General features: G+C 42.4%; 2 protein-coding genes across 3 annotated transcripts; both read right to left on the reverse strand.

The window, feature by feature from the left end:
* Positions 1 to 21,000: 21,000 nt before the first annotated feature.
* Positions 21,001 to 86,657, reverse strand: PTGER3 (prostaglandin E receptor 3). 2 transcript variants are annotated; one of them, XM_074265581.1, is made up of 4 exons: positions 85,654 to 86,657; positions 59,955 to 60,143; positions 29,257 to 32,996; positions 21,613 to 21,726 (listed from the first exon to the last, which is right to left on the reverse strand). In XM_074265581.1, exons 1-3 carry the CDS (start codon positions 86,560 to 86,562, stop codon positions 32,922 to 32,924), a joined length of 1,173 nt encoding a protein of 390 aa, XP_074121682.1. In that variant the 5' UTR covers positions 86,563 to 86,657; the 3' UTR covers positions 21,613 to 21,726; positions 29,257 to 32,921. The 2 variants fall into 2 exon arrangements, with proteins under 2 accessions (XP_074121680.1, XP_074121682.1); XM_074265579.1 differs by lacking the exon at positions 29,257 to 32,996 and having other exon boundaries at positions 21,001 to 21,726.
* A 10,561-nt stretch (positions 86,658 to 97,218) lies between these two features.
* On the reverse strand, positions 97,219 to 115,576 carry ZRANB2 (zinc finger RANBP2-type containing 2). The gene is made up of 10 exons (XM_074265582.1): positions 115,137 to 115,576; positions 111,079 to 111,131; positions 110,883 to 110,991; positions 109,439 to 109,521; positions 107,284 to 107,360; positions 106,595 to 106,729; positions 104,672 to 104,841; positions 102,316 to 102,402; positions 100,365 to 100,523; positions 97,219 to 99,258 (listed from the first exon to the last, which is right to left on the reverse strand). Exons 1-10 carry the CDS (start codon positions 115,190 to 115,192, stop codon positions 99,195 to 99,197), a joined length of 993 nt encoding a protein of 330 aa, XP_074121683.1. The 5' UTR covers positions 115,193 to 115,576; the 3' UTR covers positions 97,219 to 99,194.
* Between the last annotated feature and the right edge of the window lie 28,603 nt (positions 115,577 to 144,179).

The raw sequence follows: 144,179 nt of genomic DNA on the forward strand, positions 1-144,179 counted from the left end.
AGAAAGTAAGAACTCAAGAAGACAGAGCATTGGATCTTGAGAGCAGAAATGAATTGAAATCCTGTCTCTGACCTTTATTATGTGGCCTTTGGCAAAATTATTTAATCTATTTCAGCCTCAATAATCTCACCTGTAAAATGGAAATTATAATTTTACACATATATGCCTCTCTCTCTCTGTGTGTGTGTGTGTGTGTGTGTGTGATGTTATATTGTTTCTCTCTCTCTCTGTCTCTCTCTCTATCTCTCTCTCCCTCTCTCTCTCTCCTCTCTCTCCTTCCCTCTCTCTCTCCCTCCCTCTCTCCCTTCCTCTCTCTCTCCCTTCCCCTCTTTTTCTCTCTTTGTGTGTGTGTGAGATGTTATATTGTCTCTCTCTCTCTCTCTCTCTCTCTCTCTCTCTCTCTCTCTCTCTCTCTCTCTCTCTGTGTGTGTGTGTGTGTGTGATGTTATATTGTTTCTCTCTCTCTCTCTCTGTCTCTCTCTCTGTCTCTTTCTCCCTCTCTCTCTCTCCTCTCTCCCTTCCCCTCTTTTTCTCTCTTTGTGTGTGTGTGAGATGTTATATTCTCTCTCTCTCTCTCTCTGTCTCTCTCTCTCTCTCTCTCTCTCTCTCTCTCTCTCTCTCTCTCTCTCTCTCTCTCTGTCTCTCTGTCTCTCTCTCTCTGTCTCTCTCTCTCTCTCTCTCTGTCTCTCTCTCTCTCTCTCTCTCTCTCTCTCTCTCTCTCTTTCTCTCTCTCTCTCTCTCATGTTATATTGCGTATAAATCTTAAATTCATCTACCTAAATTTGTCTCTCTGTTTACACTGCTGGAAGAGGCAGAACCAGGGAGCCAGGCTCTCTGCCTCCTAATCCAAAACATGTCATGCTGTCCCATTCTGTCCTCTACACTTTCAAGTTGGGCAAGAATAGCATCATCTGCATCCGTTCCATGGCTCACACTTGCCCAGTCCGGCTGCTGGCACTACCCAGCTCCTGGAATCCCAAAGCCTGAATCATCCTCCCCAGGGATGCACACCCCAATGGCAAAATTGGGAGTTTCACAGCCTCCCAGACAGTAATGAGCAAAACAAACTTTCCCCTAACAGGAAAGGAAGGGTGTCTTCCTCACATGATCAACCCCAAACATCTTGACTGTTCCAAAAGACGCTATTGCCCAACCTTTTCAGACAGATACCGAGACATCTCGTTCTATAAATCTGGGAGAGAATTTGGAAGCCCCACGCCCCAGTTTGCTCAGCAAGGGGATCCCAGTCCACTTTGACCAACTTATTTCTTCCCCAGCAAACAGATGTAGAGCAGTGGAACGTTCAATGGGCCATTCAATATGCCTTGGGAAGTAAGTGGCAGTGGCCCTGGAAAGACTCCCAGGCTTTCCTGCCTTTCAATGGATCCTTTGTGCCTTGGGATGAGAAGACTTATCCCCTGAAAAGAAACTCTGTTAGCACAAGCACCTGGCCCAACTCACTCCTTTGAGCACATTTTCTCATTCTTCACCATTTTGGACACAGCCACCTTCGACCCAGTGCTAATTTTAACCTCGCCCAGTGTTGGAGAACTTGTCTCCTTTTCAGTCTGGATGACCCTGATTGGTCAGTGGAGGGGCGTCTTCATGGTTCGATGGGAGGGGGTGGGAGCCAAAGGGCTTCTCAGGCCAAAAGTATGTCCTTCATCAGCCTGCCTTCATGCCGAAAATTTCCACCTTTTCCTTCGTTAGAAGCCAATATTTTACCTGAGTTAATGGCTGATGGCTGTTTTCTTTGGAAGGGGTATAAGAGCTAATTAAAGCATTAGCTACGATTCGTACCCTCATCATGTGGCAGAGGGAGTGAGCTCAAGGAGAAGGTCGAGCCACATGTGAGGAGCCCCTAGCATCATTTCAGGGGCAGTGGAAGTTATGTGCCTAGAGGCCGCGAGGTGACAGAGTGCACAGAGCACTCAACCTGGAGGCCGAAGAAACTGAGTGCCAATCCAGCTTCAGACAGTTGCTAGTTACACAACTTGGGCAAGTCATTTAAACCTTTTCTGCCTTAGTTTCCTCACTTATTAAATGGGAATAATAATAGCACCTGTCTCACAGGCTTATTATTATGAGATTTTTGTGAAGAGCTTGCCACAGCTCTTGGTAAACAGTTGGTGCTCAATAAATACTTGTTTCCTTCCTTAGGAAAACTCTCAACTCTCAGCTGCTTCCCTCCCCTTCTCCCTGATGCCTGAAATTCTTTGAAGAGGGAAAAAATCACAATTTGGGGGAGGAAATCTGCAAGTTTGAAGGCCAGGCAAGTCCCAGTGTGATAAACATTTTCCCTAACACAGGTACCACTGTCTCCATTGGGATTTAGCTGACTCTACCTCTTTACCATTGGCTGGAGGAGGGGGGGCAGCTAGGGGGCACAGTGGATAGAGCACCAGCCTTGAATTCAGGAGGACCCGAGTTCAAATCTGGTTTCAGACACTTAACACTTCCTAGCTGTGTGACCCTGGGCAAGTCACTTAACCCCAGCCTCAGGAGAAAAAAAAATACCATTGGCTAGGAGGAAATTAAATCTGTTCTTATATTGGAATAGCCAGTCCCTGGGAGGGGAATCTCTTTCTACCACTACAGATTGGCACCCACCCTTTAACACAGAGTCTGAGCGAGCTGCTTAGAGCCCCGAGCAGTTAAATAGTCTGAGCAGGTCACACAGCTCCTGTGTCAGAGGGGATCTGGGAGCATTGAGCTACAGGTGGAGGGGATTCTAGTGCTGATTCAGAGATGGAGAAACTGAAATCCAGAAAAGTCTTGACCAATGAGTACATGCCAGAGGAAACAATGATTTCTCTTCCTTCTGGCTCGAAGGCTGGCTTTATAGCCACCTCCTAATGCTGTCTCTACTGGAATCTCCCAGGCGAATCTGGAGTTTGAATGCTACTGTGCCCTGGAGAGGAAATGACCAGACATGAAGGGCTGGCTGCCTTGGGCTTCTCTCTCAGGAGCCAGAGGGAGAGAGGTGTCCAACTGGAACCTTTCCCCCTCCATCCTTCCAGCTGTCAAGTTTCCATTTCCCCTATGCTGAAGGAGCTCAAAGCGTAGCCCTCCAGATGTTCATTCTATCTAATCTGCCCACTATGGGGCTCCCTTTTCAGGGCCCAAGAGCTCCCAGACTTCACTCCAAATACGTCTGAGGGGACACTTTGCTTTCTACTGAATTGAGAGGAAAGTATGAGGGAAAGAAAGGTCTCTATGCATAGAGTCCTGAAGCCCGCCATTGTCTACTGAATGACCAGGGCAAGGGACCACTTTCTAAACCTCAGTTTTCTTGGCTATATAATGACATGATTGAGGGCTAAAGTATTTCTTTCTTGGGGTGGTTGGGAAGATCAAACCAAATATATATCAAATGCAGGGCACATGTTAGATGCAACAATATTATTATCATTAACTTGTTAATAAGATGGCACTGATCATATTAATACTTTTGATGCAATTATTTTCTAAAAGGAATAGTTTCCACTTTACAGAGGGGATATTGAGGTTCAGAGCCATTAAACTTGCCTCAGGTCACAGGTATATGTCAAGACCAAGGTAAAAACCATTATGGAGAAGCTAGGTGGTGCAGGGGATAGAGCATCAGCCCTGAAGTCAGGAGGACCTGAGTTCAAATTTGACCTCAGATACTAAACACTAACCTTGGCAAGTCACTTAACTCCAATTGCCTCAGTAAAAAAATAAAATGTAAAAACCCCAGTTATGGTCAGCATAATAATACAAGGCAGGTGCTTAATAAGGGAGGGAGGGGGGAAAAAAGAAAGTTATATGATAATTTTATTATCTATTTTAAAAGGAATTGTTGCCCTTTGTTTTCCAAGATGACCAAAATGACATCACTATGATAGAATCAAATTACAGTGTGTCCGACTCTGGCTGATCAGACAACCCGGATACTCTGTCACAGGACAGGCGCAAATAGTCCATATGAAAATTTGGGGTAGCTTCTCTAAATTTGCTTATTTTGGGGGCAGCTAGGTAGCGCAGTGGATAGAGCACCAGCCTTGAATTCAGGAGGACCCCAGTTCAAATCTGTTCTCAGACACTGAACACTTCCTAGCTGTGTGACCCTGGGCAAGTCACTTAACCCCAGCCTCAGGAGGGCAAACATTTTGCTTATTTCATGTTTTCTTTGGGTGAATTCAATTCTACTTGGCTCCCAAAGCACAGCACCTTCTCTGATGAGGGCAGGCCGTTCTGTGCCAGTGCCTCCTATGCCATACAATTTATTCTAAAGTTCTTAAGAGAGACCTTGAAAGTATCCTTGTGTTGTTTTTCTGATCACTTTGTCAGCACTTGCCCTGTGTGAGTTATCTATAAAATAAATTATATTGGCAAGCGTCCATTTGGCATTTGAACACTGTGGCCAGCCCAAATGAGTTGTGCCCTCTGCAGTAGAGTTGGAATGTTTGGGAGTTTAGTTCAAGAAAGGAATGAAAAAGTAATAGATTTGTGGTTTCCTGTGCAATCATTCTTTCCCCTATTCTACTATGTTATAGTCACACTTGTTTTATTTCTTAAGTTCAGAATAAAATAAATACAAATAAGTAATTGTTAGCTGACTGATTCTAAGAAGCTGCTAGACTTGGAGTCAGGAAGAGCGGAATTCAAATCCTGTTTCACATAAGCCATGTGATTCTGGAGCAAGTCAATTAACCTCAGTTTTCTTATCTGGGGCATAAAAAAAGAACCTACTGCCTAGAGTTGTTGTAAAGAAAATGTGAAATAACATATGAGAATTGCTTTGTTAATATTAAAGCAATCTGGAAATGTTAACTACCCACTATGCTCCACTGTCTCATGGGCTTTGGCTTCTTTGTCTTGGAAAATGAGGGGTTTGGGGCCTGAGGGATTTCTGGAGCTTTTTACAGTGGTGATTCTGTGAGACTGACTGCACAACCAAGAACAGATGTGAGGATGTGCATGTGTATGCATGCACACAGGGATGTCCATGTGTGCAGGCAGATTGTCTACATGCATGTGGGCATAAGGGGGTGTATGCATGTATGTGTGTGAATGTGCATCTGTGTGTGTGAGTGTGTGTGTGTGTGTGTGTGTGTGTGTGTGTGTGTGTAGTGAAGGATGAGAAGAGAGATGGATAAGGCACATACCAGAAAGAAAATCCAAGGTCATTTAAATTAGGCAAGAACCTTCCCATGTGAGAGAAGCTCTCCCCTGTGTTTCCTGGCTTACATGATTAACAAGGGATTATGGTCCCCTTTGGCAGTAAGTTGGTGAAGCAATAAACCACTTCTCAGAGCAGGGATTTAAATTCATAAATCAAAATAAATGGGATCACAAAGAAAACTCATGTAGACAATTTTTTTAAGCTGTGGTCTGCAGGGTGGGAAGCTTTGTACTAAAGCGTGAATTGACTCATTAATCCCCTTTTCTTAGTTTAGGTAAAAACAGACACAGAGGCCATTGTTGGTTCCATCTTCATCATCTCTCCACTTTGGTAGGACCAGGTAGCTTCTGTTCGGTACTAGTCTCGCCACTGTCAGCCCAGGGTCCCCAAATGCCATAGCAGGGCATCTGAATGGGACTGTAGAGGAGAACTGAACAAGTTCTCTCTAACCTCAGTCTGCTGAGTGACAGTCACAGAATCTCAGAGCCGGAAGGATCCTCGTAATCCATCCTGCCAGGAACTCACTAAAGGCAAAGGGACCTCATAATCCATTCTGCTCACTAAACAGATGAAGAAACTAAGATCCAGAATCAGGACTGACTGACCCAATCCCATAAAGCAAGTAGCACTAGGTCTCTGACTCCAAACCTGGCCAGGCCCTTTGCCACTGAGCCATCCTGTCTTTCCCACTCAAGATGGCAAATGGCATTTCTCTCACCTTTGACTTGTTGGTGCCAGAAGCATCTTCCCCACTTCAGGGACATCTGGAAATGCTTGCTTCTCTCCTTTTCTATTGATCCAGTGCTTCTACCAAGCATGCTTTTTCAGATTTGTGAGTCTTCTTCTCTGAGAGAGGAAGAACATAGCTCCTGCATGATCCATGAAAAGAGGACGTTATGGAGTCAGCTAAATCACTGGGGAAAAAAATAAGGCTGCAGAAGGCAATCAGAATTTCCACTAGTTTTTCACATTCTCCTTCCTCTTCTTAATTTCATATTCACTTGTGTATCTCTCCTACCTCCTTAGCCCTCATCCTCACAATGCCCCATAAAAGACAAACTCTAAGACAACAAAGAATGTCTTATTTTTTTTAAAAATATATAACTTCAACCCTTAGTAAGTGCCCTGCACAGAGCAGTCATTTCATATATGATCGATGTTGGACTGAATTATTTGAAAATCAGGATTGTGGGTTTAGAGCTGGAAGGAACATTGAGGCCATCTAGTTTAATGTTACTCCATCCTTAATTTAATGAAATCTGGCTCTTTCAGACAAAGTCCTTTCATAACCACATTCCATTCCTGAGTCCCATCTTATTGGTGTTAAGTGATATTTAGGAGGCTGAATTTAGCTCCTTGCATTAAATCTCTAGTTGGCCTTTTTTATAAGCCATCATTTGTCCATTTGTGTAGGTGTTGGGTGGCTTCCTGTTCAAATATGGGTTGATTTCAAGATCCTTCCCAGTTTTAGGATTCTGTGATTCTGTTGATTGCATGTCCTTGGGGAATATCATCAGGGGAGCCACACCATTTGTGCCCTTTAAGTGTTCTGTTTGTTTCTGTCTCAGTTTGTAGCTACCCAGGAGTCACTCACTGATGTGAATGAAAAGTGATGGCCAAGGCATAACTACTTTCCCATGAGGGCACCTGGTAAGTCTTCATGATATAAGGAACACCTAAGCTAATTCACAAATTAAGTGAAAGACTCCACAAAATGGAAATAGGATATGGGAATCAAATATGGGGTGGAAGGATGCCATGAATGAATGAAATAATGAATGGATAAAGAAGCATTCATTGTCAAATACTACCTTCCAGGAATGAGGGCAGATAATCTATACAACAAGATGATGCCTAAATAGAGATATTTTGGTTTGGAAAGTTAAAAGAATAGAAGGCTGGGATAGGTGGGGAAAGAACTGATACTCCCTTTCCAGTACCAATAATAGTCAATTTGAATAAGGATTTAGAATGGAGGGAAATGGGTTGACCAGAAGGGGGTGGGGAGAAAAAATGTACATGAGCAAAACAAGCAAAAACCAAGAATTTGACTGAAACATAGAATAGGAAAAGAGAAGTAAGATGAGATCAGGGGGAAATTTTGGTTGGAATCAGATGCTGGCCTGATTTGTAATAAATTTCCAACAGAAGATATTTTGGAAGAACTTCAGCAAAGATCTGTCCTAATCAAGTGGAGGTAAGGTGATGATGGTGGTATTGCAGCCCATCACAAGTGTAGCACGTTACAGGTGCAGTGTAGGGAAGCCCAGGGAGGAGATGCCTCCCCACTGGGGAAGCTAATGGGAAGCTCTTAGCCAAAATACAGCATCGTTGGCTACTCTGTCCTGGTTCAGAAGTCAGTGGATCAGCAGACTTGCTGTGAGACTTCCAACACAATTCCAGAAGGCAAATAGTGAGCCCCTGATCCCTAGCATAGCAAGTCGGAATTGACCAGGCTCATCAAGCATGTGAAAGAAGCTATTAGACCGGCCCCAGAGTAGTGTGAAGCCTCTGTTTACTATAAAGGAAGTGTGTAACAATTTCCCCTTTGTCCTAAGAGCAGAAATCAACTTTTTAAAATGAGCAAAAAAGCAAAAAGAACACTTAGCATAGATAACTATTGTGGAGACAGGGAAGAACAGACACCCTGAGGACACTAAAGGCAAAATATCCAGAAGAACCCACAAAGGATGATATAAATTGGTCTCCAATTCAAAAAGCTCTATTGGAAGAATTCAAAAAGGATCTTTAAAAAGAGTTAAGAGAAAAATGGGGGAAAGAAATGAGAGCTTTGGAAAAGAAAACACAGAAATTGTCTGAAGAGAACCATTCCTTAAAAATAGTTTTGGTAAACTGGAAAAAAAAGAAGAACTACTTGAAAAACAGAATTTGTGACATGGAAAAAAAAAAAAAACAATGAACAAAACAACTCATTTAAGTTCAAATGACCAAAGGCAAAAAAAACCCAACTAAATAACTAATTAACTAACTAAATAATGAATATAATAAACAAATAAATGCAAAAAAAGCATTTGATAAAAAAATACAAATTAAGCATCGGACTTGTCAAATGCTTTTTGACAAAATCCAGCACCCTTTTCTATTAAAAAACAAAAGAGAGCATAGGAAATGGAGTTTTCCTTAAAATGATCAGTAGCATATATCTAAAACCATCAGAGAGCATCATATGTAAAGGGGATAAACTAGAAACATTCCCAATAAGATCAAAGGTGAAACAAGGGTGCCCATTATCAATTCAATATTGTACCAGAAATGTTAGCTTTAGCAATAAGAGAAGAAAAGGAAATTAAAGGAAAGAGAGTAGGGAACAAGGAAACAAAATTATCACTCTTTTCAGATGATAGGATATTAACATATCTGAGAAAATCCTAGAACCAATGAACAATTTAGAAAAGTTGTAGGATACAAAATAAATCCACATAAATCATCAGCATTTCTATATCTTACTAACAAAGTTCAGATATAATGAGAAATTACATTTAAAATAACTAGATAATATAAAATATTTGAAAGTTTATCTGCCAAGATAAAGTCAGGAACTATATGAACACAACTATGTTTTTCTTTTTTTTTTCTTAAACCTTTTTTATTTTCAAAACATATGCATAGATAAGTTGCAAAACCTTGTGCTCCAAAATTTTTCCCTCCTTTCCCCCATCCTTCTCCTAGATGGCAAGTAATCCAATATATGTTAAACATGTGTGATTCTTCTATATATATATTTTCACAATTATGCTACACACAAAAAAAAATGAGCTCAAAAAGGGAAAAAAATGAGAAGAAAACAAAATGCAAGCAAACAACAATAAAAAGGTGAAAATACTATGTTGCAATCCACACTCAGTTCCCACAGTCCTCTCTTTGGGTGCAGATGGCTCTCTCCATCACCTGTCCATTGGAACTGTCCTGAATCACCTCACTAAAGAAAAGAGTCATGTCTATCAGAGTATCATCACATAATCTTGCTGTTGCTGTGTACAATGATCTCCTGGTTCTACTCATTTCACTTAACATCAGTTCATATAAGTCTCTCCAGGCCTCTCTGAAATCATCATTTCTTATAGAACAAAACTATTCCATAACATTCATGTCCCATAACTTATTCAGCCATTCTCCAGCTGATGGGCATCCACTCAGTTCCTTGCCACTACAGAAAGGGCTGCCACAAACATTTTGCACACACAGATCTTTTCCCCCTTTTTATGATCTCTTTGAGATACAGACCTAGTAGAAACACTGCTGCATCAAAAGTTACATAGAGTTTGATAGCCCTTTGGCCATAGTTCCAAATTGCTCTCCAGAATGGTTGGATTAGTTCACAACTTCATGGATTAGTGTCCCAATTTTCCCACATCTCCTTCAATATTTGTCATTATTTTTTTCATTCATCTTAACCAATCTGAGAGAAGTGTAGTGGTATCTCAAAGTTTTCTTAATTTGCATTTCCCTGTGACTTAGAGCATTTTTTCATTTGACTAGAAATGGTTTTAATTTCTTCATCTGAAAACTGTCTGTTCATATCCTTTGGCCATTTATCAATTAGAGGATGGCTTGAATTCTTATAAATCTGAGTCTATTCTCTTATATTTTAGAAATGAAGCCTTTATCAGAACTCTTGGATTGAACACAAAACACTTTCCACAGAAATCAAGCTAGAGCTAAACAATTGGAAGAATATCAAGTGTTCATGAGTAGGCCAAGCTAGTATAATAAAAACGACAATTCTGTCTAAATTAATCTACTTATTCAGTGCCATATCCATCAAACTGCCAAGAAATTACTTTATAGAGCTACAAAATTCATTTGGAAGAACAAAAGGTCAGGAATTTCAAGGGAATTAATCTTTTAAAAATGCAAATGAAGATGGTCTAGCTATACCAGACCTAAAACTATATTATAAAGCATCAGTAATCAAAACCATCTGGTACTGGCTTAGAAAAAGAATAGTTGATCAGTGGAATAGATTAGGTTCACAAGACACAATAGTCAATGTTAACATAATCTAATGTTTGATAAACCCAAAGACTCCAGCTTTGAGATAAGAACTCACTATTTGACAAAAAATTGCTGGGAAAATTGGAAAATAGTATGGCAGAAACTAGGTATTGATCAACACCCAATAGCCTCTATCAAGATATGGTTGAAATGGGTTCATGTTTTAGACATAGTGATGATAGAAACAAATTAGAAGAACAAAGGATAGTCTACCTCTCAGACTTGTGGTGAAGGAAAGAATTCATGGTTATAGAAGAACTAGAGTACATTATGAAATGCAAACTGCATAATTTTGATTATATTAAATCAAAAGGTCTTTGTACAAACAAAACTAATGCAGACAGGATTAGAATGGAAGCAGAAAATTGGGAAAAAAAAACTTTTTACATTCAAGGGTTCTGATAAAGGCCTCATTTCTAAAATATATAGAGAATTGACTCAAGTTTTAGAAGAATACAAGCCATTCCACAAGTGATAAATAATCAAAAAAAATATGAACAATGTTCAGATGAAGACCATTTCTTATCAAAGGAAAAAATGCTCTAAATCAGTATTGATTAGAGAGATGCAAATTAAACAACTCTGGAATACGAATTCACACTTCTCAGATTGGCTAAGATAAGAGGAAAAGATGATGAATGTTGGAGGGAAGGTGGGAAAATATTGCTGGTAGAGTTGTGAACTGATCCACCCATTTTGGAAAGCAGTTTGGAACTATGCCCAAAGGACTATCAAACTTCCATAGCTTTTGATCCAGCAGTGTCTCTACTGAGCCTGTATCCCAAAGAGATCATAAAGGAGGGAAGGGGACCCCCATGTACAAAAAATGTTTGTAACAGTCCTTTTTGTAGTGGCAAGGGACTGGAAACTGAGTGGATTCCCATCAGTCGGAGAAAGGCTGAATAAGTGATGGTACATGAATATTATGGAATATTAGTGATCTATAAGAAAGGATCAGCAGGATGATTTCAGAGAGGCCTGGAGAGACTTACAAGAACTGATGCTGAGTGAAGTGAGCAGAAATAAGTGAACATTGTACATGGAAACAGAAAGGTTATGCTATGATCAATTCTCATGGATGTGGCTCTTCTCAACTGTGAGGTGATTCAGGCCAATTCCATTGGACTGGTGATGGAGAAGGCCATCTGCATCCAGAAAGAGAATTATTGGGCCTGAATGTGAATCACAAAATAGTATTTTGACTTTTGTAATTATTTTTTACTTCTTTTTTATTTTCTTTTTTTCTCCCTTTTGATCTGATTTTTTCTTCTGCAGCATGATAAATGTGGTAATACACGTACAGAAGAATTAGACATATTTAACCTATATTGGATTACTTGCTATCTAGGGGAGGGGGTAGAGGAATGTTAAAAAAAAAAACCTATTTCTGCATATATTTTGGGGGAAAAAAAGCTATTATTTAAAGGCAAAAAGAAAAGCCCAAATGGGAAGCAGTCTTGACTGTGCAACGGAATTATCTATAGGAAGAAACCCTAGTAATATTATTTAAATTTATTTTGCTTTAAATGTATTTAAACAATTAAGAAAAGAAACAAGAGCTAAGTCCCTTTAAAAGAACTCACTTTTTTAAATGACAGAAGCAGCTTCTGGGTGTGATCGGCCCTAGTTAAAGTATAATTTTACTCTTTAAACCAGACTGTAAAATCTCAGAAATTAAAGAGGAATTTATAAATAAAAAAGAATGTGAAGTTCTACACCATGCAGAGCTTATGTAAGCAAGGGATTCCAACATTAAATAAACCTTCATTAAAAGGGGGGACAGGGAAGCAAGGCACAAACCAGTGCAGGAACCTGGCTGGTCAGGGGTGAGGGAAAAAAAGACCATCTTCCTTCTTGGAAAAGTGTTGAATGATGGGAAGGGGATACTCTCAGGAGACTCTAAAATAGAAGAGGCTACATTTTTATTTAACCTGATACTGAGACCTGAAAAGAGAAGGCAGACAGAAAAGGAAAAGTGTTTGTCTTTGTCTCTGCTCTATCTCTGTTCCTGTCTATCTCTCTGATTGTCTATCTCTCTCTTTCTCTGTGTGTGTCTCTGTCTGACTATATCTCTGTGTTTATCTGTCTCTGTCTCTGTTCCATTTCCATTTGTCTTTCTATTTCTCTCTGTCTCTTTCTTTCTCTCTGTCTCCCTCTCTCTCTGTCTTTCCATCTCTCCCTCTATCTATCTGTCCCTCTATCTCTTCTTCATTCTTTTCTCCCTCTTACCTCCTCTTTCTATCTCCTTTAACTCTTATTCCAGCATATGGAGAAAAGACAATAGAGAGACAGTAGATCTCAGTAGACAGAAAGATAACCTAAATGCTTACCCAGGGAGCACAGCGAAAGGCGTGCTAAAGCTAGAATCAGACGAGTTTAAATTTGGTTTCAGACACCAACTGTATGACCTGGATAAGTCATTTAATCTCTGTCTCAGTTTCTCATTGGGAAATTGAGGATAACAATAGCATCTACTTCACAGTGTTGTGAGAGCAAGTGAAATATTTGTAAAGTACTTCCCAGACCTAGGTTATTAGCATCTCTAGGTTACAGTAACAGAGTTTGATCCTCATGGGGAAAATAATCCATAATAAGCAGCTGAAAAGTAAGGGGAGAGGGGCAGAGAAAGTGAGCAGATATTTCTGGGCATCGGGGTCAATCTGAGTCTGAGAGTGTGGTAGGTGTGGGAGTTTCCTCAAAAGGAAGATAAGGGAGAAACTTTACAAAATGAAGGTAGAAATCCACCAAAAGATCTCTGAATCTCCAGTGCCCAATATGCACAGAGACAGAGACTGTGATTCATTGTTATAGGGAAATCCCAGCTGAGGGATTTCCTTCTATGACTACACAACTTAAGAAAGTGGAGAACTACTTAGAACATCCTGAGTTTAAATGGCTTGACCAGGGTCACATAATGAGTACGAGCCAAAAGGAGGATTGTAGTAAGTGCTTAGATAAGGTGTTAAATAAATGCTTGTGGAATTTAATTTCATTTAAATCGCAACATTGTCCAGTTATCATCCCAGAACTTTGGCTGGGGAGAAAAATACAGTCCACTGATGCATTGTCTGGCCATGTCACTCCCTCTCCCCTATAAACCTCAGTGGCTCCCATCACCTCCAGAACTGAATACAAAATGCTGTTTGGCCCTCAAAGCCCTAACTTCTCCATCTTCCCTGCCTTAAGGACATTTGCATAAAAAAAAATAATGATCACAAATAGACACCCTGATGAGGTTTTTCATTTAGGGGAAGAACAACATGGGAAAACTCTGGATGATGCATTTTCTCACTTTCTTTTGCTCATTATCTTTCAGATTTCAAATTAATGTTCAAACTCCTAACTTCTCCATCTTCCCTTTCCAATATTTTTTTTTTTCTGCTTTAGTGTCAGTAAATAGGTATTTATTAAGTGTCAACTGTATACCAAGCACTGTAATAAACATTGGAAATTCAAAAAGAGGAAAAAGACAATCCTTACCTAGCTCACAAGCTAGTGGCAAGGTGATAAGCAAATACATTCAAACAAAATGTATAGGGAGAGATAGGAAATAATTAATAGAGGGAAGGTATTAGAATTAAAAGGAGTTGGGCAAGGCTTTTTCTAGAAGATGGGATTTAAAAAGGCAGGGAAGCCAGGAGGTGGAAATGAGGGGGGAGAATTGCAGGCATAGGAGAAAGCCAGTGAAAATGCCCAGAGCTGATAAATGGAGCATCATGTTTGTAGTCCAGGCAGACCACTGGATCTAAAAGTGTATGGGGTTAAAGGAAACTAAAAGATTGGAAAGGGAAGATGGAGAAGTTAGGGCTTTGAAGGCCAAACAGCATTTTGTATTCAGGTCTGGAGGTGATGGGAGCCACTGAGGTTTATAGGGGAGAGGGAGTGACATGGCCAGACAATGCATCAGTGGACTGTATTTTTCTCCCCAGCCAAAGTTCTGGGATGATAACTGGACAATGTTGCGATTTAAATGAAATTAAATTCCACAAGCATTTATTTAACACCTTATCTAAGCACTTACTACAATCCTCCTTTTGGCTCGTACTCATTATATGACCCTGGTCAAGCCATTTAAACTCAGGATGTTCTAAGTAGTTCTCCACTTTCTTAAGTTGTGTAGTCATAGAAGGAAATCCCTCAGCTGGGATTTCCCTATAACAATGAATCACAGTCTCTGTCTCTGTGCATATCGGGCACTGGAGATTCAGACATCTTTTGGTGGATTTCTACCTTCATTTTGTATACATGAGGATTAAACTCTGTTACTGTAACCTAGAGATGCTAATAACCTAGAACAGCTGTCCTCACACTTTGGGGTCTCAGGACCCCTCTACACTTAAAATTACTAGGGATTCCAAATAGCTTTTGTTTGGGAGTTACATAAATGATATTTTAGTATTCTGATAAAAAGTTTTGACCTTGAGAACTCTCTGAATGGGCCTCGGGGACTCTCAAAGAAACCATTTTTGAGAGCCACTGATTTGGAAGTTAATTGGCTTGCCCCAGATCATACAATCAGAGACAAGTCTAGAAACCAGATCCTGCTGGCTTGGTGGACAGCCCTTCATCTAGTGCTTCCTCTCTAGGCATTGAATAAATGCTTCTCGAATGGATGAATGAAGCTTCCATTCTACTACAGGAGAATCCCACAGTACACACCGAGCATATACAAAAATTGTTGTTGTTTCAGTGTATTTTTTAATTAGGGAGAAGGTTCCATCTACGAGCTCAGGGTGAGGAGAGGCTTCATGGTAACTACTGAGCCGTGCTTTGAGAAAGCTGAGGAGGTTGAAGGTCTAATGGAAGAGACACATCTTTATTCTGTGTTTACTCTAAGGATTTTTAAACATCAACATTAGATTGGAAGCCTTCCTACTCATCCCATCTACCCACCCACCACCCACCCACACAAAGTTTTCTCAGGGCAGCCTCCTGAGCCCGGAGAAGGAGAAGGAACAGACCTCCCAGGTTCTCTCTAGGGCAGCCTGTCCTATGGCACACTGGCCAATTTTCCAGCCCCTCCCCTGGTTGCACAAGAAGCAGAGAAACACATTTGACAATTAAAACAATCTTGTGTGGAGAGCACCCAGGTGGTGAGGGCTTTGGAATCCTATCACATGGGCTACTGAGCTGATCTCGCTGAAAATCCCCCCTCTGTGTGGAAAGAAGCTGATATTCCCGGTCTTAAGCCAATCGGCCCACTGGCCAAGGCTGGGGTAGACCCAGCTCTTTCTCACCATGGATCAATGAGAAATCTATATTCTTGAGGAACATCCATTAAGTGTCCCCTCTATGTGCCAGACACCATTCGAAGTCCTACAGACACAAAGAAAATATAAAATAGCCTCTGCCACTAGGAGCGTAAATTCTTTCAGAAGAGATAACATGAATACAGTCACACACGTACATGGCACAAACATTTTACACACATATGTACCACATTTACATACATGTACATACAAACATATACATATATAATGCACATACTCATATGCATTGTGTATATACTCATACATCAAGGAGATTTAGGAGCGCCAGCAGCTGGAGGAAAATAAATCAGAAACAGTCTCTTATAGGAGGTAGCAATTGAGCTGAGAACTAGGACCCCTAAGATTAAGATGGTAAAAGGTAAGGGATTATAGACTTTAAGGAAAGCCTGGCAAAGATCCCAAGTCAGGAGATGAGATATCATTTGTTGGAAGTAGCAGAAATGTCAGTTGGGCTGGATTGCAACTGATTCATGTTTAATGATGCTGGAAAGGTGGGATGGAGCCCTTTTGTATAAGACTTTAGATGACAAGAGTTTCATATTTGATTCTAGAAGTAATAGGGAGCCATAGAATGTTTCATTTCAGTGTTTACTTACATCCCTTGTTTGAGTTATTTCTCAAGTCTTTTTCATTTATTTTCATAATTCTTCTTAGGTTTGTTTTCTTGCTCTTCCCACTATTCAGACCTCCCCATAAACTCTGCAAGGATTATCCATGCTTCCAAACTGTAAGGATAGGGTTAAAACTACCCTATTTTAGTTCTGACACCTTAAGTTGCTAAAGAAATTTTTGATGAACTCAAACAATTAGAACTGAATGTGAATAACCATTTTGGGAGAGACCGGGTCTTGTTCTAAGCAATTATATAAGCAGAATAAGAGATCTCTAAACCAGAGAAGATTCTAAGGATCTAAATTTATGAGGTTAGAGCAAACATGGCGTCCCCAGCATGGGAAATAGAAGGAGAAGTGAGCTTGGGCTGAGAAGGGAGATATCAAGGAGCCATCCGTTCTCCAGGGATCATGAAGCAAAAGGAACTAGGCTGAGTCTAGTCCCAAGAAAAGGTGGTCTCTGGCCAGTTTTCTCTTGCCTATGCTTCTCTATCTAGAAACACTAATATAATCTGCCTCAATCCCCAAGTGCTTCCATGGGTTTAGTTCTGGGCAATGAACTTTGGGAAGGGCAGTGTTAAGCAAGAGAGTAGCCTGAACACGGTAACCAGGATGGAGAAAGGCCCAGATCCCGTGGCATGCCGAAGGATCTTAGGCACATGAGAAGCATTTAATGCCAATTGACAATGTCAGTGTCAACTGATTAGTTGTTGGCTGATGGATTGAAAGGGCCAGAGGAGACATGGCTACTGTGATGAAGGATTGTCATGTAGAAGAGGAGTGAGATGGGGAGAAATACATAGAAAGAGGCCAATTGTGCCTTGATGTCAGGAAGAACTTCCTAGAAAGAAGAGCTATTCCAAAGCAGAAGGATCTGTCTTGGAAAGGTGGCTCTCCCCCATTGGAGGAAAGAGAATGGATGGCCACTTGTAGGCAATGCTATAGCCAGACCTCCTTCCCAGGGAAAGGTTCTTACTAGAAGGTCACTGAGGTCTCTGTGAACTCCTTGACTCTGTGACCAAATGAAGAAGCTTAGTCTTCATTTACTCCTCACTCTAAAAGAACTAATACATATTTAAGGGGTAAGTTATTCTTAACTGCAGAATCATGTGATTTAGAGAGAAAAGGAATCTTAGTAGGCTCATTTCTTCCAGTTGCAGTATTTTCAAAATGAGGGTCTGAGCCCTAAAACTGTAAAATGATGGGCCTGAGGTCATAAAATTTATAAATGACAAAGCAATAATTGGGAACCAGGCTTCCTGACTGCAGGCCCCCTGTCAGTGGGTTCTACAGTCTATAATATCCTGGCTCTTAGCACTCAAAGGGGAGCCAAAGTCTCCTGAGCAGTCATCTGATCAACATCCAACTCTCCTAACACACCGAAATGATTTAGAAAGCTGGTTATTCAAGCATTAAATACAAACTAAAGAGCAATTTATTCATTATTTGACTTTGCTGGCCCTCGTCAGAATAAATCACCCCGTCCTATGCAGAGTTTAGTTTTTTGAAGCAAATAAATACAGCTCAGAGAAGCCCTTAAAAAGAATGATATAAATAAATAAATCAGGCAGCCATCCTCGACCCCAGTGGGCCATGGAGCCATTCTTTTTAGATTTGGGCAATTCCAAAGAGAGATTTAAAAGTGGCCTAAGATTGGCTTTGCCATCGATACAGGCACCTGGAAAGCCTAAGTGAGGTCAGTCATTAACACTGTAGAAGGTCATTAGGATCCGGAAGTCCTGGCATAATGAGTCTGACTTGAGTTCCTAAACCCTCAAAGTCACATGTCTCATTAGGTGCACAGGAGAAGTGTGAGATAATGGAATGAAAACTCTTTTTGGAGGTGTAAGAGATGAGTTCAAATCCTGGCTCTCTCTCTTACTATAGTGACTGATCTTGATATTACTTATATTTTCTGGACTTCAGTTTGCTCACCTACAAAATGAGACTGATCTGTAAATCAGCTTCCAGCTCTGATGGCTACTGTCATTGCTACTACTGCAGCACCTCCTCTGAGATGGCCGTCCCCCAAGTCTCTGGCATTGGTTTTCTAGGGGATGGCTGTTTCAAGTTCCAGATGACAATGATCTAAAAGTAGAACTAATGAACCCCTATAGTTTTAAAGTGCTCATCTTTAAGTTAACTCAAAGCTAAAGTGTTTACTAAGATGAGAAGCATCTCCTAAAATGCTGTTCTCCTAAAAATTTTTTCCCAGCATTCACTGGTGGGAAGAGTGGGCACCCACAGAAAAGAATGGGTGGATGAATCTCTCTCTCTCTCTGGCTGTCTGTCTCTCCCCCTTTCTGTCTTTCTGGCTGTCTGTTTGTCTCTCCCCGTTTCTGTCTTTCTGGCTGTCTCTGTGTGTGTGTGTGTGTGTGTGTGTGTGTGTGTGTGTGTGTGTGTGTGTGTGTGTGTGTGTATGTAAAATCAAGCACTTATTAAGCGCTTGCTATCTTCCAAGGTGTTGCATTTTCATGGGGTAAGCAGGGAGAGAGCCCTGCCTGCATTTGGTGTCAGAAGCCCTCAGCTGGACTCCCAGCCTGTCTGACCTTGAACAGGTCTTCTCTCCATTTTTCCATCTCGGAACATCTTTCCAGCCTGAGAGCTCTGCTCCCAAACTAAGCCCCATTCTTTGTTCTAACATTTTGAACCTTATTCTCGCACTGTCTTTCCTTCCTCAGAGTCTCAGAGGAAATCCAAGCTTTGAGTTAGGAGTGAGGGGAATGCAAGGAAATGGCCCCGGGGTGATCTCAAAAACTAAACAGTTGGCTAACCTTCAACTGCTTCCTCTAAAATCTGGCATAGGGAACAAAACTGAGAAATAAAAATGTTCTAATCAACTGAATTATGGCAGACCATGTTTCCTTACGGACTGTGGTTTCAATGCTAGCAGCAGTAAATTCCCATTAATCCAGACTCTAAATAACCTGGCCACTCAGAGCGCCAGAATCTGTTTTCATATAGCAAAAATAATTATCATCGATGTTCATTGTCATGGTCCCAAAGCTTTGGAAAAGCCTGAAGTGCTTTTTGAATCATCCCGGAAAGATAACCTAGTCAACTGAGGCATTAAATTAGCCAGAACATCCCATCCCCTCACCATTCGAGATAAACAGGAGATTACTGCATAAAATATGCTTAGGAACATTGGCGTGAGCACTGGGTCTCACTGAAGGAGAACAAGAACTCAGATTTCTAGATTGTTTTAAGGATTATAAGAGAGGCAGCCATTAAATACCGGACTTGAATGGAGAAGAGCTGGGTTCAAATCCTCTCTGGGCTTCTGTCTCCTCATCTGTAAAATGGCAGGTGCTCATCTAGCCTCTATTTAATGACCTCAAAGACAGGGGAGCCCCAGCTTCCTGGGTCAGTCTATCCATCCAGCCTCATAGGCCAGACTGTTCTGTGAATGCCCGGAAGACTTCCCTGATACCAAGCTCACCATGGCCTCTTTCCAGACAACAACAAAAAATTCGGTTCTGCACATATATATTGTACCTAGGATATAATATAAGATATTTAATATGTATGGGAATGCCTGCCATCTAGGGGAGGGGGTGGAGGGAAGGAGGGGAAAAATTTGGAGCAGAAGGGAGTACAAGGGATAATGTTATAAAAAATTACCCAGACATATGTATTGCCAAAAAAAGTTATAATTATAAAATTAATTTAAAAAAAACTAAAAAGAATAAACTAAAAATAGGGTTACATATATACTAAAAAAAATAAATGGGCATGCAAAATAAATATATTAATTTGCATAATTTGCATCATTACAAAAAAATGGAAGATTAGAAGAAGTTATCTTTCACAATTTTGGCTGAAAGAACTCTAATCAAAAAATGAATAGAAAAGATAAAAAAAATAGATAATTCTACTCAAATAAAATAAGTGGTTTTCCTGAATAAGAGAAACTAGAGAATAAGAAAACTCTACCTCTACTATCATTATTAAAGATCTGATCTCTAAGATACTAGAGAATTGACAAATATGTGATAACAAGAACCATTTCCCCATTCAATGGGTGTGACTGAATAGGTTTCAAAAGAAGAATTAAATTGAGACACACAAACACACAAATATCAATTTTAAAAAACTGTTTACTGCAGAGAAAGAACAAAATACAGAGGAGGATACAAATAGAACAGTTTTGTTAGATCTTGTTAAATACATATATGTATATATGTATGTATATATGTACACAGATATTGTGCAAGTGTATATGTGTAAATACATGTACATGTGTTTATATACATATATACACATTATATATGTGTACATATATGCTCATTATATATATACACACATGTGCATATATATACACATGTGCGTATATATACACATGTGCGTATATACACACATGTGCGTGTGTGCATACATATGCGTATATGCATACATATGCGTATATGCATACATATGTGTGTAAATGCATACATATGTGTGTAAATGCATACATATGTGTGTAAATGCATGCGTATGTGTGTAAATGCATGCGTATGTGTGTAAATGCATGCGTATGTGTGTAAATGCATGCGTATGTGTGTATATACATATATATGTGTGTATACACATATATATGTGTGTATACACATATATATGTGTGTATACATATACATATATGTGTATATGTATATATATATATACACACATATATATGCATATATATGTATATATATGTATGTATAGGTATAAGCCGAGTCTCCCTCTTCTCTTCGACGCAGGGACTATTCATAAGCTCAGTCCATTACTAAACAGCATGACAGCATTTCCAGCCTGGACCCATTTACTCCTCTATAAACCACAAGTCCTCCCTCAGGCCCTCATTCATGCTGACTTCAGAGGCTTCATGCATTGTACCTCAGACCTCCACTGCACTGGAAGTGGGCTCTGTGGAGACTTCTCGAAAAACAAACTGTACAGATTAGAAATTCAATTACTTATAAAATCTTCCTTCTTTTTCTTCTTTACACATTGAAATGTTTTTGTGTATTGTGGATCGTTAAGTATACAAAAGAAAAGACAATTAAAAAAAGATGTTCAAGCATGCATTGAAATCTTAGCTGTCTTATTTAGAACCTACTCTTTAGCAACTTTCCCAATTTCTATTCATATTGGTGGATCTGGTGCCCAAAGGGCAGGTGACTACCATTTTCAGGACCCCCAGGATTTATCGTACCCTGAATATATGAGTTTCTATACTCACAAGCCTCCATTAATGTGCTTTCCTTTGACAATCAGTCAGTCAAATAAAATTAATTTTTTGAAAATGTAATTACTGAGAAGATGTACCCACTGGTTGCAAAAACATTCCTCTTGTCTCCTTGTACACACAATGTCCCTGGGCGGGGTGGGCTCAAAGTACAAAGGTACTGAGGTAGAGAATACATGTGACAAAGGGGCACCTCACAGCTCCTGGTTACTGGAAGTCCTTTTCTTTCTTCTAGGGTCTTCATGGAGTTTCCCTTCAGTGTAGCTCTCTGCTGCCCTTGGAGGACAGGTACCTTTGTAGAATCCAGAGCCTGCAGGTCTTTCTAGCACAAAGGAAACCTTTTGAAGCTGTTTTCTCCTTCAGATAGCCATCCTTCTGTATGTGGCTGGGCCCACGTTCATCTACATGTGTCCTCAACGTGCCTGTCTTTACTTCCCAATGGATGCCTTGTCTCAAACTGGTCTCTTCTCCCTGGTGAATTATGAATGGAAAGGGGGGAAGGAAAAAAGTGAGAGAAACTCATTTGCCCTTCTGGAAGGGATTCTCTCTAAGCCTGGAGTTCTTCCCCACTTGGCTAGTCCACTGGTTTACCATTTCACTATCCCCATCCTGTAATTACTCTAAAATATTTCAACTTCCAAGGGGCATGGTTAGCTTGGTCAGCCTCTTATGCTATTCTCTTCTTGGGCCATCATTTTTTTTTTCTGAGGCTGGGGTTAAGTGACTTGCCCAGGGTCACACAGCTAGGAAGTGTTAAGTGTCTGAGACCAGATTTGAACTCGGGTCCTCCTGAATTCAAGGCTGGTGCTCTATCCACTGCACCACCTCGCTGCCCCCATCAAATAGTTTGTACCTTAAAGATGTAACAGAATATAGACAACCACCCACCCCCCCTAAATTTTTAAAACCAAATCATGTCTGTTGATTGATTGCTTGATTGAGATGCTAATCAAACTACAGGGTGTACTTATTTCCTCCAAAGAAGGTAGAGGGAATAATTAGATCATTAGAGAGAATTTATGGTGTCCAAATTAAGAGGTGGAACACAGTAGGGTATTTCTTTTGTTTGAACAAGCCAAAGGAGATGTTGGTGGGAATAACTAGTTTCAGGAAAGCATCTTCTCCAAAGATGTGGGCACTGATGTCCAGCCCTAACCTCTTCATTCAATAATTCTTCAAACCCAAACAGAAACCATATGTTTTGTTTACCATTTTCCTAGAATTTCAACTTTTGTTTCACAATTGCCATAAGATGGGAGTTGGAAAATTGCTTGAGGGAAAAGATTAGAATTTCCATCCACGTAAAAGGTACTTTCATAAAAAAATCATGCTTCTAATAAATTGCCTAAAACATAAAATAAGATTGTTTTTCTTCCACAAGTAGAAATGCAAATTAATATAACTCTGAGGGTTTGCTGCAGATTGCATGTGCATGTGACATCCTTCCCCCTCCCCAAACAGGAAACTACAATGATGTAAGGGTTTTAGGAAGTCAGACAAACTAAAATATTGCTGGTGGCATTAGGAATTGTTCCCAACTGTTGGTATTTTAAGTGAGGAAAATGATTAAACTTTCAACCTTTCACCCCCTCACTCCAGGAAACTCCCACAATTCATGCCATCTCCCCATTCCACACCTCTTCCTTGGCTGTCCCCAGTGTTTGAAATGTTCTCTGTCCTCATTTCCATCTCCTGGTCTCTCTGACGACTTTCCACAAAAAGACCTTGCCAATCCTCCTGAATGCTAACGCTTTCCTGCTGGGCTTGTTTCCACTTTCTCCCATCTATAGCTCACTTATGTGGAGTTGTTTGCCTGTTGCCTCTTCTGTTAGGCTGTGGGAACCTTAAAGGAATAGTTTTGACGTTCTCTTGGAGAAGAGTGTCCCCAGCTCCTGACCAAGTGCTTGACACACACTAAGCACCGAACTAAATGTTTATTTGCTTACTAAATCAAAGACAGAAATATATGCTATTTATGCCAAAAATGCCTATTTTTTAAGGTAAATCATTCTTTGTATTAAAAAAAAAAAAGAAGCAACCCTTTAAGTGATGGAAAGATTAAAAAAAATCCACAAAAATTCTGGTCTGTGAATGTAGCAGAATACTGTCCAATAAGTAAGAAATGGCAATATGGGAATTCAAGCAAGCACAAGCAGATTTGCTTGCAGCAAGATAAAGTGAAAAGAGAACCAAAAGGACGAGACCTGATGGCTACAACAATAAAATATGAAGACTCTAAAAGGCAGCTGGATTGTATCAATGAACAATCAGTGAGGGTCATCAAGGATACATAGGCCGTTGACCTTGCTTCTCAGAGAGGTGGAGGGCTACTGGGGCAGAATGGCTTATACAGTATCGGTGGTAGGCATTGTTTCCCTTTGTTACAAGAGGGGATTCAATCTGGAGGGCATGGGGTTGGGGAGGGAAAATGAGATGATGTTCTTTTCTAGAAGATGCAGCGATATAAAGAGAAAATGCACTAACCCAATACATTTTTTAAAATGAGCTGTAGCAACTCAGTATCAATCAAAAAGTGGTACCATAAAGGATATGTATGAATTAAGGGATGAGTCGGTTGTGGAGGGAGAGCAAGGGATAGGATGAATAATGTTCTAGCATGATTGAGATATGGGAAAACCTAGAATAGGGGCTGGATCCTTTGAACAAAAGTTTGGCAAGATTCCATCAGCCTTGGGACTCTAGAGGCTTTCTGATTGGAGAATGGGGCCAAGAACTCCTAACCTCCATTTACCAGCTCCTCCTTCCTCACCTGACTGTACTTCTCTATCATGCCCCACAAAACCCTCGTTAGGACCTGCTCCACAGATAATATAGTTTAGAATGTGATGGCAAAGATGTGCGATTCACTGAATCATGTTTGCACTCCCAGGTTCTCTTTTGTGCCTTGAAATAATATTGTCTTTTGGGACAAAAACTCATTATTTGAGAAAAAAACTATTATGAAAACTGGAAAATAGTATGGCAGAAAGTAGGTATATATTTACATCTTACTTATACCAAGCAAAAGTTAAAAAGGGTATCTGATTTACACAAAGTATGGATCAAAAGCAAATTAAAAGAGCATGGAATAGTTCATCTGTAAAAATTATGGATAAGGGAAAAATTTAGAGCCAAAGAAAATATAGATGGCATTACAAAATTTAAAATAGATACTGTGGATTTTATAAAATTTTTTAAAAATTGTACAAACAAAATCAATGCAAACAAAATTATAAGGAAAACTGGAAGGGGAAAGATTTTGCAACAAAGGTCTCTGATAAAAGTCTCACTTCTACAACATATAGAGAACTGAGTCAAATTTACAAGGAGTCAAGCCATTCCCCAATTGATAAATTGTCAAAATTATGTACAGGCAGTTTTCAGACAAAAAATAATCAAAGCTATGTATAATCATATAAAACTGCTCTAAATTACTATTGATTAGAGAAATGCAAATCAAAACATCTGGGATACCACCTTACATTGATCATATTAGCTAATATGACAAAAAAGTGAGATGATATATATTAGAAGGGATGTGGGGAAAATGGGATACAAATTCAGTGTTGGTGTAATTCTGAACTGATTCAATCACTCTGGAGAGCAATTTGGAACTATGCCCCAAACTATGCTATAATGTCCATATTTTTTGATCCAACAATACCACTGCTGGGTCTGTATCCCAAAGACATCGCCTAAAATGGACCTATTTGTATAAAAATATTTATAGCACTTCTTTTTTCATGGCTAAGAACTAGAAATTGAAAAAAATGCCCATCGGAGAATGGCTAAACAAACTGGTATTAGATTGCAATGGAATAATTGTTCTATAAGCAATTGTTCTATAAGAAATGATTTCAGAAAAACATGGAAAGACTAATATGAACTGATGCAAAATAAGTGAAGAGAACCAGGAGAATATTGTACACAATAACAGCAATAATAGTTGATGAAGAATTGTCAATGACTTAGTTATCCTCATTAGTACAATAATCGAAAACAATCCCAAAGGACTAATGATGAAGTGTATTATCTGTCTCCAGAGAAAGAACTGATATTGTTTGACTGCACACCAAAGTATATTATGGGTCAGAACTCTGTACTTGAAACAAGGATTCTTACAAGGTGCTAACTAAGTGGAATTGATAAACAATGGTTATCTAGTTTAGCATGGTGATTAATAGTTCTCTAGTACAGTATGATTGATTTAATTTTTTTTTCCTGAGGCTGGGTTTAAGTGACTTGCCCAGGGTCACACAGCTAGAAGTGTTAAGTGTCTGAGACCACATTTGAACTCGGGTCCTCCTGAATTCAAGGCTGGTGCTCTATCCACTGCGCCACCTAGCTGCCCCTATTGAGTTAATCTTACAACAAATAATGGTTCCCTAGTGATATAATGATTGGCTTATACTCAGTATGATGAATTTAACTGTAATAGAGCATTTAAGCTGGGACAAACTCAGCCAGATTCATTCCATTTCCCACCTTTGTGGTGGCTGCAGGCTGGAGCACAAGCCCTCATACTTAGAGATTCACTCCATCTCACACCACTGTGATGGCTGGCCTTTCCTCCACTGAGACCAAGCTAGCCTGGGCCCCACACAAAGAGACAATAAAGAATTTGGACTTTAACACCTGGCTATTCTAGTGGTAATTACTGAACTGAAATGAAGGCTGGTCCCAAGACCTCCAGAAAACCAACCTGAATACTACAAAAGTATACTATTCTTCACTTTATTTTTTTCTTTTATTCAAATCTTGTATAAAATGTCTATAACCTATATCTGATTGTTTAATTGTCTCAGGAAGGGAAAGAAGGAGGAAGAAAAGGGAGTCTAGAATTTGGAACCCCAAACTTTAAATAAAAATGCTTTAAAAAAATAATCTTGTGAGTTAGGAAAACTAATCCTGGAGCATTTCCCTAATTTTATTCTGCCTCATTCCTTTCATCTTCAAAATCATTTTTCTTTTTCTTTGATTGCCTTTATTTCATTTAAAAACAGCAAATAGGCTTGGTAATAATTTTAAAACACTTGGGAAACATTATTCATGCTGTGTTTATTCTCCTCAAAAACACAAAAGAACAAATAAAAGTAATCAGACAAGATCATAAACTGAATTTGACCAGGTTTGTATTCATGGTAGATAGACTCTGTCTGTTTTATGAGCTAATATAGCTTATGAAGCCAGCAGAGAATTTGTTATCAGACATTCTCATTTCAGTGCCTGGAAAATAACCCCTGGCACTATTTTCTGTAACTTAGTCAAGAGAAATATATGACCAAGAAAGCACATCAAAGAAATGACTGATGGAGAAAGGAAACAAGCTGGTCACAAGTAAGAACAAGAGTTCCAGATGTTCCTTTACTATTCCAACAAAGTCAAGAACATTGGAGAAAGCCCTCCAGTGTGGACTGTGCACCCTTTTAGTATAATTATGGGGAGACATGCAGAAGAGTTTCCACAGACAGGAACAGGTTGAAAGATGCATCCTTGGAAGGAATATCTGTCTGTGAAACTCCACTGATTTAAGTACTGCAGTTTTGGGGGAGGGGAATAACAAAGGCTTTCTTGCCATTTTGCAGCTAATAATAATTCATTTATAAGAAACTTTGAAAGTCTAGCTAGGAAATTAAACTCAGAGTCAATGTATTCAATGTCACACAAAGCAGAAAAAAAATCAAATTTTGGATTCAAGCATTAAGATCTTCTACTAACTTTGAACAAAATTTTCTGTATTAGAATAGTTCACATACCATAGCAGTTTCCTAATGATTTTGACTCACTGTCTTCAATTCTCCAATGAGGCAATAGGAAGCTATTCATCTAATCTGTCCGTCTAGATTTGAGGAGCAAATATAACTTGGAAAGATTCAGAGAAATTCACAATCTGGCTTGAGTGACCTCAGGAGAATCACATGGGAAGGATATATTGTTGAGACACAGGAGTTACTTGCCAGTGGCTGCTGGAGATCCAGCCCAGAATGGATCTCCTCTTGTGAGAGGATGATACAAGGAGACTGAGAGGCAGTTACTGTTCTCTACGTTCTCTGACCTCTCTCCTCTTCCTTCTGCCTCCAATTTATCTCATTCCCAGTCCACAAGCAACACCTGTGTGAGCAAAGGCTGCCCTGCCGCTCCTTCAGGTGCTATGGTCCACAGCTGTGGAGGCTCTCAGAGAATTGACCTATCGCTTAACAATATAGGAAAAATGTATTGGAATTCACTCCTTGTCCTGTCCACCTTGGAATCACAGATTCCTCCCCTAGAGAAAAAAGAACTTCATTCAAGACTGGGTGATGTTAGTGATGATTCAAGTAGCCTTGAAATTCAAAGATTCTCCCTATTGAGGGTCATTGGCTTTCCTCTGGGTTAGACCAAAACATTTCTCTTACATGTATTCCAGTAGGTTACAAGATCCCAGAATTTCAGGGTTAAAAGCGACTTTACAGGCCATTTAATTCAGTTGTCTAGACAAAAATCTCTACAATAACTGGAATAGTGGAAAGCATTCTGACCTTGGAGAAAGAGAAGATAGGAATAAATCCTATCTTTGACACTTTCCACTTGTCTGACCTTGGGATAGGCATTGAGCCTGGACCCAGCTATATAATCAAGAATAAGTTAAGCTAAATATTGCTTATTATCTCCATGAAGATTAGATTGTAAGATCTCAGAGGGCAGGGACTCCTTTTGTACTTTTTATTATCCCCAGTGCTTAGAACTGTGCTTATAGTGGGTGCTTAATAAATGTTGATCAGTTGATTCTTGACCCTAACTGTCACCTTCCTGAGCCCATGTATAAAAGCAAACATTAAGGTAGAGGTTGCTAAGGTTTTTTTGTAAATCTGTGTTTCTCCAGTAACATATTCCCTGTAAAACTGCTAATGAATGATTCCTTGTATATATATATATATATTTTTAGAGTTGGGTGGTTCATATGGACCTTTGAATTTATTGGATACAATTAGTGCAGAAACTCCCTCCACTGGTTCTAGTCAGAAAGAGCTCATGCTCTTTTGTCTAAAGTCTTTGGAGGTTTCCTGGTACATTGGGAGGTTAATAACTTGTTATATAATTACTCTACTTAGATTTAGAGTCCTGTGCCCTGGACTTCCTGACTTTAAGGCTGGCCCTCTATCCATGATTTCATGCTATTTCTTGCCAAGTTATTTTTCAAATTCAGGTTCTTTCTTGATTCCTGAAAAGAATAGCTAGGGAAGCACATAAATGGCTGACTTGGTAGTCTAGGAGAGAATAATAATAATTCACATGTCCAAAGCACTTTAAATTAATTATCTCCTTTAATTTTCCCAACAGCCCCATGATATAGAGATTGCAAGCCTTTTGTAGTGAGAACTATATGATTAAATAACTGGATCATTATCATTCAGCAAGAAAATGTCTATGGCAGCATTTTCAACCCATTTCATAAAATCACAGAGTTGATGGGCATGTTAGAGTCTAACTGCCTTGTGTTACAGATAAAGAAACTGAGTCCCAGAGGGATTAAATATTTGGCCAAAGTCATGGCTAATAACTGTTTCAGTCAAGACTTGAATCTGGAGCAGCTAGGTGGTGAAGTGAATTCTCCTGAATTCAGGAGAACCCGAGTTCAAATTTGGTCCAGACACTTAACACTTCCTAGCTGTGTGACCCTGGGCAAGTCACTTAACCCCAGCCTCAGGAAAAAAAAAAAAAAAGAAAAAAAAAAGATTTGAATCCACACCTTCCCTTGCTTAGAGTATGACTGGATCTCAGATTCTGTGGTGTTAAGTTCTGTGCTCCAAGTTCAGTCCATCTACCACAGTGCACTCTCTCAAAAGAAACAAATATTTATGTTTATTATTATTGAAGCATTTTCAAAGTATTCTCTTCAAAACAATCTTGTGAGGTAGCTCTCTAATGAGTATTATCATTCTCATTTTACAGATGAGGAAACAGATTCAGGGAGGTTGATCACGGTCACACAACTAGTACGTATGAGAGCTAGGAATTTACCTAGTTATTGGTGGTGCTGCAGGGAGGGTCATTGAGAAGGCAGAGTGGATAGAATCAGCAAGACCTGGGTCAAATCTTTCCATTGCCATGAAACATCTTGATTTAGGCAAGTCATTTAGCTTCTCGGTGCTCCAGGAACTAACTCCAGCTCAAGGGATAATCAGAATTAACATCGGAGTTTCCTCACTGGGAGTTCTCCCAAAATGAAGGGATAGGCCTAGTATCACCTTCCCACTTCCTCTCTGCCTCTTCTTCTTCCCCAAAGGCTGAGGATTTACTTTGGCTCTTTTCAAAATGGCCAGTGGCATTTCATGAGCCTTTTTTGACTCTGACCTTAGGTCAAACGTGACTTCTTTCTATTTTCCTGGGAGGCGGCATTCCCTCATTCCCGGGTGCCCTCTGAGACACATGGCCTTCATTTAGATGATTGAAGGGATCACGAGGCTGCATTGATCGAATACCAGTGGTCAGGACACAGCCAGAGAAAAGAGAATTTACCCTTCAAGAGTTTGCCCTGGCAATGACTCACTGACCTGGGTAAGTCAGATAAAACTTGGTTGTTTCCAAAAAACAAAATATCAACCTGTACAAAGAGCTACCACTGGGGTGGAGAATGAAGCCTTTGATCCAGGATTGCAAATTGAGAGTTCACCCATAGAAACAACAGCCTGATATGCATCAGTAAAAATACTTAGTTAAACTCCAAACCTACCAAACTTCCATGCCCATTGATTGCAAAATGGATAAGCCAGCTGTGGTACACGAATGCCATGAAATATTATGGAATGAGTTGAAGGAAACAATGAATACAACAGAGAAGCCTGGGAGGATTTATACAATCTGACATAGAATCCACTAAACAGAGCCAAAGAAGCAACATATACATGATGGCAACATAGTAAATGGGAATAACCACAAAATAATTAAGAGAAAGTGTTGCAAAATTACAAACAAACAACTTGATCCCAAAGAAGGGAAATGACAGGGAACAAAAACTCTTCTTTGGAGAGGAGAAATCCATGAGAAAGGAATATTACATAATTTGGGGGCAAAAAAAATGCATTCGTGATGCTATAGGGAGCATCAGGGAATAACAAAGTCAGTGAAAGCATCTCATAAAAAAGTCTGATCTTTTCAACATGTTGCTAGGATTTTTTTTCTCTTTTCTTTTTTTTTTCTTCAAAAATATTCTTTTTTATATCAGATTGATTGTTGTCTTGAGGAAAGGGAAGGGATGGGAAGAGGAAATAGACTTTGGAACTCAAAACCTTTTTAAAAAAAACAAATGTAAAAATTCTTTTTACATATAATTGGGAAGAAAAATAAAATATTATTTTAAAATAAACAGGGAAAATATATTTTTAAAAGTATTCTTTGTTATATAGCTTGCCTCCCAGGAGGGGAAAATTGCACAGAATTGCAAAAGAAACTAACTATATTGAAATGCAGTGAAGCAAATATTTTTTAAGCAAACAAATTTACAGAACTGTAGGTAAGAAGGCCTGCAGTACATACATGTAGTTCCATAATATTTTGATGTTAGGCCAAGGCAGGGCATTTCCTACAGGGCAGTGTTCCCTAGGAGATAATTTTATTTCATATCTTATGAGTGAAAAGCAAATTGGGGAAACTAGCTGGAACTGACTCCCAGTTGTTCTTTAGGCTTCTGTGATCATATTTGGAGCTCGAGATTTCCTACTCCTTTCCAATGAAGAGATAACTATTTAGTTTGGGCTTTGGGGGTGCTGTATGTTCTGAGCAAAATGTCCTGCACTGTTCTAATGAGGGCTGATCAGATTTCGAGAAAACAAAAGGGGGAAAAGCTGGTACAAGAGGTACTCTGCCAAAGGCAGAGCTGGCCAGGCAAATCAGCACCGGGCATTTACATCTCCCTCATCTTCCTAGCAACAGAGAAGGGCGACTTAGAGATGGCATCTGGAGATCTGCCAGATCCTTCTCCCTCGGAGTTGGCACTTTGCTGCAAAGTGGAACCCTGCCTGGGATGAATTGCCAGAGCCAATGTCAAATTCAACCATTTGTGACTATGAAGAGAAGAGGAAATGGGTCTGAGGCAGGATGGTGCAGTGGAGACCTTGCTCAGTTTTTGTAGTGAGAGGACCAGGAAGCAAACCTTTGTTTCTCACTATCTTTTCGACCTTGTCAGTCAATTAGGTTCACGAGACATCAGAGTCTTCAACTATAAATCCAAGAGGATTGGACCAGATCTTTCAGGCCCAGCTCTGAAGCTGATCCTATGTTGGAGTGAATTTCAGGGATAATAAAGGCCAGGACAAGAGGATGAACACCAAATGTCGGTCAGGAGGCTGAAACTCAGAGATGGCAGTAAATGAAAAGGACAAAATAGACGTGACATGGGACAGCAATAATGGGGAAAAGAATAAGATCCAGAAGGGAGAGAGATCAGATGGAGGGGGGACTATGGAGAGAAGTCAGGAATATCAATTTCATTGCTTATTTCTTCTCATATCTTTTCAGAGTGCCTCTCAAGTCTCTGAAGCTGGAGCCAATAAAAGCTTTGAACTGGGAAGTGAATCCCAAGATCAATGAGGAGAAGCACCAAAGCACCATCTTTAATTTTGTCATTCCCTAATATGTCCTGCTGCTGCTATCTCCTCTCTGGATCCAAAATGATGGGAGATTGATAAATTAATGGGGGGATAGATGAACAGATCAATAGATGGATAGATGAATGGATGGATGGATGGATGATGGATAGACATACAGACAGACATGTGGATGGATAGGTAGATTAACAGCTTCTTATTCAGATACTTAGATTGATCATAGATGCTTAAATCAATAAATACTTAGGTCAATAGATAGATACTTCAATCAATAGACATTTAGATAAATTTGATGATAGATACTTAGTTATATTGGTATTTCAGGTATATAGGCTTCTTTCCTCCATAGAATCCACAATTCTTGAGGTCAGGGCTAGCTCACTTTGTGTCTATATGTCCTAGCAGAGTGTCCAACATGGAGCAGGAACTTAATAAACACATGTGGATGATTTGCATTAGGCTGATGAACCTGAGCCCAAGCACAGGCTCTTCTAGTGACATCTTATGTGCCCTGGGATCTTCCTGAATGTCACATAACAGTCCAGCTTCTATGTTCCTTGTGTCATGGAGGTAGAGGGAAAGTTGTGGGGGAAAGGAGGCTTGAACTAAAGAGAAGTGCCCCGTGGGCAGGAACTGATGCTTATTCAATAAGCTGTAGGGTAATAATAATGAAGAAGGCTTTTACTTTAGCATTCTTCCTCACAGACAAGCATATCAAGACTTTTTGAGCCTCTTTCTTGGATTTCCATCAGGAAAGAGAGGGGATATGTTTTCCTTCCCCTTCAATGGAAGCCACGGCAATCAGGAGGACATGGCCTTGCATGAGAATGTGCCTAAAGTCTCAGGTTGCTTCTGATGCTGTGCATGCTTCTCCCCTGAGATGGTTGTTTCTAACCTTGGTGGCCATCTTGGGAGTTGCAGAGATTGTGAGGTCTTACTTCTGGGTGATTATTGTTCAATAATCAGTACTTCTGGCAAATTCAGTACTTCTACCTCTTCTGGGAGCAGATGCCCGCCACTAGGAGAATGAACCCATGTCATTTCCTAATTTGTCAGGAAACATGATCTTCAATGAGTTACTTAGAACTGAGCCAAGGTGAAGGTGAAATGTCCGTTCTGCAGTTCCACTGTGGTCCGTATTTTTAAGTTATCAACCTTCCAAGAGAATATAAAAGGAGTTATGGGTTACTATTTCGTGCTTTCAGTATTTGTTAATGTACATTTATGAGTATTTTTTGTTTCAGACATTGATCTGGTGGCGAAATAAAAGCTTTCTTATATGTGACCCACCTAGTACATTGAACATCTTTCTAGAAGTGATCATATTCATCTCTTTGGGGAAGACCTTAGATGTAAATCAAGACTGAGCTTTAAGAGGTCACATACACACATACATACAGATATGCATTTCCACCTGCAGTGTACAAATACACACATGCACATACAAGCATATACATATGTGTTGTCCATACATAGTGCCCACTCACAGATGCACACACACTCATGTATGCACACATGGGTACAAACAGTTCTAGGAACCATAATCTACCAGAAAATGTGAGAAAATGTACACACAGAGAATGTGCCTGACTCTTTTTTGGGAATCCAAACTTGGAGGTCCATAAGAGCTCACAGCTGGAACCTTCTGGAGGGATCGAGTTCTCCCTCTTTTCCTTTATTCCCAGATGGCCTAACTGGTAAGCCATCAAGGCTGGGACCAGCAAGGATCCTGAAAGGACACATAGAAGGGACTAGTTAATAGACACTGATAGAGAACTGAGGCAATATAGCAGTGGTCCTCAAACTTTTTAAATAGGGGCCAGTTCACTGTCCCTCAGACTGTTGGAGGGCCGGACTATAGTAAAAACAAAAGCTCACACTCTGTCTCCATCCCTCAGCCCATTTGCCATAACCCGGCGGGCCACATAAACGTCCTCAGCAGGCTGCATCTGGCCCATGGGCCGTAGTTTGAGAACCCCTGCAATATAGAAAGAGTAGAGATGGGTAAATATTGCCCAGATTTTCCAAAGTGAGAAGAAGGCTAATTTCTCATGCTCTGTGTCAATGAACATCTAGAGTTAGCTCAACATTAAAATTAGCTCAAGAATTAGAATCAATTGATTGACTCCCTGTTGGGGAATGACCCCCTGTTGGAGAAATGGTGGAGGATATTCATCCTATCTCTGTTTATTCCCTGCTATCTGAGGAATCTTGGGGTAATCATTTCAACTCAGTGAGTCTCAATTTCCTTATCTGTAAAGTGAGAGGGTTGAATTAGTTTTAAAGGTCCTTTCTAAGTAGAAATGGATTAACCTGCTTCTGGGATGATTTAAATGTGACCTTTAATGTCCCTGATGATCCTGAGATTCTGTTTCCTACTTGTAGAGGGCCACAGACAGGGAGAACTCTGTGAGGTATAAGACCCTTTAGCCCAGAGGGAACCTGCTGAAAATGTCTAGTTTGGCTCCGAGATTCTGTTTCCTACTTGTAGAGGGCCACAGACAGGGAGAACTCTGAGTGAGGTATAAGACCCTTTAGCCCAGAGGGAACCTGCTGACAATGTCTAGTTTGGCTCCGAGATTCTGTTTCCTACTTGTAGAGGGCCACAGACAGGGAGAACTCTGTGAGGTATAAGACCCTTTAGCCTAGAGGGAACCTGCTGACAATGTCTAGTTTGGCTCATATCTCCCCTTGGGGGTGTCTCAGCTTTCCTGAGAAGTCATGGGGCATGACAACCTGTGTTCTACTTGAAGCAGAGATACTTGCAATAAAGAAGTATCTACATAATAATAGTCAGGTGCTTATAGTTAGCCCATGCTCAATGTGCTGTAGTGATGTAAGGTATTTAAATATCTTTACTAAGGTATTCAAGACTGAGAGAGCTTGAAATAAATATATTCCATATGTGACCATCTGGGTTCCTGCCTCATCACTTCTTTTCTAAGACCAAGGACTTGGGCTGGTACTGAGATCCTCCAGAGAGCTAGTACAGATGGTACATCTACTCTTCATCCTATAAAGGGGGAATATTGTATATATTCATCCCTTGTGTAAGTTGAAAGTTGAAAACATACTTCCTGGTTTCCAGATCATTATTTGGTCTCACAAATGGGGAAAAGGGTGCAAGAAAGAAAGAAAATAATGAACTCCTAATCATGATAAACCACACTGGCCCTGGGCTTTGGGCTGAATGTGGAGACACAGTCAGGAATTACTTATGATTGTTCATCGCCAGATGGCAAGGCTCATCCCTCTACCTCAAAATTTGCTATAAACCTGTCATAGAGGCATCAGTATATCAAGTAATGTTTACTGGCCCCATTTGGGACACATGGACTTTCTAATTCTAAGTGAGCACATTGTTAGCTGAATCTAATGAGCACCTTTGGGGAAAACAAACAAACAAACTAGAATATAGGCAGCACAGTTATTTTCACAAAACTTAGTCTTGTGAAAATGTGTCTAGGCAGAATGAATGGATCCAGAGTTCAGTTGGACAGCCCTCCCAGGGACTTAGCCAGGAGAGTCCTAGGTGTTTAATCCAAGTCTACAAACATTCTGGAAATGCCTACTATGTGCCAAGCACTGTTAGAAACACTGAGGAAAATATAAAGATGGAACAGATGATAATTCCTGCCTTCAAAGAATTTACATTCCTCTATTGTAGTAGGGTAGAGAGTCCATTCTAGGCTCAGAACCAAAAAAGATCCAAGTTCAAATCCAAGTTCTGACAGTAACTAGCTGTGTAATCCTGAGCAAGTCACTTAAGCACTGTTTGCCTCAGTTTCCTCAATGATAAAATGGATACAATAATACCAACTACCTGACAAAGTTGTAATAAGGAACAAGTGAGATAATATTCCATGTGTAAAGGATTTTTCCAACCTCAAAGCAGCTCACTATAAATGTTAGCTACTATTTTATGAATAAGAACAACTATGGAAGTTATGCCAGATTAACTAAAGACAAACATTTTCATGTTCTTATGAAAAGCCATGAAAGGAGAGTATTTAAATGGAATATTTAAAATCCTCTTATATTGGGGGGAGGACGAGGAAGGGTGTTTTATAAACAATAGGCCTATTTGATTTATGTTAATGAATAATAACCTTGGACAAGAAGTTGCAGAGAATTCCTGGCTGGACCATACAATACTGAGATTCAGAATGTCACTGGGCCTTGTGGCTCAGTTCTTGCCTTCAGAGAGCTGGTAATCACTTTGGGGAGAAAAAAAAATGGCCTTAGATAATGAGGACCCGGTCCTTGTTTCTCCCAGCTCTCTCTAAAGGCACTGAGAGTATTGAAGCAAGATCTAGAAGAAAGCCAGTTGGATTTGAATCTAAACTCAAAATTTAAGAACAAAATTCCAAAAGTTGCTTTAATTGGGAAACTTTAGGAAAATGACAAATCTCTTTTCCAATATTCACAAAATTGTCCAAGATTGTAGACATCCTAGGACAACTCAAAGGTGGGATTCATTACTCTGATACTCAGAAATCTTGGGAACTATTTATCTAGAACCCACAGACCCCTACAGGTCTATGAATGGATATCAGAGAGTCTGAGAACTGCAATAGGAAAAGTACATATAACTTGATTTTTTTTTCACTGTCTTAAAATTTACCATTTCTTTCAATAGTGAATTTAAAAAAAAATCTGATCTTCTGAAAAGTCTATAGACTTCACCAGACTCCCCAAAGAAATATATAATACAAAAAGTTTAAAAATCTCTGATCTAGAACATGAGTTTCACTTTCAATGAAATAAGAGATGGAGCTCAGGTTGTAAACATCCACAGAGGACTTCGAGTCTAACCTAAATATTTTACATATAAGGAAACTGAATCTGGTAGAAGTGCCTTGACCAAAGTCACACAGGTAGGAAACATGTAAAGAGAGATTTGAACCCTATTTCTCTGATGCTCTTTGTATGGTGTTATCCTACCTCACAATTTAATGATTCTACCTTTTCTCTTCTTCCATCTTATCCCCCATTCTTAGCATTTAAAATACCACTGTAGCCTTTCAATCATGAAGGATATAATTCAGCAATTGGAAACTGTTCTGTAATTTCAGTCAATGCTAATAAAAATTCATAATAATAATTATATTTCATTTGAAAAAAGTCTTAAAGGTTTAAAAGTGAAATAAATTTTAAAAATTTTTAAAAAAATCTAACTTTCCCAAAAATATTCCCATCCCCAAAAGATTTTATTAGTCATGTTTCAAAGCTAAAATGGATCAAAGAAGACATTTAGTCCAATATATCCATTTTAGAGATGCAGAAATTGATGCATGGAATGATCATATGACTTGATTGAGGTTATCTAGATAGCAAGTGAAAAAGCCAAGATTCAAAACTTAGCTCTTTAATTTAAATTTTAAAAAGAAGTGGGATTCTTCTGAAAAGGAAATATGATAAGGATATGAATTAAGTTGGAGTATACATCAGTAGGGAAAATTATGTGGATATGAGAGAGGAAACATGGCATGCTGGGTAGAATGCTCTGCTTAGAGTCAAGGAGGACTGAGTTTAATCCTTAGATAAAAGCTATGTGACACTGGACCTAAGACTCAATTTCCTCATATGTAAATTGAGAGGAGTAGATTAGATGGCCTTTTAAGTCTCCTCTAATTCTAAATCTGTTATCTTGGAACCCTAACAATGGAGAAATTGGAATAATAAGGTATTAATGATTGCAAGTTATCATTGCCAATGTGTTCACTGCTTCCCTTTAATTAAATGTTGACAGTTTATTAAAAATAAATAAATAAATAAATCCCACCCAGGCCTTAATGAACTTTATGAGTGGGAGGAAAGGTAGCAAATAGAAAGTCTAAGATACTCTACTGGTGGAGCTGAATTGGTCTGGCTATTTGGTTAACCAATTCTAAATCACGTGAAAAAGGGTTGTTGAATTGTTGAAGGCTCTGACGCAAAAAGTCCCAAGCCAAGGCATGTACTCCATGGAGCTCAAAGGCAAGTAGATGATTCCTATCTGTGCCAACATATTTATAGCAGCACTTCTTGTAATAGTCAAAGATAAGAAAGAAAGCTGTTGTCTATGAAAAAGACTACAAACTTTGGGGCACACGGATGCATTTGGTAAGCTATTAAAGCATAAAAAGCAACAAATATGAGATTTCAGAGAAAGAGAAACTTGGGAAGACTAAATGAGTGGTGAGAATGGCCATGATGATGTGTGTAGCTCCCATCCTTCCCATATCCCACTCAAAAGCAGTTGAATTTTTATGTACTGCAATAATCCATCTCGGTGCCCCAGAAAAATAGAAAGATGGTGGTCTACAGCTGCTAAATATGGCATACCTTTTCAGCTGGAGTTGTTCTGTTGGTAGGTTCCAAGTAAGTGGTTTTGCTTATTATTAGGAAGGGTTTAAAGAAAACGAAAAATGTAGCTACATTTTCCTATTATTTAAATTTTTAAAAATAAATAACAGGGAAACTTGAAAAAAGGAATGAATAAATAAGAAAAATCTTCATTAAACACTCACTGTGTGGTTAAAAAAAAAACACTAAGAAACTCACACTATAATCAATGGAGATAGAACATAAGAGAAGTCAAGTCAATAGCAAAAATGGGATGCAATTCCCCCTTTCCTCATTACTGAAAAGGAAAGTCCTGATGTTGAGTGGTATCAGGTGAAGAGTCAGGAAGGTGTCAGACCACAGATCCAAGGCAATCAAATGATGATTCTTTCATTAAAAACAAAAACAAAAACAAAACAAACAAAAAAAAACCACTAATTGTGTGTGTGTGTATGTATGTATGTAAAAATATGACATTCAGGTAAGTTCCTGCCCACAGGATTCATGGGATATTTCTTTCAATATTTCCTATATGATATTCCATTTTAAGGCTCTAAAGGTCTGGTCTCATAGTTCTCAACATGGGAGTCATGTGTTAGATTTGGATTCAAAGAATCTGGGATTTGAATCCAGCTCTGCCACTTGCATCCTAAATGATGTTGGCCAAGTCATTTCCCTATTCTGTAGAATCAAGGGGTTGAACCAAATTTATTTCTCGAATTCCTTGCATTTCAAAATCTATCTGATTCTTACATCCTCAAAAACAGAAGAATGCTGCAGAGAGAATCGCCACGGTCTGCTTTTCTCAACAGCCAAATTAGCACACAGTGAGCATCCCAGGTGGTATTCTGATAAAATTTTCCAGACTATGATCAATCTGTCATTGAACATTCACAGGATGGTCTGCAGCTGTGTGCTTTGGGCCCTCTCTGAAAGTATCAACAGTATGGTCCATGCTGCTGTTTGCATGCTAAATAGTGGAGAGTGGAGAGGTTTAGTACTGACAGATGCAGGACATAAAAGAAAAAATCTCCAGAGTGATCCAAAATCATGTTCTCTGGGCAGGAGCATGATGGTAGGTAATAATAGTGATACTCCCATCCAATGATCATGACAAAGAAGAGGGAAGAAGAAAGAAGGAGAAGAAGAAGAGGAGGAGGAGGAGGAAGAGGAGGAAGAGGAAAAAGAAGAAGAGAAGGAAAAAGAGGAGGAGGAGGGGACGGGGAGAGAATAGAGGAGGGAAAGGGGGAGAGGGAAGAGGGAGAAGAGGGGAGGGGGGGGAAGAGGTGGGGGGAAGGGGAAAGTAAGGGGGGAGGGGAAGGAAAGGAGGAGGGGGAGAAGAAAAAATGGCCTAGAAAGCATTTAAAGTAGTAGCAATAACCAGAGATAACAAGGAAGCTCAGAAGAAGACCCAGAGAGGGCAGTGTTGATCCTACTCTGTTAAGTTTATTAAAGCATACTTAAAAAATAAGTCATATATAATAACAATTCATGGTGTCATATATGTAATCTTTTTTTGTTCTTTGTAGGAGAAAATGTTCTTTTTTGTTGATTTTTGTCACCTTATAAAACATTTCATCAAGATGTCTCCCATGCAAATAGCACAATTATGCAAGATTTCTTGAAACCTATAACAATGGCAACAAACTGGTTTGATGATTTTCTGATCATTTTCAAGCAAGGGATAAAGCAATGACACACTGGCTCCCCAAACATCACCATTTTCATGGTGAAGACCCAAGACCGAGTCCCAATGGAAGAGAGAGAACAATAACAACGAAAACAATAATGGCTAACATGATAGAGACATCTGTCTATACGACAGACATTGTGCCAAGTAGTTTACCAATATTATCTCATTTGATCCGCACAATAACCCTGGGATGTAGGTGCTCTTATTATCTCCATTATACAAATGAGGAAGCAAAGGCAAATAGAGGCTAGGTGACTTGCCAGATCCATGGTATGTTTTTGAGGCTGGATTTAATTTCAGTTTTTCCTGACCAGAATCCCCCAAAGACCAAGAGAAGCTTTAACAATTTTTGTCGGTCTGATTCCTTCTCAGAATAATATGTGTCTTAATAAAAACTAGAGAGAATAAGTTTCAGTCAGAAATCAGCAGAAAATGTATACTTTTCTTATCTTAATCTATGACCCCCTGACATCTATGTATTGAACACAGATTAAAAATCTGCTACAGATGGAGCAGTTAGGTGGTGCTGTGGATAGAGCACTAGCCTTGAATTCAGGAGGACCGGAGTTCAAATCTGGTCTCAGACACTTAACACTTCCTAGCTGTGTGACCCTGGGCAAGTCACTTAAACCCAGCCTCAGAAAAAAAAAAAAAAAAAAAAAGAATATGCTACAGATGTCAAGATCCTCCTGATAGTTTCTTCCATGGATGATATTGTATTTGACTGTACTAAGTATCAGGATGTTGTAGAAATTCCCTAATCACTCAAAAATTAGTGGATTAAAAATGCCTCGTGCCCAGTCTGTGAAGTGAGCCAGGATAAACAGGCTGTAGACTCCACCCATCTTAATATAAATCTTAACCAGACACTGCAAATAAACAACGAGCTGGTTCTGAGATGAAAAGGAAGACAGTGGTTTGGGGGTATTTGAGAAATTTCTTTTGGTGACCCCAATCTTCTCCCTAAAACAAAGGTCCATCTTTTCATAACAAATGTTCTCCCTGTGATGGATGAGTGCTGGTCCTGGAACATAACGGCCTCTGAAGAGCTGAATCTGAGAACCCTAAAAGGCAATGGAAGAAGACATGGCAGACTCCAACAAACACACAATGAAAGGAAGAAAGAATCAGTGGGTGAGCCACCTGTTCTCGTGGTGTCAGGAGTAGAAGAAGGAGGCTGCTGGTATATTGGGTAGGCTCTGTTTAGTAAATATAGGGAGGATATGGCTGGAATTCCCAGGGACTAGGCATTTATGAATGGATTATGGATTATGTAGCATAAAGGGAATCTTCCCATCAAGGAAACTACAGTAACAACTAGTCTGAACTGCATTTTAAGGTTTGCAAAGTGGTTTATGTATATTATCTCTTGAGCCTCCCTATGATTCCATGCTATAATTATCCCCATTTAAGAATGATACTATCATTATTTCCATTTTGCATATGAGGAAAATGAGGCTATAGAAAACTGGGACTTCCTCATACATTAGAAGCAGGTTGCAAATTCATGTCTTCTCAAGTATAAATATTTTATTCTCTATGCCAAAAGTCATACTATATCAAAACAGTCAAATTGTAAGTATTCATTAAGCACCTACTATGTACCATGACACTGTTTTGTCAACAGAGAAAAGTAAAAACCAGTCCATTGTCTCAAGGATCTCACAGTTTAATGAGGAAACACATCCAAAATACATAGAGTGAATAGAAGGGAAGATGCGAGGGTTAGGGAAGATCTGCAGAAGTAGGATTTCAGTCACATCATTAAGGAAGTCATGGCAATCAGGAGACTGTGGTAAGGAAGAGGAACATTCAATGCACTGGAAAAGACCCAGATATGGGAGGTGATGCCATGTACAAATAACAGCAAGAAATACAGTCCCATTTCCAAGGCATTATGTGGAAAGATGGCAGGGTCTCTTAGCAAAATTGACTCACAAAGTAATTAAAAAAAAAAAAAAGTACTGGAGGAGAAAATAAGGCTACAGTGCCTTGCAGTGAGATCTGGCTGAGGCATATCATCCCATGAGGATTTGTAGTTAAAACTGGAAAGAAAAACAACAGGCTCCCTGGAATGATCCATCTTCTCCCAAGGAGCTGTAACTAGGATGGAGCACCTGGGATGTTTGTCATGGCACATCACAACGTCGGGAATGCAAAAATTTCACCATATTCCCCACTATATTTTGTATCATCAGCAAAGAATAATATCGATCTGTGCTCCATTATGGGAACTCCTCCTCTCCTGCACTACTGAATTTATCTCAGTTTCATATGAAACCAGTTTATACCAGTTTCATATGAATTTAAAAGTTAGTTTGAGGGCACGTCTTACATTGTTTACTCGGGGAGATAAAATTGTCATTTGTGCTTCTGTTTAGCCACATGCTTTGGGGATGAAGTAGAGCCATCAGCAGTGTGGTGCGCGGTGGTTGGAACCTTAAATTTAGGGTTAGGGAGATGCCAGCTAGTTAACACCACTTAATTCTGACACTAATTGTGTAACCTTAAAGAAACTTCTCTCAGCCTCAGTTTCCTCTGAAATATTGGTGAGTCAGGATAATAATAGCACCTATCTCATAGGTTTATTGTGAGAATCAAAAGAGATAATGTATATAAAATGATTTGGCAACTTTAAGGGGGTAAATAACTGAATAATTGATAGAATTATAATTAATGTAAAGGCAATGTGGTATAACAACAACAACTAACATTTATATAGTATTATAAAGTTTGAAAATGGATTTACAAATATTAACTCATCACCATAACACTGGAAGGTAGGTGCTATTATTATAATACCCATTTTATATACAGATGAGGAAACTGAGGCTGAAAACTTGATTGCCCAATGTCACACTGATACTCATACAGGATTTGAACTCAGATCTTTTTTTTTCCAGATTCAGAACTCTCTCTGATGTATCACCTAGTGTAATGACATTAGATCCAAGAAACTTTGGATTTGAGGCCCATTTCTGATACAAGTTGGTTGGTTAATACCAGGAAAGTCACTTAATCTCTGTATGTTATAGGTTACTCTCTTTACAGAGAAAGTGACGATCTATACTTGTAGAGAGATTTTCCTTATCTTGGCATTTCCTGTGTCATTGAAATCAGAGTCCTTAGGATTATTTTCAACGATGGAACCATCATCTTTGGCTCCACCAGGCCAGTTTCCAATAATGTCTGTGCAGAGTGATACTTGGTGAGAAGTCTGGTGTTGGACAAGAATACAACCAGAAAATCAATCGTGTTCCTCCTAAAGGGTGAACCAATTCTGATGACACTCAGGAATCAGATTCAGCAATGGTCCCAGATAGCATCTCTGGCAAAATAAAAGATACAGGCAAAAAGATGGCAGGAAAGGTAGGTGCCCTTCTCCATGTGTGCTACATCTTATCTAGGAAAATGTGAGCTTCTTAAAGAATGGGGGAAGGGGCAGTTGGCACATGTAAGAACATGGTGGTTGAGTTTGATTGAATTGAATTCCTGATGTGTCCTTTTCCTTTATCAATATTCAAAAGTGATCCAAGATCTCTTGGATTCATTTGTTCCCTCCAACTCATCCATTCCTTTCTTACCTAGGTAACTCTTGTCTATGTCATCCCATAGATTTTCCACAGACAGATTCTATTTGCTTTCTCCTACCATGTTAAGGATACCAATGGGGCACTTTGATGTCCGTCTCTCATACCTCTCACTCCTTTGATCCTTCACCTTGGCTGCGTCTATAAATTGGGTTCCATTTTTCACTTTTTGTCTAGTGGTATTGGCCTAGGGTAGACATAGCTGTTCCATTCATCTCATCATTTGTGCATCTGTCTATTTGTGATAGACTACATTACACACACACACACACACACACACACACACGTATATATGTGGGTGTGTATCTATATCTATATCTATATCTATATACACATACACACACATTTATGTATGTATACACACATGTATGTGTTTTTAGTTACTACAATAGGCCAGTGTATAGCAATTTTATTCTATTTTTTTTATCAAATCTGATTTGTAAGCTTTGCAAAGAATTTAAATTTCCAATCAATGAAAGCAGGAGACAAGTGTAATTTTTCATCATGACCTGACTCAACATTAAAATGTTCATTTCTATTCCACTAGGTGCTCAAGACTCTAGGGTCTGGTCCCAGTAAAGAGTTATTCTTTTTCTCTTTCATCTCTTTGGTGAGTGAAGATTGCCTTTAGGGCCAACAGAGAGGCATGTTATTTGAGTATAAGAAAACTCTATTGAATGAAAAAAAATCATTAAATCACCTACTAGTAAATAACAAAAGCATTGATTTTTAATAATGATTTTGAATCTTGTTTCAGGAAGGTTTCACATAGGAGAATTAAAACAGATTCTTACAGATGGGTTACTAGCACTAAAGGGCCCGCTAACCAGCTGATCCCTTTGGTAGAAATATAAGCTGAGGGACTGGAGTATTTAATGGGAAGATGATACTTTCTGGGAAACTCTATTCTTCTCATCTTTGAATAGATCTTAGATACTTACAAAAGCAGGTCAGAGCTAGCAGAATCTCCATTCATTGTTATAGTAACATAATAGGACGTTTTATTGTTTTAAACCATTGGCTGTTGTTCTGATGGCTACCATCTTGTGATATGCTTGATCTTGACCAAAAGACTACAGCATTTCCATTACCTTTGCTTATGTTGACATATGTTGCTTTGGAAGTTTCTGTAGCCCTCAATTTTAGGTTTGAATGGTCTGGACAGACTCTGGGCTCTGCAGGAAAAGTCCAGAGGTAGAGTTCTGAGCTAAAGAAACCATAACTCTCTAATCACTGCTGGAAAGGCAAATCAACATGAAGCCTTTTATAAATATTCCAATCAACTTTTATGAGGACTAAAGGAAAGTATGAAAGACATAAGGAAAAACCTAGCTTTTTTGAGCCCTCAAGACTGGATCTAGTCCAAAATAATAATTACAGAGGTAATAATAATGATGATAATAGCACAACTGTACTATAGACCTTCTTGTACTGTCATCGTGATGTGGAGGTGATCCTGGATTCTCAAAGGTTATGCTAGCCATGTGCAAACTCTAACAGATCCTAGGAAGTTTAGATAAGGCTTCCAGTACATTCTGAGGATGAACTAAGTCTAGCCAAGTCTGAGATACTCCCCAGTAGCCTAGTTGGTGAATTGCTTAGCCACATTAACTTTCAAAGACCATCTACTTAATCATGAAAGGGTTGAGAGCTGTATCCATAGTCACCCTTCCATCACTGAAACCAGAATCTATTTATGTTAAATGGTTACAATTCATATTTACAGTGTTTTTCAATTTATAAATCATTTTCTTCAAAACTGCTCAGAAATGAACATGGTAACATGTCATTATACCCATTTAAAGATGAGGAAACTAAAGATCAAAGAGATCAGAAAATGTATACTGGCTCATACAACTAGAAAATGGCAGGATTGGAATCCAAGACCAATATTTCACAAGCACTGGGCTCACTTCCAGCAAGCTTTCTACCAAAATCAGATTAAACCTCTAAAGGCAGGCTAAAAACCAATCACAGACCTGACCATTTTAATTCCATGTCCTTCCTGGGCTGGCGCTTTTTGCTCCATAAATGTCTGGTGTCCAAAGGCTGAGAGGCAACTGGCAAAAGGTGTAGAACACAGACACAGAATCAACGTGGGGTCAAATCCCAGCTGGGACATTTATTAGCTATATGACCCTTAGCAAGTCACTTAATTTCTCTTGATCTCAGTTTCCTCATCTGCAAAAGGATGGGGTTGGACCAAATACTCTCTAAGATCATTTTCTGTTCTAAATATATCTAGTTATGTAGCTCTATGAATTATGTGTCTATATATGACAAAAAAGTGTTAAACATTTGCTAAAGGATTTCTAATGAGGGGGAACTTACTACCTCCACTTTAAAATTCTCAAGAAGTTTTCCCATATCTCAGCAATTTTAAAATAACACCCTAAATCAAATTTTGGAGCAGCAGAGTCAACAAAATGTCAGAAGGATACATTTTTGAGTCTTAGACAACTTAGAAGTACCAAAAAAGTTATAATATAAAGCAACAGGGTGGGCATAGGCCTAGAATACAGAGGGAACAACAGCAATGGGCGTTGGAGGCAGCTTTGACAAAGACCAGAGTGCAGACCAGAGAGCAGTGACCAGACCTGTTCTAGTATGGTACCTTGGAAATCACAGAAAACTTGCCCACTTTAAAACTAGCTTTGAAAACAAGCGTGAAAAAGCAGGAAATCTTCTTAGACTCCCAGGGTGAGCAGAGCCCAACTTTAACATAAATGTCAAAGTGAACAGATAGGCTGGGGAAATGAACAAACAATGCAAAAAGAACGTAACCATATAGAGAAGACCAATATGAAAACAGTGACAATCAAAGCCTCAAAAAAGAAAACTAATTGGACCCAAGGCCAGCAAGAATTCCTGGAACAGCTAAAGAGATTAGAGAAGAAGAGAAAAAAAATGGGGGAAAATAATATTGATGAAAAAAAAAAAAAAGAAAAGAAAATGAACAGAATTAAATTAATCTTTTAATTAATGGACAATTAAAAGATATTGAAACAGAATTGTTCGAATCATAAAAAGGCACAAAAATTCACTGAAGAAAAAACTCCTTTAAAAGCGAAATTGCTTTCAAATGGAAAAAGAAAATAATTTGTATGTGAGAACTGGGAAAGAGGAAACTATTTACTCCATATTTCAAGAAAGAATAAAACAAAGTCAAAAAATAAAAATAATATATGAAGAAAATGTGAAATATCATATCTTAAAAACAACTGACTCAGAAAATAGATTGAGGAGAGATAACTTCAGAATTATTGGACTACCTAAAAGTCATGAACAAAGAAAAGAGCCTATACATTTAATTTTGAAAAATGATCAAGAAAAATTGTTCCAATATCTAGATCTTGAGAATAAAATGGAAAGCAAAATCACTCACCAATTGCCAGAGATTGGTGATGCCAATCACCAATTGGGTGAGATCCCAAAATGAAAACTCCCAAGACTATTATAGCCAATTCCCAGAGCTTCCAGGTCAAGCAGAAAATACTGCAACCAGCAAGAAAGAGAAAATCAATATTGTAGAGCCACGGTTAGGATCACACTGAATTTAGAAGCTTCCATATTAAAGGAGAAGAAAGCTTAGAACAGGGTATTTCAGAAGGCATAGGGGCTAGGATTACAATAAAGGCTTATCTACCCATCAAACCTGGGTATAATCTTTCAGGGCAAAAAATGAATATTTAATGAAATAGAAACCTTTCAAGCATTCCTGATGAAAAGACAAGAATTGAATATTTTTTTTTTGTTTTCTAACAAAAGACTCAAGAGAAGCACAAAAAGGTAAACAGAAAAGAAAAAAAGGGGATTCAATAAGGTTAAACTGTTTCCATCTCTACCTACATCATTCTTATTAGAAATAGCAAATGCTAGAAGGAATAGGGGAAAAGAAGTTGAATTATTGGTGGAAGAGTGAACTGGTCCAACCACTTTGGAGAACCTCATGTCATAATTTGGAATTATGCCCAAAGGTCTATTAAATTGTTCAAACCCTTTAAGCCAGCAATACCACTACTATGACTACAACCCAAAGAAAACGAAGGAAAAGAACCTAGATGTACAAAAACATTTGTTTCAGTTTTTGGTTGTAACAAACCATTGGGAACTGAGGGGATGCTTATCATTTGGGGAATGGCTGAACAAGTTTTGCCATATGAGTGTGAGGACATGTGTTATAAGAAATGATAAGAGCATGGTTGCATAAAAATATGATAAGATCTATATGAACTGATATAAAAGGAAGTGGGAAGAACCAGGATACATCTCATATTTATGTATATGTATACACATATGTAAAACCATATGTTGGTATATACACATGAAATATAAAGAAATTTGAGGAGGAAGCAGCAGCATGAGGGGGAATAAACAAGACCTTCTGGAGGGGACAGAATTTGAAATGAGTTTTGAAGTAAAGCAAGAATTCTAAGAGACAGAGATCAGGAAAGGGAGCATTCCAGTGATGTAATATTCTGTGGGAGGAATGACAAGCTGATCCAGTTGGCTAGCCTGCCAAATGAGTGAAGGGGAATCATGGATGAATAATATGACTGGAAAGGGAAGTGGGAGGCAGGTTGTAACGTGTTTTCAATGAGTTTAGCCCTGCATTTAACTTGAGTTTACATTGATCCTAGAAGTAAGAAATAGTCATGAAATATGGAATTTCCATATCTGTTTCATATCCCTTGTTCTCCTTAGTTTCTAAGTCTTAGCAAACCTTTCCTAACACGTCTTAGAATTCATATTTGATCCTAGTGAACTGACATACATTAATAGAAACATGGTCAGCTTTATGCTTTTAAAATGCATTAAATATCCAAGCCAAGTGACCTCTTCAAGCCTTAATTTCTCCTTATGTAAAATGAATGCTTTGAACTAGAAATTTTGGACTAGAAAATTTTAATTTGGGGCCCTTTTTGGGGTATTTTTATAATGGCATCCCAATAAAATTGATTTCTTTGGTAATCCTATTTATTTTATTTTATGCATTTAAAAATATTATTCTAAGCAAGGTCAAACAAGCTGATTGAACAGACTGCCAAAGGGGTCTAGGACACAAGGAAAACTCCCTCAACACCCCCTCCCCACTTTCAGCTCTCCCATGATAGGATCCTTTATTTAGGATCTCACTAGAAGAAACCCCTTAAAACAATATGAAATGCAAAAAAAAAAAAGAAACCCCTTAAAACCATGACATGATGCTGAGAAGAGTGAATAAGGACCAGGGGCTTTTTTGAACAGTGAACTTTATTTTTATTGACAAATACAACACACATATTTATAAATGCACAGACTGGCTATGTCTCTAACATCATCTAAACAATAAAGAACTTTATCTTTTACTTGATTTTCACAATATAGAAAGCCAAGTTAATTTAACTAAAATCAAACTTGGAAATACAATTGGAAAAAAACCTTAATATTCTGATCAAAGGAAACTGCAACCGGAGAGTACAACTACATATCTTTCTACCAAATTACATCAGTGAAAATAAGCCTCTATTTTCTACAAAGATCTTTTAATTCTTTTTATTATTAAAGTGCTGGCATTTCAGTCACATCTTAGATTAAAGACCCTGTAAATGATGCTTACATTTACTTGTAAGCCAATTAAGACAGACATTCCCTTTGTTTATTTAAGAAACGTACAACTTTACGCACAAAAGTCTCTACTCCAAAAGGAAATGAAAATGAAGATCTTTTTTTTTTCTTTCCAAATTATATACTTTTTTTTAGTGATCAAACACACAACATAGACTGCATTTTGGAATGATACTGAAATAACAGTTGTGGAACTTGAGGCAGATCACATTTCGCCTTCTGCCCTACAAAAGGAAATCTTGATCTCTCCTCATTTAAACTCATAGTTTTGTGGAGAAATGCAGCGCTCCCTTTGGTGGCTTCTGTTTATGTATGCTCTGAAATCTCGAAGAGAGTGAATATATAGTCTTGGATGGTGTACACTTCATCTCCGCCTAGCTCTAAACCTTCTGAGAGTTGGCAGGGGCTTCCCAGGTTTGCATTCAAATGCAAGGAATTCAAATGCATGGAGGGAGGAGGTCCTGTTTCTTTTATTTTTTATCTGTCCCTAGCATTAAGCAGTGTCTTGCATGCATCAGGTATTTAATGTGTCTGCTGAATTAAAGTGAATTTGCCCCAACATCATGACATCTTGATGATCCAAGGAACACTAAAAGTGGTAATGCAACTGATCCATGGGAAAGAGAAAGGACCCTGAAGTCAGAGGTTCCAAGTGAAGATGCTATTGCTTATCCTCATACTTCTGTGACTGTGAGTGAGCCACATGTCCTTTTTTATTAAATATATTAAATGTATAATAATCAGGATACTTGCTAATATATATATATATATATAAACTTGGACTTATTTGTTTTGGGCAAGATAATTGGAGTTAAATGACTTGCCCAGGATTATATAGCTAGTAAGTGTTAAGTGTCTGAAGTCAGAAAGAAGTCAAGTCCTCCTGACTCCGGAGCAGGTGCACCATCTAATTATCCCTAAGCAGGATACTGTTAAAGGAGAATAAGGACCAGAAGAGACCCCAAAGAAGAGCCTCCTGACTCCCCACTCTACCAAGTAGCCCTGCCTCTGCTCCCTCCAGAAATTTATTTAGTGGTGTCATGTTAAGAAACAACTGTTTTATTTCCTTTTTTTACAGCCTTTCTGAGATATCGTTCTATAATCCATTCCTATATCGTGCACTGCTGTCTAAAATGCAAGGAGGGGGGAGCCATCTTGGCTCCTTTAAGGCTCAAGCTCTATATAAGGAATTACACTCAATTTCAGCCACTGATGAGCTTAGGTTAAGTGTACATCCCCAGTCCCCAGCACATAGTGGCTGCTTCTTGTTGCCCATTTGGTATCACTTTAGTTAAATGGCAAAGTATGTCAACAGCAAAGAGCTCATAGAGTTCAGACCTGCAGATGTTCAGACTAGTATCACCATGGATTCTGGACAGGATGTTAACAACAGCAATCCATAAGGGGCCCATCTGTCCTTCCTCTCTTCTCTTTTTTCTGTTTTCCTCTCTCCTTTCTGCACAGTTGAGATCATATCGGCATTAAGAATCCCCCGAATGGAACCTTCTCTACAGATGTAGAACAGGGGCCTCTCTGTGACTGGGGGTCTCAGAGAACTGCCCAGGACTAGGTCAGTGCCTGCCCTCCTGACTCCAAGGCCAGCCAGCCCTTCAGAGGATGCCCCATGCTGCCAGCTGTGACACTGGAAGTGATCCTCGTGTATGGGGGTCCCTCCCCTTGTTCCTTTCTCTCTTGCTAGTCACATACAATTGCCTATTACATATTATTTAGTCTCTTCTCTCAGGGAATCTCTCTCTTTCCCAAGGACTTAAAAAAATTGAAGAACTAGACTGTGATTCATCCTTGTGTGGGAAGAAGCTCCCAGTGAGGGACTCACTCCAGACAGATCAGCACGTGCCCTGCAACTCATCCTCTCAGATGGGAACCTGGGCAGTCTGTGACCTGCCTCAGTCCTCCGCCAGGGCATAAGGCCAGAGTCCAGAGGGGACCTCCCCGCTCAGCCCTCCATATGCCTCTTGTACTAGGGACAAAGAAAAAGTCCTTCTGTTTCTTCCTGAGTAACAAAGAACAAGCAGGCACGATGCAGTGAACCTGGATGATCTTATTCCTAATGGAGGACAAGATACTCCATGAGGTGCCTGTGGAGGTTGCCAGGATATTAAACCTTGAAGACAACACAAAGAAAGACATTTTTCCTTCTGATATGGGCAAGAAATACTCATGGATTTTGCAAAGAAAGAGAGTTGTGAGCAAGCCAGATCTCTGCAAGTATTCTTCCTGGAATGGACCCAAGGGGGGTCTAATATTGCTCGACCGATATAGAGTTGCTTGTAGAAGCATTCGTGTTCCCTGCCATAGCTGTCAGGACATTTGGAAAGCAAATTCAAATGCTTCCACTTGCAGATGATACAGTGGGAAGGAAAATTACCCTTGTGTCTAAAGACCTTTGTGATCAATTAATTAAGTAGTGAAAACCTTTCTATTTTGCATTGTAAATAGATGAAGGAACTAAATAAGGGATAGATTCTTTTATTCTCTCATATATATGTTCTCTGCTTACATTTGTATGACACTGAAGCCGTCATTAGGGGAAATGTGTCATTTTGCGACGTTTTTAACAGCAGTGACACATCAAGAGAAATTGTCCATATAACTGACAGATTTTTAAACAAAAATGATATTATAGGAAAGACTCATATTGGACTCTGGGGACTCATCAGTCTCACATCCAGGAGTTTCCATTGCAATGAAACAAGAACATTCCGAGCTGATCTGAGATCTATTTTTTAAAACCAGGCAGAAAATGAAGGACGCGTCGGCTAACAGACTTTCACGCCAACCTGTCTCATCCCTTCCTACTGCACATGAGTAAACGGGCCCAGTGAGGGGAAGGAATTTTCCATGTTAGTGGGAAAGCTCTTGATTCCACTGACCAAATGGCATTTTCTGGAAATAGCTGATAACTTCCAAAATGCCATTTCTGAAGAATTAGAAGGATAACTCCAGAGGCCCAAAACAGATTTTCATTTGTGATTGCTACTTATTTGCTTCAAATCCCAGCTTTGTTTTGCTGCTTGTTGAAGAAGCACCATCCTGACTAGTCTCTGGCCCTTCATCGGCAAGCCTCGCTGGGTTTCCCAACTTGTCACTGTGGGCCATCACGAAAACAAAATGAACCCATCATTCGGACAGAAGCTGATATTTGGGGTGTGTTGAAACATTCATGGACTTAATGTGGCTTAAGAAAAACAAACAAGAACAAGCAAGTTCCTCACCCTAAGTTTCCAATAATGCCTATGGAAAAAGACCTTTTCCTTTGGACCTTAGATGCTCTATATACCCACTCTGTACCTGGGCCTGAGTTTCCATTAGTAGCTCTTAAGATAGGTAGAAATGCACAAAGGGAACAGTAGGCAGGGATTACCCCGCTTGGATTGGTAGATGGCCCTTTCCATTTAGACACAACAATAAGGAATGGAAACTCCAACTGGCATCTCAACCAAGTTGACAAGCATGTATTACATCCCAACCAGCTTTGGGCACTGTGCTACTGGTACAAGGCCAAGGCAATTTCTGCCCTCAAGGTGCCTACATTTGACTGAAACTCCATGCACAGAAAATTAAACATGTAATGCAAGGAGTCCTCAAAGTGGTTTTAAGATATAATAAAACAGAACAACAACTGTTGGGTCAGCCAGTCAATACAAAGTAATTCTAGGTGAGGCCTGGAAGGAGGGCATCAGTAACAGGGTCTTCAGGGTTGTCTGTCAGCAGTGACTGAGCTGAGCTTTGAGGGACGTTGGAGACATTAAGAAGGGAAGGTAAGAAGGAAGAAGTTCCAGGTGTGGATGTGAGAGGAAGAGCTTGTGCAAAAGCATTGACGCAATTTAAGATAATAATCGATAAAATCTAGCCATTGGAGAATGTAGTAAGGTTTGTAAAGATCTTTACAAGTATCTCATTTTATCTTCACAACAACTCTGGGAATGTTTGGGTAATATTATTATTCCCATTTTATAGATGAGGAAATTGAGGTGGACTAAGTTAAGTGACTTCTCCAGGGTGATACAACTAATAAATACAACTAGTAGGAGATAGACAACTAGTCAGAGGCTGGATTTGAATTCATGTTTTCTTGACTCTAATATTTGAGAGTGAGGCATCCCTTCCTCCAATGCAAAGACAGATCTTGACCTGTTCATGCTGCTTGAGGTCAGAGATTTAATTGCCTTGCCCCACAGCTTGTGCCAACGACAGCACTTGAACCAATCCCTCTAGACTCCAGGGCATTGCCCTTGTGGCTGTTTTTGGCAGGCATGGGAGGGGTGTAAATGCAGATGAACAGGGATTACCAGAAAGCAGGGCTAGGCTGGGTATAGCCCATAATAGAATCACAAAGCAAGAGATCAACAGATGATGAGTCTAATCCCCTCCTTTCATAGATGTGGAAACTCAGTTTCAGGAAGAAGAGAGAGCTTGCCTCCCAGATCACACAGCTAAGAAAGAGAAGAGGCAGGATCTGAACTCAGTCCTGTGATTAGTGGTCACCCCACCCCATCACTATCCATGGGAAAGTAACTTCTCCATTGGACCATGAGCTCCTTGAGAGAATCTCTTCGCACAATGTCTGGCATAGAGTAGGTGCCTTAAAAAGTTGATTAATTGACTGTCTCTTAGGTAGAACCTAAGCTCTTTGAGGCAGATCTTGTCTGAATGTGCACTGTGCCTCCCACATAGTAGACATTTGATGGATGCTGATAGTGATTTGACTTGTCTAAAGACCCTATCTTTTGGTACATAAGAAAAGACTTAAGAAAAGAACTTGTAGGGAGTGGTTGGGGGCACAGAGGTCAAGTGACTTGCCCTAACTCATGCAGCCAGGAAGTGGGAGAGGTGAGGTTTGAATCCTGTTCTGTCTACCTCCAAGATTTATACTCTGGTACTCTATGTGGCCTCCACCGTGTCAGCTAAAGCAACATTACTAGGGACAATTTTGAAACCTTGGTTTTTTATGAATGTGTTCCACCTGACCCAGCTAATATTTTTGTGGGAGCCATGCCTTCAGAAATCCACCCATCCAAGACGCTGATTGGAGTCTGGCATCCAAACTGAGCACTATATTGAGTCACACTTGCTTTACGGAAAATGCTTGACTGTTAGCAATAATTTGTGTGTGTGTGTATACACACACACACACACACACACACACACACACACACGACACACACACAACTTACAAAATGGAGACTTCATTCACTCAACAAGCACTTACTAAGTTCTACTATATTCCTGATTCTAAACTAGATTCTAGAGATAGAAAAACTCAAAGTACCACGATTCTATTGGGGGGAACCAATGTGCACCCAAAAGAGATGCAAACTACTAGTAATTTGGAACTTAGGTGAGCCTTGAGGAATTTTGGAGGTAGTGTATATTCTAAGCATGGGGACAACTGATGATAAAGGAGGGAGACTGGAGATGAACTGTTATAGTTAAGAAATAGTCAATTGGCTAAAATGTGGGGAAGTGGGAAAGTACTTTGGAAGAAGGGATTTCTATGAGTTTGATACTCAAGGCAACAAGGAGCCATTGGAAATTATTTTTTAAATGAGGAGGGACACACATGGTCTGATCTGAGCTTTAAGAACATCAATTTGGCCACAATGGGGGGCTTATCAGTAAGGAATGTGGGTTTATGTCATGAGTAAACTCAATTCAGCTCAATAAACATTCACCAAGTGCCTACTATGTGTGGTCACAGAACTGGCTTTTATGTAGTCTGTACTATATAACAATCATCTCTATTCTTCCCATAAAAAAATCCCAAAACACAGATCCTATGTCTCTCACTTATCCAACATCACTGGATTTTATGCAGTCACTTTTTCTCCCCAGGGCCATGAATGGAAGATGTTCTAATGAAATGTAAGGTCTTGGAGGACAAAGACAGTTCCAGTTTTGTGCCTGTCCTGAGCGCCTGGCACAGGACCCCTAAATTCACACATGGCACATAAGAAGTGCTGGTGGAATTGGCTCCTCCATTAAAAGAACAGAACATCCTGAACAGTGAGTTTGCATGAAGAGACATGGAGTGACGGACTTTCATGTTTTTTGGACAGCTCCAAGGCTCATGCTTTCACTTTTCTTGGCCTGCTGCATGCAGGTCCCAGTCTTGGAGACTGCAAGGATGCAGAGGCAAACCACATCCCATTTACACATTTGTTTCCCTTTTAAGCCTCTCTTTAAAGCCTTCTTTTACCATTGTCATTGTGACTCTTATGAACTGATACTTAGTGTGGTAATTAAACAAAACCAGATAACGGTAGCCCAGTGACAAGAGAAATGTAAATAGCAGCTACAAGGAGAATCAACTGCATCAATAATGGCCACAAAACTTGGCATTTAGCTCTGTGGGATTGCAATGACTAAGGATGGCCCTGAAGAGAAAATGCACCTTATTCTCTTTACAAAGGTAAGGAGCCATGAGTGCAGAATAAATACCGGAAATAAATATCACATACAATGTAGGACCTGCTTTATTTTTCTGCTTAATTTTTGTTCAAGAGATAGCGCACTGGGAAAGGAGTAAGAGAGATCTTTGGAAATGAAGCAAAAGATTTATAAAAGGAATAAAAATACCCTGGCCATGCCCTAAAACAAAAATATTGGAAAAGTTATGCTGAAGGGGTGATCCAGGCTGACTCAGTCTACCCTGTAGCTAAATCCCAACAAGTATTTACCCAGATGAAAATGTGTTTGGGAATCTGGAACAAGACAGAGTTTATTTCATAAAAGTTCCTCAGTTGCACCTTCCAGAAGAATCATCCATTGGTCATTGACAGTGTTCATAAAAAATACAATAAAGAATTTTAGTGTTCCACAAAAAGCATCAATTACTTTTTTCAAAGAATGGAACAAACAACATTTATTCACTTCATCAGCATCATGCATCAGCATGGACAGCAATGTATTCAGCACATCATAGAATGCATCAGGGATGCCCCACCCAGTTGAAGCAGCTTTTTATTTTAGAAAGACTCCCAGGATTTCTCAGAGAAACATATATTTGAACATGAGAAGGATCAAGGATTCTGAATGGATTAAATGACCTGCCCAGTATCCAATGAGCAGCGAAGATTAGAAGCTCGATTTAAGTTTACATTTTTCTGCTTCTAAGTCCATGGCACTATCTACTGTATAAAATCACACACATAATATACACAGAGATTTTGGGGTCCACATCTGTGATTTTGTAAATGTGAAAACTCAGTACAGAAATTTGCTTTTTTCAAGGAAAAAGTAGACAATCTCTGAGACCCTTCATCTCTAATATTTATAAGTCTTTAATATGAATCCACAATTTGTTGTGACTCCGTTGTCTGGGACAGAAAGTGAGAGGTTGAAGGACTGGACCAATATCACACAGTTCCTGTCTGTCAAAGACAAGACTGGGACACAAATGTATACATGCACACATGTTTAAACATATTTGCACACAAATACACACACATATTAGAACCTCATCTGATCCAACAACCCTGTCATAGAATCAGCTTGTGAGGAATAAGAGCCTTTGATGCGCCCATGATGCCCCTCTCCTGAATAAGGCTCTCAGAATGAGATCCCATCGTCTGTGGGCCCTAGAAGGAAGGTGCCAACTGAGAGAAAATGCTGAACAACAAAGCTAGCCCTTGGGCCTCAGTCTGGCTCATTCCACTGGGAAGGGAACGGGGTGACACTGTCTCTAGGCCACCCCCTATTCTGGGCCAAAAGGAGACATGGTTTTGTGGTTTCCTGTGTTTGGAATAGCTTATTGAGATCTTTTCCAGTAGCAAACTTCAGCCTTACAGGAAGGAATATCCTCCAGTCTACTAGGGTACTCAGCAGATCTATGTTTTCCTTCAGATTCTCTAATTTGTTTAATTGGGTTGTTCTTGATCCAGCTAATGCTTAGATAATGATTATGTTAACCTAATGCACAGTTAAAGTTCCTTAAATTAATTCTCCACTCAAAAACAGATAGAAGATGTAATAACTACAAAGAAATAATTTTTTAACCCAGAAAGAGCCAGAGTGATAAAAAACCAGTTAGAGAGAGAAAGAGTAAGAGAGAAAAAACAGAAAGAGAAAGACAAAAACAATAACATATAGAGAGAACAAAATAAAGAGAAAGAAAGAAAAAGAATAAAACAGAGAAAGAGAAAGACAGAGGGAGAATTTTTTAAAAAGAAAATTTAAAATGGCCTTGCATACTTAATTTTTTAAAAAGAGAGTTCAAAGTGTATTTCTGACTCTAACCCTAACCCTAAATTCTATGTGTGACCTTCTTGCAGACTGGGGCTGGTTTGCTGCTGTTGTTGTTGTCTTTCTGTCCCCCCACCCCACTGAGCACAGATCCCTTAATAAATGTCTATTGAGTTGGGTGAGACTTCCAAAGTGCCTTGAAGGGGATTTCAAATGATAGCTTTCCACAGGACACAGAAAGCCTGCCCAAGTCAGCTTCATGAAGGCAGGAACTGCTTTTGGTTTTGTATCCCCAGTGCTTAGCAAGTGCCTGGCGTAGCATGGGGTTGAATTTCTAGCAATCACCAAACGGTTGACTGATAGGCCACTAGAAATCATCCCTAGAAACATGTTAATGATCAGCTGTTAAACAACAACAACAAACACATGCACCCTGACATTCTGTGTGTAGCTTAAACCTGGACCCACAAAAGAGATGACCTTAATCCCAAATCTTTGGCAAAGCTGGTGATTTCATCATCAGAGCATTATTTAAAGACTAGACAAGAAGAATGGATGTAGTGTGGAGGATCTGACAGTTTACAAAACCCTTTACGTGCATCATTTCGTCAGAGCCTTACAACAGCCCTGTGAGGTAGGTGCTATTGGTGTCATCCCCATTTTACAGAGGAGGAAGTCAAGGCTCAGAGGATTAAGCTAGTTAGTGTCTTAAGCAGGTTTTTCTCCCACCTGTTGCCAATTTTTATCACCTTGAGACCCACAAAAGGCAAGGGTCCATTTCTGACAGATAGATTCAAAAATATAGGGTCATTAACTGGAAAAAAAATCCTTTACTTTTGGATTCAATGCTTGGATAGCATTGTTTGAAAGAAAGAAAGAAAGAAAGAAAGAAAGAAAGAAAGAAAGAAAAGAAAGAAAGAAAGAAAGAAAGAAAGAAAGAAAGAAAGAAAGAAAGAAAGAAAGAAAGAAAAGAAAGAAAGAAAGAAAGAAAGAAAGAAAGGAAAGAAAGAAAGAAAGAAGAAAGAAGAAAGAAAGAAAGAAAGAAGGAAAGAAAGAAAGAAAGAAGGAAAGAAAGGAAAAGAAAGAAGGAAAGAAAGAAAGAAAGAAAGAAAGGAAAGAGAAAGAAAGAAAGGAAAGAAAGAAAGAAAGAAAGAAAGAAAGAAAGAAAGAAAGAAAAGAAAGAGAAGAAAGAAAGAAGAAAGAAGAAAGAAAGAAAGAAAGAAAGAAAGATAAGAAAGAAAGAAAGAAAGAAAGAAAGAAAGGAAGAAGAAAGAAGAAAGGAAAGGAAGGAAGGAAGGAAAGGGAAGGAAGGAGGAAGGGAGGAGGGAGGGGAGGGAGGGAGGGAAGGAAGGAAGGAAGGAAGAAGGAAGGAAGGAAGGAAGGAAGGAAGGAAGGAAAGAAGAAAAATCCTTATACAACAAAATCAGTCTCAATCATTTTGAGCAGTCATATCCATTTTACAGAATGACCAATCCCACCATTTCCAAAAGTCATATCAGTGATTCTTTTTTGGATTCTGGATAGATGCAGTTACCATGACAACCACTAAACAGTGTGAGATTAAGATTTCATGCAGAGACGTTGAACATGATAGCAAAGGACATCAATATTAATGCACTTTGTGAATGTTTGATGTTGTCTTCAAGCTCAACTATTTAAGTGTGAAAGGACAAAAAAAAAATCAAGTCCCTCATGTTCTTGATCTCTGAAAGAAACAGGCAAATGGACAGACTCATTGGGACAAGGAAAAGAGGGAGAGGAAGAGCAATATCCTCAAAATTTATTTTAAAAATTACTTTAAAAGAAAAGCACTTTCTTTCACCCCTGCCCAGCTCTTGCAGAGCAAAGGACCACTTTCTCCACCCTTTATAGTGCTCCTCATAGAGTAGGCACTACATAAATGCTTTTTTCATTCATTCACTAAGCATCTATTATATAAATGCTTATTTCATTTATTCACCTATTACCTTTGAACTTGTCAAAGAGCAGGCACTTAATAAATGCTTGTTTTATTTAGTCATTCATTTATCCAACAAGCATTTATTAAGCACCTGGTATATACCAGGAACTAGATTAAGCTCTGGGGACATAAAAACCAAAGTGAAATAAATCCTGCATCCCAGGAGTTCATATTCTACCATGGAAAAACATTTACAGAACTAAGTACATACAAGATAGATACAGGGTAAGTCAAAAGTAATATGGGAGAAGAACAACATTCAAAATGGTGGCTCGTGTAGGAAATAGCATTAAGCCAAGCCTTGCACTGAACTGAATCAGAGGCACCTACACCATAGGAGCAATGGACAGCCCACACCCAGCTCAAGATTGAGTGAGATGCACACTGTAGGCTACAAACCGAAGAGACACAAGGCAATACTAGATGACTGCAGACAGATTTCCATTTGTTTGTATTTCAAGATTTTTTTTGGCACTCATGGGGATTATTAGGTCTTTTGAGGCCATTTAGCCCGATGTCAAAAAATTCATTCCACTTGGATACATAAACACAGGCAAGCTGCGGATGCCAGAATTCACAGCAAGGTTTAAGACTACTCGTTGTCAAAAGCAGTTAGCATGCGAGCTGCTCCAGGTTCTCTCTCATGCTCCTGTCTGCACGATCTCGTTGGCTAACGAGACTGGCTGCCCTTTCTGTCCATCGTGAGAGCAGTTGGACACAGCGTTTGCTACCTGACAGAACTTGCGCAGGAGGATTTTTCTCAACAGCAGATAAACCCACGGATCCAAGATCTGGTTCAGGGAAGCCAGGCGGACGGCGGTCAGGAAGAAGTCGCATTCCTTGGGTCTCTCAATTTGGGGGTTCGGCATCTTGCAGTGCTCCACCGAGGTCTGGTTGAAGATCATTTTCAACATCATGATCTAAAAAAGGGACACAAGGAAGAGTTTAATGGCTGCTCACTCCTTCAATACACATATCATAAACATTCATGGAAATGGGCCCAAACGGGCCAAGGAAAGCAGTTATTTCTAAGTTATCCTGCACATATTTTGCTTTGTCTATTCTTGTATGTTGCCTCTCCCATTAGATTGGAAACTTTTGAGTGTAAAGACCATTTTTTGCCTCTTTGTATCTTCAGCTCTTAGCACAGTGCCTGGAACATAATAGGTGCATTATGTTTATTGGTAAATCTATTGAAGTAACACTTTCTACACAAAGCCATATTTAATCATTCCACTTGCAAGGATTTTCCCTGTAAATTACCATGTATCTATTTTGAATCTACTTTTATAAGGATGGACTCAAAATCATCCCAGGCATTTAGCTGGATAATTTGATACCTGACTTATATACTTTATTCATCTCCCATGAATGTAATTTCCAGGCAAGTATTCTCCCTCCCTCCCTCCCTCTTTGTTTCTTTGTTTGTTTGTTTCTTTGTTTCTTCATTTGTTTGTTTGTTTCTTTATTTTTCTTTCTTCCTTTCTTTCTCTTCTTTCTTTCTTTCTTTCTTTCTTTCTTTCTTTCTTTCTTTCTTTCTTTCTTTCTTTCTTTCTTTCTTTCTTTCTTTCTTTCTTTTTCTTTCTTTTTTTTCTTTCTTTCTCTCTTTCTTTTTCTTCCTTCCTTCCTTTCTTCTTTTGCTTTCTTTTTCTTCTTTCCTTCTTTTCTTCCTTCCTTCCTTCCTTCCTTCCTTCCTTCCTTCCTTCCTTGCTTCTCTTTCCTTCCTTCCTTCTCTTTCCTTCCTCCCTCCCTTTCTTTTTAACATTTACACATTGTTTTGCAAATAACAGGAGCTTAAAATGTTTCTTAGATTGAAATTGACATTTAATCTCTAATAAAAGGACTTTATGTACATGAAAAGTAAAAGGACAAAGAAGACCTCCTAGTAGGACATATTCTAATTCACACCATTTGAAGTTGTAATTATGTAAAATATGGTCATTAGTTCCAATCCAGTGAAAATATGCAGGATGCAGACTTCATTATAGTTCCTTGAGGGCAAAGACAATTCTGATTGTTTGTCTGTGAATCATGGATCTAGAAATGGAAAGAACCTCAGAAGTCCTTTAGCCCAATCCCCCATTTTATAGATGAAAAACTAAGCCCCAGCAAGGTTAAGTGACACATTGCCAAATTGACAAAAGTGGATGGGAAATATTTCCCCAAATATTTGCTATTTGGCATTAACTAAATAGAAACCCCAGTTCTCAGGCTTCTTAGAGCATGGAATTTAAGAAAACTGAAAGGAGCCCAATTCACAATTAATTCAAGTCATCTGTCATCTTGTTTTCAAGAAAAGCACTGAGCCATCAGAGCAATAGGACATTAATAGCTAGAGGGCTGCTCGGGGGAAGCAGAAGATGGAGACCTTGCAGCTCCCATGGATTACTAGGACAGCGAGGCCCTATGTTGGAGCCAGCCTAGAGGAGGCAAGCCTAGGGGAGGAAGGCCAGAGGAAGAGGGCTGCCCAACTTCAAAGCTGAGGCTATGGTTCAGAGACGGTGCGGGCAGGCCAGCTTTTAATGGCAGGAGCCCCATTTCCCCCACAGCTGTGGATTGCCTTTGAAGTCTCTTGGCTCTGGAAGTGGGGATTTCTGGGCTTAGTAGAGAGGTGGGAGTTGGGTGGTGGGAGCCGGTGCGCTAATAGAGAGCTCATTTCTGCCTCCCAGTCCTGAAGATTTGAGTTCAAGTCCCCCATATTACAGATTGTCTATAGGTCCTGGGGAACCTCTCACTGTACCCAGGCAATAAAACACTTTCCTCACTAAAAGTTTTCTGAACCATCAAAGTCACAGAAATAATCAAAAAAGGGGACAGAGACAAAGGAGCCCTTCAGCTAGATTGCAGGGTGCTCAGACTTTTCTGCTCACGTTTTTCTGTGGAGAGCTGGGGCAGACTCTAGAACTGGTGAGGCTTGAGCAGGTCTGTGTGAAGTGACTTCCACACAGTTCATGGCATCCCCTTGGAGAACCCCAGAAACTGAAGGGACAGACAGAACTGTCTAAGGATGTTATGCTGGATGGGGCATGAGCCCTGTAGCCTTTTCCAGACTTAACTTACTCCATTAAAGCAGGAAGCCATTAAATAACAAGATTTAGTTCAAATTTATAAACAAAATCTTGTCCTCAATGAGTTTATGATCAAGTATAGAGACTAGCTGAGGAACCAATTAAAATCCAAGGGAGGGAGAAAGAAGGAAAGAAAGAAAGAGTGTAAGAGAGGAAAAGGTATCATCAGGCAAAGAGACTAGGGCAAGACATGGGGGTCAATGTGAGCCAAAGACATGCTCAGGGGACAAGTTAATGCACTTGGGCTAAGATTCTGTGATGGAGAATTGCATGGTAAAGAGATGGAAAGAAGTCTTAAAAGCCTGTCTAATGAACTCAGCATTTCTTCACTAAGCAATGGAGCTACTGAAATATTTCAGGAAGGAGCGCCATACCTCTAGCCTTAGGACCCATATCTCTAGACACGTTAGTTAATTCCAAGTGATTTGGCCATTCTGGGAAGGAATTTAATACCCAAAGAGCTGTTGTGAATACTACTACTAAAGCGATGTGCCAGAGAGATCAAAGATGGAAGGAAAGGACTCACAGGTATGAGATTTATTTATGACAATTCTTTTGTGGTGTCAGAGAATTGGAAATCAACAGGGTGTCTATCTGTCTATCAACAGGGCAGTGGCTGAACAAATTATGGGATGTGAATGTGATGGAAGACTGCCGTGCTGTAAGACACGATGAAGGGGCTAATTTTAGAAAAACCTGGGAAGACCCAAGCCAAAGAAGAGTGAACTGAGCAGAAACTGGTTTATAAAGCAACTGTGAGAGTCTTGGGAACTCTGATCAGCACAAAACTTACCCACAGTTCCAATGAACTCCCCTAATCCTAACCCCACTTTCTGACAGACAGATGATGAAGCCAGTAATGTTTAAGGCAATTTTGGGGCATGGTTGATTTGTTTTGCTTAACTCTGCTGATTTATAATAGAGGTTTTGTTTAGCTTGCTTTCTCATTGGGATATGAAAGGGCGAAAAAAAGCAGATGATTACAATAAAATTAAATAAATAAATAGAAATAGCAATGGTGTTATTTTATAAAGACGAATATATTAGAATGTTACATTCTATGTACATCATATGTACATCATAATATGTAATACATTACAATGTAGCTAAATGGTCCAGTGGATAGAGTACTGGGACTAGAGTCAAGAAGACATTAAGTTCAAGTCTGATCGTAGAAATCTCCTAATTGTGTGACTCTGCACAAGTCACTTACCCCTCATTTCGTCAGTTTTCTCATTTATAAAATGAGCTGGAGGAGGACATGGTCAGTCACTCCAGTGTCCTTGCCAAGAGGGGTCATGAAGAGGAGACCAAGATGGAAGTGTCCAAACCTTAGGATGTGGCGTGCATAATAGAAGTAGAGGAGCCGGACCTGGAGGGAAGGTCAGGAAGCTAATGCGATAGAGAAGCTGAAGGCTAACCAGGACCCGGGCCAAGATGACCACAGTGGGAAGAGTAAAGAAATAAGAAATAAGATGCAGGGAGTATTGGCAGGCCTTGGTGACTGATCTGAAATGTGTGACAAAGCAGAGGGAAGACCAGTGAAAAGGTGTTTGTTGATTTAGCTGAGAATGGCAGCAAGATGCAGGTATGATGGGCGTAGGATAGGAGAATGCTTCGTCTGAATTGCCATCTTCTGGAAGGGGGTAGGGGGTTCTGCTTGGCCCAGTGGGCAAAACAAGGAACATGGGTCAAAGATGTAAAGGAGGAAAATCAGTCTCCAAAGAAGCCCAGAAGGTTGGGTTCCAAAATGGTGGCCATGAATCTAAACAGCATCCACTATAGTCAGTTATTATATAATTGGGCTTTGCTTGAAGACCTCTGGGAAGGGGAGATTGACAGCTCCCATAGACACCAGCCCCCCCTTCCCCCTCAGCAGCCCTTCTCAGGAGTGGGCTGAGCTTCTGAGATCCCACCCATTGCTCCTCCTCTAGCTAAATAAGAGAAAATGTCTAATCCCTTTTCTACTTGAGAGCATTTCAAATATTGGAGTGCTCTCTTAGCTCTGGGCCTTCTCTTCCACACACAAAATACTTGAAGTTCTTTCAAGCAGAGCTCACATGCCATGGACTCAAGACCCCGCAGACCCTGCTGGCGCCCTCTGGACACTCTCCAATTTATCAATTTGCTTTTTGTTTATTTTAAGCTTATTTTTTTTCAGTTATGAACTCAACAAACTAACATTTCCATATACAGAGAAGAGAAAAGGAGGATTCCACATGCAAGGATGGCTCTCTCTGCACACAGACTGAGTTTTCTAAAGGATGGAACACGGTTCACACAGCCGTATCACCCTGACCAGGTGGTCTGCGTCTCCTGGATTTCCTTGTGCTCTTCATCGTACTTTTCAGTGTTTCATTGGTGCATTTTCCATTCTTTTTTTTTTTTTTTAAAGCATCCCTGTCATTACCACACCTATTTCCCCACAGGTCTCCTCCCCAAATTAAAATCTCTCCCTTTCGCCAAGTCAAACAAGCATGTGCCCAGAATACCAACGGCCTTTTTTGGAGTTTTATGTTGCCAGCAGCTTTGTCTAATTTGACAGAAGAGATTGACCAGGGCTGAATATGGTGGAACCACAGCCTCCAGAGCCCTTCGCTCAGTTACAATGCACAGGCTATTCCAGCTACAGGGCATAATATCTCATGGTGAATTTGCAGTTCACCAAAAGTACCAGGATCTTTTTCAGATAAACTTCTATCTAATATGCTTGACCCATTTTGTATTTGTCAAGTCAATTTCTTTTTTTTTGTTAATTTCTTTTTCTTTTAAAATTTTTTTTCCAATAAAATTCTTAAACTTAAGCAGAAGACCTTACATTGGAATGATCAATCTAGAATTCAAGCTTGGTGGAGTTTCTGGAACCAAAGAGTAAGAGGAAAATCTAGGCTGTAAGAGAGATGGTGAAAGAATTCCTTTCCACTGGCCAGGTGAGCACTGGTCATCCCCAGGTCTGGTTGCCTGGGGCACTGACACAATTGGTGATTTGTCCAGGAGAACCTGGACATGAATGCTATTCTCTACCATACGGTTTCTAAGAATATATAATTAATTCATTACTTAAAGAATCAGATGAAGTGACTAAGTGGTGGAAGAGATGAGCATCTGACTTGACAGAGAGATCTGAATTGGAATCCTTCCTCCAATACCAGCTTTGTGACTCCGAGCTAGTCATCTGACCTTCTTGCCCTCAGTTTTGTCATCTATAAAATGGGGATAATAAAAGCAAAGGCTGTTGTGAAGATAGTATTTATATATGTATATATATATATATATATAATACTTTTCAAACTTTAAAGTGAAAGATAATTATTAGCTATCGTCTTCAAGGAAATTATTAAAATGGGAATGTATATGCTTCTCTTTTTTAAATAGTCAATAAATGGTTGGTTTAGGTGCAGTGGTACTCAATTTTTTAAACAGGGGGCCAGTTCCCTGTCCCTCAGACTGTGGGAGGCCGGACTATAGTGAAAACAAAAGCTCACACTCTCTCCGCCCCTCAGCCCATTTGCCATAACCCGGCAGGCCGCATCAACGTCCTCAGCAGCCACATCTGGCCTGCAGGCTGTAGTTTGAAAACCCCTGGTTTAGGGATTTTTTTGGGGGGGTTGTTTGTTTTTACCATTATCATTTTCTGCACACTTGTCTGTTCAGTAAATCTCTGCAGTATCACCAGGTCCTCACCACTAGCAATGGAAGCCATGGGGAAACTTAGAGCCAAGTACATCAGGCAATGCTTGACATGAGCCCAGAGATATAATATAGACACAGGCTGGCATTTGTTTTCCCCTCAGAAATTCTGAACTATGGATATGAGCAACAGGAATGAATTTGATTGCAATGGTTAATGCCTCGGCTGAGGAGGATTTCTCGTTCTAGAGAAGAGACAGAATCAAAAATCAGACTGGGCAACCAAGGCTTTGACCCAAGGCTCTGAATAAGAAGGAAGCTGATGGCAGCTTAGCACATAATTACCTGAATCAGTTTGCTCCCCTAAGAAGCTTTCAGATGGCTAGTGGAAGCAACCCCAAATAAGGGGTAGCCTTGGGTCAATCCACTCAAATGAGAGTTCACTCTGCATGATGACTCTGTTCCATTTCCTTGAGAGGACAAAAGTCTTACTTATGACTGAGAGAAAAGATTATAAATTTGAAAAATAAATGTAACATAATATATTCCTCTTGTTGGCTGAATAGCTAACCGAGTTATGGTATATTAAGAAAATAGAATATTGTTGTAAAAAAACAAACAATGACCATGATGAACTCAGGGAAGGATGAAAAGACTTATCTGATCTGATGCAAAAAAAAGAAAACGATCCCAAGGAAAAATCATTACCATAAGATAAAGGGGGAAAAGAGGGAAAATAAGGAAATTGAATGCTCTGTATAGTAACTGGATCAGCCCTAGAAAAAAAAAAGTTGAGAAAATGAATCTCCCTCCCTTCTTTGTAGAAATGGGGGGTTATGGATGTAGAATTTTCCATATGTTGTTAGAGTTGCTTAATGTGTTCGTTATGCTGAACCACTTTTTGTTTCATTCTCTTTTTATTCTTTATTACAAGAAATGATTCACTGGGGAGAGAAGAAACAAATAGGCTACATTTGAAAACAAAGATGATGTTAAAAAAGTAAAAATATAATTTAAAAAAGAAAAATACAACTTAGTCTCAGTATGTTGACTTCCTAGTGGAGTTAAACAATAATAAGGATGCTCAGGGGTCATCTCTGTGAATATAATTTAGGCTGCTTAGATTCTGGCAGTAAAAAGGCAGTCAGATATTTAATTTCTTGAACTGCTTAACTGCTCCATAATTAGGGATATGTCTCCATATCTAGAGGAGATTTTGCAAATAAAATAAAGGCTGACAAATAGTTCCATGTAAATCTAAGGGAGACATGGTGGTATCTCTCTGTTACAGCCTAGACTGTTATTTTTTCACTGAATAATCCTACACACACACACACACACACACACACACACACACACACACACACACACACACACAAACACACACACACACACACACACACACACACACACTCACACATACACACAGAGCTCTATTCTTAGCTGCCTCCATGAGGATCTGGGGGTGGGTAGGTGAAGAACAAATTCAATATGGAAACAAATTTGGCAGTTCTGCCAAGCTGCGCCCGACTCCATATGCCCACGTCAGACAAAGGTGCCATATTTTTTAAGAGCTGTCTGATGAAATCACAAGAACAATGGATTTGCATCCAGGAAGACCTAGTTGGAATGTGGCCTTTTATACTTATTAGCTGTGTGACTGTGGCCAAGTTCCTTAGTCTCTGAGCCTCCATTTTTGTCAAAAAAAAAAAAAAAAAAAAAAAATATATATATATATATATATATATATATATATATATATATATATATATATATATATATATATATGTATATTGAGTACACTGGGCTACTGACAAAGGACCAAAGGGGACCTCACATATAAAATGCTCTGTAAGAATCAGAGAAATGGCATCTGGCCAGTGCCTAAGGAGAGGGTCTCTCGGTGATGGCCTGGCTCATATTCCACCTGTCAGAAACCCTTGGACCCTGCTGGACTTCAATGCCCTGTGGCCTCCTAGAGATAAAGCAACTTTTTTTTCCTTCTATCAACAATTCTCCCCGGTTCCCAACCCACCCGCTATGCTCAGCCAGAAAGACTGTTGTATACATTTTAAATTTTTATTCTATTATATAACAACAGGATTTACAATTCCATATTCAAAAACTATGATTCTTGGTTGATGTAAGCCTTGAGTTACATGCTACAGGAACTCACTGAAGATAAATGATCAGAGAATTATTTCATGGAAATTAATTTGGGAGAGAAAGAAGAAAACTGGCTGGAAGCCCTTGGGCTTCATTCTGCTTTCTTTTATGCATTTCCAAGTTATTAATAAAATAAGTGTTTATGGGAACACTTTCCACAGGCCAAATGTTATCTGGGTTGTTTCTTGGCCTTTCATAATAGTGCTGTTGGGTAGTGTGAATAATCCATCTAGCTGGAAGTTAGTCCTGCGGTAGATAGGTGGATCCCATTACAATGGAATGAGACCTGAGTTGGGACAGCTTCAAACAAATTTGAATTCCATAATTTAGGGCTTCCTGCAGGAAGAGGTTTCACTTCAAGGACGAATGAGTTTTTGTTGCCTTGTCAGTTAAAATAAATATAAATTGGCTTTCGCATTTGGGGTTCATTTCAGAGTCACTGATTTGAGTTTTCAGATTGCTGCTATCTTCTCCCACAAGGCTGATGGGAAAACACACAATAGAAATATAATCAACTTCTTTCACATGAACATAGACCTAAAGCTGGGAGGGACCTCCCAAGTCAAGCTGGCCAATCCCCTCCTCCTAGAAGTGAGGAGATTAAAACCCAAAGTTAAGTGACTGACTTTCCCAGGAAGACCCAGCTCCTCAGTGGTGAGGCTGAGATTTGAACTGAGGTCCTTTGGCTCCAAAATAAATGTTCTTTCTTCTTAATTTCCCTTTAAAGTATCCCTGTCTCACACCCATTGGATGATGGGAGACACTGGTTTTCCCTTGCTCATTATGTGACTGGCCCATATTTTTCTCTGGTCATATATCCCACTGATGGCATTATTTACACTTTGTCCTAAACCTTTGGGATGGGATGTATCATGCTTACAATTCTCCACCGGCTTTCAATTCCTGAGAGACCCTAATATCCTCAGCCTTATAGCCATATAACTTCACTGGAAAAACACTGTTGGTAGGTTTGCGCACACACACACACACACACACACACACACACACACACACACTCACACACACTCAGAAACAAAGAAAGGATGCTGTTGCTTAACTTGAATGAGACATTTCTTGTCTCTTATTTGACCTTTAATACAAGTGATGGAGTGATGCTGAGGCAATGGAGTGATGCTGAGGGATACATTCTGAAATCAAAGTAATTTAAAAAATACTATATATCAAAAAATATTTAAGGTTAAAAGAAAAATTCCAGATAGGTAGGTGGTCAAATGATAAGGGCAAACTATTCTCCAAAGAATTATAAATCTACCAAAAGAAAATAATAAATAAATAATAACAATAGAATAATATAAATAATAAATAATAATAATAATAAAAGAAAAAACAAATAATAATAAAAAGAAAAAATAAAAGAAAAACAAAGGAAATAATAAAAGAAAAAAAGAAACACTAATTAAAAAAAATTCAGAATAGCCCTGAAGTTTCATCTCACAGCCTGCAAACTGGCAAAGATAACAAAAGATGGGAATGGTCAGAGTTGGAGAAGGGATGGAGAGTGACACAAATGTACTCCTGGTGAATCACTATCAGGAGTTCTCAAACTACGGCCCGCAGGCCAGATGCGGCCCCCTGAGGACGTTTATGCGGTCTGCCGGGTTATGGCAAATGGCTGAGGGGCAGAGACAGAGTGTGAGCTTTTGGTTTTACTACAGTCCGGCCCTCCAACAGTCTGAGGGACAGTGAAGTGGCCCCCTATTTAAAAAGTTTGAGGACCATATAACTACTGTGGAACACAAATTGGAATTGTGCAGATGAAGTGATCAAAATACTCATCTCCTTTAACTGAGAGACCATAGCACTAAGATGACAAGTTCTTGATAAGAAGAAAGTCCCCATGAACACTAACAATCCATAGAATTGGAAGGATCTACTCAATGATCATCGATTGGAAAATGACACCTCAATATAGTGGAATATTTTTTTTTCTTTGTCTTTTTCTGAGGCTGGGGTTAAATGACTTGCCCAGGGTCACACAGCTAGGAAGTGTTAAGTGTCTGAGACCAGATTTGAACTCGGGTCCTCCTGAATTCAAGGCTGGTGCTCTATCCACTGCGCCACCTAGCTGCCCCTATAATGGAATATTACTCAGTTGCAAGACATAATGAATATTCTGAATATGAAGAAGATTAGAAAGACAGTCTGATGCCGAGGAAATTAAGTAGAGTCAAGAAAACAATATCTATAATGGAAATGGGGAGAATGGCCACAGCAACAGAAGGAAAATGTGGACAATCTCTAAAGAAAACCTATGAGAGGTTATCCTGGCCCCACTGCTTTGCATCTTGGACACAGAAACAAAGACAAAAGACTTAAGTACTCTGAGCAGCTTAACCAATGACCACAGTTCTCTAGGACTGGGGGGGAAAGACGCCCACCTTGGGACGGAGAAGATCTGAATTCAACGTGCATCCAGAGACATAAGCTAGGACCAGACTGATGCAGGAATTTGTTTGGCTTAACTTTGAATATTTGACATAAAGTTTTTCTTTTTCTTTAGGGGGAAAGAGAAAATATATTTTTCAATGAAAACAGTTTAAGAAGGAATCATACTTTTTATATGTTACTTATGCTATCCCATTTGGTCTTCATAATAACCCTAGGATATAGATGCTATTATTCTAATCTTCATTTTACAGAGAAGGAAACTGAGGCTGGAAGAGCTTAAGTGACTTGTTGGGGTCACACAGAATTTGAATTCAGGTTTTCCATAGTCCAAGGCCAGGCAGGGCTCTAGCCACAATTTTTTTCATCTCTGTCTATCACACTTTGAGTGTAAGAACAGGCCTGTCTCCAGGCCTCCATGTTCAGAGCCAAGTATCTATTCTAGGGCAATATGAAACAACTAGATTCATGGGAAGGGATGGACTCTGGTCTCCCATTCCTAAAGAAGGGCCCAAGGCAAGGCAAAGACAGACTGCAAGGAGCTCACCTTCTCCTGGAGGAGACGCCCTGAAAATAACCGGGTTCAGAGACTTGTGGAGTGGAGAGGGGAGGAGAGGCAGCCTGGTGAAGTCATCCTGTGGAGGTGAGACTTAACAGTGGGCACAGTCAGCAGGTGGAAATGATCGGATGGAGCCTTTTGGACATGGTGGGGGCTCCCACAAGGCTTGGAGGTGCCCTGCCCTGAGTGAAGACCCGCAAGTTATCCAGGATGACCCAGTCACAGAGTACATGGAGGGGAAAATGTGCCAAAAGATTGGAAAAGGAGGAAGAAGTCTCGAAAAGGGAATGGAAGACTTGTCCATTTCCTCCTGTGGAGAAGAAGGGGATGGCAGGTTTCCTGCTCATTTATCTGAGCCTTAGAAAAGTCCCTCGGGCAGCTGAGATGACACCTTGGACGGCCATCACTCTCCAAAGCTTGGCTCTCTTGTTTTTGACCACCAATAAGAATTTGTTTGGCTGGACCATGCATATGTTGGGAATATTTTTATTGGTTTGTTGCTTGTTGTTCAATGGTGGGAAAGGCGAGGAGAGACAATTGGATGTAAAAGAAATAAAACCCCAAATTTAACTTGTTTAATTTAAGTTTATCAGGGCTACAATGGTAAAGCTTCCTCAGGAAGGGAAGCTTTCCCTCCCTCAGGAGAGCTTTTCATTCCCTTCAAGGACTGGTGTAAGATTAGCCATGACACATCGAGCAAAGAAGGCTCCTCTATTATATGTGGGATCAGGATTTGCAATCCCTAGGACTCAGGTATCAAGGAGGGGCATGGGAAAGGAGACTTGTTTTTCTGGACTTGTTGAAAGAGATAATGTTGAGATTCAAGAGGATATTCCCACCCTCTCTTCCCTCCCCTCGGCCCCACCTCCCCAGTTCTAGCTAAGCCGAGAATGCCTTGCTCTGGTTTCCTGTCTAGCCAAGGAATAAACGCTCAGATGCCTGGTATGGGCCAGCAGGTGAAGTGCTAAGTGCCAGCTCTGAAGGGACTTCTGAGGAAAAGTGTGAGGGAAAGTGTGAGGGGAGTCTGAGGGAAAGTGTGAGGGGAGTCTGAGGGAAAGTGTGAGGGGAGTCTGAGGGAAAGTGTGAGGGGAGTCTGAGGGAAAGTGTGAGGGGAGTCTGAGGGAAAGTGTGAGGGAAAGTGTGAGGGGAGTCTGAGGGAAAGTGTGAGGGGAGTCTGAGGGAAAGTGGGAGGGAAAGTGTGAGGGGAGTCTGAGGGAAAGTGTGAGGGGAGTCTGAGGGAAAGTGTGAGGGAAAGTGTGAGGGGAGTCTGAGGGAAAGTGTGAGGGGAGTCTGAGGGAAAGTGTGAGGGAAAGTGTGAGGGGAGTCTGAGGGAAAGTGTGAGGGGAGTCTGAGGGAAAGTGGGAGGGAAAGTGTGAGGGGAGTCTGAGGGAAAGTGTGAGGGAAAGTGTGAGGGGAGTCTGAGGGAAAGTGTGAGGGGAGTCTGAGGGAAAGTGTGAGGGGAGTCTGAAGGAAAGTGTGAGGGGAGTCTGAGGGAAAGTGTGAGGGGAGTCTGAGGGAAAGTGTGAGGGAAAGTGTGAGGGGAGTCTGAGGGAAAGTGTGGACCGGTGCTGGAGGCTCCAGCCAAGCAACAAAAATAACTCCCATTTTCATACTTCTCCAAAATTTACAGTGAAAGGCAGTATGGGATAGTGGATAGGACATTAGATTTGGGGTCAGGAAGACTTGGGGTTCAATCCCATTCTAGCTAGGTAACCCTGGATAAGCAAGGCCTTAGCCTCTCTGTTCCTCAGTTTCCTCAACTGTAAAATGAGAAATCACGTTATGACGTCACGTTAGCCCCTTCAAGCCGTCAGTTCTACGATTCCAGGTAACTTCAGATTTTATCTTTTTGGCAAACCAGAGAACCAGTGAAAGGATAATTTCCAGCACTGCTGAACAGTGACTGCACACAGCCCATGAATATTTATGGTTTTTCTTCCAACACAAAACATGAACTTCACGAAGTTTACCAGCTTTATTTACAGTTAACTATCACACTGTTGACTGTAAATAAGGGCTATGATATTCCCAGTGGTTCAAGAGGAAACCCAGGCAGGGGGGTTGAGAATGACATGAGGTGGAACCTCTTTGGCCCCATGGTCTCCAGAAGGACTCTCTGAACTTTTCCCAACTATCTCAGAGCCATCCAAGCCAGAGATAATCACCCCATGTTAAATGGCTGTTGGGAGAGAGGGGAAAGATATAGCATGAGATCCCAGCTCCTTTATCTTCTCTCAGATGGATCTACCATCAGGAGTCGGGATCACTGAGCTCCCAACGAGCGCTTCGCTTTCCCAGGCATGTGTTACTATTGGGACGGCGTGGACATGATAAAGCCCTGGGCTGAGAGCTTGGGAGAAATGGTTCCTTTCTTTGCTCTCTCTTCTGATGAAGGTATTTGGCTCCATCTTACAATAGCAGCAATTTCCATTGATAGAGGAAATTCATACACTGAAGTTCCTGGGGATGAACGCTGCATGTGTACTATCAGCCTTAGTTACTGTATTGGTCAATTTTGGTCATTTCTTTGTTTCTCTTTTTTTCTTCTTTCTTTCTTCCCTTTCTCCCTCTCTCTCTCCCTTCCTTTCTTCTTTCCTCCTTTCCTTCCCTGTTATCCTTCCTTCCTTCCTTCTTTCCATTATGTCTTCCTTCTTTCCTTTCTTTCTTTCTTTCTTTCTTTCTTTCTTTCTTTCTTTCTTTCTTTCTTTCTTTCTTTCTTTCTTTCTTTCTTTCTTTCTTTCTTTCTTTCTTTCTTCCTTCCTTCCTTCCTTCCTTCCTTCCTTCCTTCCTTCCTTCCTTCCTTCCTTCCTTCCTTCCTTCCTTCCTTCCTTCCCCTTTTTAAAATCATTATAAGCTATAGCTTGCTGGGGAGGAGAGGAGAAAGGAATATATTTGAAACAAAGGTGAGAAAAACACAAAATAGAGATACTGGTTTCAAATTTCCCAGATTAAAGAAGTCACTGGACCCCGACATGTGGCTGTTATTCCTAATATTTGTATCTCCTTCAGGGCCTTGCACCTACTGGACAATTAGCAAATATTTATAGAAGGCTTGAATGATTGGGGTGAGTGATTACTTAAATTAAAAAATGTAAATGCTGAAGTTTCTCATTAATTTCTCCAATGCTCCAAAATATCATCAGGCCAGCCCATCGTGAGGGGACAAGGATAAGCTGTCATGTAAAACCCCTCCAACGAGGCGGATGTCCCTGTGCTCGGCACCGTGTTCGGGAGAGCTTTGTCAACACTCAAATCTCTATTACATCTGGGGCCGCCTCTCGCTCTCCTGTTGCCTTAGCCAGACTCGATTCTTCTACTGTTGATTTAGAGAGATTGCTACTTTTCATCTGGACAGCAAAATAAATAAATGGAACCCGGGGCAACGGTTTGTGCACCTGCTTCCTCGGGGGCTGACCTGCCTCTGAACCATCTGAACCACTCACAGGCCTGCCTCACAAGGCCAGACCTTGACAGCTGACACCCGCTCTGGTTGTCCCTCAGTTTTTTCCTCGGTAAAATGGGGGGTGAACCCCAGGCCTCAGAGTGCCCTTGAGGGCTAAATCTAGCTCTGCAATGTGGGATTCTCATGAGTTTGCTTTTGGGGCTGCTATTTCACAGGAAGAGGGGCCGTGGTATAGTGGGAGGGAGTGTTGCCTAATGGATGGTGTGCTGTCCTTAGATTCGGGAAGAATCTAAGGACAAGGGAAGGAGCCTCCATTTGAAGCATAAGGAACAAAGAGACTTAGCAGGAAGCTTGTAACCAGAAGTCCCTACCCTTCCTCCTCCTGAGTCTCTTTGGGAAATAGCCTGGCATTTTGAAGGCTGTCCCAAAAGTCAGGAGGCAGTTTTAAGCTTTACCTGGCTAATAGCTTGATATTCTGGGGTCAGTGTGCAGTAGTGGTAGGAGACTGCACTCATCCAGATCAGAGACCTGCTGGAGCTTTGGGGGGGGGGGAATCCCCCAAGGGGAAGGGAAGCTGGGAGATGTGCAAGAATAAACTTGGGAAGACCCAAGAAGGGCCATTTCAACGAGGAGAATGGGATGGTCTGCAGAGCCGGATGGTGCCCTCTGTGCCTCCCTGCCCCAGCCCTGGGCTCCAGCTCCCAGGCTCTGCTGCCCTTGGCTGAAGGCGGGCTCACTCCCAGCCCAAAGGCATCTCTCCTGGAGCCCAAGCTCTTCCTCGAGCCCAAGCTCATCCCTAATGTGAAGACGGCTCCTTGGGCTTCCATCCCCTGGCCAACCCTCCCCCCATAGCTCTTCTCTAGACCAAACACCCCTGTCCAGCCTGCAGGACTCCGGGGACCAGCCGCAACGACTGACTCAAATATTCCAAGGGTGTCCAGGCAACTCACAGAGGCAGATCGCAGCTCAATGAAAGACCTTAAGAGCAAACAGAGCAAAAGCTTCCTAACAATGAAATCTGCCCAGAGCAGGAGGGGGAACAAGCTGCTTTGGGTAGAGGGAGAAGCCCAGCAGGGGAGGCTTTGGACATGCTGCTGCCAGGTGGGATGCCACAGGGGGATGCCTGCATTGACCCCTATGTGGGGGTCAGGCTACCTGGCCTCTGCAGTCCCTTCAGAATGGGGTCAAACACTGACTTCCTCTTAGAAAACCCTGCAGATGCCCCCAGAAACTCTTTTAGGACAGAATGCCCAGATCCTTCTAGTTGATCCACCTCATTCTCCTCAGGTCAGAAGGGCCAGATTAAGGGCAGCTAGGCGGTGCAGGGGATAGAGCACCAGTCCTGAAGGCAGGAGGACCTGACTTCAAATCTCATCTCAGACACTTAACACTTCCTAGCTGTGTGACCCTGGGCAAGTCACTTAACCCCAAGTGCCTCAGGGGAAAAAAAGATAGAAAAAAGAGATCATATTAAGCGACAATGTGATTTTTGTACAGCACAGATGTGGCGCGCTGGGTCACTCCCCTGCTCAATAAGAGCGTGGCTTCCTATTAGCTTTAGAAGCCAACAACTGCCCTTGGTGGCCCAGAAAGCCCAGCATGGTCCTGATTTCACCTTTTCAGGCGTGTTGCCCATTCTCCCTGTGAGGGAGCGACATGGAGCCAGGCTGCCCTTCTGTTTTTCCTCACCTGCGATCTCCCCCGTGCCATCTCTGCACTCCATGCCCGAGGTGCCCTCCCTCACCTTTGCCTCTTAGGATCCCTTGCCTCCTTTGAGCTCAGCCTTGACCCATTCCGGCAGGCCGGCTTCTCTTGGGGGGCTCCTCCAGGGAGTGCCCCCCACTTCCTCCAGGCTGCTCAATGGACAATGTGGGTTCAGAATGTTGTTTCCAGAACTACAAGAAAGATGACACAGTCCAGCACGGTGTCTGGGAAAGGAGTGTTCCTGATCCCCAAGACCCAGAACCAAGGGAGATCCAGTTCCAGGCTTGAGCCGGCCATTGACCAGCTGAGTAGTGTCCATGGGTGAGATTGCTGAAGCCCCGGCCTCCCCCCCACAGCCCAGACCATCTGCTGTGCTTCCGATCTGTACCTGCCATGGACCCAGTGAGGCGGCGACCTCCCTCAGCCCCCCTCCCTTCGGTCCCGGTCCCCGCATCCGGGAGTCCCTTCTTTTGTTCTGAATCATTCTCCATATAGTGGGAGAGAGAATGTAGTTAAAGTGGTTTAGAAACCCACTGAAGTAGCCTCAGGCCCGGCCGCAGAGAGCAGTGACCGCTTCTAATAATGAGTCCTTCCAGCTGGTGGCCCCAGCTTTCCTAGCCTCCTGCTCTATGATTTCCTTGCCCAGGACCAGGTCCCCAAATGCTCGGATGTCCACGGAGCGGCCACAGCAGCCGGGGGTGGGGGTGGGGCTCACAGCTGCTGGGGCTGAAGGAAACCAGAGGTCACCCGGTCCAGAGGCAGCCAGCACCTCCAGGAGCAGCCTGAACCCGATTCAAAGGTCACTGGGAAATGTTTAACGAAACAGATGAAAATAAAACAGAACAGAGATAACAATGCTAGGAGGCTTTCTAAGTCAACGTGTAGGGGACCAGAATCCTTGGCAGCTTCTATTTATTGGAGTTTGACATTGACAGTCAAGGTCAAGCCCAGGCCCAATCCATGCAACCCAGCAAGGGGCCATCCAGCTCAGATAGAACAATGGCCATCCAGCTCTAAATGGCCATCCAGCTCGAACGGACAAGTGGGCATCCAGCTCGGATGGACAAGTGGTTATCCAGCTTAGATAGATAAAGGGCCATCCAGCTCAGATAGAACAATGGCCATCCAGCTTGAACGGACAAGTGGTTATCCAGCTTAGATAGATAAAGGGCCATCCAGCTCAGATAGAACAATGGCCATCCAGCTCGAACGGACAAGTGGGCATCCAGCTCGAACGGACAAGTGGGCATCCAGCTCAGATAGATAAAGGGCCATCATGATCCCCCAAATGGGATCATGAAGAATTGGATGTTACTGAACAACAACAGCCAGTGGTTAACATCCAACCTGAAGAGGATGCGTCTGGTTCCAGTTTTCACTGTTTTTTCTAAGCTTTGTTTCTTGGCTCTACTGAGCAGGCTCAGACATTGCCAAGAGTATTCATGGGAAACTGGTCTTCCTTCTTCTGATCTGGGACTTCACCTCTCAACTGGATGATTTACCAGGAGGCTCCTCATATCACACTCCAATTGCCTTCCCCATGGCTCCCAATGCCCTCCTAGTATTGGTACAGAATACTTAACAGTCACCCGCTTGAGGGTCACTGGACAATGTGACCCTCCTCCCCCCATATTAAGAGCAGGAGCATCTCTCCATGTAGAACTGGGGAGGGAGCACCATGGGGAGGAAAAATCCCCTCACCAGCTCAAGACCCAAACCCTGCACTTGGAGTCAGGAAGCCGGGCCCTGTTCCCTTCTCAATCACTCGTTTCCCAGCTGCCTTTGGGCACTCCTTGGGGACTCTCCACCATTTATCTAGAAATAGGAGAAATGGACTCGATCATCCCCGAGGCCCTTTGCAGTTCTCAGTTCTCTGATGACCGTCCACCATCGGGATCTCCTCCCTGCCTGTCCCACAGACCAGGGTCATCCTTTCATACCTAGACTCCTTGAAAGCTGTAAATTTGGGGTTCATGTGTAACCCACATTCTATTAACAAGGTTTCCCAGTTGTCTTTAACTAGAAGTTTATACAATGCCATCATTTCCATAAAGACTAAAAAAGGCATCCTCGAATAAGAAGTAAGATTTCCCTTCGCCAACAATAAATTTCATTTTCCTTCAAGGAAGTCTTTTCCTCCCTTTGTACTTTCCTTTAATCCATGGATTTAAATTGGGCTGTGAAATGGAAGAAAGGACTGTGGTACCTTCTCCAAAACCCTGCCAACTTGTGCTGCTGTTTTTGAGCAGATAAATAAAATACAAAAAGAAGCCAGAAAACAAAACAAAACAAAACAAAAAATATAGCTATGGGGAATGGCATCAGCACTCCAAGAAGAGGGAACTCCAGCTACCAATGTAGATAAGCACTTTTTATTTGATTTATCATCTTAGACAATGACCTGCTCACTTGCCCAGGACCACACAACCAAGATGGATCAAAAAGGGACCTGAATATACTATAACACGTTTATTATGTATGGAATTGCCTGACATCTAGGGGAGGGAGTAGAGGGAGGGAAGGGAAAATTTGGAAAAAGGAATACAAGGGATAATGTTAAAAAAAAAAATACCCATGGATATATACTGTCAAAAAATTAATTATAATTAAAAAATTAATAAAAAATTTTAAAAGAGACCTGATCCTAGCCCTCGTGAGTGCCACATCCAGCTTTCACTGTCTCTCAAACTCCAAATACATGCAATGTAAACACTGGGGGAAGACTAGAGACTCCAGGTGTAAAGGGCAACCCCTGAGCTGAACCTTCTTAGGAAGCAAAATTATAAAGACCCAGCCATTTTTTCCATCCAGCACCGTGACCACCGTCGGTGAGACCTGTTACATCTCGAAACATCCTGGGTCCTTTGCAATGGCTGTCTCCCTGTATCCAGTCTTTCCTCCAGCTAGTTAAGGCCGAGTCCCAAAGATAGCATCAACATCACGTCACTCCCCTGCTCACGAGGCTTCAATGGCCTCCTTTGCTGCCTCCAGGGTCAAGCTGCAGCTGTGGGCATTCGAAGCCCACCACAACTCGGCCTGACCCCCCTTGAGAAACCTTATCTTCCAGACCTAGCCAGCCCCCATTGACCGTTCTTTTCCCATGACCTGAACACAACAGGTTTGCTCCCCACGGAGCCCCCCGGAATAAACGCACCACTCTGCTCCACCACTCAAATCCTATTTATTCTTCAAGCCCTCTAATCCACAGCAACAACAATGACAGTAATAGCTGGTAATTATGAAAATACTAGCCATAATTAAACTAATTCAAACATGTTGGCAAAGCACTTTACATGTAGTATCTTATTTGATCCTCACAACAAATCTAGAAGACAGGTGCTATTATCATTCCCATTTCACCAGTGGGGAAACTGAGGTTGGGAGTGGTTAAGAGCTGTCCAGGGTTAGATAGCAGATAGCAGGAAAAGTCAAGTGCAAAGTGTAGGAAGTGGGCTTCAAACTCAGGTTCTGGCACTGAGTTATACTGGGTCTCCTGGCTGTCTCCCACGGCCCGGCCCGGATGGCTTTCCTCAGAACTCCTCAGGCCCCCTCTCCTCGAAAGCACTTATTCTCTCAAGTTTTCTCTGAGTGCCTGATAATCCCCGCTTTTCAGATAATCACAGAACACAGGACTTTGTAGTGGACAGCTCACTGGACCTGACTTTGAATTTGTGACATGATGTGACACTGAACAAGTCATTTGACCTCCAGGGTCTATACAGAGAGAGGACTAGACTCAAAGGCTCCTTCCTGCTCTAAACTTGTGACCCTGAAACGTGGAAGGGACTTGACTGGACCGATCTGCTCTAACTCCTGCCCCAAAGTGAAGGCCCTCCACAGGAAAGCTGACCTGGTCATCCTTGATCTGAAGTCCCAGAAATAACAACAACAACAACAATATTAAAATAATAATGATAGCCAACACTTACATAGCACCTACTATGTGCTAAATGTTTTACAAAGATTACCTCATTTGGTCTTCACAACCACCCCAGGAGGTAGAGGCTATTATTATTTTACAGATGAGGAAACTGAGGCAAACAGATTAAGCGACCCAACTCACCAAAGGCCATCACTATTATTGATCTTCTTGGCTTTTGCTTTGCCAGACACTCCTAATGACTCTGGAGAGGAGAGGGAGATTGATGACTCTGCTCAGCTTACTTAAATCCCATTGGTTAATTAATTAATTTGGGATTAATTAATTAATTTGAGCATTTGTATTCAAGTCAAGACGACACTCTCTTGAGAAAGACCCCCACCACCAGCAACAACGCCGCTAAGGGTCAGGGGTCTACACTTGAGGTTTCCTGGGCTCTCCCTATACCCACTTACCTACTCTACCAGCTATGTGCCAGATATTGGGGAAACAAGACAAAAAGAAACCAGCTCCTGCCCTCAAGAGCCGTCATTTTAATGGGGGAAGAGTTGGGAAAGGGGGACAAATCTCTCTAGAACCTCAAAGTTTGTGTGGAAAAAATAGAAGATGGTTTTTGAGCGGGAGGGCTGAAAGCCACCATAGTTCCCCCAGACATGGCGGCCACCTCTGACCTCAGCCTGGCGGAGGGCTCCGGGCCCGCACTAGCTGACCGGCCCCTTCCGTCTTCTCAAGCTCCCGGCCGTCATTGTAGCAGAGCACTTACTGAATGGAAGTCCGCTCAGGGCGCTCAGTCTGAGCAGCCACCATTTCTGCAAGGGCAGAACTACTAGAACTACCCCAGAGGGGGGATTATTGTCTCATGCCAGACCCCAATTCCCAGCCGGGAGAGGTCACTACCCCCTGCGACAATGTTCCGGCCCTCCTATTGTGAAACGTGATCTCTTGCACAGTTACCCTGTCAGCCACTTAGGAGGCCTTTGGCAGGACAAAGATAATTTACAGTAAAATTTCTAGGCTCCAGAAGGGGCCTGGGAACCCACAGCCCTGGGGGTCCCCACCGTAGCACATGGACCATGCTGAGCAGAGCTTTAGGGTGGACGACGTTTGGCGGGCAGTGGGATGGGAGCTTCTCAAGCTCAAATCTGAGGAGCCGCTGTCTACCCATGTGTACAAGGAGGCTTATCATAGCCCAATCCCCCAAGGAGAGGGACAGATAAAGTAATGGGTGAAAAGTGCTTTGGAAAGCAATACTAAGGTTGGGATTTGACCTCAGACCTGGAACTGGGGATCTCTGTCTCGGGCAGAGAAATGTTCTCTTTCTTGGGCATTAAGGCTCTCAGTGGCGCCCACTGGGTGACCTCCACTTTAAAAACAAAGCAGCTCAAACTCTATTAACTCTCTGGAAATATGGTTTATTTTAAGGCATACATGGACTATTCTCTTTTCCCATCCATCCCAAATATTCATATTATGACTTTATGAGGTAGCCTTTCTCTTTCTCTCCTTTATCTCTCCCCCCCCCCAAAGAAAACCAAAGGAGAGGCTTTATTATAGAAGAGGAAAGAAGGGTTAGCTGAGCTATTTCAGCCCACAGTTTTAATTATCCTCAATATTTAATCAGCTTTACCCTTCCACTTTCAGTTCTTTGGAAATAGAAAACAAGTGAGAGAAGAATAGTTTTCAAAAGCAATGTTGGTCCAGAGAGCAGAGAACGCAGCACCTCTCATCCCCCTCAGCTAGGAGGGGGCGGGATGGACCATCAAGAGCCACTCACAGTCGGCTGGTTAAGATGGACTCCTTTGCCTTGGGGAGTAGTGTTATCTTAATTATCTAAAGGAGAATTTAAGCAGGTGGGGAAGGGGAGGAGATAGAAGGAGGAAATGGGAAATAATCCAGAAATAATTGCCACCTAAATAAAGACATGGAGGATGTAGAGCAAGAAACAGAGGAAAGGCCAGGGGCTTTGGTCAGAAACTTTGAATTAAAACCCATATCCTTGTCACCTGACCCTTCCTAGGGTCATAAGCTTGGCCAAATCCTCGAATTTCTGAGGCCAGAGATTTCCCAAAGGGAGGCTGGGACTGACAAGCTTCTGAGGTCTCCTCTCTCTAGATCTGGGACCCCAGGAATAAAACATTTTCAGACAAAACCTGAAGCAGTTAACCATTCACTGGAGAGTGACCAGTAAAAAGTGAGATATGAATAGGACAGATCACTATAGGACTGCAAAATGACAGGTACAGGAGTCGGAGCAACTGTAGAGGACTTCTCTGAGTGACTTGAATGGGAACAAAAGAAGAATATACATGATGACTTCAATAACGCAAACAACCAAGTCTGACATTGAAGACCTTCCCATCTCCCGTTAATATAGTGACCAATTGGGGGCTCAGCTAATCAAACACACTCAGCTTCTGCTCAATCAAGAGTCAGGAAATTGAGAGGTGGTGTGTCACCTTTAGGTTGGGAAGAAAGAGGAAGGAAGGAAGGAGGGAGGGAGGGAGGGAAGGAAGGAAGGAAGGAAGGAAGGAAGGAAGGAAGGAAGGAAGGAAGGAAGGAAGGAAGAAGGAAGGAGGGAAGGAAGGAGGGAAGGAAGGAAGGAAGGAAGGAAGGAAGGAAGAAGGGAAGGAAGGAAGGAAGGAAGGAAGAGAGAAAGAAAGAGAGAGAGGGGGGGAGGGAGGGAGGGAGGAAGGAAGGAAGGAAGAAAGAAAGGAGGAAGGAAGGGAGGGAGGAAGGGAGGAAGGAAAGGAGAAAGAGAGAGAGGGAGAGAAAAGTAAACAAAACTTAAAGACAATTTCCTTTGAGTAGAGTGAGAATGGAGTGAGGAGGCTTGGTGTGAATGTGCTTCCTCGCATTTGAATACTGTAACTCACAAGATTTCACTTGGGGAGGTTCCAATGATCGCTTCTCACCTCCCTGGAAACTTGGCGGAAAGGAAGCCCTTTGTCATCCCCTTTGTCCAGGAGACCATCCTATGCAGAAGGGAAAGTTGTGTCTCTGCCTGTGTGTCTCTCTTCCTTTCTCTATCTCTCTCTCCTTCTCCGCCTCCTCTCTTTCCCTCTTTCTCTCCTTTTCCTTCGTTCTCTCATTTTAGAGATCAAAGATGTTCCTTGATTTCCCTGATTTTCAAACTTAATGTCTGTTGTGAGGACCAAGAAGGGAGCAGCAGCTGAGGCTCGTGGGCAGCTCGGCGAATCTCTTCAGTTGGGAGGGGCCATCGCATCACCTGGGGCAGGAGTTCCGAAATCTTTTTTTCTTTTTTAAATTTTTTTTAAATTTAATGAATTCCCTGATGGTACCCACGGACCATTTCTCAGATGTGTGAGTGTGTGTGTGTGTGTGTGTGTTGGGTGTGTGTGAGTGTGTGTGTGTGTGTATTGGGTGTGTGTGTGTGTGTGTTGGGTGTGTGTGTGTGTGTGTGTATTGGGTGTGTGTGTGTGTGTGTTGGGTGTGTGTGTGTGTGTTGGGTGTGTGTGTGTGTGTGTGTGTGTGTATTGGGTGTGTGTGTGTGTGTGTTGGGTGTGTGTGTGTGTGTGTGTTGGGTGTGTGTGAGTGTGTGTGTTATTGGGTGTGTGTGAGTGTGTGTGTGAGTGTGTGTGTGTGTGTTGGGTGTGTGTGTTTTAAGTGTGACTGAAGGAAATGAAATAGTAACGTATTCGTAAAGTAATTAGTAATAGTAAAAAGAAAAAACGTGGTTTATTTTCCTATTCAAGTGGATAGCTTCTCCGACAACCTCAGGAGCAACTGAAATGCAAGTTTCGGCGACTTGTCCAAGATCCCACGGGACTAAGGGGGAAGACAGTTCCACGTGACAGAAGCTCCTGCTCAGTCTCTGCCTCAGTGGCCACCTTGGAGGGGGCTCGATTTTAAAGAAGGGGCAGTCGAGGCCGGGAGAGACGCAGCGCGCTGCCCGGGTGTCAGGGCCCGGGCCCTTCCCCCGCACGCTCCCGCCTGCGCTGAGCTGGAGTTCGGAACCCCGGAGCAGCAGCCGGAGGAGCCGCGGCTAAGGCACGCCGGGAAGCCGCAGGCATTTCCCAAGGCTGCGCCCGGCCGGTAAACGTTGGCGGCCGATTTTAAGTTTTGGGTTTAGATCGGACCCGCAGGGACTCAAATGCGCGGCGAGCGTCGCGCGCAAAAAACAATAAACAGTTTGAAAGCAGTTGAGTCCCTGCCGTAAACACAGTCCTCTTTTTGGTCTGGGGGGCATGGCGTGTGGGTGGATTTCCGACTAATAAAGGAAAGAAAGTGGAAGGAGACGGCGGCGGGGGGTGGGGCGTTCGCCCCTTCCCCGGCACGCGCGCGGCGGCCGCAGCCTCCCCCAGCCCCCGCCGCCGGGGGGCCGCCCGGGCCTGGGGCTACCGGAGCCTGCCCGGAGAGAAGGGAAGGGGAAGGAGGGCCCCGGGCGAGTGTGGGGAAGGGAGGGAAGGAGCCCCCGGGGGGAGGCGCTGCTGGGGCCCGCTTCCAGCCCCCTCCCACGCCCTCCGGGGGGCGGGCGAGCAGCCCAATGGGCCGAGCCCCTGCCCCGGGTCCGGGAGCGGGAGGCGCCCCGCGCTACCGCCACAGGTGAGAGCGCGGAGAGCTGGTCCGGGAGCCGGGGGGCCGGCCCCCACCGCGCCAGCTACTAATCACAGAGGGCTTTCTGCTGGGCATCACAGCCCCGGGGCTGGGGGGTCACTGGGGGAGGATGCCCACGGCCGCCGCCGCCCCTGCCCGAAGAGAGACGGCGGCCGGGGGGAGCGGGGGCGCGGCTCCGAGCCTCCCTCTGCCCGCCCCGGCTCCGAGCCTCCCTCTGCCGGCCCCGGGTCCGAGCCTCCCTCTGTCCGCCCCGGCTCCGAGCCTCCCTCTGCCGACCCGGGGTCCGAGCCTCCCTCTGCCTGCCCGGGGTCCGAGCCTCCCTCTGCCGACCCGGGGTCCGAGCCTCCCTCTGTCCGCCCCGGGTCCGAGCCTCCCTCTGCCCGCCCCGGCTCCGAGCCTCCCTCTGCGGGACCGGCCCTCAAAGCTCCTCCCGTGTAAGCTGAGGGGGGCTGGCCCCGCGTCCCTTCGCCGCCCGAAAGCGGGTCACCACATAGTTTAGCTGGTCCTTACCAGGAGAATTGGATGGAGCCCCGGGCCTTGGATTGTGGGATGCCTCAGAGGCCGAGGCAGAGAGGGCTGCTAGTGTGGGTAAGGGGCGCGCGCGCACACACATACACACACACACACACAACACACATACACACACACACACAACACACACACACATACACACACACACACACACTCTCTCTCTCTCTAACAACTAATATTCCTGTGCGCCCCTCACCAGGAAGGGGGGGATGAGACCCCCATCCTCGATCGCTCCCTCCCCTTAATTCTTCATAGGTACTCTCCCCTACACACGCGCGTGTGCGCGCACACACACACACACACACTCACACACACACTCACACACACACACACACTCGCATAACTAATATTCCTGTGCGCCCCTCCCCAGGAAGAGGGATGAGACCCCCGTCCTCGGTCGCTCCCTCCCCGTTCATTCTTCCTGGGCACCCTCCCTCCCCCGCTCTTTGCCGGGACCCCCTCCCTCCCGGTCCCCGCGCCCCGGTGCGCCCCCCGCCCCCGAACCTACCAACAGGGGGGTCCAGCAGGCGGACAGGACGCACATGATGCCCATGAGCTGGATGACGGTCTCGGTGGTGATGCGGCCCCAGCGCGCGCCCGCCTGCGCGGCCGTGGCCTTGGCCCGGCAGCGCGCCACCAGCGCCTTGATGGTGGCCAGGTTGCAGACGAAGGTGACGGCCAGCGCGGCGAGCCCCAGGAAGGCGAAGGTGGAGGCGAAGAAGAGGTTGCCGGGCCGGTGCGCGGAGGCCGTGCCGTTGGCGCCGCGCTCGCCCGTGCTGATGAAGCACCAGGTGCCGGGCCACTGCACGGTGTAGCGGCCCACGCCGGCCACGGGCAGCAGCGCGAAGGCGAGGCCGGCCAGCCAGCCGGCCAGCAGCACGCCGCGCGTGGCCCGCGTCTTCATGTGGCTGGCGTACCAGTGCGGCGCGCGGATGGCCAGGGCGCGCTCCACGGCCATGGCGCTGGCGATGAAGAGCGGGCACAGGCCGAACATGGTCATGCTGAGGCCGAAGAAGGCGCACAGGCGGCCCGACGGGTCGAGCTGCTGCCACGGCCGCTTGGACAGGTACACGGCGATGACCACGGGGCTGGTGAGCAGCTGGCCCACGAGGTCGGTGAGCGCCAGCCCGCCGATGCACAGCAGGAACGACTTCTTGCGCCGGCTCTCCTTGCGCCGGTAGCTGCGGGCCACGAGCAGCATGGCCAGCGCGTTGCCCACGATGCCCGTGATCATCATGGCCAGGGGGTAGGCCACGGACACGGAGCCGCACTCCTCCTCGGCGGCCCCCCGGCCCGTGCCGTTGGCCGCCGGCGGCGCGGCCGCCTCGGAGCCCCACAGGCCGGGGTACGAGTGGTTCAGGCGGCTGCAGAAAGGGGGCCCCCCGGGGGGGGCCGTGCCGCCCGCCGGCTCCTTCATGCCGCCCTGGCGGACAGCCGCAGCGAGGCCAGCCGTCCGGGGGACGCGCGGCAGCGGGAGGCGGGGGGGCGGCCGCCCCCCGGGCGCCGCTGCCAGCCATGGTGCCCAGCGCCGCCGCTGCCGCCACCGCCGCCGCCCGCCACCGCACTGGCCGCTCGCTCCCGCCCCGCCGAGAAGCCGGAGTCCGGCCCCCGCCTCCCGGGGAGGCTGAGGGGGCGGGGGCGCCCCGGGGCGCAGGGAGGGGCGGCCCCACGGACTCCGCGCCGGGCGTCGGGGGGCCGAGGATTCCCCGAGGACTCCCGGGGCCGGGGGCCCCCAGCCCTGCTTCCCTGCGCTGCCCCGGCTCCCGCGCTCCCTCTCGGGGCGCTCCGCGCAGTCCCGGGGCACCGAGGCGGGTCCGAGCCTGGGAAAGCGGGGCGGCGATCCCCCGATCCCCCTCTCCTCCGCGGCTGCTGCCTGTGCCGCGCGCTCAGCTCCCGGGAAGGTGCCGGGAGAGGAAGCGCCGGGGAGGTGGCGCCCGGCTCTGGGCGGCACGGGGCGGCCCCGCGAGCCCGATCCAAATGGGGGACACGCCCCCGGCCCTCCGAGAAGGAATGGAGGGAGGCTCTGGCGCAAGTGGGGAGGGAAGTCACGGGGGGGGGGGGCGGCGGGGAGGAGCCTGGGGGCGAGGAAGAGGAGGCAGCCCTTCCCCCGGGGTCAGCCTCCTGCTGGTAGCTCCCGGGTAGTCGTAACAGCCCACGCGGTTTGCCAAGAGCTTTCCCTGCCACCTCACTTCATCCTCCCGCCCTTAAAAGGGCTGTTATCTCCATTTCACAGACGAGGAAACTGAGACAAACAGCTTTCACGCAGCTAGTATCTAAGGTCTGAAATCGGATGCTTCTGACTCCAAGTCCAAACCTCTATGCCTTGAGCCACCTACTTACTTACAATTGGGGAAACTGAGGGCCTGAGACTTGCCCCAAATCCCACCCATGGTGTGTAAGGGGAGAATTGATCCTCTTCTATTTCCTTTTCCGTAAGATGGTCAATAACGAGGGGAACTCCGAACCTTTGTGGCCTAATATCCCTCCGGCGCTCCTCTCCCGGCACCTTCCCGGGAGCTGAGCGCGCGGCTCGGCAGCAGCCGCGAAGGAGAGGGGGATCGGGGGATCGCCGCCCCGCTTTCCCAGGCTCGGACGCGGGGCCGGGGGCTCCCAGCCCTGCTTCCCTGCGCTGCCCCGGCTCCCGCGCTCCCTCTCGGGGCGCTCCGCGCAGTCCCGGGGCACCGAGGCGTCGGAGGCTGCATTTGAATTTAGGTCTTCCTGACTCCAGACCCAACAGTTTTTCAGCTCCATGGGTTTAATCGTTTCTACTTCTAGCCAGATCTTGTGCTCTCTGTATTCCATTTGCCCGGTGATGGCGAGTTTCCTATTTCAATATAAAGAGAAGACCTAAATTTCTTTCCCCGATGCCCATCTGGACTCTCCAGTCCTTGCCCCAAAGTCTTTGCTCAGTGATTCACATAATTAGCCAGACTGATAGCGGGGCATTACTGGCCAATCATTTTTCAAAGGGAAAGGCCCAAACCCACAGAATGCAGCTTTTGCTTCTCTCTTGCAGCTGTGTAAGTGGCAGCTCACCTGTGATTTTAGCCTTCTGCCTTGGCTGTCTGAGGACCGCGTCACGCTGGCCCGTGTCACTTCTCAGCATTATGTCTCTGTTTCGGTGCCAGATTTGGGAGTCGAATGGAAATGGACTTCCAACTTTTGGAGGAAGGAACAGGAGTTTTTAGCTTAGCACATAAATCCTCGTCAAGCCTTCAGATGTGGCTCATTTGAGAAGCCCAACAAATACAACGCTATCCAAGTTGGCCTCCTTCAGAGGCCTTGAGATTGCTCTCAGGCCTGGATCTGGCAAATTGTTATCCTAGAATGATGTTGGCATTTTTTCTTTAGTAGAATAACACTGGGTACAAGAGGCTTGGTTATAGAAACCTTTTGTAGAAGCTTTTGGATTCAAGTGCATTAAAGTGTTGTTAGTGAAATGACATCTGAAAAGGAGCAGAGTCTTGGGGTGTCCAGCAGCTTTCTGGGTCTAGAGAAACCTTGGCCACTGCCCTCCGCTGATCCCCTTGGGAGATGACTTTGGTATGTTTTCCTTCTCAGTTTCCCAGAGCCGGGGGCACCGCCAAGGTGCCAGTTCCCAATGGTTCCGACCAGCGTGGCCATGGACATCCCAAGTGTCCATCACTAAACTTGATGAATTTCAGGTCATCGAGGGGCATCCTTCTCTCTCCTTCCTTTTAGGTCTTCTGCTCCCATCTTCCTCTGCTTTCCTGTCTTTTTAGAAGGAGGTGACTCCCCTTAGATTTTCATTAGAAAAATTGGGGTATTTGTTTGCTGTCCCATCTCTCACATGACAGCGGGATGGGGATTTAACGGGCAAAGTGACAGGAAGGCTCTGTCCAGCTTAGCCTTCGAGCTTCCTTGTTGGGCATTGTGTTCCTCACTGCTCTGAGATAATAGCACCATCCAGCGGCCTCTTGGATAATCACAGGAGGCTGCTGTTTTGTGCTTTTTTTTACTTTTTGTATTATCTGTCACTGAACACAAAACCCCAGAGCCCTAGAGTCTGGAAAATCTGTTTTCGAATTTTTCCTCAGAATTTTTCCCAACTGTGAGACCAAAAGCAAGCTTTCTGAGGCCTGGGGGGGAGAGGGAAGAGGAGGGGGCGCTCCAAGGGCCCTTCCACTGCTAAACGTGTGATCCCTTGGAGAGTTGACATTTTATTAAGGCTATACAATTGGCAGCCAGATGGCATTCAGGATGGGGGCGGTCTGAAAACTGGGGGCAAGGAGACAGTGGATGCCAGACTCGGAACAGTCGGTTCCAGTAAAGCGGTTCCTTGCAAAGGCAAGGAGGTGGCAGATGTGACATCAGGGAAAAGTCGATAGACCATTGTGCAGGGGGTGGGATGGGGCAACAAGGGGAATGACAGAAAATAACCCTGAGACCATTACAGGACTAGACTGAGAAGGATTTTAAATATCAGATGAAGAATTTGCATTTGTCCTAGAAAAATGAGGGAACCGATGGAAAGAATTTGAATAGTCAGCTACATGGCCCCGATCTTGTTTTGGAAACGTGGATGAGGAAGCCATGAAACACAAATTAAAGAGGGCAGAGGTTACTAATGGGGTGATCATCTGGTGGTATGTCTCCAAAAACAGAAAGAGAGAGACAGAGACAGAGAGACACAGAGACACAGAGAAATAGAGAGACAAAGATAGAGACACAGGGAGACAGAGACAGAGACAGAGACAGAGAGGAGACAGAGACGAAGACAGAGAAACAAAGACAGAGACACAGAAAGACAGAGACAGAAACAGAGAGGAGATAGAGAGACAGAGAGAGATAGAAAAGAGAGAGAGACAGAGACAGAAAGACTCCATTGATGATGAGTCAGTGAAATGCTAGCTAAAATAAAAGGTACGAGTTTTAGAAAACCTCAGAGATTCTAATAAAAAGTTATTAGAAATAATTCACAACTTTAGCCAAGTTGCTGGTTACAAAATAAATCCACATAAATCCTCAGCATTTTTATACATCACCAACAAAATGCAACAGCAAGAGATACAAAGAGAAATTCCATTCCAAACAAATGTTGAGAGTATAAAGTATTTGGGAATCCATCTACCAAAGAAAAGTCAGGAATTATATGAGCAAAATTACAAAGCACTTGCCACAAAAATAAAGTCAGATTTAAATAATTGGAAAGACATTCAATGCTCTTGGATAGGCCGAGCGAATATAATAAAGATGACAATACTCCCCAAACTAATCTATTTATTTAGTGCTATACCAATCAGACTCCCAAGAAACTATTTTAATGACCTAGAAAAAATAACAAAATTCATATGGAAGAATAAAAGGTCGAGAATTGCAAGGGAACTAATGAAAAAAAAGTCAGAGGAAGGTGGTCTAAGTGTACCTGATCTAAAGCTGTATTATATAGCAGCAGTCACCAAAACCATTTGGTACTGGCTAAGAAATAGACCAGTCGATATAAAGGACAAAAAAGGGTACATCTATAGCAATCTAGTGTTTGACAAACCCAAAGATACCAACATTTGGGATAAAAATTCATTATTTGAAAAAAACTGTTGGGAAAACTGGAAATTAATATGGCAGAAATTAGATATGGATCCACACTTAACACCATGTACCAAGATAAGATCAAAATGGGTCCATGATTTAGGCAAAAAGAATGAAATCATAAATAGATTAGAGGGACAGAGGATAATCTACCTCTCAGACCTGTGGAGGAGGAAGGAATTTATGACCAGAGGAGAACTAGAGGTCATTATTGATCACAAAACAGAAGAGTTTGATTACATCAAACTAAAAAGTTCCACATGGGTATGTACTTGCTGCTTCCTGGCTTCCAATCTTTGGGGTCTTCAAATTATGCTTTGCAGAGAAAAGAATCTTCCTAAATTATAGGTCTGATGGTATCACTCTGCTCAAGAATCATCGGTAGCTCCCTATTTCCCCTAAGGGGAAAAATTCAAACTCCTCAAATTGGAATTCAAGGTGGGCCACTACCAGCACCCCCTGATTCCTAGGCTTGTTTCTTGTCCCCTCTCTTCTGCCTTCCAATAAAACCAGGCATTTCGGTTCCCCGACAGCCTTTGCCCCCCACTTCCCTTTACTCTTTTGCACTGGCTGATCCCTCTTGTGAGCTTAGCATTTGCTGCAGTTTTGAAGGGCATAACTGTTCCTATTCCAACAGCAAATTTGCTGATTATTGTTTTACAGTCGGCCTTGTGGTGTCCAAAACCGTCTGTTGTGCTCTGGGGGCACTCAGTTAATACTGATACTGCTGATCTTCATTCTGGGGGGTGGGGGACGGAAGGGAAGAAATAGGCCCATGAGGGCTCTTTCCTAGGAAGAGATTCTGACCCAAACCCCAGATTTTGGGCATCAGAGCAGCAAGTGGTTCTTCTGCTTCCTTTCTGAGTGCCAGTGCTGGCTCTGGGAGGTGGGAAGGCAGAAAGCAGGGGTTGCCAGCAGCCATTATTCAGTGGGAAGCCTCTGGGCCCTGCTGAGTGACTCGGGTAGCTGGCCACTCACTAGAGACCGGATCCTGCCTGGACCTGGACGGCCACCCCTCGTTTCTTGATAGCAGAGACCAGTTTTCTCTTCGTATCTTCTCTTAGTTATGCTTGATGACTGGACACTCCCTAACTCCCGCACTATTCCGCGTCTATGTTCAAGGGGCCTTCTCTTCCTCTCACTGATTGGCTGGAGCTAACCAATGTCCCAGTTATCTGACAAACCATCCAATGAGGACGGGCTGCCTTGTCTACACTCTCAGGATAGCTGGGGCCAGCTGAGGAGCCACCTGCAGCCTCAGCCACTGGCCTGGGCCCCAACCTTGATGTCTGATGGAGCAGGCCAGGACCAACAGCGACAGATTCTGGGGGTTCCTAGAGAAGGGTTCTTCTGAGATGCCAATGCTGGGACCCTGGGGGTCCAGTCTTGTACTACCTCTGGTACTCAGGCCCCATACACCCCCCACCCCCGGCTTGGACAGACCAGCTTCTGGGACTTCATCGCCTGGTACCTCGGGGATGGGGCAGTCTGAGGCTGGCACTGCTTGGGTCTTAGTTGGGAGCCACTCTCTCCCCTGAAGTATTCTGAGGGAAGGTCCGTTCACTGACACCAGCGGGGAACCCCAAGGGTCCCCTTCCTCTTCAGTTTGGCCCTGAAGCTTTGTTCTATACTTTTAAGCTGTAGCTGTGGAGAATGGGGTGCCAACCCTTTGAGCTCAAAGCAAGAGTCGGAGGGCAGGATTCTAGCCCTTGGAGCCAGCCCAGGGGGCTTTCAACTTCCGCTTTGGTAGGACTGTTGTTCTGTGGGAACCGGACTAGACCAAAAGCCTGACCCTTCCACCCTCCCAAAGTGAGAGATCTGTGAGGTGACGGGAAACTTGTGCCTTTATTCCTTTGCAAAACTTAATCTTACTGGTAAATGAAACTGGGTTCTTGTGTACCTCCGCCTCCCCTCATGGCTGACTTACACCTGATTCACCCTCCAAATTGTTCTTCTGAAGCATTTTCCTAATCAGAACTTGCCCTGATTTTACCCAATCATTCTCCAATTGAAGGGCATCTGTTCATTTTCCAGTTTCTAGCCACAAAAAGGGCTGCTACAAACATTTTGGCACATACAGGTCCCTTTCCCTTCTTTAGTATTTCCTTGGGATATAATCCCAATAACAGCAATGCTGGGTCAAAGGGTATGCAGTTTGATAACTTTTTGGGCATAATTCCAGATTGCTCTCCAGAATGGCTGGATTCTTTCACAACTCCACCAACAATGTATCAGTGTCCCAGTTTTCCCACATCCCCTCCAACATTCATCATTATTTGTTCTTGTCATCTTAGCCAATCTGACAGGTGTGTAATGATACCTCAGAGTTGTCTTAATTTGCATTTCTCTGATCAATAGTGATTTGGAACACTCTTTCATATGAGTGGAAATAGTTTTAATTTCATCATCTGAAAATTGTCTGTTCATATCCTTTGACCATTTATCAATTGGAGAATGGTTTGATTTCTTATAAATTAAAGTCAATTCTCTGTATATTTTGGAGATGAGGCCTTTATCGAACCTTTAATTGTAAAAATGTTTTCCCAATTTACTACTTCCCTTCTTTGCATTAGTTTTGTTTGTGCAAAAGGTTTTTAATTTGATGCAATCAGAATTTTCTATTTTGTGATCAATAATGGTCTCTAGTTCTCCTCTGGTCATAAATTCCTTCCTTCTCCACAGGTCTGAGAGGTTAACTATCCTATGTTCCTGTAATTTATTTATGATCTCGTTCTTTATGCCTAAATCTTGGACCCATTTTGATCTAATTTTAGTATGTGGTGTTAAATGTGGGTCCATGCCTAGTCTCTGCCATACTAATTTCCCATTTTCCCAGCAGTTTTTGTCAAATAATTCTTATCCCAGAAGTTAGATTCTTTGGGTTTGTCAAACACTAGATTGCTATTTTTATTCACTATCTTGCCCTGTGAACCTAACCTATGCCACTGATCAACTAGTCTATTTCTTAGGCAATACCAGATGGTTTTGGCGACTGCTGCTTTATAATATAGTTCGTCAGGTACAGCTAGACCACCTTCATTTGATTTTTTTATTTCATTACTTCCCTTGAAATTCTCGACCTTTTATTCTTCCATATGAATTTTGTTATTTTTTCTAGGTCATTAAAATAGTTTCTTGGGAGTCTGATTGGTATAGCACTAAATAAATAGTTTGGGGAGTACTGTCATCTTTATTATATTCGCTCGGCCTATCCAAGAGCACTCAATGCCTTTCCAATTAGTTAAATCTGACTTTATTTTTGTGGCAAATGTTTTGTAATTTTGCTCATATAATTCCTGACTCTCCTTTGGTAGATATATTCCCAAATATTTTATACTATCGACCGTTATTTTGAATGGAATTTCTCTTTGTATCTCTTGCTGTTGGATTGTGTTGGTAATGTATAAAAATGCTGAGGATTTATGTGGATTTATTTTGTAACCAGCAACTTTGCTAAAGTTCTGAATTATTTCTAATAGCTTTTTAGCAGAGTCTTTGGGGCTCTCTAAGTATACCATCATGCCATCTGCAAAGAGTGATAGTTTGATTTCCTCATTATCTACTCTAATTCCTTGAATCTCTTTCTCAGCTCTTATTGCCGAGGCTAGCGTTTCTAGTACTATATTGAATAGTAATGGTGACCTTGTTTCACTCCTGATCTTACTGGGAAAGGTTCCAGTTTGTCACCATTACATATGATGTTTACTGACGGTTTTAAATATATGCTCATTATTTTAAGGAATAAATTATGTAAATTATCGTATATGAATGTTATGGAATATTATTGTTCTGTAAGAAATGACCAACAGGATGAATACAGAGAGGCTTGGAGAGACTTACATCAACTGATGCTGAATGAAACGAGAACTAGGAGATCATTATACACAATGATACTGTACGAGGATGTATTCTGATGGAAGTGGAAATCTTCAACATAGAGAAGAGCTAATCCAATTCCAATTGATCAATGAGGGACAGAATCAGCTACACCGAGAAGGAACACTGGGAAATGAGTGTAAACTGTTAGCATTTTTGTCTTTCTTCCCAGGTTATTTTTACCTTAACAATCCAATTCTTCCTTTGCAACAACAATAACAACAAAATTCGGTTCTGCACATATATCTTGTACCTAGGATATACTATAACATATTTAATATGTATGGGAATGCCTGCCATCTAGGGGAGGGGTGGAGGGAAGTAGGGGAAAAATTCAGAACAGAAGGAAGTACAAGGGATAATATAAAAAATGTTATAATTATAAAATTAAAAAAAAAAAAAAACTTGCCCTGAATTAACCTCAATACAAAGAAAATAACATCATTTCCCGAGCAGCGTCCATCAAATTGGCTCTCTCATTCACTGATACATTTATGGGGCGGGACAGGGCTTATTCCACATGTCTGGGAGCCTCTGCTCTCACATACACAGATCAGTTCAGTCTAGCTTTTCCTTTATCCAGTCCACATTTCTCCATATCCTGAGATTCTTCCGGCCCACTTCTTAACAGGAAACCTTGTATATAGTGCCAGACTTCAGAGTTTAATAAAAACAAGCAAACCAACAAAAGGGCAGGTGCGGGAATGCACTGCACCAGAGAAGGCAGGCCCTGTGGTGGTGGTGATGATGAGGAAAAGCTTATCTAGAGATAACACTGAGCAAAGTACATGGGACCAAAGGAATGGTGGGGAAAAAGATGGTGCTCAGGGACAGGCCTTAGCAGCTATCTAGTATGGCCGTGACGTGAAGGAGATAAAGGGACAGAGGAGCAATTGGGCAGACAGAAGGACCAGGAAGGCCGAGGTGTAAAAAGAGGGTCCCGGAGGTAACCAAGGGCCAAACTGCAACTCAAGGGGGAAGATGTGTGGTTAAGATTAAGAGAATCAAATTTGGCAATTCTGAGGACATCTGATAACCATAGAAGCCGGCAGCAGAAGGCTTAGAATCAGGCAAAAGGACTTGGGCGCTCCAAGTACTTAAGGACAGTAGTGATGGGCTTATTTGTAGACAGTAAGAGGCAGTTAAGAGGTAACTTGCTGGCAGTCACTGCTAGGACTGGAGAAGTTTGGCAGACAATTTAAAGGAGTTTGAAAACTCTGGCAAGAAGTGCTCCCACTATACTAACAAAATGCTACCAGATTGGGTCCGGACAAGCTGAGCCAGCTAAGAAGCAATGTTGTCTCTAGTCCAGAACCAGCCCAGAAGCTGGAGGAACTGAATATCATCCGGAACCCTCCATTCCTAATCTCTCCTGGAATCAGCTTCCTTCCTCAGGCCACCTTTCTACCTGGCCCTGGACAGTGCCTGGAGGAGCCCATTTCCTCTTCTCTGCACCAGGATTGAGACTTGTCTGGCATTAGAAGGAACGGCTTCATTCCCTTTCTCCCTGGACTGCCTTCCAAGGAGTCTCCTGGCCTAAGTCAGCCTTCCCATAGATCACATCCTGTTCTTCCCCGATCCATCTCTCCCTCACTTTCTGCACAAAAGCATTTAGACCTGCTGGCCCGTTCCATTCCCTTTGCTTCCAAATTGGCCCTGCTGCTGTTCTGACAGGAAATTGGGAATGAGGACTCTAGATGGAATGACCTCATTCTTTAGCCTCTGCAGACTGCTCCTACTGACCCTCACCAGCTCTATGAAATCACAGTCCTGGGGCCCCCAGCACTTTTAAAATTATTACTATCAGTCTGCAACAGGAGCCAAGTTTAAGGTTTACAAGGAGCTTCCCATGTTCTTTTATTTGGTCCCCACAATGAGGTGCACAGGGATGCACTGAGTGCTAAGACTGGTAGCAAAGGTGCTAAAGCTGTCTCCCCAGAAGTCTCTCCTGCCAAAGCATCCCCCACTCCATCTCCAGAGGAGCAGTTGACTGCCCAAGAAGCGGAATTGCCAAGTCTGGAATCAGGAAGACACACCTTCCTGAGTTCAAATCCAGCCTCAGACACCGGAGCTGCATGATTTCAGCCAAGTCCCATCACCCGCCCAAATTGCCTCATCTGCAAAATGAGAAAGCAATGGACATCTGTGCAGCATTTGAGGTGCTCTCCATTGCCAGGAGTCCATGGGGCACTGAAAGCTAGCCATAGGTAGCCAGACCCTTCCCAACCCCGAGACATCTACACTCACACCCCTCACCAATGGCCCCAGTTTCCTTCACAATTCCATTCCACTTTCTGCAGGAGGGCCCCCAGAGGCAGTACCGCCCATTAAGTACATGAAATTCAAATCTTCTCCCATCTCCCCCAAGGCCTCCCCCCTCCATGTTTTAGTTTGGGGGTTTCTTTGGGGGCAGGGAGCAGATTTCCTTCTCCCCCAGTGCTTAGTAGAATGACTGGAACAAAAGTCAAATGCATGTTTAGCAAATCGAGTTATAATTGCATTTCAAAATGCCTAACACATTTAAGAGTCTAAACATGGAATGAGAAGTAATGAGCCATTAAAATGTACATGAATTTAAAAATAAGCATTAGTTCCAAGCTTAGGATTCTAAATTTTATTTTAACAAACACCACTCACTTAAAGCTGCTTGATTCACAAGCTTTATTTACATTTGTCTACAGCATCATTTCTTAATGAAACAAACTAGTACAGTTTAGTGAAACTAAAGAAAATCATAATCATCAGAAATCTCTGTAATCTACCATTTGCTAAATTCTTAAACTTGCGATTGCTAAGTACAGCAAAAGAGAAGTATACAAAACACAAGGAAAAACCAATGGTAACATGTAGCTTCTGGGAGATCATTTGATCTTCACAATTTAGAAGGTAAGACTTTCAAGAAGTCAGAGGCACAATTACAAGAGACTAATGTTCTTGTGCAATCTACCACTACATTTATAGCAAAGAAAAGTGTGTGTGTATATACATGAATGTCTGTGTGTATGCGTGTGTGTTTGTGTGTGTCGATGTGAATGAATGAAACTGTGGGGAAGTTCAATCCTTTGCAAAAAAGATTATCAAAATATTTCTACCTAAAACATTTTGCTTTCATTTTTAGATCAGTCCAAGAGAAAATTAAAATAAGTTTCTTTTATTTTGAAATGAAGAATATAATTTTGCTCTGGTTGCCTCCATTTGTGAATTTATCCTCTATGTTCAGTACTTAAGTTCCCTCACTGAAATGACCAAACTGTTGCTTTAGCTTTTCTTAATGACACAAAGGCACCAAACTCAATTGTTTATTTCCTTCCATACTTACCTTGCAAGGCCACCGAAGAAACTGTTAAGAGAAACCCCCCTCCCCCTTTTTAAACCAGAAGGCAGACTCAACGGAGTTCCAGAGACCAGATTTTGATACAGAAATCAAACAAACTCCTGAAAGCATTTTAAGCCATAAGTCATTTCGAGTGAATGGGGACAATGACAATCTCCTGTTACATCATGGAGGAACATTCGTTTCTACTTCAGAAGGAAATTTCATGCGGTGTTTCAGAATAAGCAAATACATCAGAGCCCACGGCTCCTCCCCACCTGAGTGCACGGACATCAGAAGGGCTGGCTAGCCTTACAATGTACACTCTTTTTCACACAAGAGAAGTTCTATTTCTCAGGTAGTTTCTCATTTTCCTCTTCCTTAAGGAGTCTCAGATTCTTAGCCCTGTTTTTAGCCCATCATATATGGGTTTTCAGGAACATGTCACATCCAAGCTCTTTAAAATAACAAAAACAAAAATAACAAAAAACAAAAAAACAATAACAAAAAATAACAAGCTTACATTCACCACTATAACTCCGTATTGGAAACTTGGCCAAAAACCACATAAGGAAGTTTGGTTCCTTCAATAACTTGCCCAAGAGAGGGACACAGAAGGGATAAACGCTTGGCGGACCGAACCCCCTGAATTAATTCGGGGAGAAAGAAGCCATCTCCTCTGGTAACTTAGAACAGGGCCTGAACATTGTCTTAGGGTGCGGTGTTGAGGAAAAATAAAAAGGGAAAAAGCCAAAGCCCCAGTGATGATCTCCGGCCACCATGGCGCGCTTCTCATGGATCTCTACAATTGACTGTTGTTGAGCACAATCCTAAACTGAGAGTCCCTTTGCCAAGGGTGACTACGGGAAGGCCCGGGGGCCTCCCCGGGGGAGGCCCCGCTTCCACCTAGTCCCCACAGTCACTGGCGGCACGCCCCAAGCTCGGGAAGCCTCGGCTACTTGTGTTGACTCCAACCCTAAGGTCGGCAGATTCTTTACCATCAGGAAATATTTGGAAATGGAGAACAACGTCAAACTAGAAAACAAAGCTCTCTGGCAAACGAGATAGAGAAAACATAAAGTTTTAAATAATAGAACGATAAACACAGAACTATTGGGGGGATATTATGGCTTAAAATGCTAATTACTTTTAATTTCAAGAATGAACACAGCTGTAGTTTTCCAGAAAGCGACGACGGACATGCACCTCTACTAGCAGATTGAGCACTTCTGACCAAGTAAGACACCAGACTTCTTAAAAATAGGCTCCATGCACTGCACTGGGGTTATTTAGGTGTAAATTTTAATACATTATTTCTTTTTAGAGCTTGAACGGGAACCCGAATGGGACGATCCGGATGATGACCTGCGGCGCCTGGAAGATACAAATGGAGAAAGCGTGCGCGACATTGAGTGGGCGCCGACCCCGGGCAGGCAAACACAACACCTCGACGGTCAGGGGGCTTATCTACACTCGGGCTGAGACGACCGCTTGGTCGAGAGGAGGAAGAACTCGGGCTTTCGGTCTGTGGTATTAACTGTACAATTTACACTTTCAGGAATGAAAAATGAAAAACACAACTCCTCTACTGCGAAATATAGCCAGCTCCCAATTATCCAGGACAAGCAAAGGAAGCAAGCCGATCCCAGCAGGCCCCGGGGCCCCCATGCCTGGCGCCCTGGGGAGGTCTTCTCCCCTCATCCAAGTCCACCGAGTGATGGACCAGAGAAGGGACTGGAACGAGGTGGCCTGAAGCTGAGCATCCAAACGGGACACAGAAGGGGAATGAGAAATCCAAAACCCTTCTGCTGGACTAGAATGGGAGAGAGAGAACCAAGTGGATGAGGGGGCCCTGGGTCCCAAGAAGGGAAAGAGGCCAAGAGGGCCTCAAAAGCCAAGCTGGTAGCCTCTCGGCCAGAGAGGCTGATGGGGAGGGTCTAGTCTGGAGGGCCAAGGGGCAACCTCCTCCAACAGGACCACCTGGGACAGAGGGTTTCAAAGGGAAGGGGAGGAAGTTCAGGCTCTCATCTCTAGAGGGCCAGGGGCTTGTCGGCCAAAGAGCCTTTTGCTCATGCGGATGATCCCAAACTAAAGTCAAACTCCTGGGTCAATACCTGGAAGAGATAAACAAGTCTCTTCCTTTCCTTTATTGAGAGACGAGCTAAGGAATCATGATTTTAAAAACCCAAAAAATAAACAAACAAAAAAATAAATAAAAATAAAAATTAAAAAGTGGAACGGAAAGAAAATCCATCCTGCAATAACTGGGAGTTGGCTATAGCAAGTAAACATCTGAAAACATTCCAACAACGGGCAATATCCTATATACCCTTCTTCCTAGACGATAAAATTGGTTTTAAAACAAAATTTTCCTAAAAGTTGACAAAGAAAAATGTCTCAAATTCAACCCTTTCCCAAGCCTTTAGTAAACGTATTCCACATTTAAATACACCCATTCTTATTTCTACAGAAACCCAAACCTTTCGGGTGACCGTGATCTGGTGCGTCTTTTTTTGCGATCACCGGGTGAAGAAGATCTAGAACGGCTTCGTTTTCTGCCTCTCTCGGGAGATGATGAGGAACTTGAATAAGATCTTTTTCGTGGGGAGGAAGACCCCCTGTGGGACCTGGAGCTGGATCTTTATTGATTGAGAAATAAATTAAACATTTCATTAAATGACAGAGCCACGGACCAACTACTTAGCTATCAGATCCAATTTCGAGCATTAAGTTTACAATTTCCTAAGGCAAACATACTTACTGCTTCCTCAATAGAAGACTGGTTCACTCATGAAAACAAGCTAATATTTAATCCCAAGGTTTTAAAACTGGTATCTTTTATCGAACTATAAATATGATGCATTCTCAGTTATTTTATATTTGCATCAGACTAGATAAGATTTTTTTCTTAAGCCTTACAAAAAAGAGAAGCAAAAGGGGGGGGGGGGGGAGAATGGAAAGCACAATGTACACTACAACATGTAATTGTGCGTTTGAAAATTCAACTTTGCCATTTAAGAAAGGCAAAAACCAAAATACCTTAAAAACAACTTCCTGAGGATAAGAAAATTATGAAATCCATTTGAAATTAGGCAACTTTACACAAGTTGCAATTGAGAAAGCAGGGATGGCAGTGGGAGAGAAGAGGAGAGGGAAGGAGAAAGAAACAGCAAATGTGTCAAATCATTATCTATTTAAATGAAAATGTAATCAATAATTTACTAAAATCAGTTCAAAACATTTACAAATCTCATTCAAGAAACACTATTCATGAAATATGACGTGTTGACATTCACATGTTTTACTCAGAGAAAAAAGCACATATATATATTTTGAAGTGTAAGAACTATTTTTATTCTCACTTACATAATTATGGCTGAAGCATTTAGCTCAAACATCCCAAAAAATTCACCTTTGGGCTGAGATTAAGAATATAAAGCCCAAAAGGAGAATTCTTTGGAAAGTTGTGAGCAAAAAATGTGAGGGTCAGAATGGAGGCTGCTCCACAATAGACTGGGGCTCTGCAGCACTCCCTTGTTAAGAGGAGTCCTAGGGGGTGGCTGCCACAGAACCCAGACCAGCCCAAGCCAAGTTACCAAGATGGCTTTCTGAGGCAGGAGCACCCTCCCCCTGAACTCCTACTCCTCTTCCTACAATAACACCTCAGGTGACTCTAGAAAACACTAATGTCTACTTGGCTTCTGAGTTTGAACAGTTGCCAAAGAAGGGGAAAAGCAAAAAACAAACCAAAAAGGAGCTCTGATTGGGTGTTCGGGACTCAAGGTTGACTCCTATTTCTTGCCAGAACGTGGGGTCTCAATCAATCAATAACCCTACACTACAACACGGCTCTTAGCTGCACTATATTTTTGCCCAAACGTTTAGGAGACTGTTTTGTGTCCTTCCTCTCCCAAACAGGGCCAAATGCACCCTCAATCATCAGCACCCCTGGAGGGAGCTAATGGGCACCTGGGCCCATAGGCTCTGCAGGGAAGCGGGGACTCAAAATGCCCAAGAGGCAGCTGGAGGGAGGGGAGATGTCTCCCTAGAAGGGGAGCTACTATGGCCTAGATGGTGTGCAGCCTGGCTAAGAGTGGGTTTGGCTTGCCCTTGCTGGGAGGTATGGATACCCCTTCCTAAGAGACCACTGGGGAGAACCCTCCTGTTTGGCCGAGGCATCCCCACCGCCACCCCCAATCGTGCTTCAGGTTAATCATGGGAATGTCTTGGCACACTGCGGGCAATGGAGACACTTCAGGGTGAGACTGAAGCCGAGGCAGAGCATTAGTGGTCTAAGACTAAAACAGAACCGAAAGGTCCAAGCACAACAAGCTGTCCAAGCGGCGGCAGCAGCAGCAGCAGCAGCAGCCACGCCCTCGGGCGCCTCGTTATCTCCGCTCTGCCAGGCAGAGCCAATGCTACCTCATTCACCTGGATTTCGACCCACGAGATCTCGAGAGTTCTCTGGAACTGGACCGAGACCTTGACCGGGAACTGGAGGAGCTTCCTGAGCGGGACCTGGAACAACACGGAAGGGGATTTTCCAGTATCACTTGAGCCAGCTCGGGCCTCGCACATTGAGGGAGAGATGCACAGTGACTCATGCAACAAGACAAGGGCCTGGGGCGTGCGCTCAACAGCGGGGACTCGGGGGCCGTGCCCAGAACCTTACTTGTTCTCAAGTTCTGTCCATAAAAAAATTATTGCTTCCTAAAAGGAAGCTAAAAGAACAACTTTCCTCTCTCAGCAGAGGCACTGCCAAACGGTGACAAGAAAAATGAGAAAGGTTGGGGTTCAGCCCCGGCTCGTGTCTCCCCAAACCTCTCCGGGATTCAGCCATCTCCCCTCTTTTCTTGAGGCTACTTTGGGGTTGTCACCTTTTATTTTTAGTTAGTAAGAAAAATGTTAGCAGGCTGATCTGGCTTCCACTCTGTTTCAATCAAGACTACTGAAACATTGGACAGAGGGAAATGAAATCTTTCTTTGGACTAATCAAGTCCATCTTGAAGTCTGACGGAGGTTCACCCATTTAAGCTAGTTTGGGATTCAAGTGCCTTTTACATAGGATATTAGGAAACTGAAAGGCCACACATTTATATGAATATAGATCTATTAACCTACCATCTCAAAGCCAAGTTTTCTAATGTGTGCCAAAGAATAAGACCTGAAAAAATAATTAATTCTGTGGTGATCTCAAAAACAAAACTTAACATATCTTTTCCCCCAAGAATGACTTTTTATTTTTATTTTATATATATATATATAATATATATTATTTATAATATATAAATATTTATAAATAATATGTAATGTATGTTATTTATATTTTAATTTTTATTCATGTTTGAAAAACAACATGCAAATCTTTTATTCCTTATGACACTAATTTTTTTTTAACCTATGTCATTGCTTCCTAAAGCACACCGAATAACTTGAAAGAAATCATGTAAATTTAGGAAACATGATTTTCTACCTGAAATATTCTTTTCAATCATAGAAAATGTGTTACTTCAGGGAATAACTATGGAAAAAGTCACAATACCAAAGTGAAACCCATTCAATGTGGCTTCGGATCTCAGTGTACCTAAGTATTACAAAACTGAAGTTATACTCAGGTACAAAGATCTTGTCAGGAAGGACTAAGTAGACCAAAACAAAACAAAAACCAAACACAAACAAAAACCAACTTGGGGTAAAGTACCCCGTTTTTCCGGGGATGAGCTAAAACTCAAGCTGAATTACTATTTGCATGCAGCATGTTTTTACCATGTACTGTTTGGAACACAAATCCCAAAAATTACTTCTGCGGCAGATTCATTCAAATACTGACGGGATTTTGAAGAAATGACAAGAGAAACTGTCTGACGGTTAGTCAGAGTTAACAAGCGAGTTTAACTCGGTTCTGGTCTTGCCAGAGCTTTAAAAAGGAGCTCTCCTCCCTGGAAAGGTCAGGCACATCTGCCGTCCTTCAAGAAGGCCTCTCTACAGGCAGACACTAGTCACAGGACACATGGCCTCCTCCATGGCTTAGCTTGGAGACAAATCTTTTCATTCATTTTATGGCTTGTGTGAATGTTTCCATCCCACCTATTCCAACCCTTGAGGTTTAAAAAAAAATTAATTATTTCCATAGGGCCTGCTCTATACCAGGCACTGTGTTAAATGCCGGGGAAACATAGAAAGGCAAACTAATAACCTCCAGAGCAACGGCACTAACGTTTATTCCTATGGGGCCGGCACTGCCAAGTGCTTTACAGTCAGCATCTTGTTTGATCCTCGCAACAACCCTGAGCACCCCCATTTTAGAGATGAGGAAACATGAGGTACAGGTGAAGCGACTTGGCCAGGGTCACTCAATTAGTGTCTGAGGTTGGCTCTGAACAAGTCTTCCTCCCTGACCCTAACTGCAGAGCTTTATCCACTGGGCCACTCGGGCAAGCCTAAAAATAAGATCTCTATCCACATCCTTTGAACCAAATGTGTCTTAAAGTTGAACAATCTCACATTCAGAATTCTATATGTACTCTTCCCAGTTAAATTTTCTCAGTAAAGGAGGCACACAGGAGTAAAACATACAACAATACCTTATTTTAAATCTTAATTTTGGAGAAGGGTTGTATAAAAACCACACCAACAGATTAAAAAGTTAAGAGAAATGCATTATCTGAAGGAAATCATTTGTTATCAAAGATGAACTCTTTAAAATAACGTTGAACCAAAATGTGTAAATAAAGAAGTTAGATACTGACATTTTGCCTGGTGTTACCCTTGGCCTGTACCCGTTTACCTGGACCTAGACCTTGAGCTTGAGTGGGAGGATGAGCGTGAGGAAGATCGGGAGTGGGAAGACCGAGACTTAGAGCGACTTCTTCTGTGAGATTTCTTTTTGTTGCCATCTTCCTCTTCACTGGCATCAAGATTATATTTTGATAGATCTGCGTCATCTTCATCCTCATCCTAATGAAAATGTAGCCAATAGAATCCATTAGATTCAGGAAACCAGGAATTACCATAATACACATTCTGTCCTTGGTGTGCCTGGCTTGTTTCGAGACAAATCTGTTTATCTAAGCAGGTGGAGACAATCTAAAAGGTAACTCCTGCTAATGGAGGAATAGTTCTAACAAAGTCCAAATGCTCATTCAAAGAGAACCAGACACAGAAAGAGGGAGAGAGAGAGACAGAGGAGCGAGGACGGAAGAGGGAGGGAGCGAACACTGGATGCAGGGCGACTGCTATGAGAGGTCCAGGCACTGAGGAGGAAGCCTGGCAGAGAGGGCCGAGTGGAACAAAAGGCACAATGGAAACAAACGGAGCCCATTTACGGCTGGGCAGCTGACCAGGGCAGAAACAGGAGAGTGCCTGGCTTGCTAATGTGCCTACCGGGTTGGCACTAAGGCGTTCTGTGAGAGGGCTAGGGGCTGCCCCAATAACTGCTCATTCCCAAAGTGTGCAAACCAACAAAAGAGAATTCTACTTTGTTTTTCTTGGAACAGAGAAGCATCTGACCTTGGGGTCAGCAGAGGGAGAAGAACCAACCCTCCTGCTTATGATCAAGAAAAGGAAGATGGAAAAGGAAATGTGGGGACCACATGACCTAAGTTGAGGAAACAGTCCTTCCAAGGGCTCACAGAATTAGAGATGGGGGCCAGGCCGGGCCACAAGGGAAGGCTAGCCTGGGCTCGCTGCTAGGAGGGGAGGGGATCATTAAAAAGGGGCAACCCTGAGTGATTCCCAAGTGTCAAGAAAGCAGGGAGGAGGTTTCACAAGAATTCTATGGAATGTGTCTTCTAGGGAGATAGGATCAGTGGAGTTGCAGCATGAAGCCCAGATCATCAGTTGCTACCATGGCATGCCAGGCACTGTGCGAAGCTCTCCCCTAGGCCTCTCTCATGGATCCCCGAGGGTGAGAGCGAGCACTGATCACCCCCATTGAGGGACAAGACAAGAGACAGGTCTCCCTGGGCCCAGGTCCCGCTAGAGGTTGCCTGCCTCCTTTTGGGAATCAGAGCACATGGCTGCCAAACCAAGAGGGTGTTCTAAAACTCCCCGAGAATGGGAGAAGATCCACAAGACTGGAGACAAGTGATTTGTAACCTTTAGCAAACAGAACTTTGCACAAATTCCAGGCCAGGACGCCTGACTGGCAGACACTGAGCTGTCCAGAACAGGCCATGGCCCAGTCTCTTCTAGTCCCCTAGAAAGCAGCCTGTTTCTCCAAGAGAAGGAGTGCCAGGAGGGGACGCCCACCTTCAGCCAGACTCAAGGGAAGGGAAGGAGAGGGAGGAGCCCAGACAGCAGAAGCTACACAGAACTTGGATCTGGGCAGAAAGCAGAGCGCCAACACCCATGTTCAAGATGTTATGATTAGACACACTCAGATATTTGAGACTCTGTTGTCAGAAACATTTGTTCCACCCTGAATGGATCAGGGCCTGCAGCCCACGGAGAGCACCTGCCTAGGAGAGAATGGGTAGCTCAGAGGCTACATTTCTGGGATAAAAAGTTTGGAATGTTACATTTGGAATCTTTTTCAAATCTATGACAAAATTCAGCTTTGCCCTGCAGTCAGTCTTGTAACCATGGACCATTACTTTCAGATGTGCTAAGGTGAACGGCTCATCTCCAAGGGTGGCTGTGGGGAGTGTCTTATTAAAATGAGATAGGGATGGCTTTTTATTACATGGGAAACAACCAAAAAGACCATTACCTCATCCAATTTATATTTGGATAGATCTTCATCCTCATCCTCCTCTTCTCCCTCTGATTCTTTATCTTCAACTTCCTTTAAGATAGAGGCGGGTCCAACTGCTTTCCCTCTATATTTTTTCTTTTTCCGACCAAACTAAAAATAGAAAAAAAAAAAAAAAAAAAAAAAAAAGAATTCCACAGGAGAATCTTTCCCTAGCCAATCAGAAATATGTCCATCTTTACCAAAAGCTAATTTTTTAAATAATAGAAATGACATTCTAAGCTATTACAGTATTATTCACCCTCCTCCCAATAGTAAAAACACATTCAGCTGTGTTCTACTCTTTGTAAGCCATCTGGGACTTTCTTGGCCACAATACTAAAGATTTCTGCCCTTTCATTCTGCACCTCATTTGACTAATGAACAACCAGGTTCCAGTGACTTGCCCAGGTTCATACATCTGGGAAGAGTCTAAGGCCACATTTGACCTCTGATCTTCCCAACCATTAGATGCCTAGTATCTGCATTTCAGCACTGCGTGATTTTAATATGGATGCACTCAAGCTGGGTAGAAAACAGAAATGGCAACTTCGCAGGCAAAAATTAACCCCAAATGTTCAGTCGCCTTTCTCTGATCCAGACAAACTTCAAGTCCTGCTTTGTTTTTCTGATGCAGAATTGATTCTAGGGGTGTCCCATCAGCTTACCTCGTCATATTCTCCATCAGATTCTTCTCGTTCAATGTACTCCACATTTTCTCTTTCATTAAAACCTCCACCATAGCCTGAAAAAAGAAAAAATAGCCATGTTTTCCTCATGTGTTTATACCTACGAGGTTACCTGCTTCTCTCCCACACGGACCAAGTCTGAATTTCCCTTCTGGTTCTGAGAATCAGGGCTGTGTGACATGCCTAGGCCTGCTCCCCAGACCAGTGGCTTCTTCCTCTTTTGGGAAAGGATACTGAGCATCAGCACAAAGGTCAGCTTGGAGCTTAGTGCATGAAGGATCTCCCCATGCCTAAATCTTAAGTTTTATTTACCAATAAACAATTAAAAATTTTTTTTCACTTTTTTATAAAGCTTTTCATTTTAAAAATATGCATGGATAACTTTTCAACATTGACCCTTGCCAAATCTGGTGTTCCAATTTCCCCCCTTCCCCCTCACCCTCTCCCCTAGATGGCAAGTAATCCAATATGTTAGACCTGGTAAAAATACATGATAAATCCAACATATGAATACATACTTATGCAATTATCTTGTTGCATAAGAAAAACTCAGATCAAAAAGGGGAAAAAAAAAGAAAATGCAAGCAATAACAAAAGCATGAAAATGCTATGTGGGGATCCACCCTCAGTTCCCACAGTCCCCTCTGAGTGTAAATGGCTCTCTTCATCACAAGATGATTGGAACTGGCCTGAATCATCTCATTGGTGAAAAGAGCCACATCATTGTTCATCATTGTTGCCGTGTATAATGATTTCCTAGTTCTACTCATTTCATTCAGCATCAGTTCATGTAAGTCTCTCCAGGCCTTTCTGAAATCCTCCTGTTGGTCGTTTCTTACAGAACAATATTCCCTAACATTTGCATCCCACAACTTCAGCCATTCCCAATGATGGGTATCCCCTCAATTTCCAGTTTCTGGCCGCTACAAAAAAAGCTTGCCCCAAACATACAGGTCCCTTTCCCTCCTTTAAGATTTCTTTGAGTACAGGCCCAGTAGAAACACTGCTGGGTCAAAGGGCATGCACAGTTTGATAGCCCTTTGGCCAAAGGTCCAAATTGGAATTTACCAATAAATTTGTAAATTTGTAAGGGAGACTCTCGCCTAGCCAGCAGTTCGATGGGGAACAGAAGCTGTACGCTTATCAGTGTGCCAATCTTTCTTTTCTCTACTCCACTGAAAACCCTTCAAGTGGCGCTTGCTAAAATGTTCTCCAGGCTCTGGATAACCAACAAATAAGCATTTCCTAGAAGCTCATTTGTAGATGAGACAAAAACCCAGCATGACATAACAGTCACCCTCAAGATGCTTCTAATCAAGCTGTAAATTCCGCAACACACACAAACACATGGGGAAAAAAAGACAAATGACCAGATCCAACATGACAGAATCGAGTGGACCTGACAATTAGGGGAAAGACCGACCAAGTCTGAAGTGCTTCATGCAGAGGGATCCTCAAAACCAGCACGAATTTAGGAGATCAGAGATTTTTTGCTTCCACAGCACTCTGCTGCTTCAAAATGAATTCATATGCTATCACAAATCCCACTTCCCCCAAACTGCTGGCCAGCCATGCTTCCTGACCCCCCAATCTCATGGTTGTAGCTGAGCCTGTCTCCTTGTTCATGAAAAGGCCTGAGGCCGCTTGTCCCAAGCTCCCCTCTGTCTCCTCTCCCCTGCTCTTCTCCATTACACCCCTCCTCCTATTACCCCCACTCTCTCTCAGCTGCCTTCCTCCTGCAGTCATCATCTTTGAGCTCCCCACCTTGGAGCAGACTCGAGGCTTCCTCCCCCACCCCCCTCCCGAAACATCCAGCCTCAGCCTTCAGCTGGACATGGCCTCTGCAGAGCCGCTCAGGGCACCCTTAGGCACAGTCCAATGAACATTCCCAGTCCTGTCCTCCTTAGCCCCTCTTGTAGCCCTTAAAATTATTTAACAGGTTAAATAAACCCCAAAGTGTCTGGCTTTCTTTCTAGCACATAGTTCTTGGCAGCCTCTTTTGCATGTGTCTATGAATTTGAAAACAACACTAATGGAATGAATGAAAAGATGAGGGTGAACCAGCATGGACCGTTCTTGTCTCTGAGAGGGAAAGCAGTTTTTAAAACCCCTGGATTTCTTCCATGAGACTCACCCGTCCTTTCCTCCAGCTTAGCATACTTGGGAGTGTTGCACATGTTGCACTCGGATCTCCTGGCCCAATTCACATTACTGCAACTTTAAAATGAAGGAGAAGCACATTAGTAGAATGTCACAGCCCACCAGAAAAGATAGAGACAAAGACAAAGCTAAAATCAGAGCCGATTCTCAGCACCATAAAGATCAAGTTATTGAGACGATAAATTAGGAATGCTGACCTATTAAAGACTTGGACAAGACCTGTCCACTTTGTAACTACTAAAGATGAAAAATAACCTATGAAATAGACAGTGGGGTTTTCCTCAGGGAAAGACTCAAGAACTCCAGGGCAGAGAGGAAGATGTGAGGGACATTTCTATTGTAAGATTCTCTGGGATATAATGACTTAAAATGGGCTCAGTCTCTGAAATTAAACAAATCCATTAAGAACCCCAAACCTCAAGTTTAGTATGTAACAATTCTCATATGAAATGCTCCATCATTTAGTGTATGCTTCAAGATTGTAAAAATGGAAAATCCAAAAACCCAGAAACTTATGCCAGCATCTTCAAATTCAAAACATTTTTGCCCAAGTTCTTAACAGAAACAAGGATAAAATCTAGGGAATCAACTGGGAATTTCAAAACCAAATTCAATACCACAAGGGCCGAACAGATAAGCACCCAACACTAAACAGCAAACCAAGCTAAAGGAATTTCAGGAAAGAAAAGTTAAAGGATTTGGAACTGCAAATGCCATCAAAAGCCATCTAGTTCCACAGCCTAGGTTGTGGCTGCTGAGCTGAGAGCACTTTCCTCTATTATACCGCCCCTTCAGGGCAGAATTTCTAACAAGTCAAATTCAGCTTCTTAGGATTCCTCCACACAAACTCATCAAGTCATAAAATCTTGAAAATGGTTTGTGGCTTTGAAAACCATCTCTCCTCTCCTTCATCTGATGATGAAAAAACAATAAAAAAGAAAAATGACTTAAGGTCTGAATGACAGAGATAACCTAGAGGCCCACTCTCTTGGACTGCCAATCAACCTAGTGACCATCCACCTATCACAGACTGGGATGTGTTTTTATTCAAGTTTAATTTGTTATGGCGATTGTGTATGCTTACAGGCAAAAATGTCCCATCAACAGCTGAACAGGAAAAGAAAAGCTAATTCAGAAACCTTTTATATAACAGTGACTATTCGTTACCAATAAAATGACATCAGAACAGTCTTTTTGATTAAAAGGCTACCCTGCTCAGTGAGACATTTATGGACATTAGGGTTAGTTTCTCCCAGAGCATCATCTCATCCGATGCTTTTTAAAATGAGAAAGGCAGCCTTAAAACTCAATCATGCACAATCTCCCCCGCATACAAGTTGGCAATACCATCAATAAGCTGTGGCCTTACACAGATACTATCGTGAAGTCAACATAGAGAATAATTCCAAGAGACATACGTTTTGCATTGCCAGTCATTAGCACTGAAGAGGCCCCGGCTCTTCTCAGCGAGGGTCTTTCCGATTTCAGTCCCACCAGCTTTCATCATCTTGGCTTCAGTTGTTTTTTCTGTGAGTAGAAGAAAAATGATGTGAAATGCAGAGACCCAGACAAAATGTGTAAATGGTCACGAGAAGATGCTACTTGTATATTTACCTCGACCACACCGGTTACAGCTGGTTCTTCTTGCAAAGTTTACATTTCCACATCTAAAACAAAGCAAAACACATTTCAGAGAAATCCAGTACATAAAGACTTTTTTTTTTTTATATAAAGCATTAACCTGAGTCTTCCTAATTAGTTCCAAATACAATATACTGTGTTTTGTTTTGTTTTTCAGTAGTCTGACTCTTTGTGACTCCACTTGGGAGGTTGGTTATTTCCTTCTCCAGCTCATTCACACAAGAGCCAAATGAGGCAAGCTAGGTGCCGTGATGTGCCCAGGGCAACATAGCCAGGAAGTACCTGAGGGTCAATTTGAATCCTGGGAGATGACTCTTTGGGATTGCTAAATTCCAAAATGTCCCTACAGCAATTATTGCAACTATCTAGTCTTAGAAAAAGGAAAGGAATAGATCAATAGGTGAAAGTCAGAAAGACAAGGAGCGTCTATCAAGTGTTTACTGTGAGCTCAGGAAACAAAGAAAGGCATTATGGGCTTTGAACCCCAGAAAGCTGTATAAAAGGATTTGGCATTTTTCCACATGCACATGAAACACCATGATGGAGATCTTGGAAGGCAGAATTTTGCTTTCTTGAATCCATCTTTACTCCACTTCCTACATGACAAGAACTGGGCCAGATATTGGGGATAATAGCACAAAGAATAAAACAATTCTTATTTTCAAGGAATGTACCTTTTAAAGAAGGAAATAAGTACATCTAAAATACAAATAAGATAGAAAGACCAAGTCAATACAAATATAAACCAAGTGTTCAGTTAAACACAACTTGGTGAGACTAAAATGTGTGAATGTGTGTAAAGCTCATTGAGAATTTGGAGGCCAGTTACTATGACAGGCTCTTGGTATAATGAGGCTTGTGACATTTACCAGGGTCTGGTTTCCCTCCCTTGAGAAGCTGCCGCTGAAAGCCAATAGGAAGGGGCTGATTTCTCCAGATGCTTTGTTTTCTACTTCAGACAATGTTCCAAAGGGACAGTTCTAATGCCTCTGAGAAAATCAAAAAACCGTATCCCCTCAATCCTGCCCCTCAAAAGCCCAAAGAGGCTGTGGCTCCCGAGGTTCTCACTGAGCCTTTGGTAAAACAGCTTTCCCTCTGCTGCCTCTTCACTTGGCTCACCGTCCATAAAATTTTGCAAAGACATTTTGAAGTCACCCTTGGCAGTTTGCTGGTGAAGAGTTTTATGCGTTCTTTTGATTTCTCCCTAAAGAGAGTCACTGCAACCCTTCCTAGGAAAGGATGATAATCTGTGTCTATATCTTTTCTTTGTCCACTACCCATTTTTCTGGGTCAGACCGTTTGGAATTATCTCAGATAAATGCTAACATCATGGCAATGATCTACTCTCAAGTTAGTGGCTTGACTATATACAGAAAGCCAACTTGCAAATGCAAACTCTCGTTTAAAACATAATTTCATTTGGGGGGTTACTATTTGGAATGCACCCAATCCTGTTTCTTGGCTTTCTTTTTGTCATACTTATGAATTGTCAGACTTTTGCGCCAGCTGTATAAGCCGCTGGACCCTCAAACTGGATTTTGCAGTGCCCCTCTTTTTGTCTGCTTTTACTTAAGTCACTGCAGGTAAATACTACGTGCACTAAATTTAGAGGATTTTTATGTCCTTTGTAGAATTTTTCCCAACTCCTTGTTTTCTGTAACAGCAATTTTCAAATAAATACTTCTCCTAAGTCCCGCAAGGTGAGATGACCAGATATCCCAGGAAATGCTCTTTCTTATGGTAAAATCAAATACACCAAATCTAGCTGCCTCTTCAAGGAGACCTTGGACAACCTGGTTTTTTCTCTGGGTTGTGTCTATGGGGAGACTACTACTGATGCGGTTCAGCTGTGGTAATAGGGCCCATTACTCATCCTTGGAGAAGTAACTCATATTTTGAGTATCATCAGCTAAGATAATACTGGGAGGCAGCCTACAAATGGATTCCACAGCAGTCTCTGCCCGGTGGACCCCGACTGCCGCTTAATCCAGAGATAGAAAGGGCTCATTGACTACATTTTCCTTTGATTGATGGGTTTTCAAGGTTGAACAATTAATCACCGAGTGTTCGGTGTGCTAGTGTCACTAAGCCGGTCCTTGGAAAGCGGTCTGGGCTCCAACAAGGAGATTCTGAATGCAATTCTGCTTAACTGATATAGAAAAGACTAATCTGCTGGAGGGGAACAGGAACCGCTTGCCAAAAGAATCGCACAAGAGTCAAATCTAAATAAGGGCTCCTTCACCTTCAACTACCTTGTTCGAAGACGAATCATGGAATTGTAAAACTTGAAAAAAAAAAAGTTACTACAAAAAGAATAGCAGCAACAACTCAACTTCCGATGGAGTAAGCAAAGAAATAGACTAAGGCATCAAACTGACATTGGGCACTGTTCATAGTTTTCCCTCCAAAACCAGACAACCAGGACAAGGGAGATGGAAGTCCAAAAGGCAATTTTCCTATAAATTAAGTATGACAAAACCCAATGAACAAATCTCAGCTGTAGGAAATGACAATTTGCCAAGCATCTTTAATGCATCCTACTTTTAAGACAGCAAACTGGCTCTCAGGGCCCACCCTGGGGCACCAGGATCTACAAAAACAAGGGGCCGAGCTCCACAACCGAGGCAGTAAAATACCCCGCAAGGGCCGGGTTTCTACATCGTGCTCAGCGAGGCTGGGGAAGGGGCTGCTCCGTGCCAGATTCTCCACGGGAGCGCAAGGGGGGTTTTCTGGGGAAAGCCGAGAACCAAAAAATATCCTCGAGCCAGGCCTCTCCCCAGTCTTCGGGACTCACCAGGTCCCAAGGAAGAAAGAGGGAGAACGAAGGCCATCTGGGGGCTTAGAGGAGGATGCGAGGAAGGACAGAAGCATCTGCCGCCGACCAGAAGCATTACTGAGACCCCCGGTCAGACTCGCGGGTAGCTCTAAATGGAAAGGACTAACCTAATGGTATATAAAAAAAAATAGAAGACGCCGCACATCTTCGGTGCGTCCTGGGCCAAAAGCTGGGGCTGCAAATGCGGAGTCAGGGATCCCTGAGCCCAGGGGCTTACTCCCCAACAAACGAGGAGGAGCTTCAGCCATGGGGGCGCCGAGGGAGGGCCCCGCTCTCGGAGCGGCCATTCAGACCCGGCGGGCGCAGGGCTCGCTCGCCTCAGTTTCCCGCCTCCGCCCAGACTCCGGCAGAGAAAGCCCCAGGGAGGAACACAAAAAGCGGCGCCAGAACAACAAGAGTCCGCGCGAGGAGCCGGGGCGCAGCAAGAGCAGCCAGGCGCGCAGAGCCTCCAAGCTGGGGTCTCTTCCAACCCGGGGGGCGCCCACAGCGGGCGGGGGTCCGGGAGGGGGGGGAGGCCCGGAGCACGGCGGGAGCGGACAGGCGGGAGACCCCACCCGAAAGCATCGGGCCCTTGGCCAGCCCTCGGGTTTCGGGCCGTGACCTTTAAGCCCCGGAGTGAATAACAGATGACCTGGGGGAGAGAAGGGGCCCCGAACTCCCCGCCGCGGAGAGACCAGGAGCCGCGTCACGGACACACGAGCTGGTACAAATGCACCATCACACAGCCCCCCCAGGCGTTTCCCCGCGGCGAGGCTCCAAGGGGCCGGGACCGAGGCCCGGCCGGAGCAGTTCAAACGAAGCAGCTGCGGCCCCTCCTCACGGAGAGCGGCTCGCGGCCGCCCGCACACAGCAGACGCTTGATACGTGCTGAGCCCCGGATCTCTCGTCTCCCACCTGGGAGGCCGCAGAGATGGCCCGCGGCCTCGCCGGGGAAGACAATGGTGGCCAGACACGTGACCGCGACGGCGCGGCCGCTCTTCGTGCCTCAGTTTCCTCCCCTGTAAAACGGGGCCCACCACTCCAGCCTCCGCCTCCCTCGGCCGGCCCGGGGCGGATAGCGTCGGGCCGGCGTGGCGAAAACCGGACGCGAAGGGGGGGGGGTGTCGGGCCCGTCCCCGAGGAGCGCCCACCCGCTCCCTCCGGCCCGGATCCGCCAAGGGAGCCCACCCGGCCGGGCCGCGGCCCCCTCGCTCACTTTTTGTCAGGGCAGATCCAGTCGCCGTCGCTGACTCGGAAGTTCTTGGTGGACATCGTGGCCGCTCCCGCCGCCGCTGCCTCTGTCGTCGCCGCTACCGCTGCTGCCACCTCCACCTCTCCCCCTCCTCTTCCTCGGCCGCCGCCGCTGCGTCAGGACCCCAGGAAGCCGGCCGGGGGCCTGAGGCAGCTCCGGTTCTGACCGCCGCACGCCCGACTCGGGCTCGCCACCGTTCGAGGCCCGCTGTAGGGCTCCCCGCCGCGCCGCAAATGGAGACGCGGCTGTCAGGAAAAGAAAGGCCGCGGCTTGTGGGTCGGCCCCTCAAAAGAAGGGTTTTGTGTTCTTCTCTCGGGAGAGGCCGACAGGCAGCGCCGCGGACAGCTCGAAGGGGAGGCCGCCGTGGCGCCGTGCGTTCAGGGTAGGCGCGCACTGCCACCTATAGGACCGGAAGACAGTCTTAGGAAAGTCCACCCCACCCCCCCGGACGGGGGAGGGACTAAGGAGGGGCTTCTTTGGTTCCACCTTGTCGGAAGAAGGGTGGGCGATACCAACGAAGCGCGGCGGGGATCGTTCGAGGTGGGACGAGGAGGAGCATTCCACCTATGGGGGAAGAAGGGGTAGACACAAGTGTCATCTCCTCATTGGTGCACACGTGCTTCTTTAGAAAGTCACCTCCCGGAGCGTCGGGGCGTGTCTTTCCCTTCTTAGTGACCCCTCCCCCCTCGAGGGTCACACCCGTTGTGGATGTGAAGATCCTTAAGAGTCTGGGAGGGAGAGGAGAATGGATGAATGAATGAAGGAATGAAGGAAGGAAGGAAGGAAGGAAGGAATGAATGAATGAAGGAAGGAAGGAATGAATGAATGAAGGAATGAATGAGAGAACAAATGGAAGTGAAGAAATGAATTAAACTAAGGAGTGGGGGAGTTACACTGAGGAGTGAATGAATAGGAAGGAAGGACCGAGAGAACCGTCTTGCACTTTCATGGCTCAATCTCACCCCCAGGTGAGATTCAAATCCCAATTCCAACTGCCGCCCACTTTCTCCTTCCTGCCCTCAAGCTTCTGCCCTGAGCCTGAACACCTTGGGCTACAGAATCCAGAGAGAATCCTCCGGACAGCGGAGACCGAAAGCAGCGAGCTCTCGGCCTCCAGCAGAAGTACCGGGGCTGAGCGCTGCCTCCCCGCTGCCTCCCCGCAGCCTCCCCGCTGCCTCCCCGCAGCCTCCCCGCAGCCTCCCCGCAGCCTCCCCGCTGCCTCCCCGCTGCCTCCCCGCTGCCTTCCCGCTGCCTCCCCGCAGCCTCCCCGCAGCCTCCCCGCAGCCTCCCCGCAGCCTCCCCGCTGCCTCCCCGCAGCCTCCCCGCAGCCTCCCGAGCTCCAGATCCCTCCGAGGTTCTTCTCATCTCTCCTCCCCCGCACCCTTACTACCCCAGGGCTTCAGGCACGGGATTTGTCCGTGCACGAGTCCTCCCATACATTGTTTATGGCTCCTCTGTCCGTGCTGAGGGAACACTCCCCTAATTTACTGGACAGGGACCCTTCCCGGGGTCCCCCGAAAGGGGGTGCTCGATTATACGCTAATTAAAAAAAAAAATTATTCGGGCAGCTGTATGGTTGATGCATTACAGCCCGAGCCGCTACTGCAATAGGCCGGGTGAGACTGCAATGGGCCAGGTGGGAAGACGCTACTGCAATAGGCCGGGTGGGAAGACGCTACTGCAATAGGCCGGGTGGGAAGACGCTACTGCAATAGGCCGGGTGGGAAGACGCTACTGCAATAGGCCGGGTGGGAAGACGCTACTGCAATAGGCCGGGTGGGAAGACGCTACTGCAATAGGCCGGGTGGGAAGATGCTACTGCAATAGGCCAGTTGGGAAGATGCTACTGCAATAGGCCAGGTGAGAAGATGCTACTGCAATAGGCCGGGTGAGAAGATGCTACTGCAATAGGCCGGGTGGGAAGATGCTACTGCAATAGGCCGGGTGAGAAGATGCTACTGCAATAGGCCGGGTGAGAAGATGCTACTGCAATAGGCCGGGTGGGAAGATGCTGTTGCAATAGGTGGGTGGGAAGACACTACTGCAATAGGCCGGGTGAGAAGATGCTACTGCAATAGGCCGGGTGGGAAGATGCTACTGCAATAGGCTGGGTGGGAAGATGCTACTGCAATAGGCCGGGTGGGAAGATGCTACTGCAATAGGCCGGGTGGGAAGATGCTACTGCAATAGGCCGGGTGAGAAGATGCTACTGCAATAGGCCGGGTGGGAAGATGCTGTTGCAATAGGTGGGTGGGAAGACGCTACTGCAATAGGCCGGGTGAGAAGACGCTACTGCAATAGGCCGGGTGGGAAGGCACTACTGCAATAGGCCGGGTGAGAAGATGCTACTGCAATAGGCCGGGTGGGAAGACACTACTGCAATAGGCCGGGTGAGAAGATGCTACTGCAATAGGCCGGGTGAGAAGATGCTACTGCAATAGGCCGGGTGGGAAGATGCTACTGCAATAGGCCGGGTGAGAAGATGCTACTGCAATAGGCCAGATGGGAAGACACTACTGCAATAGGCCGGGTGGGAAGATGCTACTGCAATAGGCCAGATGGGAAGATGCTACTGCAATAGGCCGGGTGGGAAGATGCTACTGCAATAGGCCGGGTGGGAAGATGCTACTGCAATAGGCCGGGTGGGAAGATGCTACTGCAATAGGCCGGGTGAGAAGATGCTACTGCAATAGGCCGGGTGGGAAGATGCTGTTGCAATAGGTGGGTGGGAAGACGCTACTGCAATAGGCCGGGTGAGAAGACGCTACTGCAATAGGCCGGGTGGGAAGGCACTACTGCAATAGGCCGGGTGAGAAGATGCTACTGCAATAGGCCGGGTGGGAAGACACTACTGCAATAGGCCGGGTGAGAAGATGCTACTGCAATAGGCCGGGTGAGAAGATGCTACTGCAATAGGCCGGGTGGGAAGATGCTACTGCAATAGGCCGGGTGAGAAGATGCTACTGCAATAGGCCAGATGGGAAGATGCTACTGCAATAGGCCGGGTGAGAAGATGCTACTGCAATAGGCCGGGTGGGAAGACTTTATTGCAATAGGCCGGGTGAGAAGATGCTACTGCAATAGGCCAGGGGAGAAGATGCTATTGCAATAGGCGGGTGGGAAGACTTTATTGCAATAGGCCGGGTGAGAAGATGCTATTACAATAGGCAGGGTGAGAAGATGCTACTGCAATAGGCGGGTGGGAAGACTTTATTGCAATAGGCCGGGTGAGAAGATGCTATTGCAATAGGCTGGGTGAGAAGATGCTACTGCAATAGGCGGGTGGGAAGACTTTATTGCAATAGGCCAGGTGAGAAGATGCTATTACAATAGGCCGGGTGAGAAGATGCTACTGCAATAGGCCAGGTGGGAAGATGCTACTGCAATAGGCCAGGTGAGAAGATGCTATTGCAATAGGCCGGGTGGGAAGATGCTACTGCAATAGGCCGGGTGGGAAGATGCTATTGCAATAGGCCATGTGGGAAGACTTTATTGCAATAGGCGGGTGGGAAGATGCTATTGCAATAGGCCAGGTAAGAAGATGCTAGCAAGATATTTATTTGAATGGAGAAAAGAAGTAGATGCAAAGGATGTTATAGAGGTAGAAATAAACAAGATTTATGGAGCGATGGAATATGGAGGTTGAGGAAGCGCAATGAATTGGGGATAATACCCAACAGGATTTTTAAAAAGGGGAAGGAGAAGATGATTTAAAATGCCAACACATACAATTTATATATTTTATAAAAGTATTTAAATTCTTTCGAGGAAAAATCCAAATCTAGGTGAAATAAGGAGTGATACACTTCCATTGTGTAGCCAGAAAGTATCATCATGGTCTGCAGTCACCCTGGCTATTCCTACTGAAGGGAATTGGTCCCTGGGGACGGCAACTTGTAATGAAGTCAAGGACAGGAAATGGAGGTGGGACTTTATTAAGATATGGACTCTTGAGGGGCAGCTAGGGGGCGCAGTGGTTAGAGCACCAGCCCTGAATTCAGGAGGACCCGAGTTCAAATCTGGTCTCAGACACTTAACACTTCCTAGCTGTGTGACCCTGGGCAAGTCACTTAACCCCAGCCTCCCCCCCCCAAAAAAAAAAAAAAAAAAAAGATATGGACTCTTCTTCCTTTGACTTTGCTTGAAGCTTCAAACTTGAAATCAACAAGGGTCAGCAACTGAATCACATTTGAGAAGTACGCCAGTAACGTTAATTATTTACCAGACAGTGGGCAGAGACTCTGACCCACCACGTCCACGACAGCCTGCTGAGGCCGTTTGGGAGCCAGCTAAGTTCAAGGACAGAGCCAGGGTAAAGCAGAACCACAAACAACCCATTGCAAGTCAATTCATTCATTTGTTCATCTAACAAACATGTCTATTATCTTCACAAGGCTGTGATTAAGAAATGTTTTTGATGAGGTCTATTGAATTTCTTGAGCTCCAAAGTATAATGGTAAACCTGTAATAAGGGGAGCATAACTATCACACTGGTTCAACGTTAGATAAAATTACTTCTAACTGAATAAAGGAAGTCTTTGGTGGAGCCTCAGCTGTGTCTTATGGAGTGGAATTCCATGGGCACAATTAGAAGGAAAAAACATTGGAGGTTAGAAAATAATATGTGGTAACATGTATGGGATTGCCTGTCATTTAGGGGAGGGGGTAGAGGGAGGGAGGGAGGGGAAAATTTGGAAAAGAAGTGAGTACAAGGGATAATGCTGTAAAAAAATTACCCATGCCTACGTAATGTCAAAAAACTATAATAATAAAATTAATAAAAAAAAAATAATATGTGGGGCCTGGAGATGGAGGTTAGAATTTTGCCCCCAAGTTTGGGGATTTTGAGGGGCTACTAATGGCTCAAGTCCTTCTACAATGCAGAAGCAGTATAGGATTTAATAAGATTAATGCAAAACATTTAAGTCCCTACTTCATATTAACAGTGAGCTTGGGAAAATGATTTGGGCAACTGTATGGAGGATGACTTGCAGCCAGGGATGCTATTGCAATAGGCCAGATCTGATGAAGATGTTTGTTTGAATAGAGAGAAGAGGTAGATGCAAAGAGAGGTAAAAATAACAAGAGTTAGGAAGTGACTGGCTATGGAGATTGAAAAAGAGGGATAAATTGAGGATGATACCGAAGGTGTGAAGTGGGCTGACTGAAGGGAGGATGGGTAATGCCCTCAAAATAAATGGAAAAACTTGGAAGAAAGGGTTATGGGGAAAGTGAGTGGCTCTGGATGTGTTGGAGTGGTAGTGTGATCAGATATTAGATCTACAGTAAGGAAGACTGCTTCAGGCACTGTATGAGCCTGAATAAATTATGTAATCATTGTCTGCCTCAGTTACATCATCTGGAAGAAAAAATAAAAGAATAATAATGGCACTTATCTGTTATGGGCCAGAATTTGAAACAAGGGACTAAATCAGTGGAACTGATAGAGACAATAGTTATCTCATTTAGCATGCTTCAGTATGATTGATTTAATCCTACAAGGAGATGTTATGGGCCAGAACTTAAAACATGGAATTGAGTGGAATTGAGGAGACAGTGGTTAAATCTAGTTTAGCATTGATTTAATCCTACAACAAATAATGGTTTCCTGTAGCGTGCTGTCGTCTCCAGAAGCTGCTGATCACTCTCTGGGAGGAGATCTGCTGTGTCAACTCAATTCTCTCGGACAGATTCTTCCTCTTGTAGAGAACTGTTGTCTCCAGACAGTTGCCCTTAACTCTTGTCCAGAGAAGTGACTTCCCTTCCTGCAGAGAGCCCGGTCAAGCCTGATGTAGAGCAGAGACTTCTCCTATCTCTGGAGTGCTGTCCTCTTTTATCCTCCCAGAGAATGGGCGTGGGATCATGCAAGGGCTTCTGGGAAGAAGTACTCCAACCAATGAGCTTGCTCCTCTTAGAATTCCTAAGGTGTAAACTCCCTTTAAAGGCCCAAACCAAAGGTCTGAGCCAGAGAACTGTCAAGTCAACCTGAGTTCTCACCTTGTAATTGTCCAGACAACCTGAATTCTCACCTTGTCACTGTCCAGACAACCTGAGTTCTCACCTAGTAATCCTAACAGTTTCCTAGTGATATAATGATTGGTGTGAACTCAGCATATAAGGAAGAGCTCACCTTCATGATTATGTGATCTTGTAAACTCAGATGCCCCTGCCCAGGGATGGGGAGAAGAGAAATTAAAAAAAAAAAGGGGGGGAAAAAAAAGGCTTGGAGGCAGAAGTTGGACAGTCAATGTGGACTCATCTGAATCTCCCTCCTTTAAGCCAACTCCAGGGGTTCCCCAGTGCTCCCAGGATTAAAAGAAAATCCTCTTGTTGCTTTTTCAAGGTCCTCCTGCCCTGGGGTCTTTCTGACCTTTCACTTTTGCAGCATCCCTATATCCTGCCTTCTTCCCATAGGCTGCCACAGGCTTATACCGGTCTCCTCCTTATTCCTCACACACTGCCCTCCACCTCTTGGGTCTGGACAAGAATCAACCATGTCCCAGGATCTAGAATTCTCTTCCTCCTCATCTCCATCTTCTGGCTGGAGTCCTACCTTCCACAAGGATCTTTCCCAGTCCTTCATCTCAATGCCTTCTCTCTGAGACAATCATGAGCATCTTATTTGTCTTTAGGAAGAAAAGAAAGAAGGAAACAAGCATTACCTAAGGGCCTTTTTGTGCCAGGGATGATGCTGCATATGCTTCCCAAATATTATTTCATTTCTTCATCATTATCATCTTCATCTTCATCGTACTAGTAGCTTTTATATAGCACCTACTATGTGCCAGGTACTCCACTAAGTTATTTATAATTATTATCCTATTTGATCATCTTGACAATCCTTCAAGGTACGTGCTGTTCTTATCCCTATTTTACAGTTGAGAAAGCTATTTCCCACACAGCCCTAAATGTCTGAGACAGAATTTGAACTCAGAATTTCCTGATTCAGGAGCATTGTCCTCTCCACTGCGCTACCTTTCTCTGCTCTAAGAAGGTAAACCGAAGGATCAATTATTCTCTTTTTCAGTCCTGCTATAAATGTTGGAATGGGAGGATCACAGATATAGAGCTGGAAGCTTTAGCCCAACCTTATCATTTTATATGGGTTACATGAAACATGTAACATGTTATATGTGTTTCATGAAACATGTAACATGTTATGTGTGGTTCATGAAACATGTAACATGTCATATGGGTTACAGGAAACATGTAACATGTCATATGGGTTACAGGAAACATGTAACATGTCATATGGGTTACAGGAAACATGTAACATGTTATATGGGTTACATGAAACATGTAACATGTCATATGGGTTACAGTTACATGAAACAGACCTAAGAAGTCTAAGTTCTTCTGCAAGCTCCCCCAAGGCACCAAGGGAAGAGAACAGATTCAAACGTGGGTCATTGAGCCAAAGAAGCAGATAAGGGTCCCACAGAAGAGAGGCTTGGATGTCAGGATAAGCATTTGTGATCTTTCTCTTTTAAACAGTGAGGATTTCCCCCATGTTCAAACAATGAAAAGGTGACCTAGGTTTGCCATTCAGAAAGAACAGTAGCTCTCAAGGCCACTTCCATTGGTCCCAGCTTTTACCTCATTTTCTTGGTTCTTTATAAATCACAGAGAATGATTTTTTTAAAAAATGTAAATCATATGATATAATGAATAGCTGTGCATTAGCACTGAGCCTTCTGTTTCTCAGTAATCACTCCTCCTCCTCCTTCTCTTGAGGGGTCTTCAATCCAGTGACCCCACAGTAAAGTACTCTGTCTGTTAGACTTCTAAAAGTCAAAGGTCTTTGAGCTTCCACTTCAAAGGGGTCCGTGAGCTTCTTATTGAGAAATGATCACTAAGTAACCATCACTGAGGGCTAACCAGGAAATCTAGGAACTGTGGTGTTTGTTTATGAAAATGGCCCTTTCTTTGACAGAAATAATCTGGCTACTTCTGAGGCCCTAGTGGGCCCAAGTAGAGTAACCAAACATCTCCATCAGTATCTACTCTGGCCATAAGAAAGACCCTTTTGTGCCCCCAAAGTCTCTCCCATCTGCTCACTGACTAATGACTGAAATTCTATCCCAGGAACTTCTTGCCTTTCTTTAACTTAAGACTTTGATTCCTGTTAAGATGTAAAATCCTCTGCTGAGAGCAAGTATTTTCAGGAGTCAGTCAATTTTACTTCAGCATAAATGGGTTTCAAATCCTTTCTTGACAGCAGGTTTTAATAGAGATGACTGGAGGTCACTGGATTCCTGGCCAGAGAGACAGTCATTGGGAAGGATTGAGAGTGGGGAAGGGACACAGAGTAAAAACCTCCTATGTTTAAAATACTATAATCAGGGATTTTGCATTAAAGGGACCCAAAAAAGTTATGGACACACTAGGAAAGGAAGAAATAGGCTCTTTTGGATGAGGGATAAGTCTACAAGGGCCTCTGATATGCATAAGAACCCCCTACTTTATAATTTTCCTGGGGGCATCTCTGATTCACATCAGATAAAGAAATCCTAAGTTGAAAGTACTGTGAGGGTCAAAACCACAGCTCACAAACTGCCACTGAGAGGATTGCACTTGTAATCAGTCAGACAATATAATTAATTAAAAGCAAAAGCATTTATTTGTAAAATGACATCCTCCTCCTCCTTATCATAGCTAACATTTCTATCCCATTTACCACCTGCCAGGCACTCTCCAATTATTATTTCATTTACCTTCAAAACAACTCTGGGAGGTAGATGCTATTATTATCCCCATTTTACTCGTGAGGAAACTGAGGAAAGTAGAGGATGAGATTCACACAGTAAATGTCTGAGTCTGGATTTGAACTCAGTTCTTCCTTCAAGCCCAGTGCCCTAACCCCTGCATCACCTAGCTGCCAAGAGCAAGACAAGGAGGAAATTCAGCATTTCCCTCATAAACTTGTCTTCCACTAAAACACCTGCCGTCCATTGGGAAGTGTGAATACACAGAAGAACTTCAAGCACAGAGCATAGTTTCTGTTGCGCCCATGTCTCCAGTTGGAAGTTTAGTCTCCAGGATTTGCTTTCCGCTGGGTTCTCATGTGACCTCTAGTTCTTCTCTTTTCAGCTCCTGGTTTCATGTAATCCTCAGCAGAAGAGCCAGTTCCTTTCCATAGGATCCATAGGATGAGGCGTAGACTTGGTCAACACTCTTGACCTAAAGCCCAAAGCTTTTTATCCATTGGTGTTCTTAGGAAAAATCAAGATCCATTGGACCAAAAAGTCCTTATGTGTAACGTGCTCTCCCTGGCAGTTACAATTACTAGTCTGTCCTAGACCCACCAGAGTACCTTTGACCACTGTCCTTTGCAGTGTGAACTCTACCCGGCTCGCCTCCTCTGAGGCCTTCAAAGGTCTCTGGCCATGATCTCTTGAATCTATAGCTTAATAACTGGTAGCACGCTCAAGAACAGCCACATGTAATCTTAAAAGCCTTTATTATACCTACTCACATCATGCCCTGACTGATGCCCTGACTTGTTGGTTCCCGAGTGAACACCTGGTCAGAAGACCCACGTGTTCACTACCAAAATCCTTACCTCTTTTGGCTATCCATCTCGGCTTGGCCACCTAGGCTAGGGAGCCAGGGTGAAGAGCGCCAGGTTAAAGAGAGCGACTGCTGCCTGCAGTGGGCTTATAAAGGGCCTGTGAGGTCACACACACAGCCAATCAGCGAGAGACTCACCCATTACGAAGCTATCTCATCGTGGCCAAGATCCCACCCAAGGGCAGTCCTAATATCCACAGAAATTACTTCTGGGCCTCAATCTCCCGATGCACTGTGTCTGCCCATTTAAAGGGCCCTTACACTTATGAGCCTTTTCTTCTTTCTGTTCTCAGATTTTAACCTTAAGAGGCATCTTCTCTTGAATAGGAGTCAAGATTCAAATACAGAATTGTCCCAAATCATGGATGTACTACAAATTTAAATCTACTTTTTAGATCTTAACTTTCTGCTCAATAAGATCAGGCTCATAGCCAGAAGTCCTGCTCTGAGTTAAGGTTAGAAATTCCCTGCATCAAAATCAGATCATTGTACAGGGCAACAAGATTTTAGGATGATCAATTCTGATGGGAGTGGCTCTCTTCAATAATGAGATGATTCAGACTAGTTCCAATGGTCTTGTGATAGAGAGAGCCATCTGCACTCAGAGAGAGGACTGTGGGAAATGAATGTAGGTCACAACATAGCATTTTTACTCTTTTTGTTGTTTGCCTGAATTTTATTTTTTCTTATTTTTTTTCTGTTTTGATTTGATTTTTTTTTGTGCAGCATGATAATTATATAAATATGTATGCGTCTATTGGATTTAACATATATTCCTACCATATTTAACATATATTGGACAACTTGCCATCTAGGAGAAGGGGTGGAGAAAGGGGAGGAAAAAGTGGAACACAAGGTTTTGCAAGGGCTAATGTGGAAGAATTGTCCATGCATATGTTTTGAAAAATAAAAAGCTTTAATTAATAAAAAAAAAAAAAAAAAAAAAAGCATCTCCCTGCTTAATATCCATTAAACTGTAACCAATCAACATCAGCTTAGAAACTTGACACAAATTCTCCAGGGAGTTCTGAGTTCAAGGTCTTCCAGTTTTCTCTATCATTAGACTCATTTGATCTCTCATTCAGATGAGTAGAAGGGGAAAACACAGGATCAAACTTAAAAGAGGGTGAAGAGAGGAAGTTGACTATGTTCACCTAGTCTGGCTGTTTTTGTTTCATGTTGGGAATTATTTGTCGGTGATTCACTTCTTTTTTTTTTTTTTTCTCTTCCTCTCTGAGCCTTAATTTCTTCATCTGAAAAATGGGAATAATAATAGCAACTATCTCACATATTGTTGTGAGGATCAAATAAGATAACTTTACTTCAAGCCCTTTGCAAACCTTTAAAATGCCATATAAATGTCAGTAATAACAATAAAAACTATTATTATTAATGCTAATGATTAAAACATTCATGTTACAGTAGTATTACAACAAATAGAAAGTTCTCAATATATGTGACAATTAGTAATTGATCATCTTATAAACTTGATGGCCTTAAAGGCAGTGTGGGTTAATGGATAGAGCACTGGGTTTGGGTCAGATATAACCCCATATATTAGCTATGTTCCCTGGTACCTATCATTTAAGCTATTCCTGCTTTGGTTTCCTCATCTGTAAATTGAGGTTGTTGGAGAGCGGGAGATTGTGTCTTAAATTTGGGGGCGGGGAAATGTGTTGCTACTTTTTCTTCTATGCTATTTCTTTTCTCATTTCATCTTCCAAACAGCCCTGTGAGGTTGGTGCTGACATGTTAGAAAGCTTTTGCTTTTAATTAACGGTGTCCTCTGGCTGACTATAAGAGTAATCACACCAGTGGCAGCTTGGGAACTATAGGTTTTGGTAGGATGCTGATCTTCAAAGTATCTTGAATTTGTAAAACCATCATGGGGGATCCGTGTATGAATTGAAGGTGCCCCCAGGTGCCATGCTGTTATATGATTAGTGACCAGCATCAGTCCTAGAAAAATTGGGAAATGGGCATCTGCACACTGAGGGCATTTTATCTGTGGGCTGCTCTTTGTTTGGGGATCTCACCCAGAAGACCCCCCCCCCTTATTTCTACTCCAGTTTCTGATATCCTGCCCAATTTTATTTTGGGGACATCATTCCATTCAAGGCTCTTCACATTGACAGCCTTTCTCTTCTTGGAGAAAATATATCTAAGGTTCAGGAATGAGGCTACTGAGACTCTGGTCTCTTCGTTGCTTGGTCTTGAAGCACACTTTCCACCATAATGTAATTCCACTCAGCCTACTCCAATTTCCTTTGGACGAACTACTCATGACTCCTGTTCCTCAAGCTTTAGTGTCACGTTACTGTCCCATGTTACCATATCAGTGGTAGGACAAGTGACTCTAGCACAGCTTAGATGGCACTTTTTAGTCCAGAAATTTCATGGGGTGGGCAGGGATTTTGAGTTTGAAAGGTACAAGAAGTAGAGAAAATGTTTTTTTTTTTTTTTTTTTTTTTTTTTATTGTCTCACATTAAAACATCCACAATTCAGTGATATCTTAGAAGTGTTCCATTTAGTTTTGATGACAGTTCCCCTTTCTCACATCCAGCCCAATGAACTAATTAAAAAAAAAAAATAAAAATTTTTTTTTTGGAGGCTGGGGTTAAGTGACTTGCCCAGGGTCACACAGGTAGGAAGTGTTAAGTGTCTGAGATCAGATTTGAACTCGGGTCCTCCTGAATTCAAGGCTGGTGCTCTATCCACTGCGCCACCTAGCTGCCCCCCAACAAACTAATTTAAAAAAATAACACAGTGAATGACATATAAAGCCTATTAAATGCTAGGAAAACCTGGGTTTCATCAGTTATTCAGTTAAACATGGAAATAGGAAGAGATTTTCACAGTTTGAATCTCAAAGACTTAAATGCAGATCCAGTTAGCTGGGAATGCAGTTATCTGGGATGCTTCAAAGTTCTAGCAAAATGTTCCCACCCCCAAATCCTGTGAGCTCATTAGAAAAAAGATATTCACATTAGTCTGGCAAAGAGGAACTAGGGAAGCCAAGGTAAATTCTTGTTGATGGTGATTTCTTCCCTTTGTTTACCCTGCCTAAGCCCCATTTAGCTTGTAGGTGAAATGGAAAGGATAATCATATGGATAACATACGGAAAACACTTTGCAAATACTAAAAGCACTATATAAATGCCAGGAATAAGAATAACTAGCCCTTAGATAATACTTTAAGATTTGCAAAATGCTTTACAAATGTCATCTCATTGGATCCATGCAATAACCTCGGGAAGTAGGTTTTATTATTATCTCTGCTTTACAGATGAAGATACTGAGGCAAAAAGAGATTAAAGCAACTTGAGCAGAATCCTGTAGCTAGTGACTAAAGCTAGATTTCAACTCAGTTCTTTGCAATTCCAGCTCTAATACTCAATTAAGTGCTAACCAGCTGCCTAACAAAATAATAATAACTCTTAATATTAAGTAAAAATTAGTAATAATTAATGTTAAATAATAAAACATCATTTCTCCTATGGTAGATTTTAGTGCAAGAGAGAAAATTATTGATCTGTAATATGAATATTAAGAATCACTCAGCTGGGGGCAGCTAGGTGGTGCAGTGGATAGAGTACCAGCCCTGAATTCAGGAGGACCCTAGTTCAAATCTGGTCTCAGACACTTAGCACTTCCTAGCTGTGTGACCCTGGGCAAGTCACTTAACCCCAGCCTCTGGGGGAAAAAATATCACTCAACTAACTGAACAAACTGAAATGAATTGAGACATCAAGAATCAGTCAAGCAAAATTTTTAAAATGAAAAATTAGAGAAAAATATTAAATATCTTTTTGGAAAAACAACAGATCTGGAAAATAGATCTAGGAGAGATAATCTGAGGATTATTGGACTTCCCAAAAATTATGATGAAAAAAAGAGCCTAGATACTATTTTACAGGAAATCATCAAAGAGAATTGCCCAGATGTAATAGAATTATTAGGTAAATAGGCATTGAAAAAATCACTCAGCTTCCTTTTGTGGTGGCAAAGAACTGGAAAATGAGTAGATGCCCATCAATTGGGGAATGACTAAATAAGTTATGGCATATGAAAGTAATGGAATATTATTGTTCTATAAAAAATGAACAAGCCAATTTTAGAAAGACCTGGAGAGGTTTACATGAATGGATGCTGAGCAAAATAAGCAGAACCAGGAATACGTTTTACACAATAACAGCAAGATTGTGAGATCTTCAACTTGGCTCTTCTCAGCAGTTCAGTGATCCAAGAAAATCCCAATAAACCTTGGTTGGAAAATGCCAGCCATATCCAGAGAGAGAACTATGGTGAGTGAATGTAAATCATCATGTGCTATGTACATTCCCTCCTTTCCCCCACTTTTTCTTCTATTTTTTTTCTCCCATGTTTTCCTTTTTGTTCTGATTTGCTTCCCAATGTGATTCACAAGGAAATGTGTGTGTGTTTTTTAAATGATTATATATGTATAACCGGAAAAAAATATCACTCAGCTTGCAGCTGATTCAGGTCACCTGGGTGACCTTGGAGGTAACAGATCAAAGACAAGATCTGGGCTTGGTTCAGATCCTAGCTCAGGGATTACAGGCCAAGTGACATTAGTCATTTAAGATCTCTGTGACTTCATTGAGAGTGGGGAGGGAGGGAGAGAAGAAAAAAGAGAGGGGAGAGAGAGAGAGAGACAAAGAAAGACAGACAAAGAGACAGAGACAGAGAGCGAGGCAGAGAGACAGAGAGAAAGAGACAGAGAAACAGACAGATACAGAGAGAGACAGAGAGAGAGATGGAGACAGAGTTTGTTACTGAAGAGTTACCCTGTCATAAAGAAAAGAACAGGAAGAGAGGCAGGATGGAGTCCTGAGTTTGACACCAAGAAGACCTGAGTGTGACACTTGCATAGGCACCTACTAGCTGTGTGAGTCTGAGAAAGCCACTTAATCTCAGTGTCCTCATCTGTAAAATGGGCATAATTCTGGCACCAACCTCCCAGGCGGGTTGTTCCAACCTCTTTGGACATTTCTTTCTGCCTCCTCCTGCCTCAGACAACCTCTGCCTTTCCCCCTCTCTGTCTAGACTAGAGTCTGGTCTTCTGGGAGAGTGCCAGATTGAGAATTATTCAACTCTGTCCCAAACCTGAGCTCTTTTGAACAGTGGGTCTGGGGAGCTGACCGCTTTCTCAGCCTCCATTTCCCACCTGCAAAATAGGGAGAAGAATAAGTGTGCTCCTGACCTTCTAGGGTGGGGGAAGAGTAACTACTCTGACCACTCTCCATTCCTATAGAACATGAGTTACCATTATGATTCTGAATTACAGTCCAGCATTCTTCCTTGCTGCCTCTCTAGATAATAGAAAAGGGAAAAAAATCAAATCAAATGACAGAATTATATAAAGTGCATTTATAAATTACTATAACTAGTAAGGAGGTCTGAATAGAATCCCATAAATGTCTTGTAGAAAGGGTACATAGCTCTTCTTTACTAATTACATTTCCCTACTGGATTTGAATAAACATCTGTTTTACTCCAAATATTAATCATAATTCCCAAGAGAAATGTTATTTTATTTTCAAGTCCTTTCTTGTGCATAAATAAAAAAAACTATAAATATAATGCATGTGATACTTTGATATTTCATGGATCTAATAAATATAATTGATGGATACATTTATTTCCATTGTAGTCAAGGAACCAGATTTTTTTTTTTCCCTAAGGAGCTGCTTGCTTTTAAGTTATGGAAGCTGAAACTAATTGTCCCTTCCTTTCTGGGCCCTAGAATACAAATGGTACTGGGGAAATTATGGAGGAGGTGAATCTTGTCTTTGGCTCACCTTCCTTTCTTCTTCTGGCAGAGCTGGAGCTAGTGCAGGGTGATAGGGCTTTGTCCCAGGGATGAGAGGGGATGTACTTCCTCCCCAGGTAGCATTGTAATTCCTCACTCCAAGTGCTCCAAGGTTGTGATGCTGGACTACTCGCTCTGACCGGTGTGCTGAGCCACCTTAGAATTTAGAAGGCAAGAGCTATAATATCAATTTCCTGTCCTCCACCTGAGACTTTTCTAGATTGCTAGGACTTACTGGAACTTATCCTTCAAGATGCCGGTTCGTTGCAGAGCTAGTTCGAAGCATGAGAGGAGGGTTTTTAGCAGAAAATGATGCTTCAAGACAAAATAGAAATTCACAGGGGGTGGTATAAAAATGCTGTGTGAAGGATGTGAGGAAGGACAGTTTGATTTCAGTTGAGAGGGATGAGTGGCTTGTTTTGTGCAAACACCTGGAAGGTTCTGTATGATTTCAGAGGCAGATAAAAGTTGAAGAAATGCATTCCTGGGGCAGGAAAATAAGAGCCAATGGGCAGAACTAAAAAGGGGTGAGATTTAGCTGAGGAGCAATGAATAATCAATGGAGTTGGTAGAATAGTGGCGTGGTCAAAGGTAGCATGGGCAAATCACTTCATTTAGACCTCACTTTTCTTGTGTGTAAAAGGAAGGATTGGATTAGTTGGGCTCCCATCACTACCAGCTTAAAACAGTGAACTTCTGCTGTTATGGTAGAAGTTAGGTTGTGTAACGTGCTCTCCTGGCAGTTATAATTACTAGCTTAATAACCGGTAGCGCACTCAAGAACAGCCACGTGTAATCTTAAAAGCCTTTATTATACCTACTCACATAATGCCCTGACTGATGCCCTGACTTGTTGGTTCCCAAGTGAACACCTGGTCAGAAGACCCATGTGTTCACTACCAAAACCCTTACCTCTTTTGGCTATCCATCTTGGCTTGGCCACCCAGGCTAGGAAGCGAAGGTGAAGAGCGCGAGGTTAAAGAGGACCACCTGCTGCCTGCAGTGGGCTTACATAGGGCCTGTGAGGTCACACACACAGCCAATCAGCGAGAGAGTCACCCATTACGAAGCTATCTCAATATGGCCAGGATCCCGTCCAAGGGCAGTCCTAATATCCACAGAAATTACTTCCGGGCCTCAATCTCCCGATGCGCTGTGGCACCCATTTAAAGGCCCCTTACAAGGTTGGACACATAACTTGAAATTATATTGGGGGTGGGCGCAGTGCCTTCACACTAGACTCAGAAGCTGGATTTTAATGGGGAGCCACTGAAAATGGTTTTGCCAAATGCCAAATACTCTCTGCAGACCTTTTCTTCATCTGGCTTAGAGTCTGTTAGAAATGACAGTGAGCTCTGCCTGGTATAGGTTATTTTATTTTATTTTATTTTTCCTGAGGCAATTGGGCTTAAGCAACTTGCCCAGGGTCACACAGCTAGGAAGTGTTAAGTGTTTGAGACCAATGGTCCAGTTTATTTTTCATGTAGTCATGTTGATTCTTAGTGATTCTGCTTTCCTTTTCTATCTGCCCACAAACAATCTTTTTAGAATTTTATGAATAAATTAAATAGATGTTGAGTTCATGAGCTCATAAGTCAGAAGTATTTCTGCTCTTCCTCCTGTTATAAACATAGCCATTGGGTCTTCTGCAGTCCAATGGCAACCCTCCTATTCATCATGATTTCTTTTTTAGTCCCGTTATTCAACTGGTTGTCTGTCAAACTAAGTGCACGTCTTTTGTCTAGCTTGCCTGTCTCCATTTTGTCCTCAAGGATACTGTGAGAGACCTTGTTGAATGCTTTGCTGAAATTTAAATCATCTGCACTGGCAACACTCACTTGCGCTCCCAGTGACAAAAAAGAAAGAAAGGAAATAGGTTCATCTCATTGTCTTGTTTTTTATGAAGTCATTAATTAGTCATCCAAACCATAAGCATTCATTAAATGTCCACTATGAGGTAGCACTGTGCTAGGGAATGGGGATGTCTCCCCATCCTTGTTCTAGTAGAAATCTTAAGCAGCACACAGAAATTTAAATTAAAATATACAAAAATAAAAACCCCTTCCTTGATCTCCCTTTTGATTCAAATATAAAGGGAGCTTACTCAGGTGATGCTGTTTTAAAATCCATGGAAGGCTTTGCCACTTTATTGCATTCATCAATCCTCAGTTATCTATCTTTGCTTTTATCTCTTGTATGTGTCATTAAAGAAAAAAATGAGTTTGTCAATGAACTCCTTATTCAATGATATCGACTTCTTAGCGACATCCCCATTTTACTCCTTATTGGAATTGATTGTGACCTTGTCACCAGAATTTAGTTCTTGAGAATCTTTCATACCCTTTTACTATAATTTCCCTTTCAAAGTCCCTGGCCATGGGATCCTGCCATAGTCTGTTTTTTTTCCCCCTTCTTTGTTTTTTCTTTTCTTAGCCCTTTGAAAGAACTTCCCTCAAGTCTAGGGTAAAAGGAGGTTTGTGCTCCGTATCCTCATTATTTATCGGAAGTTCTATCATGACATGGTCCCTGCATCTCAAGTGTTAACAATCACCGAAGGGTGAGGGAATAAAGCTAGCTGTGAAATTCTGAAGTTCTGTTGCTTTTGTGTCAGGGAGGAAATAAAGCTTTGTCACAGACTGTGTTAGACTCTGTGCTGATGGACAGTTGACAAACTGACTGACCTTTGTGAATTCTATTATATCTTGTGGGAAAGGCCAGAATGGGCAACTAGGAGAGGCTTCTGGGAGTTTGCCTCTGCTTGCTCATGGTCCTGATGTCCCTTCTTTTTTTTTGCTTTGTGCTTTTATTGTGTGGCTCTAGTTGCTGCCCTTCTGGAAAAGGCAATAGAGAGATTGTTTGGGGAAAACCAAGAGAGATTGTTTGGGCATTTCTGTTCCCTTTAGTGTAGTTGGGTTTGTGTCAGGTCGAGTGTTTCTCTGAAGTTAAGATGCAGATTCAAGGGGCAAGGAGCTTTGTTGATGGACCTCAGGGAGTCTGCTCTTAGCTACGTCTCCGATGCTTGAACCCGGGTGGGGTGGACTGAGAGAGGGTTGGACAAAGGTTGGAGAAAGAAGGTCAAAGCTGAAAGGTGTTGTGGCTATCTGAGCAACTGCATATCTGGTTAGGTGAGTTAGGGTCAGATTATGGGGGACCTCAGCCACTAACTAGCTGTTTGGAGAACTCAACTAACTTCCTCAAGTCACTAATTTTTCATCTATAAAGTGTTATCTCATTTGAGCACTTATTCTGAGATAACTATGCTTCCATTCGAGGTACTAGGAGTTCTTTCTGATTGAGGACTTCAAAATGATATCAACAAGGTGACTCAGTCCCTAAATTTGAACCCAGGTTCCTATCTCTCCCTGTTAAGTACCACTAATTAATCTTTCTATAGAGTTCAGCTGACACTAACCAAATTTTCTATAGAGCTGAACTAAAGTTAAGTACCACTACTTAACTTTCAAAAGAGCTGAATTAATGTTAAGTAGCACCACTTAAGCCTTCTATAGATTTGAACTACCACCAATTAAACTTTCTATAACTTTACTGAAGCCTATTCAAACCCAAACTTCCCTATTGCTCCAAAAGCCTCCAAGACCTAAACTTTGATCATAAAACTAAGTACTGTGGGTGTACCAACTTGTCAAACTCATAATCTCATTTCAGGAGGTTTTGTCCACTAAGAGGCATTTAAGGTTAGGGCTAGATTAGTGATCTAAAAATAAACTTTTTTTTTTTTTTCTCAGAATCGATTATGAGTAAATTCTTTTACTAATGTCTCACACACATTAGCCTGGAATTCCCAACATAAGTATGAAGATTATAAAGAATACTGTAGCGTGCTGTTGTCTCCAGAAGCTGCCGATCGCTCTCTGGGAGGAGATCTGCTGTGTCAACTCAAATCTCTCGGACAGATTCTTCTTCCTGTAGAGAACCGTTGTCTCCAGGCAGTTGCCCTTAACTCTTGTCCAGAGAAGTGACTTCCCTTCCTGCAGAGAGCCCTGTCAAACCTGATGTAGTGCAGAGACTTCTATCTCTGGAGTGCTGTCCTCTTTTATCCTCCCAGAGAATGGGCGTGGGATAATGCAAGAGCTTCTGGGAAGAACCACTTCAACCAATGAGCTTGCTCCTCCCAAGCAAGCAAGCTCTTCCTTAGGAATTCACAAGTCAAACTACCAGGAAAGGCCGGAACTAGAGAATTGTTAAGTACTTAGCACTTAGTAAGAACTTAATATCTCATTATCTCATTAGCACTTAGTAAGAACCTAACAGAATACTATTTGTAGAGTGTTAAGAAACAAGGTCATCATCCCTTTTCCCTTTTTTTTTTTTTTTTTTGTTTTGTTTGTTTTTTGTTTTAAAGGTTTCCCCACATTCCTGTCCTGATTACATATTTTTTGTTAGTTTTCATAATCGTGACAAGGGAATGAGCCAGCCCTGTGATCATATGCCCTTGTTCTCATTGTATTCAGTCTCTTTAGAAGAAATTAATATGTAATGATAATAAATGAATCAAAGGACATAACTGAAATAGCTTTGTCTGACTTTCCAGGGATGGTCAGTCATCAGCAAATGAAACATTCTACAGTTGCTTTTCAGCTAAACCATAGACCTAAACGTGGTAAAAATGTTGCTTATACTTTTGATTTAGAAGGGAACTTAGAAATAATTAAATCTAAATCCTTTATTTTTTAAATAACGGAACACAAGGCATAGAACACAAGGAACACATGTACATATGAGTCACTTAAAGTTATACAGATAATACAGAAAAGCTGAAAAATGGAACTGAGGTGCTCTTGATGTGGGTTGTATTCCCTTTAGGAAACTAATTCTTTCAGATGGAAATTTTCCTTTCTGATTCCCAGCCCCTTCTAGCTGATCAATTCTGGAGGCTAGGATGCAAATCCTGTCAAAAGCACCCCTTTGAATTCCAATAGGATATCTGTGCTCTCACAACCACCATCCAGATCTGAGCCAAATTGGGACATTACCCACAGGCCCTTTTGGCTAAATCTCTCATTATAAAAGAGCCAAGCTGGAGCCCTCTCTTTGCAGAGGTTCCTAACATGGCAGCCTTACGCCTGGCTGCTAAGGATCTCTGGCCACTGGAATCCTATTTCTGGTGCTCCTTTGTCTCTACCTTCACTTTTTGCTAACTAGACTTTCACTTTACTTCCAAACCCCATAATAAACCTCCTTTATCAATCTAGTTTTCCGGTCTGTAAATTCCTCTATAGGGGACTCTGTGCCGGCACTAGAGCTCATTTATTCTTGTGCTGAATCCAAAGGGGTTGCAGGGGAGCTCTATTTGACTCCCTGTACCCCGAATCTGCCACTAGACCTCAATTAAACCTAATTTCATTCTAAACCTCATCACTCTGATTCCTATCTTAGTACTCAAGTTGAGAAAGACAGAGTCCAGTATCAGAATAATACAGATCTTCCTAATTGTCTAATTAACATTCTTTGAGTTAATTTGTTCAATCAGCTATTGACCCACCCATTTGTGCTCTTAACATCATTGCGTTCATATCACTCCAGTTATCTATAAGGATATAGTATCAAATGCCTTGTGAAAATGTAGCTAGGTTGATTTTGCTGCTAGTTATATATTTGAAAGGAGATCAAAGTCAAGTCAACAAGTATTTATTAAGGGCTTACTATATATATATTCCAGGCACTGCTCTAAAGCAGAAAGAGAATTCCTAACCTCAAGGGAGTTTATATTTGAATAGAAGATAACACATAAAAGGGAACTGAAAATGGGAGGGGGGGAAGATAGCAGATATACTGAAAAGTTCATGGCAACATAGTTACAGCAAAAAGAAAGAAACAAAAACTTTTGCTCATTGATTGGGGAATATGTAAATAAACTGTGGCATAGAGATGCAATAGAAGACATGAGGAAAAGGAGGGATTCAGAAAATCTTGGGAAGACATAGCAACTGATGCATCATGCAAAGAATAAAGCATTACACAATACTGTGGCTTCTAATTAGTGATAATGACTAATTTTGGCCCCTGAGAACAAAAGGTGAAACAAATTTCCTTTCTCTTAGTGGATAGCTTGGGGGATTATGGGCATAGAATGTTGTACAAGGTGTCAATTGTATTGTTTGAGTTACCTTAATGCTTTTTCTTTATATTACAAAGAGGGCTCAACAGTGATAATGGAGTATAGGAAGGAGTTTAGTATCTATGTCATCCACATGACTCTATTCAACAAAAAAAAAGAAATAAGAGCTGGGCTTGTATTTCAAGTTTCATTTTGTAATGTTATAGCTTATTATCCCTCATTATACAGATGAGGAAATTGAACCTCAGAGAGATGAGGTGATTTTCCTGTGATGATACAGAGAGTAAGTGTCAAAAGTAGGATGTTAATAAAGGTCTTTTGCTCCCAAATCCAGTGGTCTAGTTACAAATTTCTTATTCCTCACGGCTGTTCCATTTATTTTTTGTGTTTTTTGTATTATATATCCTTTTTTGAATATACAGTATTTTTGAATCCATAATGACTTATAGGAGTTAGTAGGTTCCTTCCTTAGAATTCATAAATTAAAATGAAGAACCCATTAAGTAACTTTTCCAGGGAAGAGCCACAGGATCATCATTATTGACTATTAAATTTAATATCACTAGTAAGGTATTTGTTATCATTCTTCTGGAGGATGAGTGAAGGAAGTGAAGGTTATTGGTTTTTAAACACTATTCTTATGTGTTTGTGGGACAGGTAGATGGTTCAGTGGATGGAGCACCAGCCCTGAAGTCAGGAGGACCTGAGTTCAAAGCTGGCCTCAGACATTTAACACTTCTTAGCTGTTTGATCCTGGATAAGTCACTTAACCCCAATTACCTCAGCAAAAAACAAATAAATAGCAACAAAAAATACTTTGTCCTTTGAACAAATCCCTAATACCAGCAAGTGTTCTTGTCTTGTGTTCCTTTTGTATCAATGCAAAGAAAGAATAAGAAAAATGATATTTTTTGAGTGCTGTCTTACATGAGTTTGAGAAAAACTAAGTTAATTAGATAGATAATCTGGAGAAAAGGCTGTCTAAATATTTGAAGGGGTTTCATGTGTAAAAATAATAATTAATAATGATAGCTAGCATTTACATAGCATTTTTTTGTTTTTATCTAATTTGACCCTCATAACAATTCTGGAAGATAGGTGCTATTATTTTATTCTCATTTTACAGATGATGAAAATTGAGGAGACAGTTTAAATGACTTTCCCATTGTCACATATCCTATTAACTACCTGAGGCAGGAGTTGAACTCAGGTCTTGCTTATTCCAAGCCCATCACTCTATTCACTAAATTATTGAATTTCTGAGAAAGTAAAAGTGTTCTGCTGGTCCTCAAAGGTCTGAATTAGGAATAATGGGTAGAAGTTACAAAGTGTGGGATAATCTTAATTGATATAAATTAAAACTTAATAACTAGAGGCATTATTTGTAATAGGAAGAAACAGACAAATTTTCAATAAGATCAGGGGTAAAACAAGGAAACCCATTATCACCCCTATTATTCAACATTGTTTAAGATATGTTGGCTTTAGCAATAAGAAAAGAAAAAGAAATTAAAGGAATTGGAATAGGCAATGAGAAGATAAAATTATCATCTTTGAAGATGATCTGATGATATATTTAGAGAATTATAATCAGTTAAAAATGTACTTGAAACAATTAGCAGCTTTAGCAAAGTTTGCAGGATATAAAATAAACTCACACAAATCATCAGCATTTCTATATATTATCAACAAAGCCCAGCAGTAAGAGATAGAAACACAAATTCCATTTAAGACAACTTTAGACAAAATAAAATATTTAAATATCAACCTGCAAGACAAACCCAGGAACTATATGAACACAATTACAAAACAATTTTCACACAAATAAAGTCAGATATAAACAATTGGAAAAATATCAATTGCTCATTTAATAATTCAATAACCTCAACTCTAACCCTAAATACTTTTTCAATGCCACAGCAACCAAACTGCCTAAAAATTATTTTACAGAGCTAAAAAAAAAAAAAAAAAGGCAAATTCATCTGGAAAAATAAAAGGTCAAGAATATCAAGGGAATTAATGAAAAAAAAAAAAAAAAAAACGCAAAGGACAATGGCCAGGCCATACAGAGCTAAACCTCTGTCATAAAGCAGCTGTCAGCAAAACTATCTTATATTGACTAAGAAACAGAGTGGTAGATCAGTGGAATAGGTTATATACACATGACATAATAATCAATGAGTATAGTAAGTTTCTATTTGATAAACCCAAAGACTCTTGCTTCTGGGATAAAAACTCACTATGTGACAAAAGTTGCTGAAAAAACTGGAAAATAATATGTCAAAAACTCAACATAGACCTACATGTCATACCCCATATTAAAATAAGGTCAAAATGGATACATAATTTAGGTATAAAAAGCTATGCTATAAACAAATTTGAAAGATAAGATCTTTGGAGAAGGAAATAATTTATGACCAAAGAAGAACTAGAGAACAACATGAAATGCAAAATAGATAATTTTAGTTGCATTAACATTAAAAAGTTTTTTGCACAAACAAAATCAATGTGGCCAAGATTAGAAGGGAAGAAGAAAGCTGGGGAAAATGTTTTATAACCCATGTTTCTGATAATGAGCTTATTTTTAAAATGTAGAGAGAACTGAGTCAAATTTATGAGAATACAAGTCACCCCTCCCCCATTGATAAAGGATATGAACAGACAATTTTAAAATGAAAAAAATTAAAGGCATCTATAGTCATATGAAAAAAATGCTCTAAATCACTACTGATTAGACAAATTCAAATTAAAACAACTCTGAGGAACAACTTATACCTCTCAGAGCTAAGATGGCTAAGATGACAGGAAAAAATAATGATAAATGTTAGAGGGAATAAAACTGGGACACTAAAACATTGCTGATGGAGTTGTGAAATGATCCAACCTTTCTGGAGAGCAATTTGGAACTATGCCCAAAGGGCTATCAAACTGTGCATCCTCTTTGATCTAGCAGTTCCACTACTGGGCCTGTATCCCAAATAAATCATAAAAGAGGAGATAAACATATACAAATGTTTGTAGCAGCTCTTTTTGTGGTGGCAAAGAATTGGAAAATGAGTAGATGCCCATCAGTTGAGGAATGGCTGAATAAGTTGTAGTATATGAAAATAATGAAATATTATTGATGATGAACAGGCTGATTTTAGAAAGGCTTAGAAAGGTTTATATGAGCTGATACTCAGCGAAACAAGCAAAACCACGAAAACATCGTACACAGCAATAGCAAAATTGTGTGATAATCAACTATGACAAACTTGATTTGTCTCAATGGGTCAGTGATCCAAGGCAATCCCAATAAACTTTGGATGGAAAATGCCATTTACTTCCAGAGAGAGAACTATGGAGACTGAATGTAAATTAAGATATGCTATATTCACTTTTTTTCTTGTTTTTTTTTTTTTTTTCCTTTTATTCTGATTTTTCTTTCCCAGCATGATTCATGTGGAAATATGTAAAAAATGAATGTACATATATAACCAACACCAAATCAAACCAAAAAACAACAAAAACCCTTAACAATTAGAGTGGTCTCAAAGTAAACTGGATTGTCTTGAAAGGTAAGAGGTTGGGGGCAGTGGATAGAGCACCAGCCTTAAATTCAGGAGGACCCCAATTCAAATCTGGTCTCAGACACTTAACATTCCTAGCTGTGTGACCCTGGGCAAGTCACTGAACCGCAGCCTCAGGGGGAAAAAAAAAAAAGAAAGGTAACGGGTTTCCTCTCCTTGGAAATTGTTACTCAGAGACTGGAGGATCGATCACTTTGGGAATATTCTGCAGGGGATGTCAATTCTAATATAGGTTGACTTAAGAGGGCTTGGAAGTCCTTTTAAGCCCTGAGGATCTGTGATTATCAAAGACAATGGAGGCAAAGAATTAAAAATTAAGGGGATGCTCATCAGTTGAGGAATGGCTAAACAAATTGTGGTATATGATTGTGATAGAGTACTATTATGATATAATAGATGATGAGATTAATAAACTTAGAAAAACATGAAAAGACTAGCATAAAATAATGAAGAGTAAAATGATCAGAATCAACAGAACAATGAGCAGAGAACATTGTATATAGTAACAGCAATATTGTTTTAAGAACAACTGTGAGCAAATAAGTTATTTTAACTATTATAAATACCCAAATTAATTATGAAGAAAGATGCTATCTGTATCCAGAGAAAGAGCTGATAAATAGAAGTATGTACAGGATAATTTTACTTATATCAACCTATTTGTATCTAATGGTAGTCATCTTTAGTGGAGGGAGGAGAGAGAAGAAAAAAAGGGAAAAAAGAAATATACATGATAATTTTGTTCTATATTTGAAAAGAATAGCATGTAGTAGATTTGCAGTTTCATGTATAATCATCTTTTTAATTTTACTATGTTATGGAAACACTTGTTTTATTTCATAAATTATTATTATTATTATATTTTCTCCTGAGGCTGGGGTTAAGTGACTTGCCCAGGGTCACACAGCTAGGAAGTGTTAAGTGTCTGAGACCAGATTTGAACTCGGGTCCTCCTGAATTCAGGGCTGGTGCTCTATCCTCTGCGCCACCTAACTGCCCCCATTTTATAAATTAGAAATAATTTTTATTTGAAATGAAAAAAAAAAATCAAGAGTAAAAAAACCAATCGACTTCCAGGAGGGGAAAAAGGACTCAATGCAGAATTATTGCATAATTTTCCAGTCCTGAAAAAGGACATGATAAATCAAAAGGTACCCATGGAAGCCAAGGACTCCATGAAGTTGTTTTACATAGGGTGTTCTTTAATAGCATGGTTTTCAGAGCACGTGCTCAAGACCTCCAGAGAACCAACCCTTGCTTCCCACTGTCCTGTCTTTGTGGTCCTGTGGATAGTCCATCTTTCTTAGAGTGTGTAGAAAAAGATATGCACAATGTACATATAAACAGACTTTAGAATTATATTTAGAATTTAGATGATTTGGTAGAACCATAATTAGAGAAACAAATCTTCTCAGAGCTTTGGGAGAGGAGATTGTTAGGATGAGGGAAAAATTAATAGGAAGAAATCATCTCAAAATCATGTAGTCATTAAACAAAAAGACTGCATTAGACGGATTGGTACAGCAGATGGCACTTGTGTAACACCTAATATTTTATTGTGATTAAGAATTCTTATTTAGCAGTCAGTCTTTCTTAGAGTATGTAGAACAAGAGATGCACATTGTACATAGAAATATTTTAGAATTATATTTAGAATTATATGCATATTATGAATGTGAGTGTGCATGAGTGTTATCATAGCTCCTTGTGAAGTTAAAATCTGCAATTTTTATGTTTGATCCCTGGTTTTTTATTTTTTTGGCTTGGAGGCAATCAGGCTAAGTGATTTAGCTTGGGTTCATATTAGAACTCAGGTTCTCCTGACTCCAGGGCTAGTGTTCTAGCCACTATGCTACCAAACAAGCCTTTCCCATTGGTTTTTTGAGAGGCAAACTTGTCATAAACATGGGACAGAATGTGAGCATAATAACATCAAAGAATTGTCCTTCCCCACCTTAGATCACATCGCTCCTACAGCTCACACAGCCGTGAATGGAGTGAGCCTCTGCCTGGGATATTTGTACAACTAGTGAAAGGATCTGGGAAGGTTTCTCCCCTGTGAAATCAGACAAGCAGAATGGCAGCCAGTCCTGGAATCTCTACAAAGGACTGGGGAATTTCAATGTTTTCTCCATCTTTTCTTTCTCTCAAGGGAGGGACAGAGACTGAGAATTGATCTGTGATTATCACTGGCTTCAGGGACTCTCAGCTGAACAAATAAATGTCTCCTCCCAAAGCAGATGGACACCTTGTGATCTTAGAGATTATCCACCATTTAAGAGTCATACAGCCAGTGGGTGTCAGAGGTGAGACTTGAATTCAGATCTTCTTATATCTGAGGCCAGCCCAGTTACTCTTGTCACATTGTCTCTTGGCCATTAATATTTTTAAATAAGAAAGTCATTCTTTCCTATAAAAATGTTCCTCAAATTCCTCCAGTCATTGGTGTTTATTTTCATATAAATACTAATTAATATTGGTTAATTAATAAAAAATTTAACATATTAAAATTTATTAAAATAGCATTTTTCTCCCAGAATGGTTATGAGGATGAGGAAAAGGAGGGGATGTGCTTTTACTTAGGGGCCAGTCAGTATTCCAGGCACTTTTATCTCATTGGATACAATGAGACAATGTTTGTGAAGCTCTTTGTAAACCTTCAGGTGCTATAAGTGGGGCAATGGATAGAGCATTAGGCTTGCAGTCAAGAAGCTGGAGTTCAAACAGCTAGGTGACTCTGGGAAAGTCACTTCATCCTCAGTTTCCTCACCTATAAAATGGGAATAACAACAGCCCCTATTTCCCAGGCTTGTGGGAAGGAGATAACATTTGTTTTTTAAGAAGTACTTGACAGTGCCTGGCACAAAGTGGGTGCTATGGAAATGCTAGCTATTATTGCTGTTGTTAATGTCATTATAATGTACTATGACAAGCTACCTCTTGTAGGCAAACCAGCTTAAGAATCCAAACAAATGGAATGAATGAAAAAACAAAAAACAAAAAACAAAAACAAAAGGAGGAGGGCATTACAAATAGATCTTCTGAAGATCTTTTCTGGGAGATACTTTTCTGAGACTATAAAAGAATACACTTACATGCACACAGAGCCTCGTACGTGTGCCCCCACCCCTCCATGCCCACCCACCCCTATAATCTGAGTGAATGCTTGAAGAGTCTGTCACTGGCTCTTCACCAACTGATCCAGACATCGGGAACAGTCGGTCCTTCAGAACTTTCTGATGAAAGCTGACTACTCTTTGTCAGATGACATCCAACCATCAAAAACTCTGTATTAGTGTAATTGAGCATACATTAAATCCTTCAGTGACATAGCTTTTGTCACGCTATCCTGTTTCTTTTCTCCTGGCACACCAGGGCCTGACAGATTTCTCGGGGAACTAAGCATTTGAGATCGGAGCAATTTTGACACGAAATAGGGCCCACGCATTAGAGCCATTACACCAGGCTTGTTTTCTGATTGCTTTCTAATAAAATAAAGGGTCTTCTCTCATGGTAAAGGAAGGCAGGTTTAAAAACACATCATAACATTTTAAGTGCGTTGGTCTTGCAACATTTGTTCCAATTTTCAAGTGTGACAGACACGGAGTAATAGAATTTCTCAAACAGATGCTTGCATGATGGGGCCTGGCCTGTCACTCCAGATGACAAGATTTCAGAAAAAAATTGCTTTATCCAGCATGTTATCATTTTGAAAGATTAGCAATTGCATATCATTTCATTTAAGAAGGAATAAAGGGCATACAATATAGCTTATTACACAGATCTTGTGGTTAACAGAAAAGCACAGGTTTTCCAAACCCAGTAGCTAGTGGCTGACAAATTGTGAGCACGGCTGACATACTGGGAGCACGGCATACAACCTAATAAAGCTTTAGTCTTGCTAAAGTAAGAGTCTTTGGCAATACATGCAAAGATTTCTAATTCCACTGCAATT

This window comes from Sminthopsis crassicaudata, chromosome 4 (assembly GCF_048593235.1).
Source record: "Sminthopsis crassicaudata isolate SCR6 chromosome 4, ASM4859323v1, whole genome shotgun sequence".
Classification (NCBI taxonomy): Eukaryota; Metazoa; Chordata; class Mammalia; order Dasyuromorphia; family Dasyuridae; genus Sminthopsis; species Sminthopsis crassicaudata.

Coding starts and splice junctions, on each gene's coding strand:
- PTGER3 (XM_074265579.1), bottom strand. CDS start 86,562: ATGAAGGAGCCGGCGGGCGGCACGGCCCCCCCCGGGGGGCCCCCTTTC. Junction 60,144..85,653: donor CCTGCTGGACCCCCCTGTTG/GTAGGTTCGGGG, acceptor TCCCTTTTTTAG/ATCATGATGTTGAAAATGAT. Junction 21,727..59,954: donor TCCTGCGCAAGTTCTGTCAG/GTAGCAAACGCT, acceptor ATAATTCACCAG/GGAGAAGAGACCAGTTTGAG.
- ZRANB2 (XM_074265582.1), bottom strand. CDS start 115,192: ATGTCCACCAAGAACTTCCGAGTCAGCGACGGCGACTGGATCTGCCCT. Junction 109,522..110,882: donor AATGACTGGCAATGCAAAAC/GTATGTCTCTTG, acceptor TTCATTTTAAAG/TTGCAGTAATGTGAATTGGG. Junction 107,361..109,438: donor TAAGCTGGAGGAAAGGACGG/GTGAGTCTCATG, acceptor TTCTTTTTTCAG/GCTATGGTGGAGGTTTTAAT.